This window comes from Dendrobates tinctorius, unplaced genomic scaffold (genome assembly GCF_039654945.1).
Source record: "Dendrobates tinctorius isolate UK_male_01 unplaced genomic scaffold, ASM3965494v1 ptg000070l, whole genome shotgun sequence".
Taxonomy (NCBI): Eukaryota; Metazoa; Chordata; class Amphibia; order Anura; family Dendrobatidae; genus Dendrobates; species Dendrobates tinctorius.
In genome coordinates this window covers 81,826,356-81,970,534 of record NW_027361738.1, presented here as the reverse complement: position 1 = coordinate 81,970,534, position 144,179 = coordinate 81,826,356, and the positions used below count along the sequence as shown (strand labels likewise).

Genomic DNA, 144,179 nt, shown 5'->3' with positions numbered 1-144,179 from the left:
ATTATATAAGCATTAATATTTAATACAACAATAAGTGTCGTGCTTTAACTTTTTCTTTTTTATTGCAGCAGCTGGGGGCTGTAAGTTTTTATTCGCTGGCAAGTATCTGCACACGGCTCTTGCATACAGCAAATATGGCAGCCACAGGAGCACGATCAGCGACATCGCAGCGGGGGGCGGTCGCTGCTAAGTGTCACACATAACGAGATCGCTGGCGCGTCACAAAGTTGGTGACGCATCGATGATCTCGCTAGCCATCTCGCTTAGTGTGAAGTACCCCTAACATTCTACTTGTCGGGCTACAAAGTTGTCCTCACCGCGCAGTCCTGCGCTGAACTGACATCTTCCAGTGGTGAGAACAGCTCGGCAGCCTGCCAATACTACTACAATACCCGGCTGCATGACCTGTACTCAATATTGTCACAAGATTTTATCAAGCTTCTGTGCTGGACCAATTCAGAGCTGTTAAGTCAGTGTAAAGCCTCATTCAGATGTCAGCAATGCAGGGACATCTCAATGAGGCAGTACACCAGCATTACCCAACTCCAGTCTTCAAGAGCCATGATAATGCCATCGCATTTAACAAGCGCTTCCGGCAAGATCGCCGGAAAAATGCTCACCGGTGACCTGCGTCACGCGATCACGGGTCACCGTTGTGTCGGCATGACAACTGGAGGTCTCCTGGAGACCTCTATGGTTTGTCAGTGCCGAATTGCTATGAGCGCCACCCAGTGGTCGGCGCTCATGGCAAGTCAGTAATTCAGATACACAGAGGCGATCTGCTCATCGCCTTTATGTAGCTGAGCTGATTGAGTTGTGCCAGCTTCTAGACTCCTATGGAGACTATTGAAGCATGCCAAAAGTTAAGAAAAAAAAAAAAAAAGTGCTTAAAAATAAATAAATATAAAAGTTCAAATCACCCCATTCAAAATAAAATAAAACCTAAACATACATATTTGGTATCGCCGCGTTCAGAATTGCAAAAAAAAAAAAAAAAATGGATTAACCTGATCGCTAAATGGTGTAGTGAGAAAAAGCAAACGCAAACTACAAACGCCGGAATTAGGTTTTTTTGTTTGCCGCGACTTTGCATTAATATGCAATAACGGACGATCAAGACCAAAAAAGAAGGATGATCAAGGGGCAATATAATCATGTATAATACACAATTTATTAATACAAGATTAAAATCATATAACCAATTACTGGTACAGATAGATCAATGCAAAGTGTGAATCACTCAACGACGCTTAGGTCCCAGGTAGTGGACACCCCAGATGAAGCAAAGGGGTTAAACAGGCACTGTAATATAACATGTAATAGCTATTAACTTCGGCAAACACCATATATTGTCAAAGTTATAGAGTGTCGCTGTATGGCTATACTAACACATACATCTCATAATGGACATAATCTAGAGAGCACGCAGGTTAAGGCACAATTATTTAAGTAATTTATAAGTACAAATTAACGTCACCATCATATAGTGCCTATAAACCGTGATGGAACCGGGTGGGAAGCGTCTCTTCCGGCCGGGTGATTATGCACGCTACGGCCGGGAGATACATAATGGAGGGACACTGCTGAATGTTAAGCCCCTTGAGAAAGGAGTCGAAACGCGCGTCGGGGAGGACGCACTGGCCCGAGGAGTGTGGCACCCTATACCGCGACGCCTTTAGGTAATACCACGCAATATGCTAGAATTTTATGTCAGTTATTAGTATGAATGGTTTTACTGGGCACCGCTAGGCTGTTCAATCAATGCATGATACAGGATATAGGCACTATATGATGGTGACATTAATTTGTACTTATAAATTACTTAGATAATTGTGCCTTAACCTGCGTGCTCTCTAGATTATGGCCATTATGAGATGTATATTAGTTTAGCCATACAGCAGCACTCTATAACTATTTGACAATATATGGTGTTTGCCGGTTAATAGCTATTAAATGTTATATTACAGTGCCTGTTTAACCCCTTTGCTTCATCTGGGGTGTCCACTACCTAGGACCTAAGCGTCATTGAGTGTTGAGTGAGTCGCACTTTGCATTGATCTATCTGTACCAGTAATTGGTTATATGATTTTAATCTTGTATTAATAGTGTTTTACACATGATTATATTGCCCCTTGATCATCCTTCTTTTTTGGTCTTTATGATATTTGGTGATGGGCTACTAGAATCCTACCAGTGCATGGTTACCTAATCATGTGGGTGTGTCAGACTTGTTGGTATTTAATAACGGACGATCAAAAGATCGTATCTGCACCAAAATGGTATAATTGAAAATGTCAGCTCGGCGTGCAAAATATAAGCCCTCAACCAACCCGAGATCACGAAAAATGGAGACGCTACGGGTCTCAGAAAATGGCACAATTTTTTTTTCTTTTAGCAAAGTTTGGAATTTTTTTTCACCACTTAGATAAAAAAGAACCTAGACATGTTTTGTGTCTATGAACTCGTAATGACCTGGAAAATCATAACGGCAGGGCAGTTTTAGCATTTAGTGAACCTAGCAAAAAAGCCAAACAAAAAACAAGTGTGGGATTGCACTTTTTTTTTTTGCAGTTTAACCGCACTTGGAATTTTTATCCCGTTTTCTAGAACACGACATGGTAAAACCAATGGTATTGTTCAAAAGTACAACTTGTTTTGCTAAAAAATAAGCCCTCACACGGCCTTATTGACTATGAAAAAAACAAGTTATTACGAAAAATGAAAAAGCTCCAGGGATTAAAAACAGAACAATGGGCAAAAAGGCAACACGGTGAAGAGGATAAATACAAGCAATGTATTTTTAATTCACCTCAATGTATCCACGATTAAAGAGTTTTTATGAAGGAACAGCAATTTCCTGTAGCCAAAATAATAAAGAAAAAAAATCTTTATTCGTCCTTTTCGGAAGAAATCCAAATGTGCAATATGGAGTATTATGAATATACATGTACTTGTATCATACCTTGCAATTACAGCATTGTGCATTAGGCTGCTTTTACATTTACTGTATTTTTGCAGGCCGATTTTGCAGCCCCAATAGATTTTTATGGGGCTGCAAAACTGACCCGCAAAAATTCCATGGCCGCAGCTTGCTCGATCTTTTATACGGCGTGCGGACACGGCCCTCATTGCAAATCAATGGGGCCGCAATAACAAACGGAAGTTTGTTTTTGCGGCTCAGAGTCACTTCCGGTTTTGTGGAAAGCCTTTTTTTGTTTTCCAATACTATTTCCATAGTATTGGAAAAAAAACAAAAACGGACATCCGCAACCTTTTTTTTGCGGTACACCACAAAAAATGAGGCGATACGGCCCGCAAGAAATGCGCTGAGTGTAAAACCAGCCTTAGGGCTCATACTCACTTGTGAGAGACTCTCACAATTCTCATGCGAGTCTCTCGCATGAAAACCTGGCACTGCCACCGGCACTCGGACCGGAGCGTGCGGCTGCATAGAAATACATGTAGCCGCACGCGCCGGTCCGAGTGTCGGCGGCAGTGCCAGGTTTTCATGCGAGAGACTCGCACGAGAATTGTGAGAGTCTCTCACAAGTGAGTATGAGCCCTTAATGTCCATTCCTGTAAGATATTAGCACCAAATGTTACATATTGCACTATATCGCTTGCATTTGTCCATGTCGTCTTTTTGTCCATTGTGGTTGTTTTTTTTTAACCACCAATATCTTCAATTTCAAACATGTATTAAAAAAAAAAAAAAAAAAAAAGTATTTTCCCATTTCAGAGCTCTTGCACTCTATTCTTTCTAGGCTTACATTATGGTTTTGCGTTTGCTCCATTATTAGATTCCATCTTGACTATCGTTCCTATGTTGACGGCAGCTGCTCCCCCTAATGTTTAAAAGTTGAAAATATCAACTCAATATTTTCCCATTTCTTTAAAATTCAAAACACATTAATACTTAACTTTTTTCAACAAATGGAAAAAAAAAAAATAATAAAAAATGTAAATTTAGGACATTTCTTTCACATGCGTTGACAATCTGAAATAGATTTGATCACTACTATGAGAGGGAAGGATTCTCCAGCCGGCCCTGCGGAGTGTGGAGGGATGATTGGGAATAATGTATTTACATTGGTGTATGATGTGATGGTGTGTAGTGACTGCATACACGCACCCCTCTGAAAGACATGATACCGGGCAACCGGCTAGGCCTCTGCTGCCACGTCATGTCAACAGTAAGAAAACCGTGTGTGACCCCATAGCAACCAATCACAGTGCAGCTCTGTTACAAGAGCTGATTACAACAAAATGGAAGTCGCACAGTGATTGGTTGTCATGGGCAAGTGTTTTCCTTACACGGTTTACATAAATATGCTCCAATCACAGCACAGCTTTCACTTCATTTTCCACCCCTGAAAAATAAAAGCTGTATTGTAATTGGTTGCTATAGGCAACAAAAACTGCACTTCAAAAGAACAGGGGTCTCAGATCCCCCCCTACTGCTATTCCATTCACTCTAAGGGTGTGAAAGAGACACCATTTAATTTTAATTTCCACAGAAGGGCAGAGCGATTAATCAATCTACACTTCATTGAAAAGATGAGCGGCGGTCGTAATAGTGATCAACAATGATTGTCTATCCTGTTGTACCCCTTTAAAAAAAAGGATTAGAAAAAAAAAAAAAAAAAAACAACAAAAAAAAAAAAACACACGGCTACCTTCTTCCAGAAACACTCTCTCCCCCTCACAAATATGGGTTGTGTATTTGGTATTGAAATTCAGCCCCATTATAGTGAAGTGAGCTGCAATACCGCAGCACAACTCTGTATGAAGGGGTGGCGCTGTTTTTGAAAGAAGCAGCCATGTCGCCCCCCCCCCCCCCCCTTTTTAATCCTGGACAAAAAGAAATGGCCCCAGTAGTTTCATGCCAAAGACCGCTGAGGCCCACAGGAAGCCCCTTTACTAGAAGGCCAGATAAGAGCGCTTGCTGGGAGTTGTAGTCAGATGTCTGTCCAGCCTCTGTTTGAAGACTTCCATTGAAGGAGAACTCACCACTTCTCGTGGCAGCCTGTTCCACTCATTGATCACTCTAACTGTCAAAAAGTTTTTTCTAATATCTAATCTGTGTCTCTTCCCATTCAGTTTCATCCCATTGCTTCTAGTCTTTCCTTGTGCAAATGAGAATAAAGTTGATCCTTCTACAATGTGACAGCCCTTTAGATATTTGTAGACAGCTATTAAGTCTCCTCTCAGTCTTCTCTTTTGCAAACTAAACATTCCCAAATCCTGCAACCTTTCCTCATAAGACAGGGTTTGCAGACCGGTCACCATTCTGGTCGCTCTTTTCTGAACTTGCTCCAGTTTGTTGATGTCTTTTTTAAAATGTGGTGCCCAAAACTGGACACAATATTCCAGATGAGGTCTGACCAAAGAGGAGTAGAGGGAAATAATGACTTCACGTGATCTAGACTGTATGCTTCTGTTAATACATCCTAGAATTGCATTTGCCTTTTTTGCTGCTGCATCACACTGTTGACTCATATTCAGTCTGTGATCTATTAGTATACCCAAGTCTTTTTCACATGTGCTGTCACTTAGCCCTATTCCTCCCATTCTATATATGCTTTTTCCATTTTTATTCCATTTTATTTATTTAGTCTTACAGGAGCTGCAGTAAATGCATTATTAGATCAGTCGATCTCCATCTATAACCCCCCAAGGAGCTATAGTTAGAGACCCACTGGTCTAATAATGCATTTAGATACAGCTCTTGTAGGACTACAACTCCCAGCATGCAGTTACGGCTTTCTGGAAGTTATAGTATAAACAGCTGCAAATTCACAGGTTGTCAATGGCAAACATGAGGCATAAAAAAAAAAAAAAAAGCCTGATCCCCCTGTGCACAGAAATCAATACATAAAAGCAACATAAACAATAAAATTGGAAGTTTATTGGAACACATGGAAACCATCGTTTCCTGATATTCACAACTAATGTCTGAATGTACAAACCTAAAAAACAGTGGCAACGGCTAACAACGATCTGCAGCACTGACCCTAGAACTCGTGTGTCATCATTACTCCTCGGATACAGTCATTACAGATAAAAATCACAGTGCCTGGTGGGACAGCCCTCGTCTGATAGGGGAAGACCACATCTCTGCAGATGGGACACATATGGACTGAGACATGAAAAACCACAAAGCAGGGTTATTATAGATGGGGGCGTGAGCTAATAACGTCATACAAAAAAAAAAAATTTGCAGTCATTGATTCACCCACTGGCCCTACTACCCTTAAAGGGCAACTTATAATTTGAACAGATTTTATAGAGAATGATGGATGGGGGTCCAAGTCCTGAGACTACCACCAATCACACAATAGCGAGTCTATGGGTCTGTCCCAAGCTCTGCCAGACCCATACGAGCGCTTCTGCAGGAGATGTGCACGCTAGAGCAAGGTTTAGACTGATCGATGGGTGTTGTAGGACCCCCGCCCCAGTCACACTGATCAACAACACATTATATATAAAAGCGCTCAAATGATATTTACCCTTTAAGAACATTAAGAAAAACCCCAATATAAATGCATTTCCCTTTAAAATTTGATCCCTGAGACTCAGCTGCAGAGAGAAGAGGTGGAAGAACCTAAAGGGGGTGTAGGTTTCAGCATCATTATCGACAATGCAATATGTCTGATATGGCAGCCCCCAAACCAGAGGACAGGAGCAGCAATATTAAACTTTCCAAAAACCAAAGTTTTTGTATGATTGCATTCTTCTGTCAGTGCATGCTGGGCTTTGTAGTTGCACATCAGTAGAAAGATCACAGGCTGGAGAGCATGTTAAACATTGGCCTCAAACCTGCAGCTCTTCAGCTGTTGTAACACTACAACTCCCACCATAGCACGACTGCATGCATTCAACATGGCATGTCAATGCGAAACTACAACACCCAACATGCTGTTAAGATTGTTGCCAAATTACAGTTCCCAGTGATTTCCTGTTGGGAGCTACAGTTTTGCAACAGCTAGGAGTTCATATGGGCGGCAGACCAGTGCTAGAAAAGTTAGTTAAAACATAAGAACATAAGAAAAGCATGTAGGCAGCCACAATCCTATCAGAGTACATACCTAGCCCCTCTAACGGGAGGATAAACCCTCTAAAAACAAATGCAAAAATAAATCAGTGCAATTGATGGAAAATAAATGTCCTGCACAGAAAAAAAAAAAAATCAACTATGAAAAAACAAGATTATGCATAGATATGACACCTGCACTACAGAAGAACATATATAAGAGCTATGAAAATACAGAACTGGATACAGAGGTAGCAGCAAGTCTGGAGCGTCAGGACAAAGACGGAGGAGGAAATAAAGGGAGAATTACGCCCCAACATGGGCGAGAAACTATATGGCCATATCCTGGACTGCGCAGTCTCTGATCTACCGTCCGCTCTCGTAACCCGGGAAGAGCTGGCCGAGGACGCTCTGCAGGGGTTTGTTCACCAGCATGTCGTAGTTCTTGCCCAGGTCATGTCGGCAGGCCGGACAGCTGTACACGGAGGCCTTGAAGGAGCGGTCCAGACAGCTCTTGCAGATGTTGTGCAGACACTCGGTGGTGATGGGCTTGTACACCACCTCCTGGCAGCAGATGCACAGGAAGGTCTCCTCCACCTTGCTGATGAATTTGGGCCCTTCCTTTAGATAGGACATGGCCTCATTCCACAACTTGGCGTTCAGCTCGTCCTTTTTGATCAGCTCCTTTTGCTCCGGGGTCAGCTGGTAGCGTTCCACTTTAGTTTTCTTCGGGGTTCCAATAGAAGGGGTCAGAGCTTTGGCGGTTTCGGAGTTCCTCTTTCTCTTGCCTTTGCTTGGAGTCTCCTCCACGCTGGTGTTCTCCTTCTCCCTCTCCTTGTTGGCCACAGACTCCAGGTAACCCTCAGGGTACTGCATGGTGAGGCCCAGTTTTTTAATGCGGTCTTTGCCCTCCTTGGACCATGGCGCCGGCTCGTCATCATCTCTTTTAAGCAGGTAGCGCCAGACAAGGAAGCCGGACTTGCCCTTCTCAGGCCAGTATTTCACCACTTTGTAGATGCCGTCATATCGGTTACCGTCCTCTGGGGCAAATTTGCTGTGTTTCCGCCCCTTGGCATTGCGCACAACACGCACGGGTTTACCTGCTTTCCAGTCCTTGGCAACAGCCCCTTGCTTGTCATTGATGGGGGTGTTACAGTTCATGGCTAGTGCTCGGTTCATGTTGGTCAGTTTCTGGTCACATGACTGCTCCGCCGTCCGTTTGTTACCGGAGAGATCACGACCTCCACTCCCAGTGTAGGTAAACTCAGTCCCGTTATCAACATCGTCCTCGTAACCACCAGCCAGGACCAGAGAATAGGAGCCGTCGTGGCTTCTCCCATGGATGCCCGCCACATGAGGCCGATGCACACCCGCTTCGCTAACCTGCACCCTGAACTTCCACATGGTGCCAACGGGTACACCGGGTATCTTGCCGTAGTGATCGGACGGGACAATGGTGCACACTCTGGAGCGCCCGACGCACGCCATGCCTTTCCCCCAGTCTCTATGGCACGAGGAGCTGGCGGACGCCATCTTGGCTTTCTTCTTGCTCTCCTTTAGCTTTTCCCCCGCCAGCACCACCTCGCTGGTATCGTTCCTGCACTCGGGGCAGTACCAGTCTTCATCATCTTGGGGCAGCGAAGAAAGAGGAGGGTCCAGGCAGTAGATATGGAAGGCCATGTCGCACTCATCGCACATCAGCTGCTCCCCGGGGTCCTGTTTGCCCCCGCAGACGTGGCAGGCGCACATGCGGCACTTAACGCGGGGGTTGTCCTTACAGTGCTTACATTCGGGACCATTTTGGCGTCTCGGGGGCAGCTCGAAGGACTGATCGGAGCTGCCAGGTTTCTCAATCTTATAAATCTCATCCACAAATTTGATCTTGCAGTCGTCGAGGGAGTCGCCTGCCTGCCCCAGTAAGACCCTGGCGTACAGCTCCTTCACGGTCCGGGTCTCCCTCTTGCGGAGGATCTCGGCGTCGTACCAGTAGCCTTTCTCTTTGGGGTCGTCCGGGTTGTAGTTGAGCATGACCACCAGTCCGGCCCGCAGATCCTCCCAGGACAGCGTGCTCCGGGCCCGGGGGCGCACGTCTTGGCCCCTCAGCTGCACCACCCCATTCTCAGGATAGCCCTCGTACTGGATATGGTAGATGACGTCATCAGCGGGGTCTCCGGGGCTTCCCCGGGTCACGTTCACCACCTCCGCCTCGAACCAGGCGCCCATGTGCAGGTCCCGGGCGTCCACCGGCTGCTTTATCCGGTACAGGCCGCGGGCGCTGGGCTCCTCCTCCGGCTCAGTCTCAGACATCGGGGAGTCGTCATCGGGCTCTTCCGCCGTTACCGGCACCGGGGGAGGAGGAGGCGGCGGCGGGAGCTGGCGGAGCAGCAGCTGCACGATGTCATTCAGGCCGACGCTGTAATCAAAGAGCGTGTGTCCGTCCTCCATCTGCTTCCCCCGGTAGAAGAGCCGCTGCCGGTCCTGCTCCGCTCCGAACACCTCCTGGATCCGCTCCCGCAGCTCCTCCACCTTGGTCAGTTTAGACAGGGAGTCAATGCGGTGAGTCTCCCGGCCGTCCATGGTGCGCACCTGGATCCACATGATGGCGGCTACTGTAGAGCGACCGCAGACTCCGGCGAAGGGTGTGCAGACTGCAGAACTCCCGCGCTGCGAGCTTTGGCGCGTTTTATAGTTTGGCGGGAAACTGACTCGTGCGCCTGTGATTGGCTGCAGGAGCGACGCTGGGCGGGGTTACAGCCGATATCCACGCCCCATCACGGTCACGTCATCTATTCATTTCCGCATTGTGTTCCTCTTGGGCATCCGGAAATCATTAACCCCTTCAGATCCTCGCTCAGGGGAGAGGAGGGGAAGGGTGGAGAGGGGGAGGAGACGTATTTGGGAATTTACGTTTTTTTTTTTGTGCAGGAACAAAAGAATGGTGCTACATGTACCGTCTGCTGTGCGGACACTGTGTTCTGGGCAAAGTTAATACTGCGCCCCCTAGGCAAGTATATTCGTGACCCCCGAGTGCCCCTTAAAGCAGTGTACCATGAGCGCCCCCTTAAGAAAGTATAAATATTCTCTTAGTCACCATTACAAAGTATTAACACCCCGACTGCTCTTTAGAAAAGTATTAATAGCCCCACTGCCCCTTTAAAAAAGTATTAATACCCTTACTACACCCTTAAGAAAGTATCCGTGCCCCTCTACTGACCCTTAGAAAGTGTTAATACCCCAACAAATCCCTTCAAAAGCTATTAGTGCCCCGTTTGGAAAGTATTAATACCCTTTAAGGCACAGTAGGCATTCATACTTTCTACAGGGGGCATTGATACATTTTTAAAGGGACAGTTGGGTTATTACTACTATGTAATGGGGCAGTAGGGACATTGATACTTTCTAAAGGAAGCACTGATACTATTAAATATTAAAGGTGGGGTAAGATAGGGTATTAACACCCAGACTGTGCCTTTAAAAAGGATTCGTGCTCTCTTTAGAAAGTATTAATATCCCAACAATCCACGATGCTGAACGAATAAGAAACCAACTTCAGCATCGTCAACAATCCCCTTACTAAGTGTTAATACCCCAATTACTTCCTTAAAAAGTGCTAGTGCCCCTTTAGAAAGTATTAATGCCCCTGCTGTACCATTAAAAAGAATACTCCGACAGTCCACTTACTAAGTATCAATGTCCCTACTACTGCCCCATTAAAAGTGTTAGTGCCCAGTGAGAACCTATCAATGCCCCCTACTGTCTTTTGCAAAGTATTAATACCCGGCTGTCCCTGGAAAAAGTGTTAACTCAACAATTGTCTGCTTGAAAAGTATTAGTTCCCCCTGTAGAAAGTAATAATGCCCCTTGAGGGTCTACTTAAATAATATCCCTTAGTTGCCCCTTCTATAAAGTAATAATCCATCTTGCTGACACCTTACACACAGATAAGGTGAGTTCCTTTCTCCCTCACACACAGAGCCGCAGGACCCCAGTGTCTTGTAGGCTGTGGGCCTTCATCAGCCTGTGGCACACAGGATGAAGGGTGGATGCCCATGGCTCTTCTCTACCACACGATGAGGGGCGCTCAGCCTGATAGCTGGCATCGTGCAGTGGCTCTCAGCCTGATCGCTGGCATCGTGCAGAGTGGCGCTCTGCCTGATCGCTGGCACAGTGCAGAGTGGCGCTCAGCCTGATCGCTGGCACCGTGCAGAGTGGCGCTCTGCCTGATCGCTGGCATCGTGCAGAGTGGCGCTCAGCCTGATAGCTGGCATCGTGCAGAGTGGCGCTCTGCCTGATCGCTGGCACCGTGCAGAGTGGCGCTCAGCCTGATAGCTGGCATCGTGCAGAGTGGCGCTCAGCCTGATCACTGGCACCGTACAGAGTGGCGCTCAGCCTGATAGCTGGCATTGTGCAGAGTGGCGCTCAGCCTGATAGCTGGCATCGTGCAGAGTGGCGCTCGTCCTGATAGCTGGCACCGTGCAGAGTGGCGCTCGGCCTGATCGTTGGCACTGTGCAGAGTGGCGCTCGGCCTGATCGTTGGCACCGTGCAGAGTGGCGCTCAGCCTGATAGCTGGCATCGTGCAGAGTGGCGCTCAGCCTGATAGCTGGCACCGTGCAGAGTGGCGCTCGGCCTGATAGCTGGCACCGTGCAGAGTGGCGCTCGGCCTGATTGTTGGCACCGTGCAGAGTGGCGCTCAGCCTGATCGCTGGCACCGCACAGAGTGGTGCTCTGCCTGATCGTTGGCAGCGTGCAGAGTGGCGCTCAGTCTGATCACTGGCACTAGTGATGTCTCTACATTTTTCTTCTGTGAATTTTGCGTCTCTCAGAATATTACATCCAGGGATATGACCCCTGTGCCCCCTCCGACTACCCTAAGCACCTCCCCCCTCATTACTGTCCGCTCTCTGAAGCTGTCTGTGCATTGGCATTTACTCTGATAGGTAACAAACCAATGACCCTCATGTTTCTACACACCTCTCCCTCCTTTGTGCTTGATTGACCGCTATCATCTGACTTCCCCTGACGAAGCTGCTCTTAGCAGCGATACGCGTGCCGCCCCCCCCTCAGGACCACCTTCCACTGCCAACCTGACCCCTGACGTTGCATGTTGGACTGCTTCTTATGGTCAGGGCTGTGGAGTTGGTAAGCCAAACCTGCGACCCAGACTCCTCAATTTCCCTTACACCGACTCCGACTCCAACATATATTGCTTATATTTAAGTGACAAATTTATTGTAGTACAATGTGAACAGACATTTAATCATTTCTATGATACAATAATCAAGATATTTAGATAGAACATAATATATTATTTATTGGAATACAACTTTAGAACACAAAAAACTGTAATAAATTGTAAATATGTAATACACTATGTAATATCGATTACACACAATATATATATAACACTATGTAATAAACTATAAGTGGCAAAAAACAGTTTTCAACAAAAACATACTAAATAACATTTGTGCAGTCTATGAATTTGTTCTAAGAAATAGAATTGCCTCCATCAGATCCTCCTTCATAGATGACCTCACATCTGACCTAATAATTTTAAGGCCAGAGAACAACCTCTCTACAGTAACTTGGGTTGGAGGCAAAGCCGTAACCACATGGGCAACCATCTCTATCAATTTCTAGGTATAAAGGAATTGCCTCATGCACAGTCAGTTTTGATGAACGGTTTAATTTTTCTTTTTCTTTGAGAGCAAGTGAAACATTTTGCTGAAATATGGTCAATCTGCTGCTATAGGAGATGGAGTGAAATCTTTTTCCTTGCGGCAACGCTTTGCCTGCTCCATGTCATCCAAATACTTGTCAAAGTCAAACGCCTCATCTGATGGGGATGAAGATATGGCAGCAGTAGCACTGTCAGGACCCAAGTCCTCTTGCGCCTGGCAGTCCTCCTGTAGGCCACTCATCCTAACTGCTACCTCAGTCAGAGCTTCTTTTCCTTTAGTAAGCTGTTGATCATCAAGCAGTATACGATGACTTGGGTCCACATAAACAGCTGCCAGAAAATTTTTATTTTCCAATAGCTGTGTCTCTCTCCGTTTCATTGAAGCAGAAATGCCATCTGCGATTAAACCTCCTCTTTGGGACAGGAAAATAGCAAGTTCTTCCACTCCCTTATGAAAATGCCAGGAGTTAAATCCTCAGCTTGTAATTTTTTAGTCACGGTAAATAGGTGATTAAGCAATTCCTTCAATTCAGCCACCTGTGTCCATTGACCTTCATATAGGTTTACCTGAGGGTTCGCCATATCTATAAGAAACGGTTTTAGTTCAAGCAATCGCTCAATCATTAAATAGGTGCTGCCCCACCGAGTGGCTTGATCGACAATTGCCCCTTTCCCAGCATGTCTCTTTAAGATGGAATCAATTTTAGGGGTTCTGGCGGCAATAACCAATTTCCTCACTTTTCCAATCAGATTTCCAGCATGTTCCTCTTGCAGACTATCTCTTATTCCCAGCTGCAGCGTGTGCACAACGTTCTCCAGCTCGGGCCCCAGGAATCGGATCCTGTGCAGGGCAGGCACCCCTCCCCCTCCTCTCTCTGGTGAAGACAGGACAGAGGGGGGAGATTACCCCCCTGCAGTCTGGAGCCAGTGCAGGACGGGAGCACTGCAGCATACGAGTTTTGATAGGTGTGTGCCCCTGCTTCTAGGGGGGGGGCAGCTGCCCCTCACTGGCTACGGTCATGATTCACACACAGCGTTTTTGCGGATCCATTTTTTTTGCAGTAAAATGCAGTGACTCTGGGCATCCCAGCAAAGTCAATGGGTTTCAAGATGTGACTGTTATGAATGAGTCACCATAGGAGGCAAAAACAGAAATACTAGCTAAGTCCAGAAAACCAGAGAAGTTGGCAGCTATCGGATTGCAGACCCCGGAACCTAACAACAACTAGCAGTAGCCGTGGGGGGTTCCTTCGGTGCCCTAGACCCCTCGATCACAGCCGGAGAACTACATAGCCTAAAGACAGAAAGGGAAATCTAAACTGCCCCAGAGCAGACCCCAAAGCAATAGGCAGCCCCCAACATATAATGACGGTGAAGCAAGATGAAAAAACACACAGATAGAAAGATAGGCTGAGCAAATGATGGGGCCCAAGCTAACTAAATAGGACAGAATAGAAAAGCTGCTGTCTGCAATCCGCAAAACCCTCTCAAAAACAAGAGCCAACAGACTGATAGGGAAAAAAGCCCTGAAGACGCTAGGCTTCAAAAAGACTATATCAGTACTCAGGTATTATCTGAAGACAGAGCAAAAAGGAATTCAGCTCACCCAGCTGGGAAAGGCAGAAATCCAGAAAAACAAGGCAAAACAAAACCAAAACACAAATGCAAAAAGCAGAGCAGAAAACTTAGCTTTTGAGGAGCAAGAATCAGACTGGTCTCCAAGAATCCCTCAGAGTAATCACCCACAAGGCAGAAGGGTGTCAGCTGCCTTATATCCAGACAGCAATCCCAGTCACCCAGTCATCATCATTCTGCTCAGGTGCTTTGTAATCAGCCTCACTACCTTCCTTCACCAGAAGAGGGAGTTCATCAGACCTCAATGGTGAAGGGGAAAATGAACTCACATGTGACATTCAGACACATCGTTTTGTGAGGATCCGTTTTTGGACTGAATGAACATGTCAGTTTGTGCGGCGTTTTTCTAATCTGATTTTGCTACTGAAAACATTATGAGCTCAAAAACCTTTCAGGTGATGCGGTTTTTTAAAAAGCTGATCGGCTTTTGCAGCTGAAAAACGTATCCTCAAAAAACGCAGCAAAAACGCTGTGTGTGAATGTAGCCTTAGATCAGGAATAGAACAGTCATTTATAGGACATTTGATAACTTTCCCAAATTCCTATGAAAAAATATTCAGCAAATTCTGCATTGAACTACTGTACCCAATTTATTATATATTTTAGGAGTCGGTCCATTTTATACCGACTCCACGACTCCGACTACACAGCCCTGCTTATAGTGACTCCATCTTTTACCATTTTCTCATGTTTTTTGTGGCATCCTTATATATCATTCTGCCCATAGTTATTCCTTTTCAGTCCAGACTTTCTGTACATCCCTATAGTGGGTGGTCTTCTGCTCCCTCTTTTACCAGGGTTCCCTATAGGGCCCCTCTTATTTTATGTGGCCTTTTTTTGGAGTGTGTGTTGGTGTATTACTCCCTCTACTCCTATAGTGGATGGCTACTTCACCTATAGTGCCTCCTGGTCCCTTGATAACCATTTTTTAGTGAGCAACTGTGTCATTTTTTTTCTCTGGGGACGCCCACATTTAGGGTTGTTGGGTCATGTTCTACGTATTATTATGTACATTTTGTCTAATTAAACATCTCTTATTAGTGATGTCTGTTTATTAGGGTTTATTGTCCGACCTGTTTGGGACATTTGGGGGTGTTTCTTGCTTTTTTTTTTTTAAATGTTTTTATTGTGTGTTTTTGTCTTCTAATAAAATTGATATGTATTGATCACATACCTCATTGTCTTGGGTGTGCGCTCTATATGCTGGGGTCCTTTTTTCTCCTTTTGACCCTCCGACTACCCCAAGCTACACCACGGTGGAACCCCACACACAGGCCAGGGCAAACATCATGGACAGAAACCCGACACACAGCTTGTGCAGATTTTCAGAATAAAAATGGTCACATTTGATTTAATCCGGAAACGAGTCTTTAGGGCACAAGGTGCTGTGAAAAAAGGCAACAAGTCAATTTTTGATGCGTTTAAGCAAACTCCCAAAAATGCTCTACATATGGGTACTTAATAAATTAGAAAAAGAAAAAAAAAAATGATGTACAGAAGAACAGCGTTTCAAAAAAAAAAAAAAAAAAGCACCAAATTCCATTTCAGATTTCTCAGGCAGATTTTTTTTGTGGAGAAAAGGAGATTTTTGTGTACTCACCGAAAAAATCCCTTTCTCTTAGCCTCTAATTGGGGGACAAAGAACCATGGGTGTTATGCTGTTGTCCACTAGGAGGCGACACTATGCATAATCTGAAGATTAACTTTGGCTCCTCCTCTGCAGTATACACCCCTGGACGGCGTCAGCCTTCTCCAGTTTTGTGCAAAAGCATTAGGAGGAACATAACAGAAATAACATAACCATGCCTGTAAGAAGGCCACTATGTACGAGCTCAAAGAACAATATGAGAACTCAATCGTAACAACGGCCCGTAAGGGCAACAGGGTGGGAGCTGTGTCCCCCAATTAGAGGCTAAGAGAAAGAGATTTTACGGTGAGTACAAAAAAATCTCCTTTACTCTGTCGCCTCATTTGGGGTCACAGAACCATGGGACGTCCCAAAGCAGTCCCTGGGTGGGAAGCAAAGGACGAATATTGTGCTGACAGGTCCCTAAACTTGGGGCACTGCCGCCTGCAGAACCCGTCTACCCAGGCTCGCGTCCGCTGAGGACTGGGTATGAACTTTGTAGTGTTTTGTAAACGTGTGTAGGCTAGTCCAGGTGGCCGCCTTACACACTTGTGCCGAAGCCTGGTGCCGAATGGCCCAGGAGGCCCCTACCGCCCGTGTAGAATGTGCCGTGATACCGGCCGGAAGAGGAGAGTTGTTAAGGCGGTAAGCCTCTTGTATGGTGGACTTGATCCACCTGGCAAGGATTGCTTTGGAAGCAGTCAGACCCTTGCGAGCGCCTTCAGGAAGAAGGAAAAGGGAATCAGACTTCCGGAAGGGTGCAGTCCTAGACACGTATATACGCAATGCAATGACGAGGTCAAGCGTATGCAGAGCCTTCTCCACTCTATGAACCGGAACTGGGCAAAGGGATGGCAGTGAAATTTCCTCATTGAGGTGGAAGTTGGACACAACCTTCGGAAGGAAGGATGGAACCGTACGGAGAACCACCTTGTCCTGGTGAAAGGCCAGGAAGGGCCATCTGCAGGAGAGTGCCGACAGTTCAGACACCCTGCGTAGCGAGGTGATTGCCACCAGAAAGACCACCTTCTGTGATAGAAGGCGGAGTGGGACTTCTTTAAGGGGTTCGAAAGGTGGTGCCTGCAATGCTGTCAGGACCAGGTTGAGGTCCCACGTCTCCAGTGGACGTCTGTAGGGGGGAACCAATTGGGAGACCCCCTGGAGAAAAGTCCTCACTTGCGGCTTGTTAGCAATGCATCTCTGGAAAAGCACTGAGAGCGCTGACACCTGGCTCTTACGCGAGCCCAGGGATAGGTTGGCGTCCAGGCCCGATTGAAGAAAACCAAGAACTTTTGGGATGGAATAAGGGAGTGGGATCTGGCCGCAGGATTCGCACCAGGTAAAGAAAGCTCTCCAGGTACGGTAATAAATCTTGGCGGAGGCTGGCTTCCGTGCCCTGATCATGGTTCTAATGACATCCGGTGAGAGCCCTGCCTGGGTTAGAACCCAGGTCTCAAGGGCCACGCCGTCAAATTGAGGGCCCCTGAGTTCTGGTGGAAGAACGGGCCTTGTGACAGAAGATTGGGACGGTCGGGGAGACGCCAAGGGGCGTCTGCTGTAAGTTGTTCGACGTCGGCGTACCATGTACGTCTGGGCCAGTCTGGCGCGATCAGGATGGTTGGAACTCCCTCTTGTTTGATCTTCCTCACGACTCTGGATATCATGGGAAGAGGTGGAAAAATGTACAGAAGCTGGAACTGGATCCAGTCCTGAACCAGGGCATCTGCTCCGAGCGACCACGGATCGCGTGTCCTGGCCATGACACTGGGGACCTTTGCATTGAGATGGGATGCCATTAGGTCCACGTCCGGGGTCCCCCAGCGATGGCAGATCTGGCGAAAAATTTCGGGATGGAGAGACCACTCCCCCGAGTCCATTCCTTGTCTGCTGAGGAAGTCGGCTTCCCAGTTGTCCACACCCGAGATGTGGACCGCAGAGAGTACCGACCTCGTGTCTTCCGCCCAGTGTTGGATATGTGCCACTTCTCTCATCTCCTGGGTACTGCGGGTCCCGCCTTGATGATTCACATATGCCACCACCGTGTCATTGTCCGACTGTACTCTGATATGTGAGGCTGCCAGTAATTGACGAAAAGCTCTCAATGCCAGGAAGATGGCCCGAATATCCAGGATGTTGATGGGTATGTTCGCTTCCACTGGTGACCACTTGCCCTGTGCTTTGTGATGTAGGTGCACCGCACCCCAACCTGTCAGGCTCGCGTCGGTGGTCAGGACCTTCCATTGACCTGAGAGAAAGGATTTTTCCGTTGCAAGTGAGGTTGGCTTGAGCCACCAGTGTTGGGACTTCCTGGTTGCCGATGTTAGCCGGAACTCCCTGTCGAGGGAAAAAGGATTCCTGTCCCAGGACTTTAGGATGGCTAGTTGAAGAAGCCTGAGGTGAAACTGGGCAAATGGTACCGCCTCCATTGCTGCCATCCTGCCGAGTACTCTCATGGCAAACCGGAGAGATCGGGGGGGGAATTGCGGAGGAGTATGCAGACTCCTAGACGGAGAGCCAGTGCCTTGTCCCTGGGAAGGAGCACCAGACCTCTGGAGGTGTCGAATAACATCCCCAGGAAGGTCAGAGACTGACTCAGGGTAGTTGATGACTTTTGTAAGTTGACTAACCAGCCCAGGCGACTCAGTGTGTCAATAGTGATTGAGATGCTGACCTCGCAATCCTTGAAGGTGGAAGCCTTGATGAGAAGGTCGTCCAGGTATGGAACGACTACTATGCCTCTGGAGTGTAGAACGTCCATGGTGGCTGCCATGATCTAACGTTCTGGGAGCAGTGGCAAGCCCGAACGGGAGAGCCACGAACTGGTAGTGATCCTGGTTGATTGCGAATCTGAGAAATCGCTGATGGGCGGGAGCAATCGGTATATGTAGGTATGCGTCTTGTATGTCTATGGAGGCGAGATATTCTCCCTTCTCCATGGACGCAATGATTGACCGAAGGGACTCCATGCGAAAATGACGAACCCGAACATACTTGTTGTTTTAGGTCTAGTATGGGGACTACAAACAGATTGGAGTAGAACCCTCAGAAGCGCTCTTCTGCAGGAACTGGTACTATGACTCCTGCCTGAAGGAGGGAGGAAACGGCTTGATGGAAGGCACGAGCCTTGTCTGGCGGTTTTGGGGGAACAGAGAGGAAGAACCGGTTCGGTGGGCTGGAAGTGAACTCGATCTTGTATCCGGAAGACACTATTTCCTTGACCCACCTGTCTTCTGTAATAGGCAGCCAGACCTGCTGAAAGAGTAGCAGTCATCCGCCTACGGGTGGGGTGTCTTCCGGAATTCGTGAGTCATGAAGAGGAGAAAGTCTGAGGTTTCCCTCCTTTGGGCTTTGCCTGGCCTGCTTTCGACTGCCAGGTCCTGTCCGGCCTCTGCGCCGCCCGTGGGTTGTCTCTGCGCAGAGAGCGCTTACGATTTTGTGCTGGGCGCGAGACTGACCATCCTGAAGAATTCCGAAAGCATCGGAATCGAGTTTGGTTATGGCTTTTGAACGTGCGTTTAGGTTTTAGTTGAGGGTGAGAGGTACTCTTACCCCCCGTTGGCATTGGATATCATTGTGTCCAACTTTTCACCGAAAAGCCGCCCACTGAGGTATGGGAGATGCGTGAGGGACTTCTTTGAATCCGCATCCGCTTTCCATTCCCGCAGCCAGAGGATACGCCGGATCGTGATGGCGTTTGATGCTATTCCCGCTACACCTCTTGTGGAATCCAGAGCTGCATGAAGCATGTAATCTGCTACCACCGCTATTTCAACCGCCTGGTCCGACAGCTCAGGATTTGAGGCTTGGAGGCCAGCCTGCAATTTTTTGGCCCAAGCTATAATGGCCTTGGCCGCCCAGACTGAAGCGAACGCGGGAGCCAGAGAGGCCCCTGCCGCTTCGAAGATTGAACGAGCCATGCGTTCTACCTGCCGGTCTGCTGCGTCCCTGAGGGTTGAGCTATCTGGCAGTGAGAGGAGGGTCTGTGCTGCTAGCCTAGAGACTGGGGGGTCCACTTCGGGTGGATCTGTCCACTCCTTGGTGTCCTTCTGTGGAAAGGGGTACCTTGCTTCCAGATATTTGCAATTGGCGAATTTCTTCTCAGGCTGCGAAAACTGCTTAGTAAGTATCGCCTGAAATTCCAGGTGATTAGGCCTGATTCACATATCCGTTTTTGACCATCAGTCAAAATCCGCCGTTTTGGAGAAAAAACGGATCCGCCATTTTTCTTGGCGGATCCGTTTTTTCCCCATTGACTAGCATTATTGGCGGATTTTGACTGATGGTCGTCCGTTGCATCCGCATGTCAGCGGATCCGCCAAGATGTTGGCATCCGCTGACATGACCGGACGGACCCTGCAACGTTTTTTCGGGCCGCAGATCCGCCATGTAGTGATTTAACCCCCAATTCTGTCTGGCTGCCAGTAGAAAAATCTCTCTGTCATCCATGGTCACCGCAGCTCCACACTTCCCGCGATGATGGCATCCCTGCTCCCCACATCGCGCGATGATTGTTACTCACATCGCGCAATCGCTCCACACATCCCACGATAATGACCGCTCACTTCCCGCGATGTCTGCTCCCCACATCGCGCGATGGTTGGCACTAACATCCCGCGATAATCCCCAGGTTATCCCTCCTGCGATCCATCACACCTGCTCATGTCCCCTGGTCCCGGCTCCCGCGAGATCTCAGCTGCGCCATTACTCCCACCCCGGCTCCTGCGAGATCTCGGCAGCGACATGGAGAACACTACATCACCGGTATTTTTTTTTTTTTATTTTTTAACCAGGCATGGTTCCTTTAAATTTGCAAATTCGTCGGATCCGTACATCCGCCGATCCGCCGGCACACGTTTCTGTCAGTCTGCCTGCGGATCCGTTTTCCGCTATTTTTGCGGATTTGGACTGAAAGAAAAAACTGATGTGTGAAAAAGGCCTTAGAGAAGACCTTAGGTGGTTTTAGAACACTTTCAAAACAAATTTTGTGTTCTGGGGCTTCCGGGGGCGGATCAGAAATGTCCAGCACCCGATGGATGGAAGAAATTACGTCCTCAACTAGCGCCGTATTGCTCGGGAGGCCAGGGGTCAGAGACCTCTCCGTTTCGTTGTCTGAGTCGGAGTCACAGATGCCTTCTGATTCCTGCGTGTCGCTAAGGCGTTCCCTGGTGGGCGAACTGGGGCAGAGGTCTTCTGTGGTCGGGGATCGATGTGGAGATCTGCGTTGTCTAGGTGACCTGGAACCACGGTGTCTTTCCCTGGAGGGTGATGACCGTGTGCTATGGGATGATGCGGATGAACGCGACCTGTGGGTCCGCTTACGACTGTGTCGGAAACGGCATGTCCCTGAGTGGAGCTGTCCCTTTGCTGGGTAACGTTCATAGCCGAAGCATGACCCTGCAGAGCCTGGAGTAGTGTGGAGGTTAGGTTATCTATGGACTGTGTCATAGACTGCGACATCTGAGTAGCCCATTCCGGCATGGTAGCCGACGCTGAAGCAATGGTAGGGGCTTCTTGGGGCTCTGACCCAGTATTTTGGATACAATCCCGGCAGTGCGGGTATGTGCTGCCACTGGGGAGAGTGGCTTTGCAGGCTGTGCAGAAAGCATAAAAGCAGTCCTGCCTGGTTCTCTTCCTTGTGCCCGACATAGTGCACAGAGGCTGGCTAGCAGAGGACCCTACAGGGGTGACTACGCAGAGGAAAACTATAGGAGAGCCTTATAGGTAATATAGATTCACAGCCTAGTAAAGAGAACCCAGCTGTGATCTTACCCCACCAGTGTGCCCCTAGGTCCAGCGCCGACAATTCACAGTCCTGTGCCCCCAGGAGACTGCCGACGTTGCTGCTGATGTCACAGACGGCGTCTGCTGCAGCGAAGATGGCCGCCGAGAAGACGAGGAGGAAGAAGGGGGCGGAGAGCTGAAAAAGAGCGCGCAGGGCTATGTAAAAACGCGCCCTTTCTGCCTCGATCCGCCCCTTCTGTGACACTGTAGAGTGTCATATTCGTCATCCGGGGGGGGGGGGGCCGGGGGGTGGGGAGGAGGCGGCGGCTTCTGCTAATCCGAAGCCGCGGTCTAAATTAGAAGCCTGATGGATGTCCGGGAGGGGGTCGGATCTGAACCAGACCCCTCCGGATTGAGAGGCAGGATAGCGGTGGGGCTAGCAGCAGTAACGGGGCCATGTGAGGGGTCCCCCTGAGGCGCTATGGAGCTGATGCTGCCGCAGAGACAGGGGCGCAGGGAGCCCTGTCTCTGTATGTGCCATGTCTGCCTGCACTCTCCCCCGGCCCCAACAGGAGCCCGCAGCAGGGCTGGGGTCCCTGGCTGTTTAAGCTGCAGAATGCTGCCTTGTACCGACCCTACCTGAGGTGTCTCAACCTAATGCCCCCAGAGGGGGATTAGGGAGGGTGCGTCTGTCACCATCAGGGGTCTTCATCCTCGCCTCGACCCAGACCCCAAAGGGATTGGGGAAGGAGGGGGTCTCGACTTCGAACCAGTACCCGAGGGACTGGGGAAGGAGCGACATGGGGAATAGCCATCTCAACTTCAACCGGGCACCCCATAATAGGGGGCCGAGGAAGGAGCCATGCCGGGAGTTTCGCTGGAGACCCACTTTTCTTGATCTGTAATCCGTCGGAAAAAAATAAAATCTTTAGGTGTGCCTCCTTGCGACACTAAGCAAAAACTGGAGAAGGCTGACACTGTCCAGAGGTGTATACTGCAGAGGAGGAGCCAAAGTTTATTTTTTTCAGATTATGCATAGTGTCGCCTACTAGTGGACAGCAGCATAACACCCATGGTTCTGTGTCCCCCAATGAGGCGACAGAGTAAGAAAAATCATCTACAGAAACTTCTGACCTAAAGGTGTGTTCACACTGGGTCTTATTGTTGAGTTTTGAGCAAAATCTTTCCCAAAATCATCCTCAAAAATATTTTCTGATCCAAAAACTCCACAAAAAGACTCAAGTCTATAGTCCTGGCTTCACTGGTGTGGATCTGTGGATGCGTGGAAAACCACTTCAGAAGATGCACGGCCATTAATGACACGGATGGGCAGACTGTAATGTGGACTATGTTCCACAGCAAAAATAAAAATCATAGAAAAAAAAAATGAGCATGTCACTCCTTTTTGTCCCCGTTTTCCCATTGCTGTGCACCATGTTCGTGGTTTGGGGTTCTGTTTCAGGCAGGTTCCACCTAAAAGTATTAAGTTACGTACCGGTAACGGTATTTTTCGGAAGCCCATGACAGCACCACGAGAGAGGGGATCCGCCCTTTAGGAACAGGAAACCTACAGATACAAAAAGGGCGGCACCTCTCCCACGCATCAGTTGGTTTACAGAGCTTGAGAGGCTACCATGGTTAGTACACAACATATAATATATACAACCTATCTACCCTATATAGCAGAAATATATATATATTTTTTTACACCATCTCCCACATACCGTAAATTGTGGACAATCTTCTAAAGGAGTGCACCCCTATATGTGAACAAGGGAGGGAACTAAGGGTGCTGTCATGGGCTTCCGAAAAATACCGTTACCGGTACGTAACTTAATACTTTATTCGGACTCCCATGACAGCACCACGAGAGAATTACAGAGATGTAAACTAATTTAGGGCGGGACTACAGCCTGCAGCACCCTTAGCCCGAAGGTGAGATCTGAAGAGGCACCCATATCTAATCGATAGTGGTTAAAAAAGGTGGAAGGAGATGACCAGGTGGCCGCCTTACATATCTGATCAATTGACACTCCAGATCTTTCTGCCCAAGATGATGCCATGGCACGAGTGGAATGCGCCCTCAGGTTCTGCGGAGCCGGACCTCCACCTGCTGTGTAGGCAAGAGAGATAGCCTCCCTAATCCACCTCGCTAATGTGCGTTTTGATACCCTACAACCTTTCCTGGGACCTTGGAAGGATAGGAATAATGCATTCTCCTTCTTCCAAGGATCCGTGGCTGCTAAATATTTAAGTAAGCATCTCCTAATATCTAATGCCTGAAGTTTTTGCTCCTTAGGGTTGGTCGGATTAGGGAGGAAGGAAGGCAGAACTATCTCTTGTGTCCTGTGAAATTGTGATGCTACCTTGGGAAGGTATGCTGGATCTGGCCTTAGGATTACTCTATCCTGTAAGAACTCTGTGTAAGGGGGCAATCTGGAAAGTGCCTGTATGTCGCTCACTCTACGTGCGGATGTTATCGCCACTAGAAAAGCTGCCTTAAGAGATATAATCTTTAATGAGGCCGAATCCAGAGATTCAAATGGTTTTTCTGTCAAGGCCGTAAGGACTAAATTTAAGTCCCAAGGTACACATCTGTCTTTGTGTATGGGTCTCGATCTAGCCGCTGCTTTGATGAACCTTGCTACCCAATAGTTATTGGCAATATCACATGCAAACAAGGCCCCTAAGGCTGAAACTTGTACTTTTAATGTACTTGTGGAGAGACCCAATTCGAGACCCTTCTGGAGAAATTCCAGAATATGTTTCGTGGGAATTCCGTCTCTGGCGTCAAACTGAAAGGTGGACAGGAATCGCTTCCAGGTCCTAGCATAAATGTTAGTGGTAGTCAATTTCCTGCTTTTTAGGAGGGTATCAATTAACTTCAAATGGAGTCTCGCTACTTGTGGGTGGCTGACTGGCCCCTGGTAGAGGAGATCCGGAAGGTTCGGCAGCACCCAGGGATCGCATACAGACATGGTCCTCAACCATGCAAACCAGGTCCTCCTGGGCCAAAAGGGGGCAATTAATATGACTCTTGCCCGATCTTCCCTGATCTTCCTTACTACCAGAGGTAGAAGATTTAATGGCGGGAAGGCGTATGCCAGAGAAAAGTTCCATCTTATCAGGAGGGCGTCCACTGCTAGTGGATTTTCCCTGGGATTCAGAGAGCAGAACGATTTTTCTTTTCTGTTTTCTCTGGTGGCAAAGAGGTCTACCTCTGGCCGACCCCATCTGCGGACAATCTGGTGGTAAATATCCCTGTTCAAAGCCCATTCTCCTTGCTTTAGAGCCTTGCGGCTTAGAAAGTCTGCCTTTACGTTGTCTTTCCCTCTGATGTGGAGCGCCGTCAAAGATAGAAAACTTCCCTCTGCTATTTGAAGGAGACGTTCTGTTGTCCGCATCAGGGCGTCGGAGCGGGTTCCACCTTGGTGGTTGATATATGCTACCGCTACCTGGTTGTCCGAGAGTATCCTCACGTGATGGCCCTGTAGGTACATAATGAGTTTTTTGACTGCCTGCTCTATCGCCAATAGCTCTCTTTGGTTGGATGAGATCTCCGTATCCGAATCCCACTGTCGCTGTACCACTATGTCCCCCATATGGACCCCCCAACCGAAGGGACTAGCGTCTGTGGTTATAACACGGGTTATCTGCGTTATCCAGGGCACCCCTGAGGCTAGGTTCTCATCATCGAGCCACCATCTAAGCGATGTGACAGTCGAGGGGCTTAGCAACAGTTGACCTTGTAAGGACTGTCTTAAGGCCCTGCTATTAAATAGGACATCCTTCTGAAGGGCTCTAGTATGGAATTGTGCCCACCTAACTGCTGGGATGCATGAGGTTAGAGATCCCAACAGGGACATGGCCTGTCTGAGGGTCATAGAAGGATTATCAACCGCCCGAAGAACCTGCTGCTGTATCTTTTGCATTTTATCCAATGGCAACAGACACTGCTGAGTTTCTGAATTTAATAGTAAGCCTAGAAACTTTTGTATTTTTGAGGGCTGGAGTCGGGATTTCTCGTAGTTTAATATCCATCCGAGGTTTTCTAACCTGGACTTAGCTCTTTCTATCTGGGATGTACAATGGCCCCCTGATTTTCCTACAATTAAAAAATCATCCAAATATGGAACAATCAGGATGTCCACCTCCCGTAAATGCGCCATCACTTCGGCCACTATCTTTGTAAATACCCGGGGCGCTGCTGAGAGACCAAAGGGAAGGGCTCTATATTGATAATGACGGACTGTGCCGTCTATTGAAACCGCCACCCTCAGGAACTGCTGGAAGTCTGCATGGATAGGTACATGATAGTACGCATCTTTCAAGTCTATGACTGCCATAAAACACCCTTTAAACAATATTTTTATTGTCGTATTGATGGACTCCATCTTAAAAGTACGGTTCACCAAAAACTTATTAAGGAAACGTAAGTTAATGATCGTTCTAAATGTCTTATCAGGTTTTTGGATCAGGAATAAGGGAGAGTAGAACCCTCTTCCTCTCTCAGCTTCCGGAACCTCTATCAAGACGTTTTTCTGGCATAGGCTCAAGACCTCCGCTTCTAAAGCTGCTTGTTCAAGGGGTGAAGATCTTAAAGGAGTGGATTTAAAGGTATCCCGCGGGACCTGGGTAAACTCCAATCTAAGCCCGGTGGATATTACATTGCGCACCCAGTCACTATTTGTAATCTGTGACCATGCCGGAAGGAAGGATGATAGTCTACCTCCCACGGGAATTGCTAGTCATTGATTCTGTCTCTTTTGATCTCTAGACGAGCGTCTAAACATGTAGCCCGTACCTCTTCTCCTTCTATCTTCCCCTCTGGGACGGTCTCTAGTAGGCGAAGAATTGGGCCTTCTCCCCAGACGGAATCTCCTTCTACCAAATGGGCGTCGGTAGGATGTAGGCCAGAGATTTGGGAATTTTTTCTTGTCGTCCCCAGCCTTCTCAAGCAGTTCGTCCAGGACTGCGCCGAACAAATATTCCCCCTCACACGGAATAGTACAAAGCTTCGCCCTGGTCTGAATGTCTCCCTGCCAGCACTTTAGCCACAGGGCTCTACGAGCCGCATTAGAGAGACCTGCTGCTCTGGCTGCCATTCTTACTGCATCCGCCGAGGCATCTGCTAGGAAGGCTGCTCCCTCTTGGATTGTTGGTAGGGCCCCAAGAATTGTTTGTCTTGACGTACCCTGTTTTAATTGTGACTCCAACTGGTCCAACCAGACCATCATGGACCTGGCTGTGCATGTTGACGCCACTGCTGGTCTTAAGGAACCGGCTGCCATCTCCCAAGTATTCTTAAGGAAGGTGTCTGCCTTCCTGTCTAGGGGATCTTTAAGGGATCCCATGTCCTCAAAGGGCAGCGAGGATCTTTTCGATGCCTTTGCAATGGCCGCATCTAATTTGGGGGCCTTGTCCCAAGTATTTACTGCTGGATCGTCGAAGGGATATCTGCGTTTGAGGGCTGGTGGTATCGACCCTCTTTTATCCGTTTTTTTCCACTCTCTGTGGATTAGATCCTGGATCTTCTGATTTAACGGGAAGACTCTATGCTTCCTCTGCTCCAGCCCCCTGAACATGACATCCTGCATGGATAATTGGGGCTTAGGCTCCTCTACTTCCATTGTCCCTCTGACTGCTTTGACCAGCTTGTCTACCCGGTCAAGAGGCAGACAAAACCGCCCAGAGTCCTCTTCTTCTGAGGAGGACGAGGGAGATGAAGCCTGGGAGTCTCTACTTCTCCATTCTGCCGAGGAATCGGACTCCACCGGGACCCCGCCCTTTATAGTTTCCGGCTGGGACAGTGACTTTAGGGTTTCCTTCATTTCTGCCCTAACAATGTCTCTCAAACTCGCTGCTACCGCGGGCGACTCTTCCGCCACTGTCTGCTGAATACAGGGGGGGCACAATCTTTTGGGGCATGAGTCCGGTAATGGGCATGCACAGAGTGCGCATTCCCTGTGTTTAGTTTTACCTGAAGCCTTCTTCCCCTAGAATAAAGCACAGAAGGGGGGCCCCGTCACTGAGTGAACTTTCACGAAGATCACTTACCAGTGCCACTATCAAGTACCGGAGGATGAGGGGGATTCTTCTCAGACGATGCTCCTATCTGCTTAGAGGAGCTTTTATGGCTGGACTGGTCATTTCGTCCCGCACGTTCACTGTCACGTGACTCTTTCTTTTTCTGCTTGACCTGCCGAAGGTCATCCAGGGGCGGCAGAGATGTTTGTCGCTGCTGCCGTCGTTGCTGCTGCTGACGCCGCTGACGCTGCTGCCGCTCTCCATTACTGCTCGCAATAATGTGGCCAAGGCAAGGCACCCTGCCCGGGTCCTGCCTATATACCCCTCCTCCGGACAGCAGTATGCGTGCCGCGCCCCTCCCCCCCTAATAGGGCTCCCTTCCCCAGCTGGCGCCGCACCGGGCCGGAGAGCCGACGCTCATCGGCGCTTGCGATGGGCGCCGCCATCTTGTTTTTCTCGCGCATGCGCAGTGGCGCCGCCGACCCGGAAGCACCTCCTCCGGCCGCCCCCTGACGTCACCGCGACCCCGCCCGACCGGAAGTCACGCGGGACGCCCGGGAGCTTCGGAATACCGCGCTCCCCGGTCGCAGCATCCCCCGCAGCGCGCCGGCCACCGCACCAGCGCCGCCGGATCCGGGGGCCCCCGGGGGGAAACATACTCACCGGCGGCGGCCTTTATTCTGGAGTCGGACATCCTCCGGACGCCGCTCCCTGCTGACTACGCCACCGCCGTGCTACCCATCCTGGGCCACCGTGGCGTCTTCCAGGGATCCGCACCAGGCCGAGGTAGGAGACCCCCCCGCTACCTGTATCGGCCGGCCGGCCTGGGATCCTGGTCTTCTGTAGGATCCCGTCCCTTCAGGAACAGGAAACCAACTGATGCGTGGGAGAGGTGCCGCCCTTTTTGTATCTGTAGGTTTCCTGTTCCTAAAGGGCGGATCCCCTCTCTCGTGGTGCTGTCATGGGAGTCCGAATAAAAAAGACGTCATGTAAACATATCCTCAGGGTGTATGCACACAGGATTTTTGGGATGGTCAAAAACTATGAGTTTTCAAGTGAAATCCACTTCAGGAATCGCTCCTTTTTTGGGGAGTTTTTGGAAGTGTTTTTTTTGTTTTACTGAAGCAGTTTTCAAGAGATTTGGATACTTTTTTTTGTTCTTAAGCGTTTTAATGCAGTCTTGTAATTGAACATTCCCTACTTAGGAAAAGATTCCATCAGGAGACGCCTCAGATGTGACATGAACTTATTTTTTTTTTTTTTCAAACCTTGAAGTGCAAAAAAAATGCTGTAAAGACTGAACATAAGTACAGAAAAATGTTTTTTTTGTTTATTAATGATTTTTTAAAGGTGTTTTTTGGTGGATTTGCTCTGAATGTGCACATGGACTTAGGGTTCCTTGTGAGCCCCTTAGCCAGTTCGTCACTATTACAAGGCCATGAGGGTTTCCAGAATGGGCTGTGTTTTTTACTGGGTTTTTCATTTATTTTGGAACTTAATTTCTATCTGTTCATGTGAAGTTTCCTTCACTGTGCTGCACTCTCCCCTTCATGAGAATCTGTTAGCACATCTTTACATATAGAAGTAGGGGTATAGGCGATGTAGGTGCTCGTCACACCAATAAAAACGAGACCTTTTTCGTAGCAATCAGATTTGCCAGTCATGAGAAATCTAATGTCGAAGTCATATGCAAATAAGGCAGTATGTGTAATGGGGGCGTGTCTATGCTTTGCCACACCCCCAGTGCACTTTCTGCCTTTATCTGCATTTGACCCCTTTGGTATCATTTCCTATTTATATTCACTGATGTGTGAAAGAAAGATCACGTGCTTGTGAAAAATAAAAGACATTTATTAGTTCCCAGTTATACACATCGCATGGCTTATTACTGCAAGTTTCCAGGATAGATCATTACTATCACATCCCTTAGGCTAAAGTCACTTTCTGTCCTCTTCCTTGCGTCTGTGCACTTGAGCTTTTCGGATTTTGGAAATTTTCATAGCTGTAAAAAAAAAAGTTGTTGAAAACCGTATTATACAATGGTGAGTGCAGCTCTGGAGTATAACACAGGACGTAACTCAGGATCAGTAATGTAATGTATGTACACAGTGACTGCACCAGCAAAATAGTGAGTGCAGCTCTGGGGTATAATACAGGATGTAACTCAGGATCAGTAATGTAATGTATGTACACAGTGACTGCACCAGCAGAATAGTGAGTGCAGCTCTGGAGTATAATACAGGACGTAACTCAGGATCAGTAATGTAATGTATGTACACAGTGACTGCACCAGCAAAATAGTGAGTGCAGCTCTGGGGTATAATACAGGATGTAACTCAGGATCAGTAATGTAATGTATGTACACAGTGACTGCACCAGCAGAATAGTGAGTGCAGCTCTGGAGTATAATACAGGATGTAACTCAGGATCAGTAATGTAATGTATGTACACAGTGACTGCACCAGCAGAATAGAGAGTGCAGCTCTGGAGTATAATACAGGATGTAACTCAGGATCAGTAATGTAATGTATGCACACAGTGACTGCACCAGCAGAATAGAGAGTGAAGCTCTGGAGTATAATACAGGATGTAACTCAGGATCAGTAATGTAATGTATGTACACAGTGACTGCACCAGCAGAATAGTGAGTGCAGCTCTGGAGTATAATACAGGATGTAACTCAGGATCAGTAATGTAATGTATGTACACGGTGACTGCACCAGCAGAATAGTGAGTGCAGCTCTGGGGTATAATACAGGATGTAACTCAGGATCAGTAATGTAATGTATGTACACAGTGACTGCACCAGCAGAATAGTGAGTGCAGCTCTGGAGTATAATACAGGATGTAACTCAGGATCAGTAATGTAATGTATGTACACGGTGACTGCACCAGCAGAATAGTGAGTGCAGCTCTGGAGTATAATACAGGATGTAACTCAGGATCAGTAATGTAATGTATGTACACAGTGACTGCACCAGCAGAATAGAGAGTGCAGCTCTGGAGTATAATACAGGATGTAACTCAGGATCAGTAATGTAATGTATGCACACAGTGACTGCACCAGCAGAATAGAGAGTGCAGCTCTGGAGTATAATACAGGATGTAACTCAGGATCAGTAATGTAATGTATGTACACAGTGACTGCACCAGCAGAATAGTGAGTGCAGCTCTGGAGTATAATACAGGATGTAACTTAGGATCAGTAATGTAATGTATGTACACAGTGACTGCACCAGCAGAATAGAGAGTGCAGCTCTGGAGTATAATACAGGATGTAACTCAGGATCAGTAATGTAATGTATGCACACAGTGACTGCACCAGCAGAATAGTGAGTGCAGCTCTGGAGTATAATACAGGCTGTAACTCAGGATCAGTAATGTAATGTATGTACACAGTGACTGCACCAGCAGAATAGTGAGTGCAGCTCTGGAGTATAATACAGGATGTAACTCAGGATCAGTAATGTAATGTATGTACACAGTGACTGCACCAGCAGAATAGTGAGTGCAGCTCTGGAGTATAATACAGTATAATGGCGGCAGACACTTCCTGATGCAGAAATCTGAGAGCAATAACAAGGCTGCTGGCTAAGAAAGCCAAAGAGAAGCCTGTCAGGATGTCACTGCTTTTCCTACTTTACACATTTGTGGTTCATTCACAGGATATGTCATAAATGACCGACGAGCTCAGATCCCACCTCTGGGACACTCAAGCGTCCTAACACTCAGGGTCCAGATTTTGCTGCGGACTTTGTGAATACGCTGTGGATCCCGGTAGCTTCTATGTGCTTCAATTGTTTAAGCCAAGTGGCCATAAAAGGGTTTGATAATTTGTAGTAAGGCTTTAGTCACGCATCAGTATTTCATCAGTGTTTGTATGCCAAAACCTGGAGTGTCTCCAAAACACAGAACAGGCATCATTTATTCAATTATGGGTTTTCTCTGTAGGCTCCACGCCTCGTTTTGGCATACAAACACTGATGAAAAATGCGGACCAAATATTGAGGTGTGAATAAGCCCTGAAGTTAGAGTTAGTTCTTTGCTACCTCTATTTGTGTGAGCAGAACGATGTAGATAATTAAAGAGTTTTTTTCCAAAATCGAACGTTAAATCCTATCCCATAGGAGTAAACCTTTCGGCAAGAACGGGGCATTGGACCCCGAGAGCCGGACTCCACAGAGCCCCTGCTTTGCATATGCAATTGTCTTTTGGAATGCCAAAAAATCTGAGTACAGCGCCGTGATTTCAGGCAGTGCCATAGACAATGAATGGAGAGGAGGACAAGAAGGGTCCCTGCAGACAGCAGACCGAAAAGCCTCGTCGTTGGGATTGCTGGGTCGGGAGGTCCGACGTCTAGTTATCTATGTTCTGAACAGAGGATAACTTTTGATTCTAGGAACAGAACACCCCTTTAACAATTTCATGCATTACTCATGTCTTACAGTCGGTTGTAAAACCTCCAGTCTTCGGCACTTATCGAGGGTCTGGTACTGGTAAGTGCTGCCAGAAGGTGACTTTGGCTGATGCACATTTTCTTCTCTGATTCCGTCTGGCATTGAGGGGACGCCTCCTGAAACATAGAAATATAAACCAGTAATAAAAAAACAAACAAACCCAAAACATGAAGATAACTTTTCAAATAAAGACGTAAAGAAAAAAAATTGGAAAACACATTTGTGTATTGCAAATGCTACATGTTAAATTTGGTCATAGACATAATGAACTGCTCAGAAGGGGTTAGTACATGAATGGTTAATAATGACTAGGTAATGGGGTGTTATAATACAGGACGGGGGTGCATAACCTGAGACCCGATACCTTTATGTGTGGCCCATGACCATCAGGAAATATATACACGTGTGGTCTGTAAAGCCGCGATCTGTATATGGCCCTGTAAAAAGTCATCTAGAATGAGGTCAGGTACTTTATATTTTGGGAAGGGGTCCAGGAATATTTGACTCGGAACCTCAGGGATTCTCTTCTGAGAATAGATATTAGTGTCTTCATACATAAAATGCCTTTATCAGTTAAAGGCACAGGAGGGGTTCTTCCAATTAGGTGACTGGTATATAAGCTACAGCAGGGAGCGACTGCGAAGATGTCACAGGCGAGGGGTCCTCTTTTAGGAGCCCAACGGCAATGTCAATCGGTAGGACTGGCTAGTGGTCTGGAGGACTTAAGTTGTGTAATACTACATTTCCCCTGCAGTGGCCGCTGTTTGCCGGAGGTGTCAGATGTGGAGTTAGGAGCGATCACCTGACTGTGATGATTTTAAATATCTTTTCTGTGGGGAGATGTTTTGACAGCTGAAAATTTAAGTATGAGCAGTGCATTTTCAATTATTAAAAACTTTCTGTGTCCCCCCTGCAAATTAAAGACCTGCCTTTTGCCATAAATATTTCTTCACCCGGTAAATGCTGCTGTTCTCCTCCATCTGGTATTGTTTTGTTCCTAGCCCTCTACATTCTTGAGATATGGCCCCAATTCCATGTATATATAAATCTTTTTAAGCCAAGTAAGCGAAAAAAGGCGAATACCACGCCCACTTGGTTAAAAAGACCAGATTCACATACAGGGAAGAAGGAGCCATATCTCAAGAATGGAGAGGCGCAGGAAAAAAATAAAAACAACGCCGGATTCAGGAGAACAGCGGAATTTGCAGCAGATAGAAATATACATATTTATGGTGACGGGGCCCTTTTAAATTGAGCTGCACGAATGCGTGAAGAGTTAATCTAGTTACTAATATGGTCGTTATACCAAGTTGTTGTAGGTGGCGATTCTGGCCTCAGCGTGGGCATTCTGGCTGCGCTCCTGGAGGTCTTCTTGTGAGGAGGAGGTTATGAACACTAGAGGTTGTCCTACAGACAAGCCAGTGAAATCACATGTAATGGAATTGCTTCCAGATAAGCTGTGGCAGGTCTGTAATGACAATTGAAGGAAGACATGTTACTTGTGACGGCCACAAGAACGGTGAAGCAGAGCTGTAAGGTGAAAGGTTGGTCCCTGAGCACTTGACATTCCCGGTGAGCACTTTGCAGGCTGCCTTGTGTACAGCATACACCCACAGCTCTTTTCGTACATTAATGCCTCTTCCGCTCACACGGGATGACAGTAGCAGGGATGAGGATTTGTACGGAAAATTTTAATGGAAAGTGTACTAAAATGAAGAGAAGCCAGTAGGACGATCAGTTGATCGCTAGCGATGATCAGGAGCCTCACACATACTCATATGATGGCCATTAATATGTAATGCAGGGGATCTAATGGGTCCACCAGAGCGGGAGACACCCTGAAAGAGCAGCAATTCATGGTGGCATGTAGAGGTGGATCCCGATAAGTGAACCCAACTCCATGGTGCTCATATGCGTGTGAACAGGAAGAAATATATTTAAAGGGAATGTGCCATCAGAAAATGATGCAGATTTTCATGTTAAATGTATTTTTTTAATCTCATTTTTTCCATTTTCACACTGGCCGATAAGCCGAATATTGGACTTTTACTTTTTGTTCTAGGGGTTATGGGTCTCCTGTTGTTAGTATTTGTATGGCCCTCATGGCTGATTACTAATGCTATTTTAGGAGACTGCCCGCGTATATCCTGCGTCTTAGCAATTTTTTCATGCACGTATGCACTTTCCCCCATTCATGTGTTCTAAAATAAAGTGTTTAATATTTTAGATTACATTGGACTCTTTTTGATCGCTTTTTTTCTTGTGTTTCTTGCGATGTTCATTCTAGCGATGGGTCCTGCTATATGTCCGAGATACTTGTGCACTATAATGATTAACCTTATATTTAATGTATACTTTATCCCTTTCAATATGGTGTCCTATTTTTTGCTGAATTTTCATTAAGCTTAAAATTATGAAAAAGAGAATTCCTACATCATGCACCTCCACCCTGCACCAGATTATTAGTTTTGCCTATCACCTTCCTGACATTGGATCTACCAATAAGTCCAACACCGGGTCCACATTTATGCTGCAGGCTCAGGAGCTGAGCCAGCATAATAACCAGCAGATGATTGGCTGTATCATTCAGTCAGCATCTGCCATTAACAGCAGTGAGAGGAGCTGAACTCTGCCAGCTGCTGTTAACACCTTACACGAGCCCAACACTGTCCCAAACCCGTGATCAAGTCGCATTGATGAGTTACCATAGGACCTGGGGAACTGCTGAAAGCCCCTTTAACTATTAAAGAAAAGTAGAGCAGTTGAGAGCTGAGAATTTGTTTCACCTTTGCTGTGCAGTAGTTATTTTTTTTTTGGTGGGGGTGGATAAAAATCAATTTTGTAATTGGTTTTCATTAAAGATTGTGCACGATTTGGTTTTTACAGACTCTATTTCCATGCACATTACCAGCTGCTGAGTGAGTTAACTGAGAATCCATCAGTGACCTTGTTCCAATTTGGGAAATTGCAATTCTTATCTGTATCTTTTTCTGATCTCAGCTGATTTATGACCGTATCAAAAGTTGAGATCAACTTTGATGTGGTCGGTGATCATAAAATCAGCAGAAAAATGACAGATAAAAGCGTTACAAACTCTGTCATAAAAAGCTTACTGATGGATTCTAAAGTTAACTCATTCTGCAGCCAGCAATTGTGCAATGTTATTAATGACATCTACCTGCAAAATTTATTTTTAGCTCAAAATACACGAATTGGAAAAAAAAAAAAGCTCAAAAGTGTTCACATTCTTTAAGTAATTAATTGAGAACTCAGTTAGTGGTTAATGATGTGAGTAGATGGTGATAGGAGAATAGTGATAATGTGCAGATTAAAGGGACATCACTATAGAAAGTAACTTCTCAATGCAGAGTCTCCAGCCCACTGACGGCGCTACCGAGGAACCACTTTTACAATTAATATTTCGGGTTTCTTACCTTTCTCCATACACTGATCAGCCATAGTGTTAAAAATTGTAGTTACTTACCGTTAACGGTATTTCTCTGCGCCCATGACGGCACTACGGAGAGAGGGGATCCGCCCCACGGGGACAGGAAACCTACAGATAAAAAGGCGGTACCTCTCTCCCGCATCAGTTGTTTTACAGAGCATTGATGGAACTTCAGCCTAATACTAACACAACAACTTTAAGAAAAAATTTCTATAATTATTAATACTGCGTAGAGGAGACACCACGTGACTTTTTGACTAAATTGTATTTACAATAAGTGTGCACCCCACGCGTGTAGGGAGGGAATATACGGGTGCCGTCATGGGCTCAGAGAAATACCGTTAACGGTAAGTAACTACGATTTTCTCTTTCCCCCATGACGGCACCACGGAGAGAAATGCAGAGACTATCTATTAGGGGGGGACCACTGCCTCCAGCACCCTTCTACCAAAGGTTAGATCTGAGGAGGTGGCTAGGTCCAGCCGATAGTGGTTAAAGAAAGTCGAAGGAGAGGACCAAGTGGCGGCTCTACATATCTGCTCAATGGAGACGCCTGCTCTCTCTGCCCAGGAAGTTGACACCGCTCTTGTGGAATGGGCCGTTATTCTGCCAGGAATGTCCGTACCCTGTGACGAGTACGACAAGGTGATGGCGTCTCTTATCCACCTGGCCAGGATGCTCTTTGATGCCTTTCGCCCTTTCTTTGGCCCCTGGAAGCAGACAAAAAGAGACCTATCCTTCCTACACTCCCTGGTGGCCGCTAGGTATCCAATTAGGCATCTCCTGACATCTAATGTGTGTAGGGCCTCTTCTCCCTTGTTTTTGGGATTGGGGCAAAAGGAGGGGAGGGAGATCTCTTGAGTTCTGTGGAATCGGGACGCTACCTTCAGCAGATAGGACAGACCCAGCCTAAGTACCACCCTGTCATCCAGGATCTGTGTAAATGGAGGGAAGGCTGACAGGGCCTGGATGTCACTAATTCTACGGGCCGATGTCAGGGCTATCAAGAGGGAGGTCTTGAGAGATATTAATTTTAGCGGTGCTTCTTGCAAAGGCTCAAAGGGAGGCTTAGTCAGGGCTGAGAGCACCAAGTTTAGATCCCAGGGAGGAGTGTTTAGAGAAGGCATGGGCCTGGATCTACCTGCTGCCTTAATGAACCTGAAAACCCAACGGTTCCCTGCCAAGTCATAGTTGTATAGGGGCCCCTAGGGCCGCCACCTGAACCTTCAATGTGCTGGTAGCCAGTCCTTGTTCTAGCCCTTTCTGCAGGAACTCGAGAATCTTAGATAGAGGTACATTCCCACCCGAGCCTGCCCCTGATACCGAAAGGAACTTCCTCCAGATCCTACCGTACAATCTAGTGGTTACTGGTTTTCTGCTCCGTAGGAGAGTAGATACTAAATTTTGGGAGAAGCCCCTGTTGTTTAACAGAGTCCTTTCAAATTCCAGGCCGTCATATGTAGGTTCTCCACCTGCGTGTGAAGTACTGGCCCTTGTGAGAGTAAGTCCGGGACATATGGGAGGACCCAAGGGTCGGAGATGGACATTCTCCTCAGCCAAGAGAACCAAGTCCTTCTTGGCCAGAAGGGAGCTATTAAGATCACCCCCTTGCTTTGTCCTCCCGAATCTTCCTCAGAACTGATGGAATTAAGGCTATTGGTGGGAATGCATATGCAAGGGGAAAGTGCCGGGGGATCATAAGGGCGTCCAGGGCTATTGGGTTCCCCGATGGGTCTATGGAGCAGAAGGTTTTCACCTCCCGATTCGTCTTGTTGACAAATAGGTCTATGTTGGGTTTCCCCCATAGCTTCGTGATCTGATTGAAAATTCCCTGGTTCAACTCCCACTCGCCCTGTCTCAGTTGTGTGCGACTTAGGAAGTCCGCCGTCACATTGTCTGACCCTTTTATGTGTAATGCTGTCAGTGAGCCTAGGTTCCCCTCTGCAACCTGGAAAATTGACTTTGTTAGCTCCATAAGGGTACAGGATCTCGTGCCTCCCTGATGATTCAAGTAGGTGACTACTGTACTGTTGTCTGAGAACACTCACGTAGTGGGACCTGAGGGAGTTTAGAAAATACAGGAGGGCACGCTTCACCGCTAATAGCGCCTTCATATTCGAGGAGGCTGCCTTTTTGTCCTCTGTCCAGACTCCTTGTGCAACCTGGTTGTCCAAGTGAGCCCCCCACCCCCTGGGGCTTGCATCTGTAGTAAGGATCTGAGAGACCGGTATCACCCAAGGGAACCCCCTGGATAGGTTGGATGGTTCCGTCCACCACTGTAGTGAGTGAGCTGTTACGGGTGAGATGTCTAACCGCCCTTCTAAATTTCCATGAAGAGAAATTTCTGCCGCTAGTATCTCCCACTGGAGATCTCTTGTATGAGCTTGGGCCCACTGGACAGCTGGTAGGCAGGCTGTCATTGAGCCGAGCAGGGACAAGTTTAGTAACCAACCTAGGTTGGACAATGATTCCATAGTCTGGTTCAACTGGTCTCTGCAATGAGAGGGGGAGTTGCCTATCACTAGGAAGTCATCCAAGTATGGAACTATCAGGATGTCCCGCTCTCTCAAGTGTGCCATGACCTCTGCTATGATCTTTGTAAATACTTTCGGGGCGATGGCCAGCCCGAATGGGAGAGCATTGAATTGATAATGCTTTATTTCTCCCCTATGGTGACTGCTATTCTGAGGAAACAGCGGTAGTCCATGTGTGGGGACGTGATAGTATGCATCTTTTAAGTCGAGTACCGTCATGTAACAAGACGGAAACAGCATCTTTACTGTGGATTTTATTGTTTCCATTTTGAATGGATGAATCACTAGACATTTGTTCAATCCTTTCAGGTTCACTATTGTCCTGAATGTCCCAACTGGTTTCTTCCACAGGAAGATAGAGGAATAGAAGCCTTTTCCTTTTTCTTGGTGGGGAACCTCCTGCAGTACCGATTTCTCCACCAGGGTCTGAATCTCCTGTTGTACTGCCGCTTGCTCTTCTATTGACTGCCTCTGTGGGGTCACTAGGAAAGAAGGTTTGGGTGAGGTGTGAAATTTTAATTTGAGGCCTGTTTTTACGATGCTTAGAATCCAGGAACTGCTTGATATCTTTTCCCAGGTTGGGAAGAAGAGGCTCAATCTTCCCCCTACCTGGGAGACACCTTCATTGGGGTTGCTTCTTGTCTGCTGGCTTCCCGAACATGAACCCCTTCCCTTTGCCTCTCCCATCTTCCCACTTATCCTGGGAGTTTTTAGGCGGCTTCCTCTGTATAAATTTCTTGCTCCGAAAGCGTTTGAAGGGGTAATTGGATGGGTTAGGGAAAGACTTCTTTTTGTCCCCTGCTTTTTCAAGTATATCGTCCAGTGTGGCTCTGAAAAGGAATTCCCCTTCACAGGGAATGGAGCAGAGTTTTGTTTTCATTTGCAGGTCCCCTGTCCAGCACTTGAGCCATAGAGCCCTTCTTGCTGCGTTCGAGAATGAGGCTGCACTGGCTGTCAACCTGATCGAATCCGCGAATGCGTCCTCCAGAAACGCCGCCGCACCTCTCATTAACGAGACGGAGTCTAGGATTGCGCCCCTTGGGGTTTTGTTCTTTAGTTGGTCGTCCAGCTGATTCAGCCACACCATCAGGGCTCTAGCTGTGCAGGTGGCGGTTATAGAGGGTTTTAGTCCTCCTCCGGCTGCCTCCCAAGCTCCTTTTAGGAATGCATCCGCTTTTTTGTCCATGGGGGTCTTTCAGTGTCCCCCCCCCCCATGTCCTCAAAGGGCACAGAGAATTTTTTTGAGGCTTTCACTATGGCCACATCCACCTTCGGTGCTTTGTCCCAAAACGAGCAGCTTGGCTCCTCAAAGGGATATTTCCTTTTTGGTGCTAGGAGGCCCTTTTTCTCTGGCCTTTTCCACTCCCTCTGTATAAGCGCCTGGATTTTATCATTCAAGGGAAAAGACCTCCTCTTCTTCTGCTCTAACCCACTGAACATGGCATCCTGAATGGCTCTTTTGGGCCTGGTGTCTACAAGTCCCATAGTGGTTCTGATTGCCTGTATTAGGTTGTTTGTTTCCTCTATAGGGAAACAGCTGCGACCGTCTACCGCAGAGGACGAGGAGTCGGATGAAGTGCTATCCGTGCCTGATGAAGAAGATTCGCTCTCCCTATCACTATGACACCAATATAACCTGAATTTAGCAGATATTTGAATAAATCAGCCAAATATTTATATATAATGATAATAATTCTACTGTATATAGCAGCTAAAAGAATGGTAGACCATTCGAAATATTAAGAAAAACCAACAAGAGAGTGTTCGAATTTGGGTCAATAAAGAAGTATTATATTATAATCTGAATACAGAAATTCCGGATAATAATAAAAGAAACAATATCCTTAAAAAGTATACCTTTATTTAAATGGGGTAACAATAGTATACAACCGTGTCCTCCGTGTAAAATAAATAAAAAATAGACATAGCAGGCTGGCAAGTCATTAATCTCAAAAATACATATATATATATATATATATACATATATATAAAAAATAATCACAATATATACAAAATCTTTCTCATTTAGATACGTAGGGATAAAAATAGTGATAAACACCCCGAGAAAAAACTTTTTTGGATGTGAACAAAATGTAAATTTCCAAACATTCAAAAGATTATCATCTTAATATAAAGTGCCAAAGAAAAAACAATATAACTATTGCAAAATATATGGAATATATAGTGCTTTCCCAATAGCAACAATATGTGACTTTAAACAAAGTGCCAGGTGCAATATAACCAAACAAGGGTATAATCATTCAAAGTGCCAAAGTGCATATGACTGGGATGGATAATGAGAGAGAATGAGAAAGATATGTACCTGGAGCACAGCCTGCCGGTCACAGAGAAACACAGCCCCGACGCGCGTTTCGGAATTAATCCTTCGTCAGGGACACATTGCCGGATCCGGCGTCTGGAAAAAACGTCTACTGTAACGTTTTTTGTCTCCGGCGAAAAAGCTGGACACGCCGGATCCGGCTTTTTCACACAATGAAAGCCTATGAGCGCCGCAATGCGCCGGATCCGGCGAAAGCCGGATCCGGTGGCCGGATCCGGTTTTTTTGGTCTGAGCATGCTCAGTAGCTCTGCCCACAAGACATATATAAAAGCAAGACAGTGGGACCCACAGCCACACCCAACATGCCACCCAAGCCAAGAACCAGGAGAAGGCAGCAGACATCTGCAGCACCATCAGCACCACCACCACCCCAAATGGAGCAGCAAATGGAACATGCTGAGGAGGGGAGTCCAGAAGCAGATGAGAGACGGTAATTATCAAATCCCCCATTCCTCCAAACTAGGGCCATGGAATATCAAGATATTCATTGGCCCTTTGTTTCTCTTTATTCAACAGCCGCCAAAGAGATGCAGCAGCAGCAGCAGCAGAAATGGCATCACTGGCAGCAGCAACAGCAGCAGCAATACCCACAGCCATGGAGTCTGGCCATCAACAGGACAGCACATCTTCTTCTGGGAGCCCTCCCTCGCATCGTCAGCGTTTGACGGTAAGTTTTTATTTCCAAAATCCATCATCTCTGTAATATATGTCTATTCATTGACTTTTATTTCAAAACAGGAATCACAAGATGAAGAGGAGCTCCCAGAAGAAGAAGGAAGGGGTGGACAGACACCTGGAGTGGGCTCACAATTGGTAAGTTTTTTGCATCAAACGCAGAAACACAACATCACACTACACACAACACATAGAAAACAATGTTCTGCAGACCACACACAGCAAACAAATGCCTACATCCAAAGACATAACATTTTTTGTTTTCTTCTCTAGTATTCCCAATCTGGTGCTCGGCCAAGAGGTCCTCGCAGTGCCTCCCAGGGTCGTCGGCGACAGCAACGCGGCGGTCACCAGCGTGTAAGTATAAATATTTTTGCTTTTTTTTTTGCACTTTTTATTTCATTTCTTTTGTGGAGGCTAATTATGTTATTTTTGTCTTTTTCTTTAACAGCCTTCACAGCGTGCTCCCGACTCTGACGGTGAGGATGGAGGGATTGATGTGGACCGCCTCATCGATCTCGTCAGAGAAAGGGAGCCGCTCTGGAATATGGCTGACCGCCGCCACGCTGACCTTATCGTTACCCGACGACTCTGGGAGGAAATCTGTTCTCTCCTTGTGGGCCGCTGGGAGGACCTCGAAGCTCGGGCCCAGATTAAAGAGCGTAAGTATATACAGTACCGGTTGCTTGATGTAAACCAGTGTTTCCCGAACTCCAGTCCTCGTGGTCCCCACGGATCATGTGTTCAGGATTTCTATTTACTATGGAAATCCTGAAAACATGACCCCTGGGGACCATGAGGACTGGAGTTTGTGAAACACTGATGTTGTATACTAACCACTCCTTTCTCGTTTCAGGGAACAGAATTGTGAATCGGTGGCGGTCTGTGAGGGATCGTTTCAAGAAGGAGTTCAATAAAGAGATGTGGGCCCCGAGTGGATCTGGAGGACGCAGGAGCAAGTACAAGTACGCACAAGCCCTGTCGTTCCTCCGGGAGACAATGCTCACCAGAAGGTAAATATTACACACCACGTGTGAAAAGAATGTTAGATGTAACTTTTTTTTCAGCCAGGGCCATACCATGTCAGTATTTTAATTGTTTTTTTTTCTCTTTATTACACAGCACGGTGAGCAGCACTCGGGAGCCTGCACGATTGGACCCTTCTGAGGCGATCCCTGAGGAGACCGGCACCGAGGGACACTTCGACCGCCCCGGTACATCTGCACCTTCCCAGCCTTCCCACACATTTGACCCATCTGTCCCATCCACCAGCACAGGAGCATCGTGGCCGCCTACATTACATGAAGCTGCTGTTGAGGAGATCGCTTTCCCTTTACCCCACCCTTCTGCCCCTGCCACCTCTAGTACACCTGCGGGTACTGGGCGGCAGCGGCAGAGGGGTCAGGAAAAGAGTTATGCGCAAGAGTTCTTGCATCTGAATGCATCTTTCCAGAACTGTCTCAAAGTCTTGTCAGAGCAAATCTCCGCAGGCTTTCAGCAGATCAACTCCAGCATTCTGGAGGTGAAGACACTTCTGCAAACCATGCATTCAGAAGCAAGATCTTCGCCAAACCACACCTTTTTCAGGTCTGTTGTGGAGCGCATGGAAACGCTATCTCCTACCCAGCAGATGCATGTAATGCATTCGTGCCACGGTGCTCTACAGCAGGTTACCTCCCAACCTCCACCTCCCACCACTGTAGTTCCTCCACCTGCACCCCCTCCAGCCACTTTCCATCCTCCCCCTCCTATTACATCTGCACCCCCTCCAGCCACTTTGCATCCTCCCCCTCCTATTACATACCAGCAACCTCCCCAGTACCAGCAACCTCCCCAGTACCAGACATCTCCCCACTTCCAGCAACCTGCCCCGTACCAAACTCCTTCCCCGTACCAAACTCCTTCCCCATACAACTTTCCATCAACATCATCTGCTCCTACAGTCCCTGCCCAACCCTCCACTCCACCGCCCACCACCTCTTCTGCCTCCCACATGTCCACCCATTCTGTAGCTTTTTCCACACCATCACCTCTAACTGTTCCTTCCCCACCGCGATCCCAGTCCTCTCTCCACACACCCAGTGTCGAAGTGTCCCGCAGCCCCTCCAGCAGTATTTCCACCCCACACTACACAGATTTGTAATGTGTGTTTTTTGTAATAAAAATGCCCATTGGGTTTAAAACCTTTATTAAAAAAGTTTTTTGCACTTTAAAAACATTTTACAAAAAAAAAAAAAAAAAATTAAATAAAAGTTAAATTATCGTTTCACAATGGTTGTCTGTCATTTCTTTCTGCGGCGAACTATGTTTTAAAAAAAGGTTAAATACAGGGTATTTCAAAGGTAAAAAGGTATTCAAAACCAGGTATATAACTGTGGGTAAATTTTAGCTTTTTGCCACAGTTGTGTTCCTGGTTGTGTTTGAAGCAAAGTATTTCACCTAAAAAGTTGTGTTTATTGTTGGTGATTTCCTACCAATGTACACAACTTTTGTTAAAAGGTGAAATACTTTGCATAAAACACAACCAGGTACACACCTGTGGCCTAAAGGTAAAAATAGTAAGACCATGACAAGATAGCCAACTTTGGTTGGCAAAGGTATATACTGTTGGTCCAGAAGGTACACAAGTTTGGTTAGGGCACAAATCTTTCACACTCTGTCATCCCAGTGTACTCTGCCTTGAGGTGACATAAAGTATAGTGCAAAATTGTCCCTCATTACTGAAACCGTCACAGAACTTCTAGTGGTAATATTTCCAATGACAACATCCATCTTCGCCAGTAACTTGCTCTTCTCTCCAACCTGCACTTTCTTCTCTACAACCTGTCAAAGAAGGGCTGTAGGAACATGCTATATCTAGTTTTCCAGTAGCCAATCCCGTTCGGAAGGCCACAAGGGTAAATTTTAAAAACCGGATCCGGCGTAATCCGTCGAAAAACGGATATAAAAACGGATAGAAAAACGGATGAACCGGATGAGACGGATCCGGTTTTGTCTGTCAAGAACAAGACGGATCCGGCAGAAAACCGGATCCGGCACTTCAGGTTTTACAAAACATTTGCCGGATCCGGCATTCCGGCACGACGCCGGATCGCGCCTGACGCCGAAAACCTGATGTGTGAAAGTAGCCTTATATTGTTTTTTCTTTGGCACTTGGCACTTTATATTAAGATGATAATCTTTTGAATGTTTGGAAATTTACATTTTGTTCACATCCAAAAAAGTTTTTTCTCGGGGTGTTTATCACTATTTTTATCCCTACGTATCTATATGAGAAAGATTTTGTATATATTGTGATTATTTTTTATATATATGTATATATATATATATATATATGTATTTTTGAGATTAATGACTTGCCAGCCTGCTATGTCTATTTTTTATTTTTTATTCTAAATTATTTATTTTACACGGAGGACACACTTGTATACTATTGTTACCCCATTTAAATAAAGGTATACTTTTTAAGGATATTGTTTCTTTTATTATTATCCGGAATTTCTGTATTCAGATTATAATATAATACTTCTTTATTGACCCAAATTCGAACACTCTCTTGTTGGTTTTTCCCTATCACTATGATCTGACTCAGGCTCCTTTCTTTTAGGCTTCTTATGCTTTTTCCCTGAAGGGTTTTGAAGGTGTTTTCTACTTGGTGGACAATTAGGGCTCTAAGGTCAGAAGCGAACCCTGGGGATTCCTTGCATATTATATGTTCAATGCAGGATTGGCAGAACCTTTTCCCCCACGCTGTGGGGAGCTCCTCCTTGCATAGTGGGCAAATCTTGTGGTTGGCCTTCTGCGTACACTTCTTCCCGTGTAAGAGAAGGAGGACAGGCCCTAATTACAGTATATACGTTCACGTAGTCCACTTACCCACCAGACCGAAGAAGGATACCGAATTAGAAGCAGGCCCCGGCTCGGATCGCGGTTTGTCTTTTGGGACCCCTGTCCCACCAGACTCTTTGCTGCGTCGGGACTCCGAGCGGCTGCTGCTGCTGTGTCGCTGTGCCAGGTCCTTGGCACCCTTCTTGCGGTGCTGCTGCGGTCATTTCCGCGTTTGCTGCTGGTGTCCTGTGTCAGAGGACACGTCTAGCAGCTGTTGCTCTTCTAGAGGCTCAGAACTCATGGTGTCAGATATAGGCAGCGCTGTTCCCCCTGCACGCTTTTAATCAAGCAGGGGGGGGGGGGAGCATCTTTTTTTTTGCCTTCAGTGTGAGAGACGCCTGTGCATCTCCAATCGGCTCCCAGAGATGCTTTGGCCGCCCACGTCATCCGGCGGTGCCCCCCCCCCCCCCCGAGCTCCCACTGTCATCCTCTAGTCTGGTCGGCCCCAGATCTGATGGTAAGTCTGTAGGTTCCCTATGGGGACAGTAAATCAACTGATGCGGGAGAGAGGTACCGCCTTTTTATCTGTAGGTTTCCTGTCCCCCTGGGGCAGATCCCCTCTCTCCATGGTGCCGTCATGGGGGAAAGAGAAAAGCACCAATACTTTCAGTGGGTAAAATTGATCATCTTAGGATAATGGTCTCTGTCAGGGGACCATTACACAAAACACATTCCCCCCATCATGGCAGCGGAATTCCCTAATGACAGTGCCCCTTCTCAGCAGGATATTGGTTGGACAAGAATGTCTGAGGAACAGGACAAAGATCAATGTGATGACTTGTCTCCAAATTCTCCGATCTCAATCCAACCAATCGTATGTGAATGTGATGGAAAGAAAAGTCCAATTCTTGTTTGGAGGAAGCATCCAGCAAATAATGGACTTAAGGCGCCACATTAGAGCAAAGCCAGTTGAACTGTCAATTTCGGTAGAACCGGACAATGTCTTATGTCTCCCGACATATAATTTCAAAGTAGAGAAGGGTTGGTAGGAGAGTTGGGAAAATTTTGAATTCTACTCAAATTTTTGCAAAAATCTGCAATTATAGAATGAGATATTTTAATTCGCTCCACTTGAATTCAGCGAGATAAAGTCAGACAAAAGATTAAAAAATAAATAAAAGTAATATTGTCCTCGCCATACCCTCCCCGCAGTCACTTCTTACTGCCACCGTGCACTGAACCCCAAGGTCTCTTCACGCTAGTCTGTGACGTTAGAATGTGAGCCGCAACTTTATGACAGGCACTTTGGACCAAGATTGCTACCCTGCCTAGGCCTGGGATGTCTCTGCGCATGAGCAGGTACTGTACATCCAAGGCCTAGTTGCAGCCAGAAGTACCGGACTAGTGTGAAGATGCCCAGGGTTTCAGTGCACGGTGGCAGTAAGAGGAAGCGGCGAGGACCTTACAGGAGGGGACAGTGAGCAGACAGGCGAGTATAGGTTGTTTTTTTGTACATTCGGTTTATTATGCCCTGGGGCCTCCATAGACTTCAGAACATAATAAAGGATATTACATTTGTGGAGAAGAAATTTGCTGCAAATCGAATTTCCCGAAAAAAAACATGCGAATTTGGCTAATTTTAATTTTGTCAGAGCCGTTCGTCTCTAGCTGGTAAGGATTTCTGTGTCAATCCTTTTGTTTTCATGGAAAATGTATCATCTTCTGAGGTGTCTGGCTGCAATGAAAACCCTGTCCATAATCAGAATATATGCACGCTCGCTGGGACTGAATGTGTGTGTGGAAGTCAAGAAAAATGGCTGTTGACCATCATTGATTGCTGCTGCTTAAGACTCGGTGCCAGACACCACGGGACCCCTTTTAGGAGGTCTTGTGGAGTGGTTCTGATGTTATGGATGATGGATGTATATAAAAATATACCTTTCTTTTGATTTGATGATGATGAAGCATGCTGCATGGATCAGTCAGGGTCATTACCTGGTCTGAGCTGCCATTTCCCAAGTCAGAGTCATTGGAGCTCCCAAAATAAAGGCGCCATATATTGGACTTTGCATCATCCGGAGGAATTTTGACCATATCCAGAGAAGTGAAAGACTGTTCTAGGGCGCTGTCTGGTTCTCCTGAAGATTCATCAGATATACTGCTTTGGTTCAAGAAAATCATTGATGATAAACTGGCGTCGCTGTCGGATCCAGACCCGCTATCCTGAAATAAGAAAGGTGTAAGGGTATGTGCACACGTTGCGGATTACCCTGCGGATTTTCCCACGCGGATTTGGCTAAATCCGCAGGTAAATCTGCAGGTTAAATGACCTGCGTTTTACCTGCGGATTTAGTGCACATTTTGTGCGGATTTCCCCTGTGTTTTGACACCTGCGGATTCCTATAGCGGAGCAGGTGTCAAAAGGCTGCGGATCCGCACAAAGAATTGACATGCTGCGGAAATGATCCCGCAGCGTTTTTTGTTTTAGGCTCTCTTTAAAAGTACTGTACAATGCAGCAAATTCTGCTGCGGATCCGCAGTTGAATCTTAAACGTGTGCACATACCCTAAAAGTGGATAGTCATATGTCTGTAGAAATGTACACAAACAAGAAGCGAAAGGGGATGTGTGATAAAGAAAAACGTTAATAAGAAGATGTCAGTGTATGCATGGAAAGCCTGTATCCGCCACAGCAGGGGGCGCTCTATTCTGGCCCCTAGAAGGGGGTCTTCAGTGGAGGAGCTTCAATTTTTAATGACGTATCATGAGATAACTCCTTTATGTAAAAATAAAGATAAGGTGGTCCTACCTGGGGTGCGCTGGGTGCGAGGTGGGAATGGATCGCCTCTAACTGTGCGTTGTATAACAAGGCCTTCAGATCCGCTCCTGTGAAGTTCTCGGTGCGAATGGAAATGTACTGAAAATCCACATCGCGGTCTAATGTCAAAGAGCGACTGAGACCTTTAAGAATTTCATATCGAGACGCCTGTAAAATTAAACCAAACAATTATGTAAGAAGGAGGGGATCTAATCAAGGCTTAAAATTTGGGGCTGTCACCTGATAATCTTCCTTTAGTCGGCCCTGATCCCTGGGGGGATGTGGGGCTTGGATTTGGGAATCATGACTGTAAAATCCAAAAGCCCCTCCAACTGCTCGTACGTAGTATATAGTCTCGCCATCTCCATTCATTTATGGTGGGAGTTGTACTAATGCACAAAAGCCAGTCCCAGTGAGCAAAACTGCAGGGTAAAGCATCGGGCCGTACACATTAGATGCTTGCTCTATGTGTTTTCAATGGGGAGAGAAGAGAAAGCCGAAGTCAGACACATCTAGCAGAGGCTTATTTCCCTTGAAAAATTCTCTCCCCACTGAAATTCGAGTAGCTCAATCCAGGGGAGAGTCAAGAGGCCTTCCTACACATTAGAGGGTCCGGATGTCTTTCATCTAATGTGTTTGGAGGTCTTAGGTCAAGGAAATGGCTTTCAGACTTAATATGACCTCCATTAGACACAAGTCTCAGCTAACCTTTGCTTCTGTCACCTTATGGACATGCTGGCGCCTACCTACTAAACTTATGCCTGTTTTGGCATAGATGGGATTTGGATGTATTTGGCATCAGGAGCCATTTGCAGAAGGCGAGTATAAAACGTGATACAAGCATAGCCCAAAGTGCTTTTTTTTCCCCCATTCCTGACCTGATCTGGGGGTGGACAGTACAAACATTCATCCAAACGTCCAGGTCGAAGTAAGGCAGGATCAATCAAATCCGGGCGACTGGTGGCTGCCAGGACGTAAACTCCTAATAAAATGGTGAAAGGCATGAATTAATTATACAGTTTAGTTCTATATAGAGATCAACCAGTTTATGTTCACAGCCACCATGTAATAATGATTTTACCTTGCAACCCCTCCACACCATCCAGCTGCGTCAGCATCTGATTGACCACCCTGTCAGTGACCCCTGTATTATCGTGTCCCCTTCGTGGCGCGATGGAATCAAACTCATCAAAGAAAAGGATGCAAGGCTTGGCAGCCTGCGCTCTGCAATTCAGGACCATAGGAAGAAAGCTTCATGAGCACATCAACACATTAGCGACAAGATCAGATGTGCCAAATGTCCCTGCGCTCCTGGCAAACAATTGAGGCCGATGCAGGGAATATATAGCATTGCACTGAAGGCTTCGATAAGAGCGGCTGAAATCTGCCAGACCTGGAGCCATTCCTATACTATAGAACCAGCGACTTGTCAGCACTTTAGGTGCTGGGATTGTCCCTTTACACACTTTAAATGGCATTACACTGCACTGTAAAAAAAAAAAAAAAATCATTTACCTTGTAAAGACATCCCGCACCGCCTGCTCACTGGCTCCGATATATTTGCTGAGAAGCTCAGGACCCTAGAAGACACAGAATATTAAATGATTTCACTGATCCAGAAAGTTCATAAACCAATTTTTACATATCTCATAATTATCAAAATCTCCCCTCTGTCAGTCCACCATGGCTCTACCATGATGCCAACAAGGTGCACTGGAAAAACAAAAATCACCCTTTAACCAGACAGAAAAAAGTAGTGGCCCTAATCAGTAATAGACCGTTTTCTCTGTATGACTGCGCTCTCAGTGATAGCTGTGTCACCGAATAGGACCGCCCACTGGACTCCTAAGCCCAAAACGAGCAGGGATTTCAATAAATAAGTTACACTGAATCTATTCCTGTATAAGTCATACATTTTCAGCTTTGTTAACATGCTGTTCATAGACTGAACCGATATTTGACATTTCAAGGGAGTTGAATATTTATGCACGTGTGTCACAAAACACAGTTTTCACCTTAATGCCGATGAAATTCATCCCGCTTTCATGAGCGATGACACCAGCGAGCAAAGTCTTCCCTGTGCCCGGTGCCCCATACAGCAACACTCCAGATCTGTGCCGGATTGGAAGATTTGCAAATAATTCTGGATACTAAAAAAAAAACACCACATTTACATTTCTGAGAATATTTTTTTTTTCATGAAGAATAACACTAATTCTTCAATTATCTCATTTGCATCCTAGACTTTTCCCCTCTGCAGGCTCTCTTTAATTTTCAGTTGTCTCTGAGCTGGTGCGTGGAGACTCACTGCCATGCGGTCTCCTATACAGACACAGACATGAGGGATTCCTCCTCTCCTGTCTTCATGTGGCACATGTTCAGCAGCATGAATTATTTTACAGCAGTACTGAGCAGTGTAGCAGTGAATCCCTGATCTTCTGTCTCTATTCAGCACATGTTTAGCAGCAGCTATGAGGATATTACAGCAGAACTGACTAGTGTAGCATTGAATCCCTGATCTTCTGTCTTTATTCAGCACATGTTTAGCAGCAGCTATGAGGATATTACGGCAGAACTGAGCAGCGTAGCAGTAAATCTATGCTCTTGTCTCTAGGTAACACATGTTCAGCAGCAGAATTGAGGATACTACAGCAGAACTGAGCAGTGAATTCCTGCTCTTCTGTCTCTATGTACCATATGCTTAGTAGCATATGTATTATTATTATAATAACAGCAATGAGGATATTATAGCAGAACTAAGCAATGTAGCAGTGACTCCCTGCGCTTTTGTCTCTATGTAGCACATTTTCCAAAGCATTGAGGATATTATACAGTAATACTGAGCAGTGTGTCTTAGTGAATCTCTGCTCTTCTATCTCTATGTAGCACATGTTCAGCAGCAGAATTGACGATATTACACATCAGTACTGAGCAGTGTAGCAGTGACTCCAATACTGGGGTGAGATAAAACAATACTAGAAAATAGCAACATGATTTGTGATTTCTTTTCTCACTCTGCTCCTCTCTCTTTTCGTTCCCTTCCCTCTACATAAAGATCAACAGGCAGTCTGTCTTGTTTTAGCTGTATTTCAGAGTGAAATGAAATGATGAGTCCAAGAGGTGGAGAGAGAGAAGAAGTGGCTCATAAGTGGAGAAAGAAGCAGATTTTGCTGCTAAGGTAAGCTATAAAGTTTCGTATACTTGTTTGTACTACTGATTTGCGCAAATTTTGTTAAAAGTGACAGTAGTTTTTTTTCTTTTTTGCATACATCTGAAAAATCCCACTGTTACGTAAGGAAAGACATTTCTGTGACTGCACCTTGGCTGGTAACTCAATGTTGTCCTTGAGAACCTGTCGCACATCGTGCAATCCTCCCACCATGTTCCAGCCCTGTTCCTTCGGCTTGTGTAATCTAGCGTTCTTAAGGGACATGGGGGTGAAGCCTTTAAGAGCTTTCTGAAAGTCTGACGTGGCCAAAACTAGATCTAAAACATCCAATAAAAAGAAAATGTAATGTGAGAAGTGCGGAACGTTAGGTGCAGGTTTACGTTCTATATTTAATAAATGTGTAATACTCTGGATGAAGGCGGAGGGGAGTCATTAGAAGGGAAGGGGCACGTCACCTCGTTTCATGTAGATCTTTCTTGTAGCCACGCTGGACTCGATGGCTCGTTCGACGAGCATGACAAAATCTTTGGCGACACAACCTTCTGTTTCCTTTGCCAGGTGATGGAGATCGAGGTCTTTAAATCGAGAGATTTCACATGAAAGCCTGTTCTCTACGACGCAGCGCAAGACTTCTGATCTTTCCTTCTGTAAAATAATCAAGTCGTTTACACAAATAAATATTTGTATCTGTATATAAAATTTTATCCACGAGGTCACCAATAAATTTTATTTACCCGACTGATTTAAGACTTAAAAAATATGGATGCTTTTGGGAGATTCTTATTATTTATTTTTTTTATGCATGTGTTTTGAGTTGAAATTAATTTTTACAACAGGGTTCCCTCAATAATGTTGCATTGTTTGGCTTTTATAGGATCTTTTTTATGCAATTTGATAGCTTCAGAATGAGCAAACTGATAATCCATCAGCGAGCTTGTTCTTACAGGTGCTTTTAACTCTATAGTTTGTCTTTCTGTGATGATTTATGAGCACATCACTGTTCCTCTCCATTTTGATGTGTTCTGTGGACATAAATCGGCACAGAAAAACTAAAAAAAAAAACAAAAAAAACCCATATATAAAAGCGTTACAAACTCCTTGGGAGAACGAACTCACTGGCGGAATCTCGGTTAACTCATTCAATGTGCAGGGAAACAAACAATTTGTACAAGCAAATTGGTGCAACAATTTTTAATGAAATCCAATTGCAAAACTTTTTAGCTCAAACTACAGGGGAGGAAGTAAAAAAAAAAAAAAAAAAAAAAAAAAAAAAAAAAAAAAGATCCTAAAGGTGTGCATACCCTATAAATCATGGGTGGGCAATTAATTTTCCTGAAAATGAAAGACCCTGACTGTTGTGGAGGGCCAAACCAATAGGCTGAAATTAATTCTGCTCAATATTAATATTTATATAATTATTATATTGATAATTTTATTAATATTAATTGTATCACTTAATATTGAGCAGAATTAAGTATGCTGACACCCCTTTATATATTGTTTGAACCCGAGCTCAGACCCTTCTGTATATTGTATGAGCCCCCTAACAGCCCCTTATATGCGGCATGAGCCCCACACAGCCTCCCCCATATGCGGCATGAGCCCCACACAGCCTCCCCCATATGCGGCAAGAGCCCCACAAATCCTCTCCCATATGCGGCAAGAGCCCCACACATCCTCCCCCATATGCGGCATGAGCCCCACACATCCTCCCCCATATGCGGCATGAGCCCCACACATCCTCCCCCATATGCGGCATGAGCCCCACACATCCTCCCCCATATGCGGCATGAGCCCCACACATCCTCCCCCATATGCGGCATGAGCCCCACACAGCCTCCCCCATATGCGGCATGAGCCCCACACAGCCTCCCCCATATGCGGCAAGAGCCCCACACATCCTCTCCCATATGCGGCAAGAGCCCCACACATCCTCCCCCCATATGCGGCATGAGCCCCACACATCCTCTCCCATATGCGGCATGAGCCCCACACAGCCTCCCCCATATGCGGCAAGAGCCCCACACAGCCTCCCCCATATGCGGCATGAGCCCCACACAGCCTCCCTATACACACTGCATGAGCCCCATACAGCCTCCCTGTATGCACTGCATGTATCCCCCATAGCCTCCTCATGTGCAGCACCATGTCACCCCCCCTATGTGCAGCACCATGCCTTGTCACCCCCCTATGTGCAGGACCATGTCACCCCCCTATGTGCAGCACCATTTCACCTCCCTATGTGCAGCAGCAAGTCACCCCCCTTATGTACAGCACCATGCCACCCCATGTGTGCAGCACCGTGTGACCCCCCCATAGCCTTCCCATGCCCACCCAAACAGCCCATATACATGAGAAAAAAAACAAACCACCACATACTCACCTCGGTCCCGATCCCCGACACTCTGCTTCTCTCCCTGCCTCCGGTGCGTGAACTCCGTGGAGTACACAGCTGACGCGATGAAATGACGTCATTGCGTCAGCTGTTTCACACGCTGATTGGTGGAGGAAGTGGCCGGAGGCTCCTCCTCCACCAAAGGAGTCAGCAGTGCAGCGCAGAGCCGCACACGGAAACAGCTAACGGGCGGGCACCGTGTGGCCTATGGACCTCTGATTTCCAGCCCCACGGTTGTCTAAGGCTAGTTTCACACTAGCGTTTTGGAGCGCAGCGACGGCCTGCGCACGGCCGCCACTAAGCCCCGCCCCTGCCACGCCCCGCCGGTAGCTCCGCCCACCGGCGCATGACGCTGCATGCGCCCTGCGTCCCCTATCTTTATCACAGGGGGCGCAGGCCGTGCGCAGTATGCGTTTGGCGGCGCATGCGTCCTTTTGACGGTGCGCCGACCTGCGCCAAACGCAACCTGCTGCAGTTTGGTTGCGTCGGCGCACCGTCAAAAAGGCGCATGCGCCGCCAAACGCATAATGCGCACGGCCTGCGCCCCCTGTGATAAAGATAGGGGACGCAGGGCGCATGCAGCGTCATGCGCCGGTGGGCGGAGCTACCAGCGGGTGCGCGGCTTAGCGGCGGCCGTGCGCAGGCCGTCGCTGCGCTCCAAAACGCTAGTGTGAAACTAGCCTTAGTCTGTGGGCCGGACTGAGACAGCCAGAGGGCCGGATGTGGCCCGCGGGCCGCACTTTGCCCACGTCTGCTATAAATCCTAACCTGTTAGTAAAGTAAATATGTCATGAGGCAACTGGCATGCACTTTATATAAAATTTTGCAAACCTCACTGTCCCAATAGATGAATACAGAGATCTCTCCAATGAACTGTTTGTACCAAGGACTGTGACAAGAACAAGGGGGCATTCTCTTCGTTTGGAGGAAAGACAATTTCTGCACCAGCATAGAAGAGGGTTCTTCACTGTAAGAGCAGTGAGGCTCTGGAATTCTCTTCCTGAGGAAGTGGTGATGGCCAACTCACTGAATGAATTTAAGAAAGGAATTGATGCTTTTCTTGTGAGTAACAGTATAGAAGGTTACGAATAACAGAACACTATAGGTAGATGGGTGACCCAGCTTAGGGGGAAGGAATTTTTTTCCCTATGGAGAAAATTGGCTTCTACTCTGGGTTTTTTGCCTTCCCCAGGATCAACAATGCAGAACAGCTGCACTAAAAATAGGCTGAACTAGATGGACATAAGGTCTTCCTTCAGCCTTCAAAACTATGTTACTATGATTATGTGCAGACCTCAGTGACGATGGTTACCTGAGCAGGCGGCTGGATGGGTTTAAGGCACTGGAAAAGATGGACTCCTTGCGACAAAATGAGGATGGGGTTTAGAGAATGCTCAGACTGGCTGGTCGCGATAACGGCGATCTGTGTCTCCATCCGGATTATTTCCTTCATTAGATCCTTCAGAACTGAAATGCACAAAAAAATAGAAGGTAAATAACCCAGGAGGTCAGAAAAGTCTGCAGAGTAACATGCATCCCCAGCCTCCAACCAGGGGTCCCACCCAGGTGGTGAGACTACAGCCGCGATTCATTTTCTGACGGGACTGCCTGGAAAGCAAAGTGCAATGACCGCCTGTCCGGTCAGATCGTAAAGCAATTTAATAAACCATCTTAACGGAACCGGTCAGCAGTTTGGACTGTGCAAAACTGCTACCAGGGACAGCCTGGAGAACTGTGTAAACAGACATTTAAGGAGCTATTGGTGGCAGATTACAGTTGTAGGCCGGGATCACACATGCAAGGAATATGGCCGAGTCTTTTATGTTAATACCCGGCACTCGGGAGCAGAGCGTGCGGCTCCACGTATTGCTATGCGGCCTCACGCTCCGATCTGAGTGCCGGTGGCAGTGCCGGGTATTAACATGTGAGACTCGGCCGTGTTCCTCGCACGTGTGATCCCGGCCTTACTCAGTGGACCCCCGCTCCTGTAAATGCACTGGGGGAAGACCCTAAGGCCGGGATCACACTTGCCATTTAAACGGCCGAGTTTCGCATGGTAATACACGGCGCTGCCGCCGGGACTCAGGAGCGGGGCGTGCAGCTCCAAACTCGGCCGTTTAAATGGCAAGTGTGATCCCGGCCTCACTGTGAAGTGCACGCCGATGTCTGTAGTGAGCGTTTCCCGTATTCAGCGCTCCCAAAACGCTCTCACACTGCCCTTCATTGCTTGCTATAGTGGGTCCCTGGTTGGACACCACACCCATAAATCAATCATATACAGTAAAATGGTTTAGGAAAAGTCATAAAAATCAGTCATTCTGCCACCAGACGTGGAGGCAAAAGACAAAACTGCTGACAGGCTTAATTTAAAGAACATAAAACCGTATTTTTTCTAAGAATACACAAACAGGCAAACCCTCCAAGTGTTGCGGCTGTCGAACAATGCGAGACATGCCGCCGCGGGGACTCGAACGAAGATACTCTATTAGCACACGAGCAAGATCGGATACCAACTTGTCTCAGCACACTTGCTCATCACTATTGCTGGAGAGAACTTTGAATAGTCCTCTATTGGGCTACATATAGTTTTGTGGTCGGATGACGAAATGCAAATTGAAAAAAAAAAAAAAATGGCAATGGTGCAATAAAAATATCAGGATTACTTTATTATGGAAAAAAGGTTTCTGTATTTTTTTTTACTTTTTTATCATTTATTTTTTTCTTTTAATGAAAGTTTATTAAAGTCCAGCATCACAGTGACATATAGTGCATATATGGTGTGGGATTAAAAAGTGAGCACGTTGGCCTCCTTGCTATTGCTTTTCCTTACTATGCGTTGGTACTTAATATTAAACCTTACAATTGCACCCTGATTGTGCCTGGAATACGCTGTATACCACATGCACAAATCTGCTACATCACCATTGCTGAACCTTGTATTGCCTGACTAGTGTCCTGAAGTGCATGCCCAACTCTGCTACATCTATGTTGCCGAACTGTGGGTCGTCTGACTGCCCTCACGGCTATGGGAGATTTTATTGATTCCTTATTGGATGTCTATTATCCTGAGCAACCATATCTCCCAATTCCCAAGGGGCTAGCAAGAGGCACTGAAGATGCGAGTCCAGTCATGTACCTCGACCAGAAAAGAAGAGAAGTCATAGTACTGGGGGGGAGCAAAATGTTGGACCCCAGTGCAAACCAGGGATAATTTTGTAATTAAATGATTTGTATTTTAGGGTAGAAATGCAGATTTACCATAAGACACTTGCTTGCTGCGCACGGCTTCCGGGCTATGCTCCTGTTCTTGTGTTGCTGGCACACCAGCAATGTGATCCAGGTCATCCAGTAAAAGAACAGCTGGTTGCCTCCACACCGCCTCCGCAAATCCTTCCTCCAGAGTCTGGCATAAGCTTTCTAGAGTCTTTCCTGAATGGACACCATGTAAGAAAGGTTACATGCAACTAGCGACTTCATTTTCTTATCATTTCTTAAACAGATTACCACTAATGGCAGCTAATACAACACCAATATCTGTCTTCTGGCCATAGGATCAGTGTAATGAACCAGGAAGCTCAGGATGAACGACACAATAAGATGAGTGCTGCTGTGCATGCAATTCAAAAGAGTGACATTTATGAATACAATGGGCTAGCGATATCGTATTCCCAGCAATCTGCTGATGAGCAGAGTGAAGGAGGTCACACAAAGGGTCTTACATTTGGTACTACACCTCAGTCTCATCCAAGTGAATGGAACGGCTGAAAGAGGATTTCCTCAGACGTTCTTCCTGGCAATGAACTATGGATGTATACCACTCAACAGAAGGTACCTTTTAATAACTTGCAGTCGATTTCCTCCACGTAGGCTTCCAGGTTGTTGAACGCCTCTTTGCATAATGCCCTCGCCATAGTGGATTTTCCACACCCCTGGGGAAAACAAACAGTACATGAACATAGGGTACAGGGACTGAATACTGATCGTACCACACGATACGACATGAATTCTTCTTCTCCATTCACATCCAAAGCTTCGATTTAGGAATCAGATGAACATAGATCCCGGGATGTAAAACCCAAACCTTCCTCCGATGCATGCCATACAATAAAAGAAAAAACATATACCACAGTCGACTGTACTGCTATAGATAAAAGCTGCTGTGTTTGTCGGACCCACTGGCTGACACAGACAGAAAAGTGCCCTGTGCAAGTACAATATATGGGCCCTTTACAGCCCAAGAGTTTTTAAAAATGGACAACTGCACCTGCTTTGGAGGTAGAAATGGGACCCCCTTGCCTGGTGGGCCCTATACGGCCACACAGGTTGCACCATTGATATGTCCGCCCCTGGTCGTACCCCTCCAACGCTAACTCCATCAGATCATGCCCCCACTTTTTATCTTTTTCCGCCCCCTCTTGCCCGTCCCGCTGAACCTGCACTACATGTAGATGCGTCCTCCTAATTCTAGCTGTCAATTAAGGGGACGTCAACATTGACGACCAATCAACGGGCCAGAAAAGGAGGGGAAGTGACAGGAAGTTGACAAATCGCGGACAATGAGCGTGAGCAGTCCAGCACAGATTCAGAAGAGAAAGGTACTTACAAATTTCCTTTGCATGGGTAATATCACCCTATAAGTCCCAGAAAAATTAATGCTTAAAGGGAACCTGTCAGCAGGATTGTGCACAGTAACCTACAGACGGTGTCAGGTCGGGGCTGTTATACTGATTACAATACTCTGGTTGATGAAATCCGTCTTGTGGTTGTTCTTCAATCTTTATTTTCAGTTTTTAGTTAATGATATGTTCGTGCCCCAGGGTGGCCTGTGGGGGATCTTCATGCAGTGCTCCGAATAGATATTCATAATGAAGCCTGCTGGCAAGTCACTGATCCCTCACTGATCCACTCCCTAGTTTGCATAATGAATTTCTGTACATACTTAGAAAAAAAACAGACCTTCTGCGGGCAGCATAATCGCATGTTTACTGTCCCAATAATACACGTTCTTGTGGAGGGACAGCCGCTCACACATTGACTAAAAATAAATAAAATAAAAAATAAAAATGCTGCAGCCCCACGGTCAGACCCCCAAAAGATCAAACACTGACCATGCTACAGCCCCACGGTCAGACCCCCAAAAGATCAAACACTGACCATGCTACAGCCCCACGGTCAGACCCCCAAAAGATCAAACACTGACCATGCTACAGCCCCACGGTCAGACCCCCAGACATCAAACACTGACCATGCTACGGCCCCACGGTCAGACCCCCAAAAGATCAAACACTGACCATGCTACGGCCCCACGGTCAGACCCCCAAAAGATCAAACACTGACCATGCTACAGCCCCACGTTCAGACCCCCAAAAGATCAAACACTGACCATGCTACAGCCTCACGGTCAGACCCCCAGACATCAAACACTGACCATGCTACAGCCCCACGTTCAGACCCCCAAAAGATCAAACAATGACCATGCTACAGCCTCACGGTCAGACCCCCAGACATCAAACACTGGCCATGCTACGGCCCCACGGTCAGACCCCCAAAAGATCAAACACTGACCATGCTACAGCCCCACGGTCAGACCCCCAAAAGATCAAACACTGACCATGCTACAGCCCCACGGTCAGACCCCCAGACATCAAACACTGACCATGCTACGGCCCCACGGTCAGACCCCCAAAAGATCAAACACTGACCATGCTACAGCCTCACGGTCAGACCCCCAGACATCAAACACTGACCATGCTACAGCCCCACGTTCAGACCCCCAAAAGATCAAACAATGACCATGCTACAGCCTCACGGTCAGACCCCCAGACATCAAACACTGACCATGCTACGGCCCCACGGTCAGACCCCCTAAAGATCAAACACTGACCATGCTACAGCCCCACGGTCAGACCCCCAGACATCAAACACTGACCATGCTACAGCCCCACGTTCAGACCCCCAAAAGATCAAACACTGACCATGCTACAGCCTCACGGTCAGACCCCCAGATATCAAACACTGGCCATGCTACGGCCCCACGGTCAGACCCCCAAAAGATCAAACACTGACCATGCTACAGCCCCACGGTCAGACCCCCAAAAGATCAAACACTGACCATGCTACAGCCCCACGGTCAGACCCCAAAAGATCAAACACTGACCATGCTACGGCCCCACGGTCAGACCCCCAAAAGATCAAACACTGACCATGCTACAGCCCCATGTTCAGACCCCCAAAAGATCAAACACTGACCATGCTGCAGCCCCACGGTCAGACCCCCAAAAGATCAAACACTGACCATGCTACAGCCCCACGTTCAGACCCCCAAAAGATCAAACACTGACCATGCTACAGCCCCACGGTCAGACCCCAAAAGATCAAACACTGACCATGCTACAGCCCCACGGTCAGACCCCCAAAAGATCAAACACTGACCATGCTACAGCCCCACGGTCAGACCCCCAAAAGATCAAACACTGACCATGCTGCAGCCCCATGGTCAGACCCCCAAAACATAAAACACTAACCATGCTACAGCCTCACGGTCAGACCCCCAGACATCAAACACTGACCATGCTACGGCCCCACGGACAGACCCCCAAAAGATCAAACACTGACCATGCTACTGCCCCACGGTCAGACCCCCAAAAGATCAAACACTGACCATGCTACAGCCCCACGGTCAGACCCCCAAAAGATCAAACACTGACCATGCTACAGCCCCACGGTCAGACCCCAAAAGATCAAACACTGACCATGCTACAGCCCCACGGTCAGACCCCCAAAAGATCAAACACTGACCATGCTACAGCCCCACGGTCAGACCCCCAAAAGATCAAACACTGACCATGCTACAGCCCCACGGTCAGACCCCAAAAGATCAAACACTGACCATGCTACAGCCCCACGGTCAGACCCCCAAAAGATCAAACACTGACCATGCTACAGCCCCACGGTCAGACCCCCAAAAGATCAAACACTGACCATGCTGCAGCCCCATGGTCAGACCCCCAAAAGATCAAACACTGACCATGCTACAGCCCCACGGTCAGACCCCCAAAGGATCAAACACTGACCATGCTACGGCCTCACGGTCGAACTACCAGAGATCAAACACTGACAATGCTACGGCCCCACGGTCGAACTACCAGAGATCAAACACTGACCATGCTACAGCCTCAAGGTCAGACCCCCAAAAGATCAAACACTGACCATGCTACAGCCTCACGGTCAGACCCCCAAAAGATCAAACACTGACCATGCTACAGCCCCACGGTCAGACCCCCAAAAGATCAAACACTGACCATGCTACAGCCCCACGGTCAGACCCCCAAAAGATCAAACACTGACCATGCTACAGCCCCACGGTCAGACCCCCAAAAGATCAAACACTGACCATGCTACAGCCTCACGGTCAGACCCCCAAAAGATCAAACACTGACTATGCTACAGCCCCACGGTCAGACCCCCAAAAGATCAAACACTGACCATGCTACAGCCCCACGGTCAGACCCCCAAAAGATCAAACACTGACCATGCTACAGCCCCACGTTCAGACCCCCAAAGGATCAAACACTGACCATGCTACGGCCTCACGGTCGAACTACCAGAGATCAAACACTGACCATGCTACGGCCCCATGGTCGAACTACCAGAGATCAAACACTGACCATGCTACGGCCCCACGGTCAGACCCCCAAAGGATCAAACACTGACCATGCTACGGCCCCACAGTCGAACTACCAGAGATCAAACACTAACCTAGAATTTTATAAAAACTCTCTTTAAAAAATTTGAAAAGTATTAATCAAATGTTTTTCTCTTTCAAAGGGGTATTCCTCCAATCTTATAAAGTGACGACGTATCGCTGGCATATGCCATAACTATGATTAGTGGGGTTCTGATCTCTGGATCAGTCACGGATCCAGAGAATGAAGAGGACACTACACTTCTGATTTTTCCCTGTGCAGGGTCATCCAAGCCTCTGACTGGGGCACAGCTGTGCAGGAAAAAACCAGTAAAAGGGGACCCTGTGCTAAACCAGCGTTGTGACCACTTCATCCTCAGGATCAGAGGCTACCCTAGAATTCGGTCCTCCACCAATTATAATATCCTACAGATACGCCATCACTTTATAAAATGGAAATGCCCGTTTAAATGTGCTGCCATTTTATTGAAGAGCCCGGCGTTGCCTGGGCATAGTAACCAACTGTGGTTAGTTATAACAAATTATAATGATTATATTGCACATAAAAACCGTGCATCTAATCCTCTCCTGTGTGATACTGACTGCTGATCCGTGTATGTAATCCTATCCTGTGTGATACTGTCTGCTGAGCTGTGTATCTAATCCTATCCTGTGTGATACTGTCTGCTGAGCCGTGTATCTAATTCTATCCTGTGTGATACTGACTGCTGAGCTGTGTATCTAATCCTATCCTGTGTGATACTGACTGCTGAGCCATGTGTCTAATACTATTCTGTGTGATACTGTGTGCTGAGCTGCGTATCTAATTCTATCTTGTGTGATACTGTCTGCTGAGCCGTGTATGTAATCCTATCCTGTGTGATACTGACTGCTGAGCCGTGTATCTAATCCTATCCTGAGTGATACTGACTGCTGAGCCGTGTATCTAATCCTATCCTGTGTGATACTGACTGCTGAGCCGTGTATCTAATCATATCCTGTGTGATACTGCCTGCTGAGCCGTGTATCTATTCCTCTCCTGTGTGATACTGACTGCTGAGCTGTGTATGTAATCCTATCCTTTGTGATACTGACTGCTGAGCCGTGTATCTATTCCTCTCCTGTGTGATACTGACTGCTGAGCTGTGTATCTATTCCTCTCCTGTGTGATACTGACTGCTGAGCTGTGTATCTAATCCTATCCTGTGTGATACTGACTGCTGAGCCGTGTATCTATTCCTCTCCTGTGTGATACTGTCTGCTGAGCCGTGTATCTAATCATATCCTGTGTGATACTGCCTGCTGAGCTGTGTAAGTAATCCTATCCTGTGTGATACTGACTGCTGAGCTGTGTATCTAATCCTATCCTGTGTGATACTGTCTGCTGAGCCGTGTATCTAATCATATCCTGTGTGATACTGCCTGCTGAGCCGTGTATCTATTCCTCTCCTGTGTGATACTGACTGCTGAGCTGTGTATGTAATCCTATCCTGTGTGATACTGACTGCTGAGCCGTGTATCTATTCCTCTCCTGTGTGATATTGTCTGCTGAGCTGTGTAAGTAATCCTATCCTGTGTGATACTGACTGCTGAGCCGTGTATCTATTCCTCTCCTGTGTGATACTGTCTGCTGAGCCGTGTATCTAATCATATCCTGTGTGATACTGCCTGCTGAGCCGTGTATCTATTCCTCTCCTGTGTGATACTGCCTGCTGAGCTGTGTATGTAATCCTATCCTGTGTGATACTGACTGCTGAGCCGTGTATCTATTCCTCTCCTGTGTGATACTGTCTGCTGAGCTGTGTAAGTAATCCTATCCTGTGTGATACTGACTGCTGAGCTGTGTATCTAATCATATCCTGTGTGATACTGTCTGCTGAGCCGTGTATCTAATCATATCCTGTGTGATACTGCCTGCTGAGCCGTGTATCTATTCCTCTCCTGTGTGATACTGACTGCTGAGCTGTGTATGTAATCCTATCCTGTGTGATACTGACTGCTGAGCCGTGTATCTATTCCTCTCCTGTGTGATACTGTCTGCTGAGCCGTGTATCTAATCCTATTCTGTGTGATACTGACTGCTGAGCTGTGTATCTAATCCTATCCTGTGTGATACTGACTGCTGAGCTGTGTATCTAATCCTATCCTGTGTGATATGGTCACTGTCCTATTAAGGGAATAGAAGAATCCAGGATATATATAAACAGAAAGATAGTGAGGAAACACTTAGCTATCCTAAATGAATTCAAGTCTCCAGGTCCAGATGAATTACACCCCAGAGTACTGAAGGAGATAGCAGAAGAAATTTTTGAACCCCTCTCCATAATCTTTGAAAATTCTTGGAGAACAGGAGAAGTGCCAGAAGACTGGAGAAGAGCAAATGTTGTTCCTATCTTCAAAAAGGGGAAGAAGGTGGACCCAGGCAACTATAGGCCGGTGAGTCTGACTTCTATACCAGGAAAGATCTTTGAACAAATTATTAAACAACATGTATGTCAATACCTGGATAAGAATGAAGTGATCAAACAGAGTCAGCATGGGTTTGTAACTAATAAGTCATGTCAGACTAACTTAATTTCCTTCTATGACGGTATCACTGATTGGGTGGATCAAGGAAATGCTGTAGATATAGTATATCTTGACTTCAGCAAAGCATTTGACAAAGTCTCTCATACAATCCTTATTGAAAAAATGACTAAGTATGGAATGGACAAGGCAACTGTTAGGTGGATTCATAACTGGCTTAGTGATCGGACCCAAAGAGTGGTCGTAAATGGCTGCACATCCAGTTGGAAGAATGTCTCAAGTGGGGTACCACAGGGCTCTGTCCTGGGCCCTGTATTGTTCAACATCTTTATCAACGATTTAGATGAAGGTATTGAGGGTAAACTGATTAAATTTGCTGATGACACAAAGCTAGGAGGGATAGCTAATACTAGAGAAGAGAGAGAGAGGATTCAAAAAGATTTAAATAAACTGGAGAAGTGGGCAGCAACTAACAGAATGGTTTTTAACAGGGAGAAATGCAAAGTACTACATCTGGGCAATAAAAATGAAAAAAGCATATACAGAATGGGAGGAATAGGGCTAAGTGACAGCACATGTGAAAAAGACTTGGGTATACTAATAGATCACAGACTGAATATGAGTCAACAGTGTGATGCAGCAGCAAAAAAGGCAAATGCAATTCTAGGATGTGTTAACAGAAGCATACAGTCTAGATCACGTGAAGTCATTATTTCCCTCTACTCCTCTTTGGTCAGACCTCATCTGGAATATTGTGTCCAGTTTTGGGCACCACATTTTAAAAAAGACATCAACAAACTGGAGCAAGTTCAGAAAAGAGCGACCAGAATGGTGACCGGTCTGCAAACCCTGTCTTATGAGGAAAGGTTGCAGGATTTGGGAATGTTTAGTTTGCAAAAGAGAAGACTATGAGGAGACTTAATAGCTGTCTACAAATATCTAAAGGGCTGTCACATTGTAGAAGGATCAACTTTATTCTCATTTGCACAAGGAAAGACTAGAAGCAATGGGATGAAACTGAATGGGAGGAGACACAGATTAGATATTAGAAAAAACTTTTTGACAGTTAGAGTGATCAATGAGTGGAACAGGCTGCCACGAGAAGTGGTGAGTTCTCCTTCAATGGAAGTCTTCAAACAGAGGCTGGACAGACATCTGACTGGGATGATTTAGCGAATCCTGCTTTGAGCAGGGGGTTGGACCAGATGGCCCAGGAGGTCCCTTCCAACTCTACGATTCTATGATTCTATGATACTGACTGCAGAGCTGTGTATCTAATCCTATCCTGTGTGATACTGGGCTCCCCCTGCAGTCTGTGTCAGAGGGTGGTCTGTGTTGGCACGGTAATAAATTGTGTTATTTCCAGCTTTACAGAAGGACGATAACACCATAGAAATGATAAGAATAATAGGCCTCAGTTACCACAACTGTCTACAAAGAAAACTGTTGCTGATAGCGACCAATCACAGCTCATTTTTCATCTTTAAACAGTCGGGGAAAGCGTGGCGAGTTTTGAGTGGCGACTTTTGTGTTTCGACTTTTATGTGGCGAGGTTGGTGTATGTGTGGTGAAATGTGTGCTGAGGGTGGTATATGTGTTGAAGCACGTGGTCGTGTGTGGCGCATTTTGTGTTCATAACCCCGTGTGTGGCGAGTATCCCATGTCAGGGCCCCACCTTAGCAACTATATGGTATGTACTCTTTGGCACCATCGCTCTCATTCTTTCAGTCCCCCTTGTTCACATCTGGCCGCTGTCAATTTGCCTCCAACACCTTTCCTTTCACTTTTTCCCCATTATGTAGATAGGGGCAAAGTTGTTTGGTGAATTGGAACGCGCAGGGATAAAATTTCACCTCACAACATAGCCTATGACACTCTCGGGGTCCAGACGTGTGACTGCCAAATTTTGTGGCTGTAGCTGCGACGGTGCGGATGCCAATCCCGAACATACACACACACACACACACACACATACATACATTGAGCTTTATATATTAGATTGCATAAAGCACTCGGATGCTGATACCTTTGGTCCAGATAGGAGGACGGCTCCGCTGCGAAGACCAGATGCCGTGGAGACAAACTGTCTGGATAATGGACGTCCCATTAGACAGTGAACAATATGGTCGTAGCAGGTTGTCAGTAAGCCATCAACACCACTGTAATATAAAAGCACCGCTATATAAATCCATATTGTTTCCTCCTTCTGTATTAAAGCTGCTACAAGCCTAGAAGTGATCACAGGGATGTTACATGATTGTCACAGTCATCTCTGATCATGGTGGTCTCAGATAGGTGGTCTCAGATAGGTGGTCAGCTGTATAACAGCAGCCATCACTCCCATATAGAGCCGGCTTTGTTTTTCAGTGCAATCCATACAAGTCCTTCCAAATTAGACATTCTCGGAGGATGTAAGAAAGGGATTTATTCTACTAGCCATACGATTCTGTATGTAAAGATCTCCTTTATCATTTCTTCTGCTTCTCCTCAGTGTCGGTATTCCTGCACCCGTGCAGATACCCCGGCTGTAGTTACACCTATGGTCTGTACACTAAGAATCAAGAACTTATTTAAAGAAAAATGGGAATTGTCTTCATACCCCAATCTGTTCATCTGCAGGTAGGTGAGGCTTTGATCAGGTTGCTGGAGAGCGGGAGGACTGTCTGGCGGAGTGAAATCTAGATCCACCTATATAAGATAAAAAAGACTTTAGTATTACTGGTTAGGGAAGATGGGAACCTATAAATGCATCATACATTGGTCTATCCGATTATTGCTGCACAGTGATCATTAGTCCTGTGGAATCATCACTGCGAAAATAGTCTCATCATGGCCATCCTTAGCTAAAAACTGAACCTAGAAGTGTGAATAAGCAGAAATAAGCTCACAACGGCACAAAAATTAAAAAGGCAGAAAATAAATATTTGATGTTTCAGACCTGCGTCGTCCTGGACCAAGTAGGTCTGAAACATGTTGCCTGGGAGTGCAGCAGATATCTCTTTTCTGCCTTTTTAATTTTTGTGCCGTTGTGTTCAACCATTTTTTGTACCTTTTATACTCATGGATCAATAAAGTAATTATTTTAACAGCCTATAAGTGGTTCTTTGGGACACCTATCTAACATGTCTTAGTCATCTCCCTCCCACATTGTTCTGAGCCCCTCGTTACCAGCACATGGCACAACTTCTCTAATAAATGATCTTACTTGATATTTACATGAATTTTAGTCTTCTGTAGGAAATCTTGACATAACATGAAAATTTCGTCTGGTCTCGCCGTTTCTGAAGAATCGTGTGCAGTAAATGAAAATTCTGCAATTTCTGTAGCAAAAAAAAATAAATAAAGAGCACTTAAAGGGGATTATCATTTATAATTTTTCCCACCTCCCTCCCTATCGTATAATAACCCGAGATCTGTCTTCCATCTTGTTCTGGCCCCAGCTCCTCCATACTTGTCTCTTTGCTCGCTGAGAAGTGAGAGGTCCTTCATTGCTGCCCATGTGACCCCTGTAAACTACATTTCCCACAGCCCCTTGGTTTTTACTCCAGGCTCCTGCTGTCCTACATGCACAGATGACATTAGCTGCTCCTCCAGCTGCTCTGTGATCTGGTAATGGCCCCCGGGGCACAGCTGAGCTAGTGTCTAATATTAGATCCTCCATACATGTGATTGTCTGCCTCTACCATGTGCACCCTGTGTGGAGAGGACCACCAATTCACTTGGATTTTCAGCCAATGAGCTGTGATTGATATTCGGGGAATATCCCTTTAATGACAGGTCTCCCCAAAGCTCACAGCTGACGATGATTACAGGGGACTCAGAAGGAGGACACTTTGCTAACAGATTAAATACCGAAGAGTCTTAACAAAAATGGGGATTGTCTAAAGAAGACAACCTCTTTAGGTCGCATGAATAAAGCACAGGCAAAAAGAAGCCACTGTCCGGGGATCCACCGCCCAGCCTCTACCAGGAGCACCGGACCAAAACACAGTTCATAAAGGGAACACTGTCTCGCGAACTCTTTTTCATATACCCTTTTACAGTACATGGACACAGGTGTGTATGAGTATAATATGGAGGTATTATTTGGGCACTGTATGGAATTATTATTTTGGTGCTATATGTGATATTATTTTTGCACTATATGGTGGTATCATTTGAGTGCTATATGATGTTATTTCTTGGTGCTATATGGTGGTATTTTTTGGACACTGTATGGAGGTATTATTTGAGCACTGTATGGACATATTATTTGAGCACTGTATGAAAGTGCTATTTAGGTGGTATATGGTGGAATTATTTGGGCACAATATGGTGGTATTTTTGGGTGCTATATTGTGGCATTATTTGAGCACTGCATGAGGTATTATTTGGGCACTGTATGGAGATATTATTTAGGCACTGTATGGACATATTTTAGCACTGTATTGAGTTATTATCTGAGCACTGTATGGAGGTATTATTTGGGCACTCTGTGAAAGCAGTTATTCAGTTTTCCCTGTATGTTCTGGAAGAAGTGCTTTGCATACAATGACTTGTCAAGGAGCCTTTACAGACCTTAATGTGGTCCTGACTCAAATATGTACAATATCTGAAATATAAGTTTCATCTCCATATAAACCAGATCCATAAAGTTTAATAATAAATAACCCTTTTGCTTGATATTAAAAGTCATCACCTATCGGCGCTATATTTTGTACCAGAGATAATGGTGCCACATCGGAGATAAAAAAAAAAAATTCCATTCAGCCGATCCGTGTGAGTCCTGAGACTGGGCCCCCACTGATCAGCAAGCTGTCACCTGTCCTGCAGTAGATGTTAAAGGGGTTGTCCAGTGAGAACAAGTTAAGTTACAGATACTCAGGCCAATAAATTAAAAAACATTCTATTATTACTTGCCTTCACCAAGAGAAAGCTGCGCAGTATCCGTTTTCCCTGAAATCCACGGTGAAGACGAGGTACTGTGTGAGCGCAGCCATGAGTTGAACGCAGCTTTTATTTCATCAGAGGTAATTTCTTTATCCTTTAAAAGACAATTATAACGGTATTAAAAGTGATTTTAGGGTTTACCATTTCTGTGATTGCTGAAATCTGAATAACGTGGCCCAGGAAAAGAACAATAAACCTTCAGATGGCGAGATGATTGCTCATGGTGTACGTAGTTTGCAAGGGTAATTAAGCCACTGACCTAAACAGAGGACATAAATACACTTTGTACTGCTGGATCATATAACTCACAGTCTTATAGGGAATGTCTTTTCTCCATGCTTTACACTGCAACCTTTTAGAATGCTCGTGCATCTTGGGTAAATTTGAAAACAGACTTTTTTTTTGTCATTAATTTCCCACACTTGCTATTACCCGAAAACTCAGTATCTGTGCGTCTTCCATGGGACAATTATGCTCCAGCCACTCACCAAGCACTGCCTGGGCTGCAGCGTGATCGATGAAGGGATTTTGGGCCGGGGTTCCATTGACTGTATCCTGACAGCAGAGGATATATTAACATTCAAGTTCTTTCTTAATCTCTCAGGAATCTGCATGAAGACAACATAAAGGAAAAAAAAATCATACAATCAAGAAACACAATACTGTCACATCATATCACAATGTGTATGACGCCACACTTAGTTACTCTGTCCTTCCCCCTCACTTTGCTCTGATACTATGTTAGGAAACGTCCTGTTCTATAATATGCAGAAAACTCACAAATATGAATGGTCACCATGTAACACTTCATTTACCCTGTGGTGGCGCTGCAAAAAAAAAAAAAAAAAGGAACCTGGCTTGCAGAAGTATTACGAGTGACTGCTGGGGGAGCCGAACAAAAGGCATAGTCCAGCGGCCATGTTTGTGACCGGACTAGACTGGATGAGAGCCCTGTGAACCACCTCCTAGGCCGCTACCTCTTCTGATTAGTAGGCTTGGCCCAACGTCACACAGCAATAATGGCGATGCGCTGGGCCTACCAATTAAGAAAGATGCCAGGTGTTCCCGCAGGTAGGAGGGACGTCTGCAAAGCTCCTGTCGAGAGGCCTGTGAATACTGATGTCACTGATTGACCAAGGTCCTGGAAATCGCGATTTCATCATCTCTGCAAAGGTGTACATTTTTTTTTAATATATTTTAGTGGATAAAAAAAATAATTAATAATTAAAATTGGTTTGTTACAATTTTCTGAGGCCCATTTACTCCTCCGTCAATGGTGCAGCATCGGTGCTCGTTTCTCGCATAGTGTGCTGTAGTTTTTTTATTGATACCATTTTGTGGTACGTAAAACATTTTGATATCTTTTTATTGAATATTTTACAGATTTTTTTTATATTAAAGTTCACCTCGTGGATCGATTAATTTCTTATTTTCATACATCGAACTTTAACCAATGCTGCGAGTCCAAGTAAGTTTTTTTTTATGATCAGATGGGAAAAACAGAAGATACAGTACTTTAGTACACTAAATTACTTTAGTATTGTGGTACATAGTGGAAAAAAAAAAAAAAAAAAAAAAAAACACACTATCTGGTATAAAGCCTGGACCATGAACTGTTTCTTAGGCTACGTGCACATGCTGCGGATTCACTCGTGGGTTTGTATCTGCGGATCCGCTGGTAAAACCGCAGGTAAAATGACCTGCAGTTTTACCTGTGGATTGGTCAGCGGTTTTCCCCTGCGGTTTGACACCTGGACAATGGAATAGGTGGCAAACCGCAGCGGAATCCGCAGAAAGAATTGGCATGTCAATTCTTTCTGCGGATTCAAAACAGCAGCTTTTCCACAGTTGAAAATCTGCAGCATGTGCACAGCAGAATGTAAATCTTATAGACTTACATTGTACTGTACATTGTCTGCAGATCCGCAGTGGCCAAATCCGCAGCAAAAACCGCAGCGTGTGCACATCGCCTTACAGGTTTGGGTCATTTTGGGGGAAAATGTTCTGGACAGATTTTCAGCCTTCGGTCATTAGCAAAAACAGGATTTTTGGGTTGCTTACCGTAAAATCTGTTTCTCAGAGCCTTCATTGGGGGACACAGAGACCATGGGTGTACGCTGCTGCCACTAGGAGGCTGACACTATGCACAAAAAAGGTTAGCTCCTCCGCAGTGTACACCCCACCGACCGGCAGGGAATTCCTCAGTTAGTGAGAAAGCAGTAGGAGAAGTAACAGAATAGATTGAAAAACAGAACAGACAACTCAACTGTAACTAACAAACAACATAAGAACAGGAGTTGTAGAAAATGGGAGGGTGCTGTGTCCCCCAATGAAGGCTCCGAGAAACAGATTTTACGGTAAGCAACCCAAAAATCCTGTTTTCTCTATCGCTTCATTGGGGGACACAGAGACCATGGGACGTCCCAAAGCAGTCCCTGGGGCGGGAAAACAAACTTCCATCAGGCCTGCGGACTCACCACCGCTGCCTGCAGGATCCTTCTACCTTGGCTGGCATCCGCCGAAGCGTAGGTGTGGACCTTGTAGAATTTCACAAATGTGTGAACCAATGACCAGGTTGCAGCTTTGCAAAGCTGCAGCGCGGAGGCTCTGTGGCGCACCGCCCAGGAGGCACTCACTGCCCGGGTAGAGTGAGCTCCAATTCCCGGAGAGGCCAATCGATGTTTGACCCGGTAGGCCTCCAAAATTGCCCATGTGATCCAGCGAGCAATGGTAGCCTTAGGCTAGTTTCACACTAGCGTTTTGGAGCGCAGCGACGGCCTGAGCACGGCCACCTCTAAGCCCCGCCCCCTGCCGCGCCCCAGCCGGTAGCTCCGCCCACCGGCGCATGACACTGCATGTGCCCTGCGTCCCCTATCTTTATCACAGGGGGCGCAGGCAGTGCGCAGTATGCGTTTGGCGGCGCATGCGCCTTTTTGACGGTGCGCCGACGCAACCAAAATGCAGCAGGTTGCGTTTGGCGCAGGTCGGCGCGCCGTCAAAAGGACGCATGCGCCGCCAAACGCATACTGCGCACGGCCTGCGCCCCCTGTGATAAAGATAGGGGACGCAGGGCGCATGCAGCGTCATGCGCCGGTGGGCGGAGCTACCGGCGGGGCGCGGCAGGGGGCGGGGCTTAGCGGCGGCCGTGCGCAGGCCATCGCTGCGCTCCAAAACGCTAGTGTGAAACTAGCCTTAGAGGACGGCTGACCTTTCCGCGCTCCATCTGGAATGATGAAGAGAGAATCTGTCTTCCGCAAAGAAGTCGTCCTAGCTAGGTAGACCTTCATCGCCCTGACTAAGTCCAGCTTGTTCAAGGAGCGCTCCCGAGGATGAGTTGGACCCGGACAAAAGGACGGGAGAACAATATCCTCATTCAGGTGGAAAGTGGACACCACTTTAGGAAGGAAAGAGGGCGGAGGCCGCAGAACTACCTTGTCCTGGTGGAGTACCAAGAAAGGAGAGCGGCAAGAGAGGGCCGCCAATTCCGACACGCGCCAGATGGAGGTGACGGCTACTAGGAAGGCTACTTTCCATGAAAGGAGGGCTAGGGAAACTTCCCTGAGACGTTCAAAGGGAGGACCTTGCAGAGCCTCAAGAACCAGATTAAGATCCCAAGGATCTATGGGCGCTCGGTACGGAGGAGCCGTATGAGCCACTCCTTGAAGGAAGGTCTTGACGTCTTCTGAAATAAAATGGACAGCGCCGAAACTTGACCTTTTAAAGAGCTGAGGGCAAGGTCTGCATCAAGCCCTGCCTGAAGAAACGCCAGGACAGAAGGGAGCGAAAAATGCATGGGCGGAATGTCGTTGGACTCGCACCAAGTGAAATAGGCCTTCCAGGTACGGTAATAAATTTTGGAAGACGATGGCTTTCTGGCCCGGATCATAGCATGAATAACTCGATCCAAAAAGCCTGATCGCTTCAAAACCTCGGTTTCAACAGCCACGCCGTTAAATTGAGCGGCCGAGAATTGGGGTGGCAAATCGGACCTTGAGACAGCAGATCTGCCCTGTCTGGAAGCTTCCAGGGGGCGTCCGCGAGAAGGTTGACGATGTCCGCGAACCAAGACCTTCTGGGCCAATTCGGGACTATGAGAATGACTGGAATTCCTTCGGCCTTGATTTTCATCAACAGTCTGGGAAGAAGAGGCAGGGGAGGGAATAGGTAGGGTAGCTCGAACTGCGACCAAGGAATGGCCAGAGCGTCAGCGCCCACTGTGAGAGGATCTTGAGCTCTGGATACAAACTGTGGAACTTTCCTGTTGAGGCGAGAAGCTAGCAGGTCTACGTCCGGGGTTCCCCAATGACTGCAAAGCTGAAGAAATACCTCCGGATGTAGGGACCACTCTACCGCTGCGAGACCCTTGCGGCTGAGAAAATCGGCCGCTCAGTTGTCCACGCCGGTGATGTGCACCGCGGATATTGCCGGGACTGAAAGCTCTGCCCAATGAAGAATCTTGGACATTTCTGCCAGGGCTGAGACACTCCGTGTCCCCCCCTGGCGGTTGACATATGCCACCGCTGTGGCATTGTCTGTCTGAATCCGGATAGGCAGGCCCCTGAGAAGACTTTCCCAGTGAATGAGAGACCGATAAATCGCTCGTATCTCGAGGACGTTGATCGGCAGAGCTGACTCCTGAGTCGACCATCGACCCTGAACAGTGTGATTACGGAACACTGCCCCCCAACCGAGGAGGCTGGCATCCGTTGTCACAATCTGCCAGTGGATGGGAAGGAATGACCGTCCTAGGGAGATGAGAGGAGACGTCAGCCACCAATTGAGGGACTGCTTGACCCGGTATGAAAGACGAAATGGGCAGTCCAGGGAAAGAACAGACCTGTTCCACCGAGACAGGATGGCGTGTTGGAGAGGTCTGGAGTGAAATTGGGCAAAGGGAACTGCCTCTGTCGCCGCCACCATCTTTCCCAGGACTTTCATGGTTGTCCGGAGAGATGGAAGTCGTATGATCTGCAGCGATCGTACATCCTGCTGCAGGGAGCAAATCTTTTCTCGTGGGAGAAAAACCCTCGATCGACGAGTGTCGAACAATAGACCCAGAAACACAAGGCGTTGTGTCGGAACAAGGCAGGACTTCTTTTTGTTGAAGAGCCACCCGATATTGGACAAGGTGTCGAGGACGATGGTAAGACTGTGGTGAGCTTGATGAAAGGATGGAGCTTTGATCAGAATGTCGTCGAGGTACGGAAAAAGAACGAGACCTCTGATTCTTAACAAGGCCATCAACGCCGCCATGATCTTTGTAAATACTCTGGGTGCGGTGGCGAGACCGAACGGCAGTGCAACAAACTGGTACTGCTCCTCGCGAATCGCAAAACGCAGGAATTTCTGATGGCCGGAGAATATGGGAACATGTAGATAGGCATCTTGAATGTCTATTGAACGCATGCACTCCTGCGTCTCCATGGAAGCGATTACCGACCGAAGAGACTCCATTCGAAAATGACGCAGTCGGACTCTCTTGTTGAGTAACTTGAGGTCCAAGATGGGGCGAACTGTACTGCCTTTTTTCGGCGCCACAAACAGGTTTGAATAAAACCCTGTGAAAGGTTCTGATTCGGGAACGGGCACAATCACTCCGGAACTGAGGAGAGAGGCGATGGACGCAAAGAACCCTGGAACTAAGGCAGGATCTTTTGGAGGTCGGGACTCGAAGAAACGATCCCGGGGACGAGAAACGAACTCTATCTTGTATCCTGATGATACAACTTCCCTGACCCAAGCGTCCTCTACTGAAGCAAGCCAGGAGTCTCTGAAGAAGAGGAGTTGACCTCCCAATTGGGAGGGACCCTCGGGAGTTCGTTGATAGTCATGCTGATGTGGACCGTCCAGATCTGGAGGATCTGCCCTGGGAGGTGTGAGATCGCCGGGAGGGAGTGGGTCTGAAGGCGTGCCTGCGCTCTCTGTTGGTTAGAGGAATTGTCTGCTGTATTGAAACGGCGGAAAGACCGAAAGGGCCGAAACTGACGTCTTAGCGGAGGTCTGCGAGGTTTGGACTGAGGGAGGAGGGAACTCGTGCCTCCAGTGGCGTCTTTAATAATCTGGTCCAGCTGGGACCCGAAGAGACGCGCTCCCTGAAAAGGCAGATTGGTAAGGGACTTTTTCGAAGACAAATCCGCCTGCCAAGCCTTGAGCCAAATTGTACGTCGGATTGCCACAAGGTTGCTAGACGCCTGGACTGCGCAAGACGTGGCATCCAAGGAGGCCGAGAGCAGATAATCCCCTGCATGGGAGATCTGGTTGGCTAGTTCAGCCAATTGCTCTGGTTGGGCCTTATCTAGGATGCCCTGGCGGAGATCCTCTGCTCAAGTGGCTATGGCCTTCGCTACCCAAGATGAAGCGAAGGCTGGGCTTAGCACCGCTGCAGCCGCTTTGAATGTTGACTTTGCTAAAGATTCTATAATTCTATCATTAGAATCCTTTAGTGACGCCACACCTGAAATCGGGAGGACCGTGTTGTTAGACAGTCTGGACACGGGTGCGTCTACCGAGGGGGAAGCGGACCAGTTGTCGGTGAGCTCTTTGGCAGACGGGTACAGCACGCCGAGGCGCTTCCCTCTTTGAAATCGCCTGGTCGGATTTTCTCTATCCCTGGTAAGGATCTTGCCAAACTTAGAGTGGGAGGCGAAGACCCTGGCAGGTGTTTCTGCCCGTCTGAACGAAAACCTCCTGTTCTGAGGATTTCGCAGGGAAGTCTGAGATTTTGAAGGTGTGTTAATCGCAGCAATGAGGTTCTGTACCATAACCTTCATGTCCGCGTCCTGGTCCGAATCCAGCTCTAAGATCTCTTCGGATGACACATCCGAGAACGCTTCACCTGACTCGGGTGAGGAGGCACGGGAGGGCGACTGCTGGGAAGGACTATGTGGGGATGTGAGGTCAGGAGGGGATCCCGGCCGGAGATCCTGTCTGGGTCTTTTGCGGCTTCTGCTGCCTGGCTCAGATGGAGCTTCATGTGACCTGCTGGACCCTGCAGAAGGGTCCAGGGGCAACTTATCAAGGACGGCTACTAGGGACTGAGACACCCTGGTGAGGTCTGCCACAGATTGAGAAAGAGACGAGTCCCAACCAGGAATGGGGGGGGTTCGCTTTCACGTGGCGCATTAGATGGCTCCTGGACCGTGTCATGCCGAATGGGATTGCTGCAGTCCACGCAGACGCAAGCGAAGAACTGGACTAGAGAACCCGTGTGGGCCGGTGGGCGGCCACGCTCAGCTTTAGAGTTAGGCATAATGAAGGAAGAAAGGAAGGACCCTGAAGAAATGCCGGAAGGTTGGGGGACAGAAGGCAGAGGAGGGTGTCAGTCTGCAGTTGCAGAGATACTCACGATCTGGTGTCCCCAAAAGTGCTGATACACAGCTCGTCTGAAGGAGCAAGGCCTCAGCAGAGTAGAACGTGGGATCCCTGTGTCCGGCTGACAGGCTGAGAAAATGGCGGCAGCCTGTGGATAAACGCGCGCCTTCACACGAGGATGGGCGGAGCTAGCTGCTGAGCCAAGGAAGGTACCGCCCGCTGCCCCCCACAGGCTCTGAGAGGCGGTAGGTGGTCCTAGAACGGGCGGGAGAGAATCCCGCCTATGAGAGAGAGCGGGGGGCGTGGCCGCAACGTCAGAGAAGGCCCGAAATGAAGCCGGGGACTAAATTAATGGCGGCAGCCGCCTGTCAGCGCGGGTCGGCGCGGAGGTCTCGCAGCATCGCCGCGGCCACCTCCCTACTTATTGCCGCTAGATTCCTGCGCTACCGCCGCCGAACGCCGAAGAAAGAAGGAGGTGGGGAAGCGCAGAACAAGGCCCGTGCAACAGCCGGGGCCTGTACGGATGCGGCGGCCGCTGGGAGGAGCGGGCGGCGCAGAGACCCTACAGTGCTCCCCTGGCGACCACTCCCAAGATTCCTGAAACCGCCAGAGGGCCACGACTTGGACTGCATACTCACCCTGTGATCCGTCTGCAATAAAGGTACCTGATGTATCCCACGCTGTCTGCGTCTTTTGTGGTATCCGCGCCTCACCCGACCGACAGGCTCTGATAGGCGAGTGGGTGGAAGGCGGGGGGCGAGGACTCTCCGGATCGCTGGCATGCACCCGTGCTAAGCTGTGGTCCCGCCACTGAGAGCTATGAGGATACGGGGTGGCAGTACATGCCGTACTCATAGTCTCTTTGTGGGACTACAGTTGTGACTCTTCACACTGTATCCCTCCGGAAAAACCTGAAAAGAAACGACGCACATCGAGGTACATATGGGTCTAATGAAAGACCCGTGTCCACCTCCTACTGACACTAAGCTAAACTGAGGAATTTCCTGCCGGTCGGTGGGGTGTACACTGCGGAGGAGGAGCTAACCTTTTTTGTGCATAGTGTCAGCCTCCTAGTGGCAGCAGCATACACCCATGGTCTCTGTGTCCCCCAATGAAGCGATAGAGAAAAAATGTTTTCACTGACAGCAATCAGAAATATTCTATACTGTGAAGAATTAAATATTTTAATTAAATTCACAATACTATCCAACAGAAAAAAAAAATGGCCTTATTGCCCACAGCTTCCAATCAGAACTGAGATTTCATTAATTAAACTGCTCTGCAAAAATTAAAGCTGTATTGTGATTGCTTGCAGCCAGGACAGTTTTTTTTTTAAATAGTATTGATACATGAGGTCCAAAGGCTTAAATTTATCAACACTGATTCAAAAAAAAATTAGAATAGTTGCTCATTGCCCCTATAATTTGTTGGGTTTTTTTTTACTTTATTTTTTAGCCCCCATAGGGGACTTGAACCTAAGATTCTTTGATTGTTTATGATATATACTGCAATAGTGAAGAATTGGAGTATATATTACAATTGAGTATATATCACTAGCAGGTGCAAGTCCCCTATAGGGGCTAAATAAAAAAAAATAAGTTTTTAAAAAAATTTTTAAACATGTATAGAAATATATACTTCAGTGTTGCAGTATATAGTAAAAATCACGACATGTGGCTGGGCTTTACAGGGGCCAGGCTGCCACTGAAACCCATGGGCACTCCACGACTACAGGAGGTTAAACGGCAGAGATCAGAGCTATCTCTGATCCCTGCTGTTAGAGTCAGGTGACGGCTGTAAAGCACAGCCTGAATCAGCCCTGTGTAGTGCGGGCTCAACTCCTGAATCCCCTTCAAGACATCATAATAGGTCTTGGATCAGGAAGGGGATAAGGAACCCTGTAACAACGCTAAACTATACAGCGACTTATTTAACAACAATTATTGGACGGTCGTTGTAGTCACTGACCCAAACTTTTGCAATGTGTGTATTTCCATTTCTGGTGTCATAGTCAATGACGTCTTTGATATCCTCAAACCCGTGCCACACAATCTTCACCACGGCTTCAGGTATCTTCACGGCCTCCTCATTCTTCCCGTCAGATCGCTCCACACTCGACTTGCTACTCCTTTTTTTTCGTCTCTTAGGAGAAGGGATTTCGACAATTGTCCCATAGGATACAACCACGTCTGGAAGTAAACCTGGAGGCTCTGGATACCATAGAAAAACCTGAACTGTGTTCTCATCTGTATGGTCTAGGAACGCTCGGCTATTTCTTATGATGGGATGAACATGGCGGGAGACTCGGAAAACCGCTCCTAGGCTAACGCTTTTCAGCACAGTCCTCCCAAAGACGTCCTTGTCGAGGACGCGATGAGTCTTAGAGGGATTTTTTCCCAAAGCCCAAGAAAAGAGATTTCCTAAAGAGTCCCATATACTGGAGTCCTCCGGAGGGGGCATTTCAGAGGTTTCACTCCTGTCTTTGAGTGAAGACGTATCGCTGCTACTTGTGGTTCCACGAGTTGTTCTATGGGATCCAAGATCATATTCTGCAGGGGGCATATGTGACAAAACATTCTCAGCAGTTCTGTTTTTCGGAGTCACGATTAACTCTGTCAGAGGTTCTAGTCGACCATAGCTTGCAGCCGGAGTCAAAGCTCCTGGAGAGAAAAAAGTTTTTCATGAGTGTAAAATGTTTTTACTCCCACCTTGTTTATATAGCACCAACATATTCTGCAGCGCTGTACAGAGATTACCATCACCCTGTCAATCATATAAATACTTATTACAAACACACAGCGGTGACATCACATGTGTTATCTCCTGTTTATAGAGGTCACTGTAGAGGAGGTGAGAGGTGACATCACCTATTGTGGATGATGGATCCTGTGTTATCTGCTGTATATAATGGTGTTAGCAGTCATTGTACAAGAGGAGGAGGTGAGCTGTGACATCACATATTGTGAATGGTGGGTCCTGTGTTATCTACTGTATATAGAGATGTTATCAGTCATTGCACAGGAGGAGGAGGTGAGCTGTAACATCACCTATTGTGAAAGGTGGATCCTGTTTTACCTCCTGTATATGAAGGTGTTATCATTCATTTTAACAATTAAACTGGTGAAAATAAATCTGTACATAACATGAAATATATGTCTAGTACTAGAGCTAGTGAACAGTGTCAAAATTACAAGATTTCTGAACTTCAATTTAAAAGAAAAAAAAGTAAGATAAAAATCAGATTTAAAAGATAGGTAATTTTTCTGATAGCGATTTCCTTATAAGAAAACCATAGTCAAACTGTTTAGTTTTTTGACGGAACCATAAATAATTAATGCAATGGAATCGACCCCAGACATATCGGCCGAACCTGCTCATAGAATATTATAAACGATTCATACGCCACAACCATATACAATACGTCTGACTAGTGTAGAACAGTATCCTTTATTTTCCCTAAGGGAAAATCAATGTAGAAGTTATAAGAGGGGATGCATGCAGGATTGGAGGCCATAGGTGACGCAAGCCAATATACATCATGTATACATCTAGGTCAGAATGGACCCATAGAGACGGAACTTATGTAAGCAAGAGGTCAAAGATATGAAGCAGGAGATCGTTCTATTCCAGGGCTTCCAGATATTTATTGCTGCGTATAGAAGGGAATATGTTGGTCTATAGGCTACACATTACTACTCACCTATCTGAATGTATATACACGTGTGCAGATCCACCCACACTGGAAACACGGCCTTGGGGTAAACTATCCGGATCTGGTCCAGAAGGTGCATTTCAAGGGCAGACGCATGCAGCTCCTGAGAACACACAGAGGTTAATACCACTGTATGATATGTCATAAATCAGACTCTGAACATTGACTTTGTCATTGTGGTCATGAGGCTCACGGGAAGCTATGGATCTCCAATGTTACCGAGACAAATTTAGCCACGGCAGGAACTCCCGTGACCGCACTCCTTGGCTATAGAGTCAAAGAGATAATTTTCTTGTATGTTATATTAACCCCTACCACACCGGCCAATTTTCATTTTTGAGCGTTCACTTTTTCCTCCCCTTCTTCCAAGAGCCATAAGTCGTTTTTTTTTTTTTTTTTTAATCATAGGTGTATGCGGATTTATTTATTTTTTAGCAGGACGAGCTGAAATTTGAATAAATACCATATATAGCTATATAATGTACTGAAAAACTGAGGGGAAAAAATCCAAATGCAGTAAAATGGTGAAAAAAAAAAATGCAATTCCACCATTGTATTTTTTTTTTTTTGCTCTTTTTATTTTATGGCATTCATGAGGCAGTAAAAAAAAAGATGCAACACCATGACTCTTCTACCTACGGGGAAACCAAACTTACATATTATTGTAATATTTTATTAGAGAAAAAAAAAAAAATCATACATTTCTAAAATAAACACCGTAAATTAAAAGTTTGGTTTGTGCTGCCATTTTCTGGGACTTTTCAATTGTATGTAAATGGCGCTGGGGAAGAGATTGTTTCTTTGTGTGCAGAGTGGATATCTTTATTGAAAGTTTTTGGGATACACTGGATGTTTTGATTGCTTTTTAAAGGAGGGTAAAAGTGTACGAGTAAAAGTGAAATAATTTTATATTTTAATAAATTCTAATTTTTTATATTAATAAGAAAGTGGAAAGGGTTAATTTGAAATATATATATATATATATATATATATATATATATATGTGTGAAAAAGCAGCACAAAGGATAATCAATGGGTGCAAAACACATTCTAGGTATGTATCAAACCTCAATAAATATGTCCAAAAAGATGAAAGCAGCACACCAAGTTGGAATCGATTCAAATGCAATTTAACTGCCCATCCGGCGACGTTCCGGTCCCAAAGGAATGTGGAAAAAGGTCCACATTCCTTTGGGACCGGAACGTCGCCGAATGGTCAATTAGATTGCATTTGAATCGATTCCATCTTGGTGTGCTGCTTTCATCTTTTTGGACATATATATATTTTCCTTATGGGACTTGAAGCTGCCAGGTGCTGGCTGTACAAGTCAGACGCAACCACGGAACCTTTATAAATATGTATTCGGTGAGCTCCCCCTTGTGGTAGGTGATGTAAAAATGAAAGAAGCTAATTACCAGTATCTCCCAGTCATCAGCAGACAGAGGCTCCACTGTGACTTCCTTACAAGATGGGACAGACCTACACGGCTTAAGGAACACCTGAAAAGAAAAATTAACAGAGAAGATATTACATTCATCGCAGATTGGAGAGGGATCGGCAGCTAAGACTCCTATAATTTATGGTCTGTCTCTATTGCAATTAATAGGAATTACGGTCCCCACGGGGTCCAAGAGTGTTGCACCAACAAGGCATCCTGTCTGCACCTCGGCCATCACTTGTGAACCCGGCCTAAGACACTAGTCTTCCGAACCATGAGTCTTCCCCTAACAGCAGATCTGGTCTCCTCCCTTGTGGCGGCTGCAGGATTATGAGGTCCTTGGGCAATAGAGCTCCAGAGGGCTACGAGAGACATTACTTTTTTTTATTTCTTGGTCGACAGAGTCGTATCAGAGTTTGTTTTTTGGGGTTTTTTTTTCTTGCACTACAGCTGTACTTCTTAATTCATTCAAATTTTGGGGTTCAGATGATTTTCTGATTCCTTCTATTTCTTTTTTTTTTTTTTTTTAAGGCAAGGTGACTGAAAACCAGAAATTCTGCCATTTCTATTTTTCACTTCAGCTTTCACCGCGTGGCATAAATATTATTATTATTTTTTACGGCTTTCGATAGTTCCGCACATTGAAATTCATTTGCTTGGATTATTTATTAGATTTTATTTACATTTTTTATACAAATTATATATATATACACACATACACACACACATGCACACCAGCTTTAGCCAGTGTATGTGTGACTGCTTTTTTTAGGCCTGGGTTCAGACTGGCGTATTTCACAGACCATATACGGGCCACAAAGCCCAGACTGACCGCAGGCCATATATGTCTATCCGGAGAGCCAGGGCCGATCCTCGCAGCGCTGTGCACGCACACCGTGAAAGTCAGATGTGTGAAACCGGCCTAAATCCCTATCAGGCCCTGTTCACACACAAGTTTTTGAGGTGTTCAAAAACGACACGTTTTTCCAAGTAGAAACCACCTCAGGAAATTTCATTTTTGGGGAAGTTTTATTTATTTTTAGCAGCCTTTTGACTGGACTGAACACCAGTTTTTCCAAAGCCTCTTCATAGAAAAAATGCTTAAAACCCCCTGACATTTCATTGGATTTTTAGCAGGATTAGATAAGAATGCATTTATGGCGCTTTTTTTTTTTTTTGATAATTTTGGATCAAAATGACTTAAAAAAACAAAAATAACAACCCCTCCGTGTGACTGGTGCTGGACAATGACAGATATTGTAGAAATTACACTATTTTTTCCGCACAGATGACGCATTTTGTGTCACAATATTATGGGATGTAGCAATGGCGTCACATTATATGATAATGACACCGTATAACCTCGGCATTGCTTTACTAAGACCAGTGGTGATGTAGGAAGACGTGTAGCGTGAGGGGAGGACGTATATATACACTATAGTGAGGGGAGGACGTACATATATTATAGTGAGGGGAGGACGTACATATATTATAGTGAGGGGAGGACGTATATATATTATAGTGAGGGGAGGACGTATATATACACTATAGTGAGGGGAGGACGTATATATACACTATAGTGAGGGGAGGACGTATATATACACTATAGTGAGGGGAGGACGTATATATACACTATAGTGAGGGGAGGACGTATATATACACTATAGTGAGGGGAGGACGTACATATATTATAGTGAGGGGAGGACGTATATATATTATAGTGAGGGGAGGACGTATATATATTATAGTGAGGGGAGGACGTATATATATTATAGTGAGGGGAGGACGTATATATATTATAGTGAGGGGAAGACGTATATATATTATAGTGAGGGGAGGACGTATATATATTATAGTGAGGGGAGGACGTATATATATTATGGTGAGGGGAGGACGTATATATATTATAGTGAGGGGAGGACGTATATATATTATAGTGAGGGGAGGACGTATATATATTATAGTGAGGGGAGGACGTATATATATTATGGTGAGGGGAGGACGTATATATATTATGGTGAGGGGAGGACGTATATATATTATGGTGAGGGGAGGACGTATATATATTATAGTGAGGGGAGGACGTATATATATTATAGTGAGGGGAGGACGTATATATATTATGGTGAGGGGAGGACGTATATATATATTATGGTGAGGGGAGGACGTATATATATATTATAGTGTGGGGAGGACGTATATATATTATGGTGAGGGGAGGACGTATATATATATTATAGTGAGGGGAGGACGTATATATATATATTATGGTGAGGGGAGGACGTATATATTATGGTGAGGGGAGGACGTATATATATTATAGTGAGGGAAGGACGTATATATATTATGGTGAGGGGAGGACGTATATATATTATAGTGAGGGGAGGACGTATATATATTATGGTGAGGGGAGGACGTATATATATATTATGGTGAGGGGAGGACGTATATATATATTATAGTGTGGGGAGGACGTATATATATTATGGTGAGGGGAGGACGTATATATATATTATAGTGAGGGGAGGACGTATATATATATATTATGGTGAGGGGAGGACGTATATATTATGGTGAGGGGAGGACGTATATATATTATAGTGAGGGAAGGACGTATATATATTATGGTGAGGGGAGGACGTATATATATTATAGTGAGGGGAGGACGTATATATATTATAGTGAGGGGAGGACATATATATATTATGGTGAGGGGAGGACGTATATATATATTATAGTGTGGGGAGGACGTATATATATTATGGTGAGGGGAGGACGTATATATATATTATAGTGAGGGGAGGACGTATATATATATATTATGGTGAGGGGAGGACGTATATATTATGGTGAGGGGAGGACGTATATATATTATAGTGAGGGAAGGACGTATATATATTATGGTGAGGGGAGGACGTATATATATTATAGTGAGGGGAGGACGTATATATATTATGGTGAGGGGAGGACGTATATATATATTATAGTGAGGGGAGGACGTATATATATTATAGTGAGGGGAGGACGTATATATATTATAGTGAGGGGAGGACGTATATATATTATAGTGAGGGGAAGACGTATATATATTATAGTGAGGGGAGGACGTATATATATTATAGTGAGGGGAGGACGTATATATATTATGGTGAGGGGAGGACGTATATATATTATAGTGAGGGGAGGACGTATATATATTATAGTGAGGGGAGGACGTATATATATTATAGTGAGGGGAGGACGTATATATATTATAGTGAGGGGAGGACGTATATATATTATGGTGAGGGGAGGACGTATATATATTATGGTGAGGGGAGGACGTATATATATTATGGTGAGGGGAGGACGTATATATATATTATGGTGAGGGGAGGACGTATATATATATTATGGTGAGGGGAGGACGTATATATATTATAGTGAGGGGAGGACGTATATATATTATGGTGAGGGGAGGACGTATATATATTATGGTGAGGGGAGGACGTATATATATTATGGTGAGGGGAGGACGTATATATATTATAGTGAGGGGAGGACGTATATATATTATGGTGAGGGGAGGACGTATATATATATATTATAGTGAGGGGAGGACGTATATATATATTATAGTGAGGGGAGGACGTATATATATTATGGTGAGGGGAGGACGTATATATATATTATAGTGAGGGGAGGACGTATATATATATTATGGTGAGGACGTATATATTATGGTGAGGGGAGGACGTATATATATTATAGTGAGGAGGAGGACGTATATATATTATGGTGAGGGGAGGACGTATATATATTATAGTGAGGGGAGGACGTATATATATTATGGTGAGGGGAGGACGTATATATATATTATAGTGAGGGGAGGACGTATATATATTATAGTGAGGGGAGGACGTATATATATTATAGTGAGGGGAGGACGTATATATATTATAGTGAGGGGAGGACGTATATATATTATAGTGAGGGGAGGACGTATATATATTATGGTGAGGGGAGGACGTATATATATTATGGTGAGGGGAGGACGTATATATATTATAGTGAGGGGAGGATGTATATATATTATAGTGAGGGGAGGACGTATATATATTATAGTGAGGGGAGGACGTATATATATTATAGTGAGGGAAGGACGTATATATATTATAGTGAGGGAAGGACGTATATATATTATGGTGAGGGGAGGACCTATATATATATATTATAGTGAGGGGAGGACGTATATATATTATGGTGAGGGGAGGACGTATATATATATATTATAGTGAGGGGAGGACGTATATATATTATAGTGAGGGGAGGACGTATATATATTATAGTGAGGGGAGGACGTATATATATTATAGTGAGGGGAGGACGTATATATATTATAGTGAGGGGAGGACGTATATATATTATGGTGAGGGGAGGACGTATATATATTATGGTGAGGGGAGGACGTATATATATTATAGTGAGGGGAGGACGTATATATATTATAGTGAGGGGAGGACGTATATATATTATGGTGAGGGGAGGACGTATATATATTATGGTGAGGGGAGGACGTATATATATTATGGTGAGGGGAGGACGTATATATATTATGGTGAGGGGAGGACGTATATATATATTATGGTGAGGGGAGGACGTATATATATATATTATAGTGAGGGGAGGACGTATATATATTATAGTGAGGGGAGGACGTACATATATTATAGTGAGGGGAGGACATATATATATTATAGTGAGGGGAGGACGTATATATATATTATGGTGAGGGGAGGACGTATATATTATGGTGAGGGGAGGACGTATATATATTATAGTGAGGGGAGGACGTATATATTATAGTGAGGGAAGGACGTATATATATTATGGTGAGGGGAGGACGTATATATATTATAGTGAGGGGAGGACGTATATATATTATGGTGAGGGGAGGACGTATATATATATTATAGTGAGGGGAGGACGTATATATATATTATAGTGAGGGGAGGACGTATATATATTATGGTGAGGGGAGGACGTATATATATATTATAGTGAGGGGAGGACGTATATATATATTATAGTGAGGGGAGGACGTATATATATTATAGTGAGGGGAGGACATATATATTATGGTGAGGGGAGGACGTATATATATTATAGTGAGGGGAGGACGTATATATATTATAGTGAGGGAAGGACGTATATATATTATGGTGAGGGGAGGACGTATATATATTATGGTGAGGGGAGGACGTATATATATTATAGTGAGGGGAGGACGTATATATATTATGGTGAGGGGAGGACGTATATATATATTATAGTGAGGGGAGGACGTATATATATTATAGTGAGGGGAGGACGTATATATATTATAGTGAGGGGAGGACGTATATATATTATAGTGAGGGGAGGACGTATATATATTATGGTGAGGGGAGGACGTATATATATTATGGTGAGGGGAGGACGTATATATATTATGGTGAGGGGAGGACGTATATATATATTATAGTGAGGGGAGGACGTATATATATTATAGTGAGGGAAGGACGTATATATATTATGGTGAGGGGAGGACGTATATATATTATGGTGAGGGGAGGACGTATATATATTATGGTGAGGGGAGGACGTATATATATTATAGTGAGGGGAGGACATATATATATTATGGTGAGGGGAGGACGTATATATATTATAGTGAGGGGAGGACGTATATATATTATAGTGAGGGGAGGACGTATATATATTATAGTGAGGGGAGGACATATATATATATATTATAGTGAGGGGAGGACGTATATATATTATGGTGAGGGGAGGACGTATATATATTATGGTGAGGGGAGGACGTATATATATTATGGTGAGGGGAGGACGTATATATATTATAGTGAGGGGAGGACATATATATATATATTATAGTGAGGGGAGGACGTATATATATTATGGTGAGGGGAGGACGTATATATATTATGGTGAGGGGAGGACGTATATATATTATGGTGAGGGGAGGACGTATATATATTATAGTGAGGGGAGGACGTATATATATATATTATAGTGAGGGGAGGACGTATATATATTATGGTGAGGGGAGGACGTATATACACTCACTGGCCACTTTATTAGGTACACCATGCTAGTAACGGGTTGGACCCCCTTTTGCCTTCAGAACTGCCTCAATTCTTCGTGGCAGAGATTCAACAAGGTGCTGGAAGCATTCCTCAGAGATTTTGGACCATATTGACATGATGGCATCACACAGTTGGCGCAGATTTGTCGGCTGCACATCCCTGATGCGAATCTCCCGTTCCACCACATCCCAAAGATGCTCTATTGGATTGAGATCTGGTGACTGAGGAGGCCATTTGAGTACAGTGAACTCATTGTCATGGTCAAGAAACCAATCTGAGATGATTCGAGCTTTATGACATGGCGCATTATCCTGCTGAAAGTAGCCATCAGATGTTGGGTACATTGTGGTCATAAAGGGATGGACATGGTCAGCAACAATACTCAGGTAGGCTGTGGCGTTGCAACGATGCTCAATTGGTACCAAGGGGCCCAAAGAGTGCCAAGAAAAAATTCCCCACACCATGACACCACCACCACCAGCCTGAACTGTTGATACAAGGCAGGATGGATCCATGCTTTCATGTTGTTTACGCCAAATTCTGACCCTACCATCCGAATGTCGCAGCAGAAATCGAGACTCATCAGACCAGGCAACGTTTTTCCAATCTTCTACTGTCCAATTTCGATGAGCTTGTGCAAATTGTAGCCTCAGTTTCCTGTTCTTAGCTGAGAGGAGTGGTACCCAGTGTGGTCTTCTGCTGCTGTAGCCCATCTGCCTCAAAGTTCGACGCACTGTGCGTTCAGAGATGCTCTTCTGCCTACCTTGGTTGTAACGGGTGGCAATTTGAGTCACTGTTGCCTTTCTATCAGCTCGAACCAGTTTGCCCATTCTCCTCTGACCTCTGGCATCAACATGGCATTTCCGGCCACAGAACTGCCGCTCACTGGATTTTTTTTCTTTTTCGGACCATTCTCTGTAAACCCTAGAGATGGTTGTGCGTGAAAATCCCAGTAGATCAGCAGTTTCTGAAATTCTCAGACCAGCCCTTCTGGCACCAACAATCATGCCACGTTCAAAGGCACTCAAATCACCTTTCTTCCCCATACTGATGCTCAGTTTGAACTGCAGGAGATTGTCTTGACCATGTCTACATGCCTAAATGCACTGAGTTGCCGCCATGTGATTGGCTGATTAGAAATTAAGTCTTAACACACAGTTGGACAGGTGTACCTAATAAAGTGGCCAGTGAGTGTATATTATAGTGAGGGGAGGACGTATATATATTATAGTGAGGGGAGGATGTATATATATTATGGTGAGGGGAGGACGTATATATATTATAGTGAGGGGAGGACGTATATATATATATATTATAGTGAGGGGAGGACGTGTATATATATATATATATATATATATATATATATTATAGTGAGGAGGACGTATATATATTATAGTGAGGGGAGGACGTATATATATTATAGTGAGGAGGACGTATATATATTATAGTGAGGAGGAGGACGTATATATATATTATAGTGAGGAGGAGGACGTATATATATTATAGTGAGGGGAGGACGTATATATATATATATATATTATAGTGAGGGGAGGACGTATATATATATATTATAGTGAGGGGAGGACGTATATATATATATTATAGTGAGGGGAGGACGTATATATATATATATATTATAGTGAGGGGAGGACGTATATATATTATAGTGAGGGGAGGACGTATATATATTATAGTGAGGGGAGGACGTGTATATATTATAGTGAGGGGAGGACGTATATATATTATAGTGAGGGGAGGACGTATATATATATATATATATTATAGTGAGGAGGACGTATATATATTATAGTGAGGGGAGGACGTATATATATTATAGTGAGGAGGAGGACGTATATATATTATAGTGAGGAGGACGTATATATATATATTATAGTGAGGGGAGGACGTATATATATATATTATAGTGAGGGGAGGACGTATATATATATATATATATTATAGTGAGGGGAGGACGTATATATATTATAGTGAGGGGAGGACGTATATATATTATAGTGAGGGGAGGACGTGTATATATTATAGTGAGGGGAGGACGTGTATATATTATAGTGAGGGGAGGACGTGTATATATTATAGTGAGGGGAGGACGTGTATATATTATAGTGAGGGGAGGACGTATATATATATATATTATAGTGAGGGGAGGACGTATATATATATATATTATAGTGAGGGGAGGACGTATATATATATATATTATAGTGAGGGGAGGACGTATATATATATATTATAGTGAGGGGAGGACGTATATATATATATATATTATAGTGAGGGGAGGACGTGTATATATTATAGTGAGGGGAGGACGTGTATATATTATAGTGAGGGGAGGACGTGTATATATTATAGTGAGGGGAGGACGTGTATATATTATAGTGAGGGGAGGACAATATCACTAATGTATGGGGTAACGACGTTTCCATGACAACAGGAACAACGGGCGGGAAAGCAGTGTCGGCGAATAGGGGGGAGGAGCTACGTTTAGGAAACTCCTCCCTACCAATCAGCGCTAACCAATCATCAGCGGGCGTGTCAGGATCCCGCCAGATTATAAACCGCGCCGCCGGCGGAGAGCGGGAGTTCGGAAGTCTCAGTTCCGTAGTGAGTGACAAGTAGCCGCCATCATGTGGATCCAGGTGCGCACCATGGACGGCCGGGAGACTCACCGCATTGACTCCCTGTCTAAACTGACCAAGGTGGAGGAGCTGCGGGAGCGGATCCAGGAGGTGTTCGGAGCGGAGCAGGACCGGCAGCGGCTCTTCTACCGGGGGAAGCAGATGGAGGACGGACACACGCTCTTTGATTACAGCGTCGGCCTGAATGACATCGTGCAGCTGCTGCTCCGCCAGCTCCCGCCGCCGCCTCCTCCTCCCCCGGTGCCGGCAACGGCGGAAGAGCCCGATGACGACTCCCCGATGTCTGAGACTGAGCCGGAGGAGGAGCCCAGCGCCCGCGGCCTGTACCGGATAAAGCAGCCGGTGGACGCCCGGGACCTGCACATGGGCGCCTGGTTCGAGGCGGAGGTGGTGAACGTGACCCGGGGAAGCCCCGGAGACCCCGCTGATGACGTCATCTACCATATCCAGTACGAGGGCTATCCTGAGAATGGGGTGGTGCAGCTGAGGGGCCAAGACGTGCGCCCCCGGGCCCGGAGCACGCTGTCCTGGGAGGAGCTGCGGGCCGGACTGGTGGTCATGCTCAACTACAACCCGGAGGAGCCCATGGAGCGGGGCTACTGGTACGACGCCGAGATCCTCCGCAAGAAAGAGGGCAAGAACAGCAAGGAACTGTACGCCAAGCTGCTAATGGGGGACGCTGGAGACCCCATAAATGACTGCAAAATCGTATTTGTGGATGAGGTGTTTAAGATCGAGAGGCCCGAGACCCCAATCCCAGCAGAGACCCTGCCCCCGACTCCCGAGGAAGTGCCGGCCAAACCGCAGACTGGACCCCAATGCAAGCTGTGCAAGGATGACCCCAAAACCAAGTGCCGCATGTGCGCCTGCCACATCTGTGGGGGCAAACAGGACCCCGAGAAGCAGCTGCTGTGCGATGAGTGTGACATGGCCTTCCATATCTACTGCCTGGACCCGCCGCTGTCCGCCCTGCCAGATGTGGATGACTGGTACTGCCCGGACTGCAGGAACGATACCAGCGAGGTGGTGCTGGCGGGGGAAAAGCTAAAGGAGAGCAAGAAGAAAGCCAAGATGGCGTCCGCCAGCTCATCTTCTCAAAGAGACTGGGGGAAAGGCATGGCGTGCGTCGGGCGCTCCAGAGAGTGCACCATTGTCCCATCCAATCACTACGGCAAGATACCCGGTGTACCAGTTGGCACCATGTGGAAGTTCAGGGTGCAGGTTAGTGAGGCTGGCGTGCATCGGCCTCATGTGGCGGGCATCCATGGGAGAAGCAATGACGGCTCCTTTTCTCTGGTCCTGGCTGGTGGTTATGAAGATGATGCTGATGATGGCACAGAGTTTACCTACACCGGGAGCGGAGGTCGTGATCTCTCCGGTAACAAGCGGACGGCGGAGCAGTCATGTGACCAGAAACTGACCAACATGAATCGAGCACTAGCCATGAACTGTAACACCCCCATCAATAATAAAGAAGGGGCCGAAGCTAAAGACTGGAAAGCGGGCAAACCCGTACGTGTTGTGCGTAATGCCAAAGGGAGCAAGCACAGCAAATTCGCCCCAGAAGAGGGCAACCGATACGACGGCATCTACAAAGTAGTGAAATACTGGCCTGAGAAGGGCAAGTCCGGCTTCCTCATATGGCGCTACCTTCTGAGGAGAGATGACGACGAGCCGGCGCCATGGACCAAAGAGGGCAAAGAACGTGGTAAAAAACTTGGCCTCACTATGCAGTACCCCGAGGGTTATCTAGAGTCTGTGGCCAACAAGGAGAGGGAGAAGGAGAACCTAGATTCAGATGAACTAGAAAGTCCGGTCAAAGGGAAGAGAAAAAGGAAATCTGTCATTGATGATGATGATGATGATGACGACGAGGAGGGAACGCAGAAGAAAACTAAAACTGAGCTTGTGTACGACTTGACTCCGGAGCAAAAAGAGCTGATCGAAAAGGACGAGCTGAACGTTAAGTTATGGAGCGAAGTGATGACTCATCTAAAGGAAGGGCCCAAATTCATCAGCAAGGTGGAGGAGACCTTCCTGTGCATCTGCTGCCAGGAGGTGGTGTACAAGCCCATCACCACCGAGTGTCTGCACAACATCTGCAAGAGCTGCCTGGACCGCTCCTTCAAGGCCTCAGTGTACAGCTGTCCGGCCTGCCGACATGACCTGGGCAAGAACTATGACATGCGGGTGAACAAACCCCTGCAGAGCGTCCTCGGCCACCTCTTCCCGGGTTATGAGAGGGGGCGATAACTGGTTGGCAGCTAAGATTACGATATTACAGCTCTTATCTTTTCTGGACTCTGCCATAATTGTTGGTGCTTCACCTAAGCTCTCCTGTCTCTTACGTCTGACTCTGAGATCAAAAGCTGCAGAGGACATAACATCCCATGGTAACTGGACATGACCTGCTGGCATACGTGGAGAAGCAATGTTGACCACATGCAGCTCTGCCCATCTGGATATATGCGATTAAATCTGGATTAGTAAGACTGACGTGTATGAAGCCAAGTCACTAGAATAGTGCTGTTTTGCAGGGGTATAAGCCACCACTGATCAGGGTCTATCGGATTGCTGATTATATCCTGTGTTAGTAAGGGGTATTCCAATCTTTAGAGATTATCACCTGTCTGGTGGTCTGACTGCTGGGACCCGCACTAATCCCAAAAACTGGACTCCACAGAATGGTTTCTGAATGTCGTGGTGGCCGGATGTGTGCACCACTGTGTCATTCTCTATGGGACTGTCACCGGAGGCTGAGCACTGTACTCTGGGAGCTCCACAGAGACTGAACATAGCAGGGCGGCACATGTCCGGCCACCGCTACATTCAAATAGGTAGGTGTCCCAGCATTAGGACACCAGGCCCATCAGCAAGTTTGGTGCTAACTTCTAAAAATGGGAACAACCCATTAAACATTGATAGCAGTGACAAGTAATTTCTTGTAACTTGCAGTTTTGTTTTTTTTCTCTACTCAATTTGGTTTAGGAGTCCGGTGGGCGGTCCTACTTGTAGATGGACAGATCATTCACGGAGCCCAATCTTTGTCCAGAATGAAGAGATTAATAAATGGCCGGTTATAACTACTCTTCACAGGTCTAGATCAGTAGTTTAAAGGGGTATTCCCATCTACAAGATCCTATCCTAGTATGTAGTAGGTGTAGTAATAATATTCGCAAATACCTCCAATAAGAAACTTATAGTTTTTCTGATTCACTCTTTCCTCATGCAAGGGGCATTACAGGACCTTGGGTATCCATGGTTACGACCACTGATAGTGGTCATAACCATGGATACCCAAGATCCTGTAATGCCTGCACATGAAGAAAGATGCAGTGAATCAGAAAAACTGTACTACGTTTCTTATTGGAGGTATTTGCTAAAATTACTATTACACCTACTACATACTGGGATAGGATCTTGTAGATAGGAATACCCCTATAACTTTTACACCATATCTGTATTATTCTTATTGGTGGTGTGTCCTCCTGCTGACAGAGGTATGAGGTTGTGTTTTGGGTCCATTGAGTTGAACCTTCTGCAGCAGAGCTGACTCCCTGGCCTGGGTACAATAGTCCCGTATGTGCCAAATAGTCATTTTCATGCCTTCTTTTTGGGTCGCCTGCTTGAGAGAGTAATCAGCTATCACCGTACAGTTGTATGTTATTTGTACTGCTGGTAATGGCACCTAATGTCCAAGTATTGTCTTAAAGAGTACAACTGCGGGGATCCCCCCCCCCCCCCAACAACCCAGATAAGGCTCGGGCATGTGTACCTCTCCATAGGACTGCCAGCGACATCGGAGTCCATTGCTCAGCCGGTCCCACCATGCGGCCATGGTCTGATATCCAGATGTTTTATAGGTAGAATTTCTCCATTATCTGTTTTGATTCTTGTTCACAATTGAATCCTTGTGTCATCAGCCACTGATTCCCTTCTCCCCTGGTTTTTTTTTTTTTCCCTTGTTACCTTTGTTCTACATTGTTTGTGCGCTTTATATGTTTTACTTTAACACTGAAATCTGATATGATTACATCAGCAGAAGTAGGATAAATGGTTAGAACTTACTGTAACTTTTAATGAGTAAAAGAGCTCTGTGCCACACTACAATAGTACAGTGCTGCCAGGAAAGAAGGTATAGCTCTCGCCCAATTCTTGTAGAGGACCCGAGTTACATGCCGATGCAAGAGTATATGGCCAGAAGGGTGAATTGGTAACCTAATATCCCCTGTATATCTCCTGCCCAGACAAGGACAGGACTCAAGTTTGAACATGTAACATGCCCCAAAAGAGTAGTCCACCCGACACGTTTCAGCCTCAGCAGGAGCATATACTTCCAAGAGGCCGTGTGGCGCCCTGCATGCTTCTTTTAGAGCTTGCTGTCACTGCAGCGCCCTGACTTATACCCTTTAGCTGTGAATCTAATGGATCCTTTTTCCTCTTTTGGTACTCCCCTGATGAGGATTTGCTTTTGAGGTGGAAACGTATTCGTGGGCTAGTCTTCATAGGTTATACTTAGGTACTGCCCTTGTCAGGGCGGGAGTTACACTGGGCACATAAGGCTACCGGTTCACCCCTCTGGTCATATACTCTTGCATCAGCATGTGACTTGGTCCACTACAAGAATTGGGTGAGATCTATACCTTCTTTCCTGGCACTGCCATCACTGAGCACTGTATTACTGTATATATTCTATATATCGGCATGTGTCCTACGTGCACTATTCTGCTGACTTAGATTTAATTCTGAAGAGCTAATGTCATTCGTGTTGATGGACTTCTTGCTTTGCAATACTCTACCAATGTTTTGGGGATTTATCTCCTATATTGTTCACATAAATAAATGTATTTCATTTCTACAAGATACAAATGGATTTCATTCTTAAGTGCAGAATGATGATAGGTTGGAGGGGAGGCTAAATCGCTTTTCACCAGTGACTCAGTGATAGCTTTCTTGAAAGGGTTGTCCGGCCTTGAAGTACAAGTCTGTAGTTACTCTGTGACTGCAGACGTGTGAATCCTCGTAGCACACATGCACTGCACGCTGTGAGGATTCTCCAATGTCGGGAGCGGGCGATCATGTGATATACGCCCGGCCACAATCAGAGTAGACTGTTTCTGGCCTTGCCCAATACATTGAGTGAGGCTGTGTACGTCTAGTCGGAATGTGGCCGAAAGTATGCATGATGGCCAACATAGGTGAATCCTCATAGTATGCGCGCTGTGAGAAGTAATCTGCAGTCAGTGACCACAGACTTGTAGCTTAGGACCTGACTAGAGTAGAAAGGAGCTAAGCCAGCATCTTGATTGATACAGAGAGACCCCCGAAACAGAAGAGGGCTGGTGGAGCTATAGAAAAAGCACCAAACTTGGGACCACATGTCAGAGTGTAAAACAGGCAATATGTGAAGTTTTGAATATTTAGATATGTTTCCATGAAAGAATACCAGCCCTTGTACATTACGTGTCTGCCAGTAGGAGAAAAAAATATCACCGGTGCCAGGAGCTCAAGGCAACGGCACCTGGCCCCCAGCGATGGAGGTGTGAGTGTCATTTTTTTTTTTTTTAATTGCAGCAGCAAATAAGGGGTATTTATGGGGCAGCATTAACCCTTGTGCAGCAATATATGGGGGGTATTTATGGAGCATCTTCTTGGGCCAGCATATGGGGGGGGGGCGTTTCTATAGAGCATCTTCTTGGACCACCATTGATCCTAGGCTTCAATAAGTTCCCATTTTTTTGTGGCAAAATTAGGGGGGGGGTCTGCTTATACACTGGTATATACGGTACTTATTTTCTGGAATAAAATATCAATAGTCTTATAAGGAAAAAAAAAAAGTTGGGGGCAAACTTGTTACAGGTGCGAGAAGTGAATCTTGCAGGGAAGATTTTTATAATAAAACTAGCAGTTTGTCCGTATAGGTGACACGTGTCTTGTAGTAATCCAATGTGTCAGCGCTGAGAAATCAAGCCTTGAAGCCACATGCAAATCAGTCTGCCAATGCATTGGGAGGGTGTCACTACTCTGTGCACTGACACACCCCGAATGCATTTTCATGCCAATCTGCATATGGTTTCAAACCTGGATTTTTCTGTTTCAGTAGTAAATTAGTTATTTTATACAAATTACATGGAAAAATGCCGAATAAAACATGATTTTTCAGTGTCCGGCACCTTGGGGAGGATTCCCTCTCGGGAATAGGCCAATTCTGCCACCAAATATAAAGAATGGCTACAGGTACATAATCTCAAAAGACTGAGCACAAAATATCCTGGATATGTATGGCTCAAACTCTATGACAATACATACGTGTGACTGTCCGGGCATGCTGAGAGCTGTAGTTTCTCAACAGCCGAGAAGTCACATGTCCCCGGAGCTGGAGATCATGCTCAGTACCTGCTGTCCATCCACAAGTCCCAGTTTTTCGGCCAGCTGTCTGTTGAGCTCCACCATGGTGTAGTCTGTAACTCTGCTGCGGTTCGCCATCCAACCGAGATAGACCCGCTGCTCCTCCCATGTCACCTCTAGAGCGCCGCCCTGGAGGAAACATGATAGCGTGCAATCAGCGGTCTGTGCTTCACCATGTACTGACTTTTTTTTTTTGGTTAAAACAAATAGCGTATCAACATAGACTGCTTATGAGGGGTGATCCTACCGACAGATTCCCTGCTCTCCCCTATGAGCGCCTTCTTCATCCAAACCAGAAACTCATTGACTGGCCCTGGAGACACGATGAATTGAACGGCACATCAGGAACGTCTATGGGGCTGCCCTTGTGGACTCACCACGGTGGTCCCTGCACGTGCATAGTTGTTTAGGGTATGTTCACACGTTTTTCAGACTTGCAAGTGGAAATAATTGAGTAATTGTTTCTCTCATGAGTTTTTGTTACTGTCTATAAATAAACCTCTTCACATGTGCTCGCATTGTGTATTTGGTGCATCTCTTGGCAGATAAAAGCAAAAGTTTAATTTGCTTCTTTTTTTACTTGCGTTTTTCTTACATATTTCCCCCACTTATTGGTCTGGGGGAAATCTGCAGCAGAACCCCTGTAAGGTTCTGTTCACACATTGCATTTTTCTTTGCAGGGAATCCTGCTGTCTCGGCAGTAAAGAATCTGCTTACACAATGCAGGTTTGGCTGCGGTTTTCTGGCACATTTGTCTCTTGTGCACGCTGATACACTTTAGTGCTTGTTGAGCTTGAGTTTTCTGCACCAAAAAAAGCAGAACCTGATACCGGCGTTCTTAATTTGTTGCTGCGTTTTTTTTTTTGCACTCATTGCTTTCTATGGATGAAAGAAAACGCTGAAAAAAAAAAAAAAAGTGCTGCAATTTATAAAAACTCAGCAGTTTTCCAATTCGGTCAGGAAAAAAAAAAAAAAGTGCGCGCATGAGATTTGTGATCTCTCGTCGCTTCGGCCGGTTCTGTAAAACGCAGCTTTCAATTTGCATAAAGAACGCAGCAAAAAAAAAAACCCCACCACGTGTGAACATAGCCTGAGAACTGACACGCTGCAGATATAATCTACCAGTCACAAATCAGCCACGTGTGCAGGAGACGGCAGGATTCTCGCTCCCTTCAAGTTTTGTGACAAATCTGCACTGAAAAAAAAAAAAAACCGCAATGTGTGCACGCGGCCTAAAGATCCCGAAGGTCGATCGTATCCGAGTAATATATAATCACTTGCAGAAATGAGAAAATCCCTTTAACGGGATCTTTCGGTACAGAACCAGTCCTTCAATTAAAAAACGAGTGCACTAATATGACCACACAGACAAAGCTGGCGCCCATTCACCGCACCTCGGTTTTCAGGAGCTAAATCACGTAAGCTCCGCACGAGCCGCCGCTGCAGCAGCCTCCCCTCCCCCAGCCTGGACGCCTCGCGCCACCATTACTCATTAACGTGGCTCTTTTCTCGGCTTCTCTTGGAGCAAAGGTTTTATGACAGGAGGACGGTGACGCCGCGGATCTCACGTACTCGCGGGGACGTTACGAAAAGCGATTAGATTCTGCAGGAAAAAAAAAAAAGACGGTTTTGTCTCACAGAATAAAATATTTAAAGGGGAACACACACACAAAAAGATGATGGAGGTCAAAGGGAGCGTGCAGAGCAATCTCTGAGCCGTGCCAAAGGGCTCCATGCTCCCTGCCTTCTACAAATCCAGATCTCACGTAGATATGACTCCAGCTGCTGCAGAACCACAACTCCCAGCATGCCCTAGCAGCAGCACGCTGGGAGATGTAGTTCTACAACAGGGACGACCAGACGCTCCTGCCTGCACAGTGAGGAGACATTGTGGCCCCCTGTATATAAGCTGGAGAGGAGGGGCCCCCAGTCACTGAGTGCACAGCCTGCAGGGGGTCGGCAGGGGACGCTCTCACCTGTTCCAGGCGCAGCTGTGCGCTGAGCTCGGGTGTCAGGCGCAGGAACGCATCCTTGGCGCCGGTGAGGGTCACGGTGACAGCCGCAGCCCCCGATATCCCCCCTCCCAGCATTCCCCACGGCGGCTCCGGCTCACAACATCACTCTCCAGTGCTGGGGACACACCGCTGCTGGAGCTCAGCATTCTACCACTTACAGGGGGGGACTGTTCACATTTATCAGTGAAACGCGAGTATAATAATAAACTTCGTCTGGGATAAATTCAAGATTATTCTACTTCTACAAAAAAACACACAAAGGGTATAATATAGGTGTGTATAATATTATTGTTGAAATTCAGAAAAAAAATTGTACATCCCCCCCCCTTCATTATTCTGCATGATGGTTCCTTCCGACCAATCAGATTTGTAGTTGGCGTTTCCGGGTTCTGTGTGGACACGTGATTTGCAGAGCGCGTCAGGCGTAGTAAATACAAGTGTCGCCACCTGTACGATTTAAGGCTATGTAAGGGCGGCCATCATTCCGAAGACCAAGAGCTTTAATAATCAAGCCAGAGGCTTCAGGAAAATGGTTCCTGCACAGGCAGACAGCGCAGTGATGGTATATTATGTGTAGGAGGTCAGTGATGGGAGTGAAAGAGGCCTGGAGTGTTAGGAGTGAAGAAGAAAATGACGGATCCCCGTTTGCAGATAGAAGTCCATCCGCACCACGAGCAGCGAAAGATCTGCGCCTCCCGGGCAAAGTACCGAGATGGACGGAATCCGAGAGCAGTCAAAGTGCGTGGAGTCATTTATTACAACGCTAAATGTGACACTGCAGTTTACTGAGGGATTAGAAACACCTGCACAGAGGACAGCGAGGACCTGGTACTTGTAGTCCTACAATACATGGAAATGGTGATACAGAGACAGTAATAATAGTGAGTGCAGCTCTGGAGTATAATACAGGATGTAACTCAGGATCAGTAATGTAATTATATACACAGTGACTGCACCAGCAGAATAGTGAGTGCAGCTCTGGAGTACAATACAGGATGTAACTCAGGATCAGTAATGTAATGTACACAGTGACTGCACCAGCAGAATAGTGAGTGCAGCTCTGGAGTACAATACAGGATGTAACTCAGGATCAGTAATGTAATGTATGTACACAGTGACTGCACCAGCAGAATAGTGAGTGCAGCTCTGGAGTATAATACAGGATGTAACTCAGGATCAGTAATGTAATGTACACAGTGACTGCACCAGCAGAATAGTGAGTGCAGCTCTGGGGTATAATACAGGAGGTAACTCAGGATCAGTAATGTATGTACACAGTGACTGCACCAGCAGAATAGTGAGTGCAGATCTGGAGTATAATACAGGGTGTAACTCAGCATCAGTAATGTAATGTATGTACACAGTGACTGCACCAGCAGAATAGTGAGTGCAGCTCTGGGGTATAATACAGGATGTAACTCAGGATCAGTAATGTAATGTACACAGTGACTGCACCAGCAGAATAGTGAGTGCAGCTCTGGGGTATAATACAGGAGGTAACTCAGGATCAGTAATGTATGTACACAGTGACTGCACCAGCAGAATAGTGAGTGCAGATCTGGAGTATAATACAGGGTGTAACTCAGCATCAGTAATGTAATGTATGTACACAGTGACTGCACCAGCAGAATAGTGAGTGCAGCTCTGGGGTATAATACAGGAGGTAACTCAGGATCAGTAATGTAATGTATGTACACAGTGACTGCACCAGCAGAATAGTGAGTGCAGCTCTGGAGTATAATACAGGATGTAACTCAGGTTCAGTAATGTAATGTATGTACACAGTGACTGCACCAGCAGAATAGTGAGTGGAGATCTGGAGTATAATACAGGGTGTAACTCAGCATCAGTAATGTAATGTATGTACACAGTGACTGCACCAGCAGAATAGTGAGTGCAGCTCTGGGGTATAATACAGGAGGTAACTCAGGATCTGTAATGTAATGTATGTACACAGTGACTGCACCAGCAGAATAGTGAGTGCAGCTCTGGGGTATAATACAGGATGTAACTCAGGATCAGTAATGTATGTACACAGTGACTGCACCAGCAGAATAGTGAGTGCAGCTCTGGGGTATAATACAGGAGGTAACTCAGGATCAGTAATGTAATGTATGTACACAGTGACTGCACCAGCAGAATAGTGAGTGCAGCTCTGGAGTATAATACAGGATGTAACTCAGGATCAGTAATGTAATGTATGTACACAGTGAATGCACCAGCAGAATAGTGAGTGCAGCTCTGGGGTATAATACAGGATGTAACTCAGGATCAGTAATGTATGTACACAGTGACTGCACCAGCAGAATAGTGAGTGCAGCTCTGCAGTATAATACAGGATGTAACTCAGGATCAGTAATGTAATGAATGTACACAGTGACTGCACCAGCAGAATAGTGAGTGCAGCTCTGCAGTATAATACAGGATGTAACTCAGGATCAGTAATGTATGTACACAGTGACTGCACCAGCAGAATAGTGAGTGCAGCTCTGGAGTATAATACAGGATGTAACTCAGGATCAGTAATGTATGTACACAGTGACTGCACCAGCAGAATAGTGAGTGCAGCTCTGGAGTATAATACAGGATGTAACTCAGGATCAGTAATGTAATGAATGTACACAGTGACTGCACCAGCAGAATAGTGAGTGCAGCTCTGGAGTATAATACAGGATGTAACTCAGGATCAGTAATGTATGTACACAGTGACTGCACCAGCAGAATAGTGAGTGCAGCTCTGGAGTATAATACAGGATGTAACTCAGGATCAGTAATGTATGTACACAGTGACTGCACCAGCAGAATAGTGAGTGCAGCTCTGCAGTATAATACATGGTGTAACTCAGGATCAGTAATGTATGTACACAGTGACTGCACCAGCAGAATAGTGAGTGCAGCTCTGGAGTATAATACAGGATGTAACTCAGGATCAGTAATGTAATGTATGTACACAGTGACTGCACCAGCAGAATAGTGAGTGCAGCTCTGGAGTATAATACAGGAGGTAACTCAGGATCAGTAATGTAATGTATGTACACAGTGACTGCACCAGCAGAATAGTGAGTGCAGCTCTGGAGTATAATACAGGATGTAACTCAGGATCAGTAATGTAATGTATGTACACAGTGACTGCACCAGCAGAATAGTGAGTGCAGCTCTGGGGTATAATACAGGATGTAACTCAGGATCAGTAATGTAATGTATGTACACAGTGACTGCACCAGCAGAATAGTGAGTGCAGCTCTGGAGTATAATACAGGATGTAACTCAGGATCAGTAATGTAATGTATGTACACAGTGACTGCACCAGCAGAATAGTGAGTGCAGCTCTGGGGTATAATACAGGATGTAACTCAGGATCAGTAATGTAATGTATGTACACAGTGACTGCACCAGCAGAATAGTGAGTGCAGCTCTGGAGTATAATACAGGATGTAACTCAGGATCAGTAATGTAATGAATGTACACAGTGACTGCACCAGCAGAATAGTGAGTGCAGCTCTGGAGTATAATACAGGATGTAACTCAGGATCAGTAATGTAATGAATGTACACAGTGACTGCACCAGCAGAATAGTGAGTGCAGCTCTGGAGTATAACACAGGATGTAGCTGAGGATCAGTAATGTAATGTACGGTATGTACACAGTGACTGCACCAGCAGAATAGTGAGTGCAGCTCTGGAGTATAATACAGGATGTAACTCAGGATCAGTAATGTAATGAATGTACACAGTGACTGCACCAGCAGAATAGTGAGTGCAGCTCTGGAGTATAATACAGGATGTAACTCAGGATCAGTAATGTAATGAATGTACACAGTGACTGCACCAGCAGAATAGTGAGTGCAGCTCTGCAGTATAATACAGGATGTAACTCAGGATCAGTAATGTATGTACACAGTGACTGCACCAGCAGAATAGTGAGTGCAGCTCTGGAGTATAATACAGGATGTAACTCAGGATCAGTAATGTATGTACACAGTGACTGCACCAGCAGAATAGTGAGTGCAGCTCTGGAGTATAATACAGGATGTAACTCAGGATCAGTAATGTAATGAATGTACACAGTGACTGCACCAGCAGAATAGTGAGTGCAGCTCTGGAGTATAATACAGGATGTAACTCAGGATCAGTAATGTATGTACACAGTGACTGCACCAGCAGAATAGTGAGTGCAGCTCTGGAGTATAATACAGGATGTAACTCAGGATCAGTAATGTATGTACACAGTGACTGCACCAGCAGAATAGTGAGTGCAGCTCTGCAGTATAATACATGGTGTAACTCAGGATCAGTAATGTATGTACACAGTGACTGCACCAGCAGAATAGTGAGTGCAGCTCTGGAGTATAATACAGGATGTAACTCAGGATCAGTAATGTAATGTATGTACACAGTGACTGCACCAGCAGAATAGTGAGTGCAGCTCTGGAGTATAATACAGGAGGTAACTCAGGATCAGTAATGTAATGTATGTACACAGTGACTGCACCAGCAGAATAGTGAGTGCAGCTCTGGAGTATAATACAGGATGTAACTCAGGATCAGTAATGTAATGTATGTACACAGTGACTGCACCAGCAGAATAGTGAGTGCAGCTCTGGGGTATAATACAGGATGTAACTCAGGATCAGTAATGTAATGTATGTACACAGTGACTGCACCAGCAGAATAGTGAGTGCAGCTCTGGAGTATAATACAGGATGTAACTCAGGATCAGTAATGTAATGTATGTACACAGTGACTGCACCAGCAGAATAGTGAGTGCAGCTCTGGGGTATAATACAGGATGTAACTCAGGATCAGTAATGTAATGTATGTACACAGTGACTGCACCAGCAGAATAGTGAGTGCAGCTCTGGAGTATAATACAGGATGTAACTCAGGATCAGTAATGTAATGAATGTACACAGTGACTGCACCAGCAGAATAGTGAGTGCAGCTCTGGAGTATAATACAGGATGTAACTCAGGATCAGTAATGTAATGAATGTACACAGTGACTGCACCAGCAGAATAGTGAGTGCAGCTCTGGAGTATAACACAGGATGTAGCTGAGGATCAGTAATGTAATGTACGGTATGTACACAGTGACTGCACCAGCAGAATAGTGAGTGCAGCTCTGGAGTATAATACAGGATGTAACTCAGGATCAGTAATGTAATGAATGTACACAGTGACTGCACCAGCAGAATAGTGAGTGCAGCTCTGGAGTATAATACAGGATGTAACTCAGGATCAGTAATGTAATGAATGTACACAGTGACTGCACCAGCAGAATAGTGAGTGCAGCTCTGGGGTATAATACAGGATGTAACTCAGGATCAGTAATGTAATGTATGTACACAGTGACTGCACCAGCAGAATAGTGAGTGCAGCTCTGGAGTATAATGCAGGATGTAACTCAGGATCAGTAATGTATGTACACAGTGACTGCACCAGCAGAATAGTGAGTGCAGCTCTGGAGTATAATACAGGATGTAACTCAGGATCAGTAATGTATGTACACAGTGACTGCACCAGCAGAATAGTGAGTGCAGCTCTGGAGTATAATACAGGATGTAACTCCGGATCAGTAATGTATGTACACAGTGACTGCACCGGCAGAATAGTGAGTGCAGCTCTGGAGTATAATACAGGATGTAACTCAGGATCAGTAATGTAATGTATGTACACAGTGACTGCACCAGCAGAATAGTGAGTGCAGCTCTGGGGTATAATACAGGATGTAACTCAGGATCAGTAATGTATGTACACAGTGACTGCAACAGCAGAATAGTGAGTGCAGCTCTGGAGTATAATACAGGATGTAACTCAGGATCAGTAATGTAATGTATGTACACAGTGACTGCACCAGCAGAATAGTGAGTGCAGCTCTGGAGTATAACACAGGATGTAACTCAGGATCAGTAATGTAATGTATGTACACAGTGACTGCACCAGCAGAATAGTGAGTGCAGCTCTGGAGTATAACACAGGATGTAACTCAGGATCAGTAATGTAATGTATGTACACAGTGACTCCACCAGCAGAATAGTGAGTGCAGCTCTGGAGTATAACACAGGATGTAACTCAGGATCAGTAATGTAATGTATGTACACCGTGACTGCAGCAGAATAGTGAGTGCAGCTCTGGAGTATAATACAGGATGTAACTCAGGATCAGTAATGTAATGTATGTACACAGTGACTGCACCAGCAGAATAGTGAGTGCAGCTCTGGAGTATAATACAGGATGTAACTCAGGATCAGTAATGTAATGTATGTACACAGTGACTGCACCAGCAGAATAGTGAGTGCAGCTCTGGAGTATAATACAGGATGTAACTCAGGATCAGTAATGTATGTACACATTGACTGCACCAGCAGAATAGTGAGTGCAGCTCTGGAGGATAATACAGGATGTAACTCAGGATCAGTAATGTAATGTATGTACACAGTGACTGCAGCTCTGGAGTATAATACAGGAGGTAACTCAGGATGAGCAATGTAATGTATGTACACAGTGACTGCACCAGCAGAATAGTGAGTGAAGCACTGAATTATAATACAGGAGGTAACTCAGGATCAGTAATGTATTGTATGTACACAGTGACTGCACCAGCAGAATAGTGAGTGCAGCTCTGGAGTATAATACAGGAAGTAACTCAGGATCAGTAATGTAATGTATGTATAAAGTACAGTGACTGCACCAGCAGAATAGTGAGTGCAGCTCTGGAGTATAATACAGGAGGTAACTCAGGATCAGTAATGTATGTACACAGTGACTGCACCAGCAGAATAGTGAGTACAGCTCTGGAGTATAATACAGGATGTAACTCAGGATCAGTAATGTAATGTATGTACACAGTGACTGCACCAGCAGAATAGTGAGTGCAGCTCTGGAGGATAATAGAGGAGGTAACTCAGAATCAGTAATGTAATGTATGTACACAGTGACTGCACCAGCAGAATAGTGAGTGCAGCTCTGGGGTATAATACAGGATGTAACTCAGGATCAGTAATGTATGTACACAGTGACAGCACCAGCAGAATAGTGAGTACAGCTCTGGAGTATAATACAGGAGGTAACTCAGGATCAGTAATGTAATGTATGTACACAGTGACTGCACCAGCAGAATAGTGAGTGCAGCTCTGGTGTATAATACAGGATGTAACTCGGTAATGTATGTAGACAGTGACTCCTATATATGTAGAATAATGTCATTACATAGACTGTGCCCCTTGGGTGGGTTTCTATAGTGCTCAGTACCTTTCTTTGCCCTCTCATCTCTAGGTGTACACGATTAATCTGGAGTCTCGGTATTTGCTGGTGCAGGGGGTCCCGGCCATTGGTGTTATGAAGGAACTGATTGAGCAGTTTGCACTTTTTGGAGCAGTAGCAGAATACAATCCGCTGGATGAATACCCGGCCGAGCAGTTCACAGAGGTCTACCTCATTAAGTTCCAGCGGTTACAGAGCGCACGGTGAGACTCGGGCAGCGGCTTTCTTCTGTATCAGGATCTTTCACTTTATACCTTCCCTTTCTAGTAGAGACCCCCTAATGTTACCTGGAGAGGAGAGACTACACCAGGGATGGGACCCCAGACAGGTGGAGATCCACTGTACTTAGTACTGGGTGGTGACAAGGCGATGGGGGGAATGGTGACTTATTAGGACTGTCACTCCAGTGTTATAATACGCTGTTCCATGATGATTGATGGCTTGCCCACCCTCCCAGTTATTTAATTTGGAAACTCGCTGTTCTCTTACTGGGAATATCCCTTTAAGAATCAGACGTCACTGGTCCAATCGGGGATCAAACATTCCTGTCTGTGAGCAGATTAGCGAAGAATGTTCATCACAAATACACGGCTGGATTTCCAAAACATAAGAATACACCCCCCCATCCCCCTCTCCTAGGATCGGCAGCCCCCCCGGGGAATAGTCAAAGACCGTTGTCTTTTTTGGAGGGTAATTGTGTCGCATCTGAATACATCGACCTTCGGGTCAGAGACGTAGCTGATGTGTCCCTGCTATGGAAGGGTCCGGTGGAGGGGATCCAGAAGTTTTGTGGGTCCCTAAATACCAATAACATTGGACTCAAATTTGCATTTGAAATTCATGAACAAAAACTCGTTCCTGGATCCTCTGAAACAGGGGATGGGCCATTACAAGCTGCCATTTTTTGTAAGCCAACTGCTACAAATTCATTTTTAAAGTGGAATAGCCGCCGTCCAGTTTGTTCTGATAAAAGGGACTTCATCCAGCGATTAAGGGACAAAGGTTCTTTGGTAGGGGGCACCCCGATTCTTTGGTAAGAGAAGCTTCCCAACACTTTCGGGTCGGAAAGAGAAGATCACGCACCTAATATCAACATTTGATAAATGGGCCAGCAGTGATGAACGAACGTGCTCACATAAGGCGTTATCTGAGCATGCTCAGTGCTAATCAAGTGTCTTCAGAGTGCTCACATACTCTGTTCCAGTCCCCGCGGCTGCGTGTCTCACAGCTATTAGACAGTCAGAAAACATGCACGGATTTCCTGTTTGTTAGGGAATCCCTGTATATACTGCGGTTGTCGAATAGCTACGAGACATACAGCCACGGCGACTCGAACATATTATTCGAGCACGCCAGAGACACTCTTAGCACCCGAGCATGCTCAGATAACACCATGTGCCAGCACGTTCTCCCATCTCTAATCCCTACCTCTTGTGTTGATTGCCTAAAATACCCATCACATACCTGTCATACTGATGACATTGCTGATATTTTATCATATAGTCATATCACCATTGTGGGCATAAGTCTCCAGAGGCATGACGCACTGGAGGCAGGACAGGAAATACTGCGGCGCATCCATCCTATGATACCGCAGTGGAGTCTCCAGAAACACGACACGCCGGAGGCAGGACGGGAAATACTCCGGTGCATTCATCCTGTGATACCGTAGCGTCACGGGTGTGTCAGATGCAACAGACTGTCGCTCTGCATCTGGCTCCAGAAGGTCTCAGCGTTTGGCATTACAGACGCCTCCTTAATCCTTCTGACTCTTGTACCCAGCGTCAACCCCCCTCCGGCTCTAGATGACACACCTGGACCTGGGTGTTTATAAATTCCCAGTCTGCTGCAGAGAGTTTCCGGTGATATTCACATTTTTCCCTTGTGAAGGCTTGGAGCTATAGCTGTCTGCTAAATTCCTCTCTGGAGCTGTTTGAGGATGTTTGGTGATACCTCTCTGAGACTGCTCAAGCTAAGTTCATTCCCCTTGTCTACCTTTTTTTCTTTTGTTTACAGTGGGGACAGACCAGTGCTCATCTCACCCCCTCCCTAGCTCTAGGGACATACAGGGCTTAGGCCTCTTTCACACTTCAGTTTTTTTACGTCAGTCAAATTCCGCCCTTGTTTGAAAAAAAAAAATGTATTTTTTTTTTTTTTCCCGGAATCCGTTATTTTTTTTTTCATAGACTTACATAAGTGCCGGATTGTGACGGATGGTCATCCGTTGCTTCCGTTATTTGACGGATCCGTTGGTATTTCAGCGTCCGTGTGGAGTAGACGGACATAGTAATGTTTTTTTGTCGTTGGCGGGCCCGCTTTCTTAAACTGCGCATGCCCAAAAAATCTTCTATTCATGTAATTTAACCCTAAACGCCGGAAAAAAAAAATCTCTCTCTCTCGATGTGAGATGGGAACATCCCTTTAATTCCATGGTTTCTCTCTTTACTCTTTAGAGTTGCCAAACGGAAATTAGATGAAAACAGTTTCTTCGGAGGAATCCTTCATGTCTGCTACGCTCCAGAGTTTGAGAGTGTTCAAGAGACCAGAGAAAAACTTCAAGATAGAAGACGATACGTGGCACGAGCTACAGATGATAGAGGTCAGTTATATCCTCACACATTGGTGATATATTCTTGTCCATAGGAGCAGTATTATAGTAGTTATATTCTTGTACATAGGAGCAGTATTATAGTAGTTATATTCTTGTACATAGGGGCAGTATTATAGTAGTTATATTCTTGTCCATAGGGGCAGTATTATAGTAGATATATTCTTGTACATAGGAGCAGTATTATAGTAGATATATTCTTGTACATAGGGCAGTATTATAGTAGTTATATTCTTGTACATAGGAGCAGTATTATAGTAGTTATATTCATGTACATAAGAGCAGTATTATAGTAGTTATATTCTTGTACATAGGGGCAGTATTATAGTAGATATATTCTTGTACATAGGGCAGTATTATAGTAGTTATATTCTTGTACATAGGAGCAGTATTATAGTAGTTATATTCATGTACATAGGGAGCAGTATTATAGTAGTTATATTCTTGTACATAGGGGCAGTATTATAGTAGTTATATTCTTGTACATAGGAGCAGTATTATAGTAGTTATATTCTTGTACATAGGGACAGTATTATAGTAGTTATATTCTTGTACATAGGGGCAGTATTATAGTAGTTATATTCTTGTACATAGGGGGCAGTATTATAGTAGTTATATTCTTGTACATAGGGGCAGTATTATAGTAGTTATATTCTTGTATATAGGGAGCAGTATTATAGTAGTTATATTCTTGTACATAGGGAGCAGTATTATAGTAGTTATACTGGCCCCTATGTACAAGAATATAACTACTATAATACTGCTCCCTATGTACAAGAATATAACTACTAAAATACTGCCCCTATGTACAAGAATATAACTACTAAAATACTGCCCCTATGTACAAGAATATAACTACTATAATACTGCCCCCTATGTACAAGAATATAACTACTATAATACTGCCCCTATGTACAAGAATATAACTACTATAATACTGTCCCTATGTACATGAATATAACTACTATAATACTGCTTCTATCTACTATAATACTGCTCCTATGTACAAGAATATAACTACTATAATACTGCTCCCTATATACAAGAATATAACTACTATAATACTGCTCCCTATGTACAAGAATATAACTACTATAATACTGCTCCCTATGTACAAGAATATAACTACTATAATACTGCCCCTATGTACAAGAATATAACTACTATAATACTGGCCCCTATGTACAAGAATATTATAGTAGTTATATTCTTGTACATAGGGGCAGTATTATAGTAGTTATATTCTTGTACATAGGGAGCAGTATTATAGTAGTTATATTCTTGTATATAGGGAGCAGTATTATAGTAGTTATATTCTTGTACATAGGAGCAGTATTATAGTAGATAGAAGCAGTATTATAGTAGTTATATTCATGTACATAGGGACAGTATTATAGTAGTTATATTCTTGTACATAGGGGCAGTATTATAGTAGTTATATTCTTGTACATGTGGGTAGTATTATAGTAGTTATATTCTTGTACATAGGGGCAGTATTATAGTAGTTATATTGTTGTACATAGGGAGCAGTATTATAGTAGTTATATTCTTGTTCATAGGGGCAGTATTATAGTAGTTATATTCTTGTACATAGGGGGCAGTATTATAGTAGTTATATTCTTGTACATAGGGGCAGTATTATAGTAGTTATATTCTTGTATATAGGGAGCAGTATTATAGTAGTTATATTGTTGTACATAGGGAGCAGTATTATAGTAGTTATATTCTTGTACATTGGGGGCAGTATTACATATTTGTATGAATGTCAAACTGTTTGTCATGTTACCTGTACATTGCACTGTTCATCTTTAGACCCTAACATCCATATATTATTACTCAAGGCTATCAAGGTAAAGAAAAAAGAAAAGACATATCAGAGAAATCTGGTTCGGTGTCTGCATCTGTGGAGTCCAAATTTGTGAGCGCCTCCACGTGGGGCCCTGTTCCGCAGCCTGATGATTTTTCACCCCTCCAGCCATATGTGACTCCTGAACCCTACCAGGAATACAGTTCGACTTCAGGCACTGATAAGTTGCCTTCCGGGGGCTCCGTCCATCCCCCACCCTGCAACAGACTAGAGGAAACGAGCAATCCAGCGCAAGTGCTTGTGAGGAGCAGCGCTGCCCGGTTTATGCCAAGGACGACCCAGCTTCAGGAGCGCCAGAGGAGACGGGAGGCCAGTTTGGCACTTTCTCTATCTCTTTCCGATTCCCCAGAGATCGTAATGGGACCAAAACTTCCCGCACTGCCAAAGTTAGATCTGGAGGATGATTCCCTAAACGCCTCTGCCAAATTAATAACCGATAAACTAAAAGAGGTGTGTATATAGGCGATCCTGGAAGCTACATCGGCGCGGTCTTATTTATTACACACTTGTATAGCGTATACTGAAACCGTGAGCAGCCCTATTTAATATTGTGCTTGTATGCCAAGATATAAAGACACAAGGTTATAGGGCTGAGGCTGCACTACTGAAAGAATGTGATTGTGGCCCGTGGTTGATTTCCACCTGCAACTAGTTTTCGGATTGCACTTTTTTTGCCCCTGTTACAATATCCATAACTTTTTTTTTTTTTTTCTTTTTTCATTCGACAGGCGTACCAGGGCTTGTTGTTTGCAGGACAAGTTGTAGCTTTGAATGGAACCATTGATTTTACCATATAATATGGAGAAAAAAAAAATTCCCATTGGGGTGGAAAAAAAATGTAAAAAAAAATATTTTTTTTTAACCCCTTCATGACCCAGCCTATTTTGACCTTAATGACCTGGCCATTTTTTGCAATTCTGACCAGTGTCCCTTTATGAGGTAATAACTCTGGAACGCTTCAACGCATCCTAGCGATTCTGAGATTGTTTTTTCGTGACATATTGGGCTTCATGTTAGTGGTAAATTTAGATCGATAATTTTTGCGTTTATTTGTGAAAAAATCAGAAATTTGGCGAAAATTTTGAAAATTTCGCAATTTTCAAATTTTGAATTTTTATTCTGTTAAACTAGAGAGTTAAGTGACACAAAATAGTTACTAAATAACATTTCCCACATGTCTACTTTACATCAGCACAATTTTGGAAGCAAAATATTTTTTTATTAGGAAGTTATAAGGGTTAAAAGTTGACCAGTGATTTCTCATTTTTACAACAAAATTTACAAAAAACATTTTTTTTAGGGACCACCTCACATTTGAAGTCACTTTGAGGGGTCTATATGGCAGAAAATACCCAAAAGTGACACCATTCTAAAAACTGCACCCCTCAAGCTACTCAAAACTACATTCAAGAAGATTATTAACCCTTTAGGTGTTTCACAGGAACTAAAGCAACATGGAAGGAAAAAAAGGACATTTTAATTTTTCCAACAAAAATTTTCTTTCAGCATCAATTTTTTCATTTTCACATGGGCAACAGGATAAAATGGATCCTAAAATTTGTTGGGCAATTTCCCCTGAGTACACCGATACCTCATATGTGGTCAAAAACCACTGTTTGGGCGCACGGCAGGGCTCAGAAGGGAAGGAGTGCCATTTGACTTTTTGAATGGAAAATATGCTGGAATATTTAGCTCTTGCCATGTCGCGTTTGGAGAGTCGCTGTGTGCCTAAACACTGGAGCTCCCCCACAAGTGACCCCATTTTGGAAACTAGACCCCCCAAGGAACTTATCTAGATGCAAAGTGATCACTTTGAACCCCCAGGTGCTTCTCAAATTGATCCGTAAAAAAAAAAAAAGTACTTTTTTTCACAAAAATTATCTTTTAGCCTCAGTTTTTTCATTTTCACATGGGCAACAGGATAAAATGGATCCTAAAATTTGTTGGGCAATTTCTCCTGAGTACACCGATACCTCATATGTGGTCATAAACCACTGTTTGGGCGCACGGCAGGGCCCGGAAGGGAAGGAGCGCCATTTGACTTTTTGAATGGAAAATTAGCTCCAATCGTTATCGGACACCATGTCGCGTTTGGAGATCCCCTGTGTGCCTAAACATTGGAGCTCCCCCACAAGTGACACCATTTTGGAAACTAGACCCCCGAAGGAACTTATCTAGATGTGTAGTGATCACTTTGAACCCCCAAGTGCTTCACAAAAGTTTATAACATAGAGCAGTGAAAATAAAAAATCATTTTTTTTCCTCAAAAATGATTTTTTAGCACGCTATTTTTTATTTTCACAAGGGTAACAGGAGAAATTGGACCCCAAAAAAAGTTGTTGTCCAGTTTGTCCTGAGTATGCTGGTACCCCATATGTGGGGGGGGGGGGCACTGTTTGGGTGCACGGCAGGGCGCAGAAGGGAATGAGCGCCATTTGACTTTTTGAAATGAAAATTAGCTCCAATCGTTAGTGGACACCATGTCGTGTTTGGAGAGCCCCTGTGTGCCTTAACTTTGGAGCTCCCCCACATATGACCCCATTTTGGAAACTAGACCCCCTAAGGAACTTATCTAGATGCATAGTGAGCACTTTGAACCCCCAGGTGATTCACAGAAGTTTATAATGCAGAGCAGTGAAAATAAAAAATCTTTTTTTTTCCTAAAAAAAATTTTTTTAGTTGACAATTTTTTATTTTCACAAGGGTACTAGGATAAATTGGACCCCAAAAGTTGTTGTCCAGTTTGTCCTGAGTACGCTGGTACCCCATATGTGGGGGGAACCATTGTTTGGGCACACGTCAAGGCTCGGAATGGAAGTAGTGACGTTTTGAAATGCAGACTTTGATGGAATAGTCTGCGGTCGTCATTACGTTTGCAGAGCCCCTGATGTGCCTAAACAGTGGAAACCCCCCACAAGTGACCCCATTTTGGAAACTAGACCTTCCAAGGAACGTATGTAAGATGTGTTGCACCGTTTGACTTTTTGAACGCAAAATTGGCTGGAATCAATGGTTGCACCATGTCGCGTTTGGCGACCCCCTGATGTGCCTAAACAGTGGAAACCCCTCAATTCTAACTCCAACCCTAACCCCAACACACCCCTAAACACATCCCTAACCCTAATTCCAACCCTCTTTCCAACCCTAACCCTCTTTCCAACCCTAACCCTCTTTCCAACCCTAACCCTCTTTCCAACCCTAACCCTCTTTTCAACCCTAACCCTAATGGAAAAATAAAAATATTTTCTTTATTTTATTAGTTCTGCCTACCTATGGGGGTGATAATCGGGGGGTTTATTTACTTTTTCTTTCATTTTGATCACTGTGAGAGTGATCAAAATGAAAGAATGGAATCTGCAGCCGGCAGATTCGGGCGGGCGCACTGCGCATGCGCCCGCCATTTTCTAAGATGGCGGCGCCCATGAACCGGACCCGCCGGACACCGGGAGCGACAGGGGGACTTAGAAGGTGCCGGGGGAGGTGAGAGGGGGTGAGGGGGGGATCGGAGGCTGGCGCGGAGCAGAGGGAATGGGAGGGGGGCAGATGATGACAGCGGCGGCAGATTGCCGCTGTCATTCAGTTGCGGGGGGGGGAGATCGCCGGTGGGGGGGGTGGAATCGGTGTCTCCAGCCATGCCCAATGTTCAGCAGCATCGGCCATGGCTGGATTGTAATATTTCATCAATTTTCATTGATGAAATATTACTATCGCTCTGATTGGCTGTTTCACTTTTAACAGCCAATCAGAGCGATCGTAGCCACGTGGGGGCGAAGCCACGCCCCCTGTGGCGAAGAACAAAGCCCCCTGTATCTGCGGGTCGGGTGACCTTTCAGTGACCTAGGTCACCCGACCCGCAGGGGGGCTTTAAAGTCATGATGCCACATAGGCGTCATGGGTCGTTCTGACACGACTTTTCATGACGCCTACGTGGCGTCAAAGGTCGTGAAGGGGTTAAACTTTACATTTTACTACATTAAATGTACAGCACAACTGTTGGATAGTCCAGGTTATTACAGCATTTTTCTTCCTATTATTTCAGTGGTTAAAAAAGAAAAAAATTCTCAACTCTGTAAAACAATAATAAGAAAAAATATATATATTTTTTTACCATTTCAGACCCGTAACTTTTAGATTATTCCATCTATGGAGTGGTGTGAGGGCTCGTTTTTTGCAAGATGAGTTGACAATTTTTATTGAAATACTTTGGGGTACAGACGACATTTTGATCTCTCTTTATTGTATTTTTGCTGGAGGAGCTCAGACAGAAAAATCGCAACTCTGGCATTTCAATTACTTTTTTCTTAAGGGTGTTGATTGGACTGTTACTAGGTGATGCCAAATATTTGGGGAGGGTGAATTGGTTTTCTTCTTACATTTCTTTATTTTTAAACAGGGAAAAGGCGGACAATATAAATTATTTCAAGAAAAAAAAAATTTTAATTATTTTTTTTTTTTAATCTTTCTAGGGGATTTGATCCTGCGATCATCGAATTGCTTGTACTTTTTTCTGCAATGCTAGAGTATTGGCGTTGGCAGTAAAATTAACGATCTCCTATGAAGTACAGCCGAATAGTATAAAGATGGCAGAGATCGGGGCTTTCGGCAGACCACATGGCCGTGTTCTCGTTGCAGTGGGCATTAGAACGGACCATCGCATTGGGTTGCACCATGAAACTGCCACTATCGCAGACTGACATCGGTATTTAAGTGGTTAAGCAGCAGAGATCTGAGCTAACTCTGATCCCTGCTATTGGAAGGTGATTGATGGATATGATATCATTGCCCATTAGACTTTATCGGACGGTTCTTCTTTTGGCCTCCACTAGGGGGAGCTGACCGCATACTGTTTTATCATTGAATCCAATGTATAAACTGTGTGCTCCCCCTAGTGGTGGCTGCTGGCGGACAGGATTTTGTCCTTTACCTACACAGCTAGACTTGGAGCTCTGGTATCAATCACCTATAATGCATGGAGCTGTCGGAAAAAGCAGAGCAGGTCTCTCCCTGCTGGTAATCGTGCTATGGACCCCTCGTTATAGGAGACATTGATCACTTCTGTGCACAGGAAACAGTTTATCGTCAATAATTTTATTTTTTTTCTTTTCATCCTGTTTTCTTTAGGTGTCTGAATTTTCTACAGTAACTAAACCAGAAGCCACGTCAGGTGCCAACACATCTGCACCCCCAGTCAAACAGAGAAGAAGAATATGAAAAAGTATAAGCTTTGTTTGCTCAGTCCCCAGCTTTGTGAATGCAGCAGAGAATAAATTATTATTTTTATTATAAATAGCAGAGAATATATGACTTGTGTTGTTGTCAGAAGTTTATTTTAGCAGAGCAGGGTCCGTCACTAGTGAGGGGCCAATGAGAGGACCACAGATCCCAGCATCGACCCTGATGATCATGCTGCCTCCTCACTCCGGGTATACAGTGCTCGCTGCGTAGCATTTGGTATTACTGTTGAAGATCGGCACAGACATTATTACTTCCCACTTAAGCTGTGTTCACATGTTGCATTTTTGCTGCGTTTTTTTTCTTGCTGCATAAAATCAGGTTTTGCTTGCTTTTTGTTGAGTTTTCTTGCTGTGTTTTTGTCACGCTTACATTTGTCTTTTGGGCACGCTGATAAAAGTTAGTGCCAAAAAAAACCCAAAACCCCCAAACCTGATTCTACTTCAAAAGATAAAAAAGACCAAGCTGTTTGCATGAGATTTCTGAGATCTCAGACCTGGCTGGTACTGTAGAATGCAGCAAAAAAAAAAAACGCACCAAAAACACATGCATGTGAATATACCCTTATTCTTGCAGACGATCCACAGCCCTCTCCTGTGATGTTTTTGCCTACAGGTCCCCCGGCTCGGCAAATGCTTGACTTTCAAACGCCATGATGCTCTGCGAGAAGAAAAACAAAAGGGAGAAATAAAGTTCATCTTTCTCAGGGGCCGCACGTTCAGTACAGCGGCCGGGCACCTTCATAACGCTATTAACCTGCAGAATAACCCTAGAATAGCGTTTTCCGACCTGACGGGTTCCCTTTAAGCTTCTAAGGACGCAGCGAGTTTTTCATTTTTTTTGTCCTCTCCTTCTTCCAAAAGTCTTACCTTTTTTAATTCTCTGCCGACATAGCCGTATGAGGGTTTGTTTTTTTGGGGGATGCTGCGTTTATATTTGCATTGGTCCCGTTTTGAGACACATACAATGTTTTGTCTGCTTTGCATTATGCCTTATGGGGGGAGTTTCAGCAGCCAAAAACCAGCTATTCTGGAGTTTCAATTTTTTTTTTTTTTAATTTTGCTTTTTTCTGGCTGCGTCAATACTGAATATGAAACTCATAATATTTTACATTTTTGGATAACGAAAAGGGGATGATTAGACGTTTTCTGAGTTTTTGTTCGTTTTTTTTTTTTTTCAAAACTATTTTATTTTTTTCGTTTTAACTTTCAGTCTCTCCCTCCCTCCGGGGACTTTGAGCCCATGGCCTCTTGTAATTCATATTGCGATATTTTACTATTGCAGTAAATGGTTAAAATCTCGGCCCCTTAAGAAGGCGTCCGGCTGCACCAAGATGGCGATGATGGTCCTTTACCAGTTCCCCATTAGAAGAGGTCTACCAGCTCAGTGTTTCTACGTCAGATACCTTCTTAGTTAACGACCCCCCCCAGTGTTCTGATGAGACACTTGGCGACTTTTCAACATCTCACCTTACTGTCTGGCAAACAAGGACCAAATGCCTCCAGTAAAAGGTTTTCCTCTCTGACTGCTTTCTCAAAATCTGAGTATGATAGCTTGCTGTCATGGTCGTAATCCTGCGGGAGAAAGCAGAATACATGTGTCACGTCTTATGTACAGGCATACATACGCTGTAGGCGCATGTTTAGATGTGCAGGTACTGGATCAGTGGAGCCGTGGATCAGTTCCCTCCACGACAGGGGGCCGGGACGTGACTGTCAGTCATAGGATCAGAAAGGCAAGGATCACGTGTGATGGTAATGACGCGTACAATCTGACTGATGGATGGTTCCTCAATAGCAGACCCTACATAATACTGTAGGTTTTGACCCCCCAGTTGTGGAGGCAAATGTTAGGCTCACACAGCCAACACCTGAAGTGGATCCAGCAGGAAGTAGTATCAGTCTGTCCTATTCGCCACCTCCTGAATCCACTTCTGCATTAGGCTTTAAAAAAAATAAAAAATCCTATCCTCCCCTTCGTCTTATATATAAAAAATACACCTTTTTTTTTTTTTAATAAAAGTGAACACTTAAATAACACAATGTAACTCCAAGTCAAAGACACTTCTGTGAAATTAACCTGTCCAGTTATGAAGCAACAACGATTGTGAATCAATTTCACCTGCTGTTGGGGAAATGGAGCAGACAACAGGTAGAAATGATCGGCAATTAGCAAGACAACCCCTATAAAGCAGCGGTTTTGCAGGGGGTGACCACAGACCATCTCTCTGTTCTCATCCTTTTTGGCTCTTGTTTTGGTCACTTTTGCATTTTGTCATTGTTCCAATCCCTAGAGGTTCAGTACAGTAGCATGAGACGGTGTCTACAACTCACAGAAGTTGCTCAGGTAGTGCAGCTCATCCAGGATGGCACATCAATGCGAGCTGTGGCAAGAAGTGTAGCTGTGTCTGTCAGCACAGTGTCCAGAGCATGGCGCAGATACCAGGAGACATGGAGGGGGCCGTAGGAGGGCAACAACCCAGCAGCAGGACCACTACCTCCCCTCCTTTGTGCAAGGAGGAACAGGAGGAGCACTGCCGGAGCCCTGCAAAATGACCTCCAGCGGCCACTAACATCCATATGTCTGGTCAAACTGTCAGAAACAGACTCCATGATCGAGGTATGAGGTCACGATGTCCACAAGTGGGTGTTGTCCTTACAGCCCAACAGTGTGCAGCACAATTGGCAGTGTGTCAGCAGTTCCTGCATGATGAAGGCATCAATTCTATCGACTAGCCTACCCGTCCCCAGACCTGAATCCAATGGCATCATGTCTCGTTTCATCCACCAACAATTGCTGATATCTAGGATGTTGTATCTTAGTGTTCCCTTTATTTCTTGAGCAGTGTATACGCACACATTTGTGACAGCAATTTTCTTTCTCATTAATTCAAGTCATGCGTATGTCACATGGATGCCCCTAGCAAAACCGACTGCTTCTTAGGGCTCTCTCGTGACAGTTTACTTAATAATACAGGGCAATTAGCTACTAAGCAAATGTAAGAAACTTAATTTAGGTGTACTATCCCTGCAGGAACTCAACTGAAAACTGAAGAAAGAAGGATATGAAACACACATACCATCTTTTTTAGTGTAATTTCTACCAGGTCCTTTATACCCTCATCTGGGTCTTCCTCCGTCGGCTGCTTAAGGAGACTGTTCTTCAGCATGTGGAACATTTCTTCTCTGGAGATAAAACCGTCATTGTTCAGGTCATAGACCTCAAAGCAATCTGCAGAAAAATGCAATAATCATGAGATCTCTGCCCCCAGTGTTATATAATGATAATGTTCTGTACCAGAAAACGATTTACACTTACATCATGTATTGTACTCCAGAGCTGCACTCACTATTCTGCTGGTGCAGTCACTGTGTACATATATTACATTACTGATCCTGAGTTACATCCTGTATTATACTCCAGAGCTGCACTCACTATTCTGCTGGTGCAGTCACTGTGTACATACATTACTGATCCTGAGTTACATCATGTATTGTACTCCAGAGCTGCACTCACTATTCTGCTGGTGCAGTCACTGTGTACATACATTACATTACTGATCCTGACTTACATCCTGTATTATACTCCAGAGCTGCACTCACTATTCTGCTGGTGCAGTCACTGTGTACATACATTACATTACTGATCCTGAGTTACATCCTGTATTATACTCCAGAGCTGCACTCACTATTCTGCTGGTGCAGTCACTGTGTACATACATTACATTACTGATCCTGAGTTACATCCTGTATTATATACCCCAGAGCTGCACTCACTATTCTGCTGGTGCAGTCACTGTGCACATACATTACATTACTGATCCTGAGTTATAGTTGTATCTTCCTCCCCTCTTACTGCTGTAGTCAATGCTGACTGGGGCATTAAAAATTGGATTTGCTACAGAGGTATATCGATGCCCCCTGCCATCAGCAAAATCTACAATGGAATGGTTCACAAATAAACGTATCCAGGTGTTAGAATGGCCAAGTCAAAGTCCAGACCTGAATCCAATCGAGAATCTGTGGAAAGAGCTGAAAACTGCTGTTCACAAACGATCTCCATCCAACCTCACTGAGCTCGAGCTGTTTGCCAAGGAAGAATGGGCAAGAATTTCAGTCTCTCGATGTACAAAAACCAAAAGAGACATACCCCAAGCGACTTGCAGCTGTAATCGCAGCAAAAGGTGGCGCCACAAAGTATTAAGTTAAAGGGGCCGAATAACATTGCACGCCCCACTTTTCAGTTTTTGCATTTCCACAAAAATTTAAATTAACCAATAAATTTCGCTCAACTTCACAATTGTGTGCCACTTGTTGATTCTTCACCAAAAATTTACATTTGGTATCTTTATGTTTGAAGCATGATATGTGGGAAAAGGTTGAAAAGTTCCAGGGGGCTGAATACTTTCGCAAGGCACTGTAGATGCCTTATAGTAGCCTCCAGTTCTGCCATGTAGATAGGCTGATAAGTCATGGCTAAAAGAGAGTTCTTGCCTCCTTTACATTCTGGCACATGGGATCACTTACATTTAATCTTCTCGTCCAGCGTTCCCCGGAGAAACACAGACAAGCCTTCGATCCATTCGCTCACACTGATGTAGCTGTCATTGTCCTTATCGAACCCTCTGAATACTGGAGATAGAAGCACAGTCCTTACTATAGAGCAGAGTGCGGCCCCTTACTATAATGTAGAGCGGAGTGCGGCCCCTTACCATAGAGCGCTGCACGGCCCCTCACTATAATGTAGGGCGGAGTGCAGCCCCTTACCATAGAGCGCTGTGCGGCCCCTTACTATAGAGTGCTGTGCGGCCCCTTACTATAGAGCGGAGTGCGGCCCCTCACTATAGAGCGCTGCGCCCCCCTTACAATAGAGCGCTGTGCGGCCCCTCACTATAGAGCGGAGTACGGCCCCTTACCATAGAGCGCTGTGTGGCCCCTTACTATAGAGCTGAGTGCGGCCCCTTACCATACAGCGCTGCGACCCCCCCCCCCTTACTATAGAGCGGCGTGCGGCCCCTTACTATGGAGTGCGGCCCCTTACTATAGAGTGCTGCGCCCCCCCTTACTATAGAGCGGAGTGCGGCCCCTCACTATAGAGCGGCGTGCGGCCCTCACTATAGAGCGGAGTGCGGCCCCTCACTATAGAGCAGAGTGCGGCCCCTCACTATAGAGCAGAGTGCGGCCCCTCACTATAGAGCAGAGTGCGGCCCCTCACTATAGAGCAGAGTGCGGCCCCTCACTATAGAGCAGAGTGCGGCCCCTCACTATAGAGCAGAGTGCGGCCCCTCACTATAGAGCAGAGTGAGGCCCCTCACTATAGAGCAGAGTGAGGCCCCTCACTATAGAGCAGAGTGCGGCCCCTCACTATAGAGCGGAGTGCGGCCCCTCACTATAGAGCGGAGTGTGGCCCCTTACCATAGAGGCTGCGCCCCCCTTACTATAGAGCGGAGTGCGGCCCCTTACTATAGAGCGCTGTGCAGCCCCTCACTATAGAGTGGAGTGCGGCCCCTCAGTATAGAGCGCTGTGCGGCCCCTTACTATAGAGCGGAGTGCGGCCCCTCACTATAGAGCAGAGTGCGGCCCCTCACTATAGAGCAGAGTGCGGCCCCTCACTATAGAGCAGAGTGCGGCCCCTCACTATAGAGCAGAGTGCGGCCCCTCACTATAGAGCAGAGTGCGGCCCCTCACTATAGAGCAGAGTGCGGCCCCTCACTATAGAGCGGAGTGCGGCCCCTCACTATAGAGCGGAGTGCGGCCCCTCACTATAGAGCGGAGTGTGGCCCCTTACCATAGAGGCTGCGCCCCCCTTACTATAGAGCGGAGTGCGGCCCCTTACTATAGAGCGCTGTGCAGCCCCTCACTATAGAGTGGAGTGCGGCCCCTCAGTATAGAGGGCTGTGCGGCCCCTTACTATAGAGCGGAGTGCGGCCCCTCACTATAGAGCGGAGTGCGGCCCCTCACTATAGAGCGGAGTGCGGCCCCTCAGTATAGAGTGGAGTGCGGCCCCTCACTATAGAGCGGAGTGCGGCCCCTCACTATAGAGCGGAGTGCGGCCCCTCACTATAGAGCGGAGTGCGGCCCCTCACTATAGAGCGGAGTGCGGCCCCTTACCATAGAGTGCTTCACCCCCCCTTACTATAGAGCGGAGTGCGGCCCCTTACCATAGAGTGCGGCGCCCCCCCTTACTATAGAGCGGAGTGCGGCCCCTTACTATAGAGTGGAGTGTGGCCCCTTACCATAGAGTGCTGCGCCCCCCTTACTATAGAGCGGAGTGCGGCCCCTAACTATCGAGCGCTGTGCGACCCCTCACTATAGAGCGGAGTGCGGTCCCTTACTATAGAGCGGAGTGCGGCCCCTTACTATAGAGTGCTTCACCCCCCTTACTATAGAGCGGAGTGCGGCCCCTTACCATAGAGTGCTGCGCCCCCCCTTACTATAGAGCGGAGTGCGGCCCCTTACTATAGAGTGGAGTGTGGCCCCTTACCATAGAGTGCTGCGCCCCCCCCTTACTATAGAGCGGAGTGCGGCCCCTTACTATAGAGTGGAGTGTGGCCCCTTACCATAGAGTGCTGCGCCCCCCCCCTTACTATAGAGCGGAGTGCGGCCCCTAACTATCGAGCGCTGTGCGGCCCCTCACTATAGAGCGGAGTGCGGCCCCTCACTATAGAGCGGAGTGCGGCCCCTCACTATAGAGCGGAGTGCGGCCCCTCACTATAGAGCGGAGTGCGGCCCCTCACTATAGAGCGGAGTGTGGCCCCTCACTATAGAGCGGAGTGCGGCCCCTCACTATAGAGCGGAGTGCGGCCCCTTACCATAGAGTGCTTCACCCCCCCTTACTATAGAGCGGAGTGCGGCCCCTTACCATAGAGTGTGGCGCCCCCCCTTACTATAGAGCGGAGTGCGGCCCCTTACTATAGAGTGGAGTGTGGCCCCTTACCATAGAGTGCTGCGCCCCCCCCTTACTATAGAGCGGAGTGCGGCCCCTTACTATAGAGTGGAGTGTGGCCCCTTACCATAGAGTGCTGCGCCGCCCTTACTATAGAGCGGAGTGCGGCCCCTTACTATAGAGCGGAGTGCGGCCCCTTACCATAGAGTGCTTCACCCCCCTTACTATAGAGCGGAGTGCGGCCCCTTACCATAGAGTGCTGCGCCCCCCCTTACTATAGAGCGGAGTGCGGCCCCTTACTATAGAGTGGAGTGTGGCCCCTTACCATAGAGTGCTGCGCCCCCCCTTACTATAGAGCGGAGTGCGGCCCCTTACTATAGAGTGGAGTGTGGCCCCTTACCATAGAGTGCTGCGCCCCCCCCCCTTACTATAGAGCGGAGTGCGGCCCCTATCGAGCGCTGTGCGGCCCCTCACTATAGAGCGGAGTGCGGTCCCTTACTATAGAGCGGAGTGCGGCCCCTTACTATAGAGCGGAGTGCGGCCCCTCACTATAGAGCAGAGTGCGGCCCCTCACTATAGAGCAGAGTGCGGCCCCTCACTATAGAGCAGAGTGCGGCCCCTCACTATAGAGCAGAGTGCGGCCCCTCACTATAGAGCGGAGTGCGGCCCCTCACTATAGAGCGGAGTGCGGCCCCTCACTATAGAGCGGAGTGTGGCCCCTTACCATAGAGGCTGCGCCCCCCTTACTATAGAGCGGAGTGCGGCCCCTTACTATAGAGCGCTGTGCAGCCCCTCACTATAGAGTGGAGTGCGGCCCCTCAGTATAGAGGGCTGTGCGGCCCCTTACTATAGAGCGGAGTGCGGCCCCTCACTATAGAGCGGAGTGCGGCCCCTCACTATAGAGCGGAGTGCGGCCCCTCAGTATAGAGTGGAGTGCGGCCCCTCACTATAGAGCGGAGTGCGGCCCCTCACTATAGAGCGGAGTGCGGCCCCTCACTATAGAGCGGAGTGCGGCCCCTTACCATAGAGTGCTTCACCCCCCCTTACTATAGAGCGGAGTGCGGCCCCTTACCATAGAGTGCGGCGCCCCCCCTTACTATAGAGCGGAGTGCGGCCCCTTACTATAGAGTGGAGTGTGGCCCCTTACCATAGAGTGCTGCGCCCCCCTTACTATAGAGCGGAGTGCGGCCCCTAACTATCGAGCGCTGTGCGACCCCTCACTATAGAGCGGAGTGCGGTCCCTTACTATAGAGCGGAGTGCGGCCCCTTACTATAGAGTGCTTCACCCCCCTTACTATAGAGCGGAGTGCGGCCCCTTACCATAGAGTGCTGCGCCCCCCCTTACTATAGAGCGGAGTGCGGCCCCTTACTATAGAGTGGAGTGTGGCCCCTTACCATAGAGTGCTGCGCCCCCCCCTTACTATAGAGCGGAGTGCGGCCCCTTACTATAGAGTGGAGTGTGGCCCCTTACCATAGAGTGCTGCGCCCCCCCCCTTATTATAGAGCGGAGTGCGGCCCCTAACTATCGAGCGCTGTGCGGCCCCTCACTATAGAGCGGAGTGCGGCCCCTCACTATAGAGCGGAGTGCGGCCCCTCACTATAGAGCGGAGTGCGGCCCCTCACTATAGAGCGGAGTGCGGCCCCTCACTATAGAGCGGAGTGTGGCCCCTCACTATAGAGCGGAGTGCGGCCCCTCACTATAGAGCGGAGTGCGGCCCCTTACCATAGAGTGCTTCACCCCCCCTTACTATAGAGCGGAGTGCGGCCCCTTACCATAGAGTGTGGCGCCCCCCCTTACTATAGAGCGGAGTGCGGCCCCTTACTATAGAGTGGAGTGTGGCCCCTTACCATAGAGTGCTGCGCCCCCCCCTTACTATAGAGCGGAGTGCGGCCCCTTACTATAGAGTGGAGTGTGGCCCCTTACCATAGAGTGCTGCGCCGCCCTTACTATAGAGCGGAGTGCGGCCCCTTACTATAGAGCGGAGTGCGGCCCCTTACCATAGAGTGCTTCACCCCCCTTACTATAGAGCGGAGTGCGGCCCCTTACCATAGAGTGCTGCGCCCCCCCTTACTATAGAGCGGAGTGCGGCCCCTTACTATAGAGTGGAGTGTGGCCCCTTACCATAGAGTGCTGCGCCCCCCCTTACTATAGAGCGGAGTGCGGCCCCTTACTATAGAGTGGAGTGTGGCCCCTTACCATAGAGTGCTGCGCCCCCCCCCCTTACTATAGAGCGGAGTGCGGCCCCTATCGAGCGCTGTGCGGCCCCTCACTATAGAGCGGAGTGCGGTCCCTTACTATAGAGCGGAGTGCGGCCCCTTACTATAGAGCGGAGTGCGGCCCCTTACTATAGAGCGGAATGCGGCCCCCCTTACTATAGAGCGGAGTGTGGCCCCTTACCATAGAGTGCTGCGCCCCCCCTTACTATAGAGCGGAGTGCGGCCCCTTACTATAGAGTGGAGTGTGGCGCCCCGTGTGGCGCCCCCCCTTACTATAGAGTGCTGCGCCTCCCCTTACTATAGAGCGGAGTGCGGCCCCTTACTATAGAGCGGAGTGCGGCCCCTTACTATAGAGCGCTGCGCCCCCCTCACTATAGAGCGCTGCGCCCCTCCTTACTATAGCGCTGCGCCCCGAGTCCTGCACTCACCGCGGTCCATGATCATGTCGTCCGTCATGGTGAACGTGTTGTGCAGGATGTTCCTGAACGTGTTCCTGTCGATGCCGCCTCTGCTGTACGGATCTATCGGGCGTCCAACGATCGTGTTGTACAGACGGATGAGACTTTCCACCTCTTGTCTGGTGACTGCAAGAATCGCAACAATCCCCGATGAGACCCCAGAAAGCTTTACATGGTGGGATCATCCGGTACTGATGAGCCAATAGCTGAATATAAAGGTGTCCTTCTGCAGGACGAGCTGTCGCTCTACATGACAGCGTTCTCGCTACTACTATAGAATGTACTGAAAGATGCGAAAAAAAACACAGGGTGAAATTGTGACAACGTATTTCCACTATTGATGTTTTTATTTTCTTTTTCTGACATTCAGTGTCCGATAAACCCGGCGACACGATTCTCCGGGTCACTTTAATCACAGCGATACCAAACTTGTAGACTTTTTTAGTTTTATATTTTTGTGGCTTAAAAGATTCCAAATCTTTGTAAAAAAAAAGAAAAAAAAAAACAAAACCGTCTTCTGAGACTCGTCGTTCTGTTTTTCCACTGATGTTGTGGATGGATTTTAGCGCGACGAGCTGTCGTTTTTATTGCTACAATTTCGGGGTGCACACAACTTTCCTATTGCTTATTGTTGCATTTTTGGGGCGACGTACAGTGTCCGAAACATTCAAACTTTATTTTGTTTTTTTTAAATACTTTTTATTTACCATATGGATTAATTATGTTTCACAGATCGGACTTTGACGATAACAAATATGTTTATTTTTTTTTTATCTCTTTTTTAATTTTTATATAGTTTTTTAAATTTGTTAATTGGGAAAAGTTGTGTGAGTCAAACATTTCTTTTATCTAAAAAAATTTACATTATCTTGTAGTATTTAAAGGGGACTTGATACTGCAACTGTTCAGTCACTTTCCTTGTAATTATCTATCTTTGAAACCTTTTTTGAGAGTGCAAAAATGGCAATGATGGGGGTCTTCAGCTGGCCATAGCAACACATGTGCACCCCACAATCACATTGGGGGGATGAGAGGTGATGAGCACCTGTATCAGCTCTGGGATCGCAAAACTTAAAGGCTGCTTTTTGAGACTCTGATCGCTGCTGTTACCGGCAGATTCCGGCTGTACAACACAGCCGGCACCTGTCTTACGAGAAGCGAGATCAGGACCTGAGCCCGCTCTGCACACTAGCACCTGACGTGCTGGATATGTATGGCGGATGTTGGAAAAGAGCCAAATGGGTTCTCCCACTTTAGCAAGTTATCATTTATTTCAAAGACAGGTGACAACTTGCTAAACACAGGGGTCCGACTTACCAATCCCATGTATGGGGCTGAGGAGTCCCCTGTTTAAGTGGGGGAAATTGCCTTGCATGCCATTCGCTCCATCCATTGTCTATGGGGCTGATAGTGAAAGCCGAGCGCTGCGCTTAGGTATCTCCATTAGTCACATAAACAATGAATGGCAGCGATACTGCGGATGTGAGCACTATGACGTCTAATGACACGTTCACACGGAGTTTCTTTTCTTTTTTTTTTTCCTTTACAAGGATTTCGAAATAGATTCTGCTCCCAAATCCTTAAGCTTCCAACTTTTGTTAATGGTAAAAGCTCCTATATTCACACAGTGTTGGTTTTTTCACATTATTTTGAACATTTCCCAATAAAACTAATAGGAAGCTTTATTCAAAGAGTATTTTAAGTGGATTTGCAGTAAAAACAGCTATATCCCACAATATTCTGTGTACTGAGGAAATCATCCGGCTCTCGTATAAAAGCTGTTATAGTGTCGGCCATTACTACCCCTTGTGGTCGGCATTCCACAGTCTGACTGCTCTAACTGTAAAGAACCCTTTCCTATTTAGCTGCCGGAATCGCCTTTCTTCCACCAGTAATGAATGCTCCCTGGTCCTCAGTATGGTCTTTGGCAGGTATAAGTAATGTGTCGTCCTCTGTACTGATTACACACATATTTATACATGCAAATGATTTCTCCTCTGAGGCGTCTTTTTTCTAAGCAAAACAAGCCCAACTTTTCCAACTCTTCATCATATAAGAGGCCTCCATTCCTTGTAATAATCTAGTTGTCCGTCATTGACTCTAACTTTTGAATATATTTTCTAAAATGTGGAGCCCAAAACTGGATCCCGTATTCTAGATGTGGCCTCACCAGTTATGTATGAAGGGGTAATAATACATTAGGATTGCAGGATTTTCTCTCTCTTTTCATACATCCTAAAATCTTGTTTGCTTTTGCGGCAGCTGCCTGACATTGAGTGCTGCTGCTCAGCTTACTTGTACCAGAATCCCCCGTCCTTCTCCTGTTCTGTATCCCGAGTATTCTCCCATCTAATGTATGTGCAGCAATGGGATTACTCCGTCCTCGGTGCATTACTCTACATTTATCTACATTATACCTCACTTTCCAAGTGTTTGCCCATCAGACGTCTTATCCAGATCGTTCTGTGATATCGTAATGTCAAGCTCAGATTTTAGTACCCTACATAGTTTGGTGTCGTCAGAAAAGAATAAGAATAAGACGGACACTTTACTCTCAATCCCATCCACAAGGTCATTAAAAAAGAGGTTAAACAGAATCAGTCCTAGTACAGATCCCTGCAGTCCCCACTGCTCCCAGTACAGATCCCTGCGGTCCCCACCGCCCCCAGTACAGATCCCTGCAGTCCCCACCGCTCCCAGTACAGATCCCTGCAGTCCCCACCGCTCCCAGTACAGATCCCTGCAGTCCCCACCGCTCCCAGTACAGATCCCTGCAGTCCCCACCGCTCCCAGTACAGATAAGTACGGTCCCCACTGCTCCCAGTACAGATCCTTGTGGTCCCCACTGCTCCCATTACAGATCCCTGCAGTCCGCACTGCTCCCAGATCAGATACCTACGGTCTCCACTGCCCCCAGTACAGATCCTTGTGGTGCCCACTGCTCCCAGTATAGTTCTTTGCAGTCCACACTGCTTCCAGTACAGATCCCTGCAGTCCCCATTGCTCCCAGTACAGATCCTTGTGGTCCCCACTGTTCCCAGTATTGTTCCTTGCAGTCCCCATTGCTCCCAGTACAGATCCTTGTGGTCCCCACTGTTCCCAGTATTGTTCCTTGCAGTCCCCACTGCTCCCAGTACAGATCCCTGCGGTCCCCACTGCTCCCAGTATTGTTCCTTGCAGTCCCCAATACTCCCAGTACTGATCCTTGTGGTCCCCACTGCTCCCAGTACTGATTCTTGTGGTCCCCACTGCTCCCAGTACAGATCCTTGTGGTCCCCACTGTTCCCAGTATTGTTCCTTGCAGTCCCCATTGCTCCCAGTACAGATCCTTGTGGTCCCCACTGTTCCCAGTATTGTTCCTTGCAGTCCCCACTGCTCCCAGTACAGATCCCTTGCGGTCCCCACTGCTCCCAGTATTGTTCCTTGCAGTCCCCAATACTCCCAGTACTGATCCTTGCGGTCCTCACTGCTCCCAGTACTGATCCTTGTGGTTCCCAGTGTGGACCATCTCCCATTCAGATAATTTACCATTTTGTTTCCTGTCATTTAGCCAGTTCATTATCCATCTGCATATAGTTTCCCCCAGTCACTGCTTTTGGATCTTCAGTATAAGGATGGCGCCCCCCACTGAACGCGGACTAGCCCTGCATATTCTTGGACAGCCCTATATCGATACTAGATAGAATAGGCGTTATAGTTACTAATGGATAAGGAGAGCAGAGCGTTCTGTGGTGTCTCGGTGGATACACGTAGGCACTATACACCTTTTGGTGCGGTCCACACGTCGGACATTATTCCATATGTATCCCTGGTACAGATCATCCACAATTAGAACAGCTCAGCACTAGTGATGAGCGAGTATACTTGTTGCTTGGGTGTCCTCCGAGTAATATGGCATGCTTGGAGATTTAGTTTTCGTCGTCTCAGCTGCATGATTTGCGACTGCTGGACAGCTTGAATACATGTGGGAATTCCCTAACAAACAGGCATTCCACACATGTATTTAGACTGTCAAGTAACTGCAAATCATACAGCTGCGGAGACGAAAACTAAATCTCCGAGCACGCCAAAATACTCGGGAGGACAACCAAGCAACGAGCATACTCGCTCATCACTACACAGCACGAGTCCTGAATCCAGTGCAGCACTTATCTGGATGCCCGGCTGCGCCTCTACACGATTCCCCTCCATCAATCCATCAAATCCACAGCAAACACTCTGTGGTTTTACATATTTGTAAATGAAGTATTGATTGTAAAAGTTTTATCTTGTAAACTGGATCTGATTGTCCTTATGGACTGAATCACAGCCGCATGTCGACCCCCACCCCCGGGGCGCTGGTTGTGCCCCCACTAAGTTATACAGCCCCTTTATCTGCTCTTTTTACTAACTCCTGTAAATTCCCAAAGCTTTTTTTTGCGCCCGGCAGCAGATTGTGCGACATTTTTAGGAGAGCACTGAATACCCCCATTTACCCTATATGTCAGGACTTAGCGTACTACAACCCCCAGCAGGCAATGTCTGCTTACACACTACAACCCCCAGCAGGCAATGTCTGCTTATACACTACAACCCCCAGCAGGCAATGTCTGCTTACACACTACAACCCCCAGCAGACAATGTCTGCTTATACACTACAACTCCCAGCAGGCAATGTCTCCTTATACACTACAACTCCCAGCAGGCAATGTCTCCTTATACACTACAACCCCCAGCAGGCAATGTCTGCTTATACACTACAACTCCTAGCAGGCAATGTCTCATTACACACTACAACCCCCAGCAGGCAATGTCTCCTTACACACTACAACCCCCAGCAGGCAATGTCTCCTTATACACTACAACCCCCAGCAGGCAATGTCTCCTTACACACTACAACTCCCAGCAGGCAATGTCTGCTTACACACTACAACTCCCAGCAGGCAATGTCTCCTTACACACTACAACTCCCAGCAGGCAATGTCTCCTTACACACTACAACTCCCAGCAGGCAATGTCTGCTTATACACTACAACTCCCAGCAGGCAATGTCTCCTTACACACTACAACTCCCAGCAGGCAATGTCTCCTTACACACTACAACTCCCAGCAGGCAATGTCTCCTTATACACTACAACTCCCAGCAGGCAATGTCTGCTTACACACTACAACCCCCAGCATGAGGCGCAGCAGATCCCCCCTCTCTGGCTCCCCCACCGCTCCCGGGATAGTTACAGTGCCGGGCGTTCTTGCTCAGGGTCTCCGCCAGCTTCTTCAGGTTCTTGCGGTTCATGGCAGCCACATGCTGGGACATGGCGAGCTCTGCTGGGGGTTGTAGTCCGCGGACCCTAGAGACGTGTTAGAAATCTCTCAGCAAAGCTTCAGCGGCACAACAAGCGTAGCCATGGTAACAGCCAGAGCCAACCGGCTTCAGCGCTCCCCATACGTCATCACGTTGCGCCTTTTACCTCATTGGTCACTTCTGTAACGCGGGCAACACGTGACTTTATAAAAGCACAGGTGCAGTCTCAGCACAGGAGCACAAGCAGTTGTTTCGTGAGTGATAGTTAGACGAGGTGATGTAATGTGTAGTTAGGTGGGAATGTGACTGCTGGATGGGGTCTGTATTATGTATGTGTGCCAAAAGGAGGCCATCCAAAGCGGAACAACCCAGAACATCACAGCCACAGTTACTACCCCCAGTGTCCCTCTGACACGGACAGCCAGGCAGTTATTGGCCTCTACATAGAAGTATTTGGACACGTCTTAATGATTGATTTCGGGTTTATCATTCTCCCCCACCCCCCGTCATTTACCATCCAGACCCATTGTGCCCAGTGTATAACCTCCGGCCCCATTACCCCCTCCCACAGTGTATAACCTCCGGCCCCATTTCCCCCTCCCACAGTGTATAACCTCCGGCCCCATTACCCCCTCCCACAGTGTATAACCTCCGGCCCCATTACCCCCTCCCACAGTGTATAACCTCCGGCCCCATTACCCCCTCCCACAGTGTATAACCTCCGGCCCCATTGCCCCCTCCCACAGTGTATAACCTCCGGCCCCATTGCCCCCTCCCACAGTGTATAACCTCCGGCCCCATTACCCCCTCCCACAGTGTATAACCTCCGGCCCCATTGCCCCCTCCCACAGTGTATAACCTCCGGCCCCATTACCCCCTCCCACAGTGTATAACCTCCGGCCCCATTACCCCCTCCCACAGTGTATAACCTCCGGCCCCATTACCCCCTCCCACAGTGTATAACCTCCGGCCCCATTACCCCCTCCCACAGTGTATAACCTCCGGCCCCATTACCCCCTCCCACAGTGTATAACCTCCGGCCCCATTACCCCCTCCCACAGTGTATAACCTCCGGCCCCATTACCCCCTCCCACAGTGTATAACCTCCGGCCCCATTACCCCCTCCCACAGTGTATAACCTCCGGCCCCATTTCCCCCTCCCACAGTGTATAACCTCCGGCCCCATTACCCCCTCCCACAGTGTATAACCTCCGGCCCCATTACCCCCTCCCACAGTGTATAACCTCCGGCCCCATTACCCCCTCCCACAGTGTATAACCTCCTGCCCCATTTCCCCCTCCCACAGTGTATAACCTCCGGCCCCATTACCCCCTCCCACAGTGTATAACCTCCGGCCCCATTACCCCCTCCCACAGTGTATAACCTCCGGCCCCATTTCCCCCTCCCACAGTGTATAACCTCCGGCCCCATTTCCCCCTCCCACAGTGTATAACCTCCGGCCCCATTACCCCCTCCCACAGTGTATAACCTCCGGCCCCATTACCCCCTCCCACAGTGTATAACCTCCGGCCCCATTTCCCCCTCCCACAGTGTATAACCTCCGGCCCCATTGCCCCCTCCCACAGTGTATAACCTCCGGCCCCATTGCCCCCTCCCACAGTGTATAACCTCCGGCCCCATTGCCCCCTCCCACAGTGTATAACCTCCGGCCCCATTGCCCCCTCCCACAGTGTATAACCTCCGGCCCCATTGCCCCCTCCCACAGTGTATAACCTCCGGCCCCATTGCCCCCTCCCACAGTGTATAACCTCCGGCCCCATTGCCCCCTCCCACAGTGTATAACCTCCGGCCCCATTGCCCCCTCCCACAGTGTATAACCTCCGGCCCCATTGCCCCCTCCCACAGTGTATAACCTCCGGCCCCATTGCCCCCTCCCACAGTGTATAACCTCCGACCCCATTACCCCCTCCCACAGTGTATAACCTCCGGCCCCATTACCCCCTCCCACAGTGTATAACCTCCGGCCCCATTACCCCCTCCCACAGTGTATAACCTCCGGCCCCATTTCCCCCTCCCACAGTGTATAAACTCCGGCCCCATTGCCCCCTCCCACAGTGTATAACCTCCGGCCCCATTGCCCCCTCCCACAGTGTATAACCTCCGGCCCCACTACCCCCTCCCACAGTGTATAACCTCCGGCCCCATTATCCCCTCCCACAGTGTATAACCTCCGGCCCCATTACCCCCTCCCACAGTGCATAACCTCCGGCCCCATTGCCCCCTCCCACAGTGCATAACCTCCGGCCCCATTACCCCCTCCCACAGTGTATAATCTCCGGCCCCATTGCCCCCTCCCACAGTGTATAACCTCCAACCCTATTACCCCCTCCCACATTGTATAACCTCTGGCCCCATTACCCCCTCCCACAGTGTATAACCTCCGGCCCCATTACCCCCTCCCACAGTGTATAACCTCCGGCCCCATTACCCCCTCCCACAGTGTATAACCTCCAACCCTATTACCCCCTCCCACAGTGTATAACCTCCGGCCCCATTACCCCCTCCCACAGTGTATAACCTCCAACCCTATTGCCCCCTCCCACAGTGTATAACCTCCAACCCTATTGCCCCCTCCCACAGTGTATAACCTCCGGCCCCATTGCCCCCTCCCACAGTGTATAACCTCCGGCCCCATTGCCCCCTCCCACAGTGTATAACCTCCGGCCCCATTACCCCCTCCCACAGTGTATAACCTCCGGCCCCATTACCCCCTCCCACAGTGTATAACCTCCGGCCCCATTGCCCCCTCCCACAGTGTATAACCTCCGGCCCCATTGCCCCCTCCCACAGTGTATAACCTCCGGCCCCATTACCCCCTCCCACAGTGTATAACCTCCGGCCCCATTGTCCCCCGGTGTATATCATCGGCCCCATTCTCCCCCCTCCCCCCCCCGGTGTATAACCTCCGGCCCCATTGCCTCCCGGTGTATATCATTGGCCCCATTGTCCCCCCGGTGTATAACCTCCAGCCCCATTGCTCCCGGTGTATAACATGCTTCCCCATTACCCCCGGTGTATATAATTGGCCCCATTGCCCCCGTTATATTACCTCTGATCTAGAATGGAGATTGTGAGCCTGGTCTCTCCCAACATCATGGTCTGCACGGATTTGCGACCCAATGGTGGTTTTCATTGGGCTGTAATTTATGTCCCTGGCAAACACAGCTGGACGTCACCCTCAGTAACTGTGACATTTTACCTGCAAATTTACATTAAAAGCTGTGTAAGATGTGGATTTTGCAGTCAGTTTGTCAAAAACATAGAATTACTGCCTCTGTGAATGTGCCATGTGTGGGCCGCAAGTTCTGGACTAACCCCAACAGCCTCGTAGTCCTTTATGACTGTTGTGTTTGCGTCAGGAGACCCTCAGCCGGTCCAGAAATTACAATTCATACATGGACCATGTGAGGCTGGCCTAAGGGTGTGTTCACACTAGCTAGATTCGTTGCAGAAATTTCTGAGAATTAGGCCGGAGTCACACTGGCGAGGAATACGGGAGAGTGAGAGGCGCTAAAAGCACGCATTAGACACGGACCAATGATTGTCTATGGGGTCACTCGCACCAGCCGTATATTTCTCATCTGTATCCTACGCTCCGTGCCAATCACAGCATGCTGCGATTGTCAGCGTACTACGCCCGTAATACCCCAATGCAAGTCTATGGGTGCGCAAAAAATACGCATTACACACGGACCACACGTGTGACCTGCGAGCAATACGCAGGTCTTTTGGCTGGTGACAGGAAATGGGCCAATCCATCATCAGGAAGCCTAGACATGCAAATTAGCTCAAAAAGCGCTCCAGCCATCCAGGAAGTACGCCTCCACGGAGTACAGCAGCAGCATGGCGTCCACTTACATAAATGTGGAGATGCTCATTGTCCTGGTGCAGGAGCGTCCCGAAATATGGGACCCACGTGATGCAAATTATGCTAACCGGACAAGAAAGGAGGCGTCGTGGAGGCGCATCTATCGCCAGATGTACCATGACTTTTGTGACCGACCACGTGAGGAGCAGCATAAAATTCGTAAGTGCAACGCTAAACATCATTAACCTTAGCGCGCAATAAAAAAGGAATATACAATCAGCCCCCCCCCCCTTCCTGTGCATGTACTTTTAGCCTCATGAGGCCGTTGCATTTGGATGTGACACGTGGCTTCACACAGCCATAATTAGGGGTTAGGCCTCAAGCTCCTCATCCTCCTAGCCAAACAAATTATTTTAAGTGTAGCTAATGAGACCCTGTGTATCTCCCCAATTACATATGCCACCATGGGTAGAACGCACACCCCAGAAGGCCCCATGCCTAGACTACTGGTAGAAAATGTTACCTCTCAAATATGTGAATTTTACAATATTTCCTGTCACATTGCAGTAGAAGATGTGATGAAACGCTGGCGAAGCATCCGGGACCAGTTCCGCCGGGAACGCCAGCAGCGGTCCAGGAGTGGGGATGCTGGATATGTAAAAAGGAAGTACATATACTATGACCGGCTGTCCATCCTCGCCCCAATTCTGGATCTGAGACCGTAAGTAGATACCTCACACCACATTACACAAATACATTACACAAATACTTTACAGGGACAAAAATATTGATGTATTTTTGCCTCTGTTCTATTTCATAACAGAACTCAATCCAACCTTACGGATCGAGGAACGGCCTCAGAGGCAGAGCCCATTATAGATCCTGTAGGGGATGAGGTGGCTGGCCCATCTTCTCCCCCTACAAGAAGGATGGCTGAAGATGAGGCATCACAAGACCACACAATGGCTGGCCTACACACAACACCACCAGGACGGTCTGCTGCTGCCACATCACCCATCCTGGAAGAGCCGGGCAACTTGAGCAGCAGCCCAACTGCCCAGATCAGGTTCTCCCCACAGGCTGCTCTTGCATCACGGCGAACAAGAAGGCGGCGCCAGGTCACTATTCAAGAGAGCAGGACCAATGTGGACACTGGGGTGCTGAATTACTTGTCCAGAGTCACTACAGATGATGGTGAGGAGGCCTATGCACGCAGCCTCACCCTTTATCTCCGTGCTCTTACCCGTGAGGTCCGGCTCCGTATTAGGGGATGTATTCAGATCCTGCTTGATGCAAGCACCCCCCCAATACCCCATATGAGGTTTTTGAATTTCTGGAGAGGTGGCAGCTCTCACCACAAAATCTAATGCGCATGAGACCATCCACACAGATGCTTGCTCAAGCAGGGTCCGAACAGCCCCTAATACGTGGGCCAACACCTCAACCCCTTCCTCCCCCTACCCAACCTTCTATTCCGCAGCCCCAAATGTCAGCCTCAAGCCAACCCCACCAATATGGCCACTTGTACCCACCCAGTGTTGGAGGCTGGTCCCAACCTGGTTGGGGACGATCTGGCTATCTTGGTGGGTATGAGCCACGTGCCTACCAGAGCCAACAAGAAGCCCCTCACCATCATTACTCTGGCCAGTATCCCCAACAGTCCCAGGAGGCTGGACAACTACAGCATCATGGGCAACAGTATGGCCCCACACAGGGCGATGTTGGCCACAGTGTCCAGCAGCACCCACAGGCTGTTCTTCCACGTTCCCCTTCCCCAACCTATGAGGATTTATGATTCTGATGGGGGGAGATGTCCAGTGACATGTAACTGGTGCTTCTAATCTAAAACAAAAAACAGGTGTTCTCCTTCACCAACATTTAGAACATAATTTAACATTCACATTTTTAAACAATGTTTTCCAAACATATGAAACAATCCATCATGACAGGCAACGCTACCTCACGCCTTTCAGACAGATATTATATGTGTGTACAAAAGAGAATATTTCAACGCGCTATACTGTAAAATGAAAGGATGAAAATACACTACTCACTTGCTAATGCCTAGGAAAGGCGTGCTGGCCTTAGTGAAGTAGTCACCTTTTTTGCTAGCAATCTCTAGAAAAAAAATTCTAGGCGACCAGCATTCAGAATATCACGCTCTCTCTATGTCTTAACAAGTGAGTTTTGTATTTTCATCCTTTCCAGTATAGCATGCTTAAATATTGTCTGTTCTACAGACAGGTAATATCTGTGTGAAAGCTGTGAGGTAGCCTTGCCTGTCATGGTGGAATCTTTCTATGATTGGAAAACATTATGAGGAAATGTGAGTGTTATCTTGTAGCCTTTATTTTGGTGATGGAGCTCACCTTTTGTTGGCAAATCTAGTTTAATCTTGTCATGCAGCAATGTTGTTATTGCCTAATCTTTTTTTGTGTTTTGTTATGTAATGTTACTTTTAAAAAAAAGATAAAGGCGGCACAAAGGGTCATTTTGCCCATTGCCAAAACGTTCTTATGGCAATATTATGTTTGCCTTTAAGCAAACCAAAAAAAAAAGGCAAAACTAAAAATTTGTCTACTCTAGTTAACGTCTCTGTGTGATTTTTCACAATCCCTCACAACATACTAACAGACACAAACCAATGCAATGAAACAGTCATAGAATCATAAAGGCTTGAGTAATATATATTTACACACACTTAAAGAAACAAATTATAACATAGACACAGCATGCTCTTGCCAAGAAGTTGCCCCCTCAGGTGAGATAAAGTAATTCGTGAATATATCACGCACTTTGAGGCCAGAGAGCGGTCTACGTTGAGGGTTGATAGGTGGTCTCACCCCGCGCACATTGTCCGGCCTACGCACAACAACATCAGAGGAGGAACAATCATGTATCCTGGTGAAGTTATGCAGAACAACACAGGCTTTCACAACTTCATTCTCATTTTGCTCACTCAACTGAATGGCAGACTGGAGTACCCGCCATTTGGCACAAAGAATCCCAAAGGAACACTCCACCAGTCGTCTAGCACGTGATAGGCGCAAGTTAAAAATTCTGCGCCTGTGGTGAAGGTTGCGGCGGGGATATGGCCTCATGACATTACGTGATAACTGAAAGGCCTCATCTGCCACAAGGACATAAGGGACTGATTCTTCAGGGGAGCCTGGTAGCTGGCGTGGGGGTGGTAGATCCAACTGGTTGGTGCGTAGCCGCCGAGCCATTATGGAAGTATTGAAGACTCTAGAGTCTCCCGTCCTTCCATAGGCCCCAATGTCAACAATTATAAACTTGTATTGAGGGTCTACCAGAGCCAACAATACAACAGAAAAGTATTGTTTATAATTGAAGAATTGGGAGCCAGAGTTCGGCGGCTTACGCACCCTGATATGTTTGCCATCCAGGGCCCCAATACAATTTGGAAACTGGCAGTCCTCCTCAAAGTCCCTTGATATCCTCAACCAGTCTTCCATCCTGGGCTCGGGTAGGACCACTTGATGGAGTCTTGTCCAGATTTGTGCACATGTAGACCTCACTATGCTTGAAATGGTTGACTTTCCAATGAGAAACTCATGGTGGAGGGCGGCATAAGACAGGCCAGTGGACAGGAAGCTGTAGAACAACAGAAATAGTTAAGTTTAGAATTGCTAAAGTAAAAAAAAATCAGTTACATGCCGACCAAACTTGTTAGGAAATGAGAGAGAACAACACACACATATTTGGTGGCACAATGACTAAGTGATATGCAGGACATATTAGATGTAACATTCTGGTGTGTCAGGTGAAGCATATTTGGAGTAAGATGAGGGTATTAAACTTTGTCCAAGAAGGCCAAAAATCATAATTTAGCACACACATTATGAACATAGAGAATGTGGTTGTGTAGTACATACCGTATTGTGAGTAGAAGTCGCTCCTCTGCAGATATGGCTTTGCGCATCCTTGTGTCCTGAAAGGTTATCCCAGGGCGCACTGTCTCCAAGAGTCGATCAAATGTGGAAATGCTCATACGACAGTACTGGTAAAATTTCTCCGGATGCTCCCGCAGAGAAGAATAGAGGCGGTGAAATTGACCTCTTGTGAGTCGTTGCCTCAAAAGTGGATGGACCCACATGCGTCTCCTCCTCCGCGGATCCACTATCACTGGGTATGGTTGCCCAAAGCGCCGTGACAAAAGCCAGGTAAAGAGAACCTGCTCAGTTGTATTGAATCTCAGACCCTCTGCCATGTTGCACAAAGAACACCAACACACCTCGTGAAAGCAAGGTGACAAATGGACAGTATGGAGGCAGCCACCTGTTTCTGAGTGTCTAAATAGGGTGCAGGCTAATGATTTAAATTGTTTGCAGGCGTCAAAACCGTTAAATGTCCATTTTGCAAGGCTGCGAGAAAGTCTCGCCATACGGATTGCATACGGATGCAGACATGCGCAAAATACGCGACCTCACCTTGCTTACGGATGACCTACGGAGCACTATTTAGGGGTCATTCATCCGTATTACGCATGTAAACTACGGACCGTATTTTGCGCAGGTTAGTGTGACTCCAGCCTAAGAATCATTTCCACTCATTTGAGTTTCTTTGCACAGTAAGTTCAGAGCCGTCTCCAAACCTTATTCATACGAATGTGAAAGAAGCGTGACAACACAAGTGTGAGCTATTCTCCCCATCTGAGGTCAGCATTCCCTGTGAAATACTGCTAAAAATCAGCTTGGCCAAACAAGACAAAGTGTCAGGTCACTGAGAATTAGGATTAGAGCTGCATGTCCATGGGGTGAGGTGGAGGAAAAAGCACAGTGAGAGAACTGGAAGAAGCAGGGAGATGGGAAGATTGTGCTACACCTTTCTCATAAATGATATATTTCACTCTAGTGTATACAGTCGCTTGCAAAAGTATTCACTGTCCCTTGGCTTTTCACCTATTTTATTACATAACAACCAGTGTTTCTAAATATTTTTGTAATCAGATTTGTGTGTGACGCATCAGCACTAAATAGTCTAAGTAGGTGAACTGAGAAAAATATAGGAATAAAATAAATTTATGGGATAAAACAAGTAAAAATTGTCATGTGCATATGTACTCACCTCTTTTTCAATGAAGGCTTTACAACAAATTTGTGATGTCATCAATTCCCTTCATAAGCCTCATGCTTATTGACAGGACGTCCCCCTGTGTGCAATCTAAGAGTCACATGTCTGTCGGTATATACCCTTTACCTTTTCTGATTGGTTAATGGTGCTGAAGCCTCTCTGGCCTAACACCACCATGAAAACCAAGGAGATCTCCAGACAAGTCAGGGACAAAGTGGCTGAGAGGTACAAGTCAGGGTTGGGTTATAAAAAACAAACACTATCCCAATCTCTGATGATCCTCGGAGCACCATCAAATCCAGTATCATCAAATAGAAAGAAAATGGTTCGAAAAGAAACCTGCCAAGAGAGGGCCGACCACCAAAACTCTCAGACCCGAATAAGGAGGGCATTAACCCCTTCATGACCCAGCCTATTTTGACCTTAACGGCCTGGCCATCTTTTGCAATTCTGACCAGTGTCCCTTTATGAGGTAATAACTCTGGAACGCTTCAACGGATCCTAGCGATTCGGAGAATGTTTTTTCATGACATATTGGGCTTCATGCTAGTGGTAAATCTTGGTCAATAATTTTTGCGTTTGTTTGTGAAAAAAAATGGGAAATTTAATGAAAATATTGAACATTTCGCTATTTTCAAACTTTTAATTTTTATTCTGTTAAACCAGAGAGTTATGTGACACAAAATAGTTAATAGCATTTCTCCTACGCCTCATTGGGGGACACAGAGACATGGGTGTTATGTTGCTGGCCACTAGGAGGACACTAAGTAAACACAGAAAAAAGTTAGCTCCGCCCCTGCAGTATACACCCTCTCACTGGCTGGGAATTCCCCAGTTCTTGCTTAGTGTCTGTAGGAGGCACTTGGGTCTGGTTTCAGACCCCACCGTTTTTATTTTTTAATTAACGGAGTGAAGGGGGCGACGGTTCCTTTCTACGGCCCACTCTGCCCCGAACCAACAACAGGCAAGCACGTGGAGTACGTACACTTTCCTGCGACAACCGGGGCTGATTTCTCTGACGATGGTTCCCATGATGGATACGAGGGCAAGCGCAACAAGATCGCACAGGAGTGCATGGAGAAGGACCTGAACAGCGCTTTTTCGGATGCCCTGAATCAGCCCCAGAGCTCTCTGTCCCCCTACCCAGAGGGAGGACCGATTGAGCATACCTCTTTAACCCCTTAAACCCCAAGGGTGGTTTGCAAGTTCATGACCGGGCCAATTTTTACAATTCTGACCACTGTACCTTTATGAGGTTATAACTCTGGAACGCTTCCATGGATCCCGGTGATTCTGACATTGTTTTCTCGTGACATATTGTACTTCATGTTAGTGGTAAAATTGCATTCAAATAACTTGCGTTTATTTGTGAAAAAAATGGAAATTTGGCGAAAATTTTGAAAATTTCACAATTTTCCAACTTTGAATTTTTATGCCCTTAAATCACAGAGATACGGCACACAAAATACTTAATAAATAACATTTCCCACATGTTTACTTTACATCAGCACAATTTTGGAACCAAAATTTTTTTTTGTTAGGAAGTTATAAGGGTTAAAAATTGACCAGCGATTTCTCATTTTTGCAACACCATTTTATTTTTACGGACCACATCACATTTGAAGCCACTTTGAGGGGTCTATATGATAGAAAATACCCAAAAGTGACACCATTCTAAAAACTGCACTCCTTAAGGTGCTCAAAACCACATTCAAGAAGTTTATTAACCCTTTAGGTACATCACAGGAATATTTTGAATATTTAAAAAAAAAAAAAAATACTTCAGGTTCAATTTTTTTTTTTTACCAAGGGTAACAGGAGAAATTGGACTGCAAAAGTTATTGTGCAATTTGTCCTGAGTACGCTGATACCTGATATGTGGGGGGGAATCACTGTTTCGGCGCATGGCAGAGCTCAGAAGGGATGGAGCGCCGTTTGACTTTTTCAATGCAAAATTGGCTGGAATTCAGATCGGACGCCATGCCGCGTTTGGAGAGCCCCTGATGAACCTAAACAGTGGAAATCCCCCACAAGTGACCCCATTTTGGAAACTAGACCCCCCAAGGAACTTATCTAGATATGTGGTGAGAACTTTGAACCCAAAAGGGCTTCACAGAACTTTACAACGTACAGCGGTACAATTAAAAAAATCATTTTTTCCACAAAAATGATCTTTTCACCCCCAATTTTTAATTTTCCCAAGGGTAACAGGACCCTAAAAGTTATTGCGCAATTTGTCCTGAGTATGCGGATACCCCACGTGGGGGTAAACCACTATTTGGGCGCATGGCAGAGCTCAGAAGGGAAGCAGTGCCATTTGACGTTTTTGTCTGGAACTGAGATCGGACACCATGTCGCGTTTGGAAAGCCCCTGATGTACCAAAACAGTGGAAACCCCCCACAAATGACACCATTTTGGAAACTAGACCCCCCCCAAGGAACTTATCTAGATGTGTTGTGAGAACTTTGAACCCCCCAGTGCTTCACAGAAGTTTATAACGCCTGGGCGTGAAAATAAAAAAATCGTATTTTTTCCACAAACATGATCTTTTAGTTACCAATTTTTTTATTTTCCCAAGAGTACCAGGAGAAATTGGACCCCAAAAGTTGTCCAATTTGTCCTGAGTACGCTGACACCCCATATGTGGGAGAAAACTACTGTATGGGCATACGTCGGGGCTCGGAAGGGAAGTAGTGACGTTTTGGAATGCAGACTTTGACGGAATGGTCTGCGGGTGTCATGTGCGTTTGGAGAGCCCCTGATGTACCTAAACTATTGAAACTCCCCACAAGTGACCCCATTTTGGAAACTAGATCCCCCACGGAACTTATCTAGATGTGTGGTGAGCACTTTGAACCCCTAAGTGTTTCACAGAAGTTTATAACGCCCGGGCATGAAAATAAAAAAATCATTTTTTTCCACAAAAATGATATTTGCCCCCAATTTTTTATTTTCCTAAGGGTAACAGTAGAAATTGGACCCCAAAAGTTGTTTTGCAATTTGTCCTGAGTAGGCTGATACCCTATATGTGGGGGTAAAACACTGGGCGCATGGCAGAGCTTGGAAGGGAAGGAGCACCATTTGACTTTTTCAACGCGTTTGGAGAGCACCTGATGTGCCCAGACAGTGGAAATCCCCCAGTTCTAACTCCAACCCTAACCCCAACACACCCCTAACCCTAATCTCAGCCCTAACCCTAGCCCTAACCCTAGCCCTAACCCCAACACACCCCTAACCCTAGCCCTAATGGGAAAATGGAAATACATTTTCTTTTAATTTTATTATTTTTCCCTAAGGGGGTGATAATGGGGGGTTTGATTTACTATTTATGGCGGTTTTTATATTTGGCGGCTGTCGCACGCTAAAAGACGCTTTTTATTGTAAAAATAGTTTTTGCATCACCACATATTGAGAGCTATAATTTTTCCGTATTTTGACCCACCGAGTCATGTGAGGTCTTATTCTTTGTGGGACGAGTTGACGTTTTTATTGGTACCATTTTCGGGCACGTGACATTTTTTGATCGCTTTTTATTCCGATTTTTGGGACGCAGAATGAACAAAAACCAGCGTTTCATGAATTTCTTTTGGGGGGGTGCGTTTACACCGTTCCGCGTGCGGTAAAATTGATAAAGCAGTTTTATTCTTCGGGTCGGTGCGGTTACAGCGATACCTCATTTGTGTCATTTTTTATGTTTTGGCGCTTTTATGCAATGAAAACTATTTTATATAAAAAAATAATTATTTTTGCATCGCTTTATTCTGTGAGCTATAACTTATTTTTTTGCTGATGATGCTGTTTTGTGGCTCGTTTTTTGCAGGACAAGATGATGTTTTCAGCGGTACCATGGATATTTATATGCGTCTTTTTGATCGCGCGTTATTGCACTTTTTGTTCGGCAGTATGATAAATCCTTTTTTGCTTCGTATTTTTTAAGGGGTTCGCTAAAGGGGTTAACTAATGGGACAGTTCTATAGGGCAGGTCGTTACGGACGCAGCGATACCAAATATGTGTACTTCTATTGTTTTTTTTCAAAAAAATGAATTTATTGGTGAATATATTTTTTTTTCTATTTAGCGATTTTTTAAAAATTTTTACACTTTTTTTTTTTTTTAAACTTTATTAGGTTGTCCCAGGGGGGACATCGCTGATCTGTCACATCACAGATCACTGTGACAGATCAGCGATCTGTCACAGACATAGACGCAGACTTCCTCATGCCTGCGCTTTGCAGGCACTGAGGAAGTCAGCTCCCTACAGGCCCCCGAAGGTCCCCGTCGCCATCTTGGATCCTGGGACCTGTAGGGAGAGTGTCCCCCGCAGCAGCGCTGCACATTGCGCTGCTGTGGGAGGCTCAGGGAAGCACTGAGGGAGCTCCCTCCCTGCCGATGCTTCCCTTTAACCCCCGGTACACCGCGATCGTGTTTGATTGCGGTGTGCAAGGGGTTAACGTGTCGGGGGTGGTCCGTGACCGCCCCTGACACATTGTGCCGGGTGTCAGCTGTGATAATCAGCTGACACCCGGCCGCGATCAGCGGCGCTCGCCACGTGGGCGCCGCTGATCGCTATGACGTACTATCCCGTCCCTGGGAATTAAGTCCCAGGGCACACGGACGGGATAGTACGTCACATGGGATTAAGCTCTCCGTCCCCCTGCCCAGAGGGAGGACCGATCGAGCATCCCCCCAACTCAAGAACTCCTCCAGCTCTGCTACATCAGCCCAGGATTACCACTGTCGCCAGCCAGATGATTCACGCAGCGGTCTTTGTAGTAGACGCTTCTTTTGATACCGCCAATTGCGCGGCTCAATCTGCCGCTAATGCGATCTCCATTAGAAGAGCCCCGGGGCTCCGCGGCCGGTGGGCGCATGCCACATCGAAAAGATCATTGCCTTCTCCCCCCCTTTCAAAAGGGTCATCTTTTTAACATGAGCTACATAGAGACAGGAGCGCAGGAATCCTTCTTGTGAGTGCTGTGCTGAGAGAGGTCATAGCAGCTAGTCTCTACCCACTAGCCCAGACAACTGAAAAATAGGGATAGAGCCTGCAGAGGAGAAAGCTGGCGATACATGTGAAATATTGGTCAGGAATGGGGTTATTCTTGCTCTTTACAGTCAGCTGAAATGACAGGAATGCTTGAAGACCCGCCAGGACATGGACTAAGTTGTCTTTTTTTGCTTATAATGCTTTGTTGAATAAAAATAAGAAGTGACAAAGATCATTAAAATGATGGAAAATGATGCACACA

General features: G+C 46.4%; 5 protein-coding genes across 7 annotated transcripts; 2 read left to right on the top strand and 3 right to left on the bottom strand.

Moving 5' to 3' along the window:
* Window positions 1–5,888: 5,888 nt before the first annotated feature.
* On the bottom strand, window positions 5,889–9,703 carry LOC141095738 (E3 ubiquitin-protein ligase UHRF1-like). Its single transcript, XM_073582021.1, has one exon. It carries the CDS (start codon window positions 9,629–9,631, stop codon window positions 7,400–7,402), a length of 2,232 nt encoding a protein of 743 aa, XP_073438122.1. The 5' UTR covers window positions 9,632–9,703; the 3' UTR covers window positions 5,889–7,399.
* A 19,851-nt stretch (window positions 9,704–29,554) lies between these two features.
* On the bottom strand, window positions 29,555–98,317 carry PEX1 (peroxisomal biogenesis factor 1). Of its 2 annotated transcripts, XM_073582017.1 has the most exons (24): window positions 98,159–98,316; window positions 96,171–96,311; window positions 80,967–81,050; window positions 79,539–79,653; window positions 77,807–78,498; window positions 69,016–69,135; window positions 68,498–68,621; window positions 66,815–66,918; window positions 66,198–66,286; window positions 65,625–65,757; window positions 57,221–57,317; window positions 56,647–56,817; window positions 54,701–54,855; window positions 51,449–51,638; window positions 51,144–51,310; window positions 49,840–49,974; window positions 49,340–49,404; window positions 48,906–49,048; window positions 48,703–48,806; window positions 47,816–47,992; window positions 47,003–47,230; window positions 33,488–33,649; window positions 32,170–32,297; window positions 29,555–29,726 (listed from the first exon to the last, which is right to left on the bottom strand). In XM_073582017.1, the coding sequence occupies exons 1-24, from the start codon at window positions 98,270–98,272 to the stop codon at window positions 29,651–29,653; spliced, it is 3,714 nt and encodes a 1,237-aa protein (XP_073438118.1). In that variant the 5' UTR covers window positions 98,273–98,316; the 3' UTR covers window positions 29,555–29,650. The 2 variants fall into 2 exon arrangements, with proteins under 2 accessions (XP_073438118.1, XP_073438119.1); XM_073582018.1 differs by lacking the exon at window positions 33,488–33,649 and having other exon boundaries at window positions 98,159–98,317.
* LOC141095737 (E3 ubiquitin-protein ligase UHRF1-like) lies at window positions 89,705–94,643 on the top strand. The gene has a single exon (XM_073582019.1). It carries the CDS (start codon window positions 89,763–89,765, stop codon window positions 92,025–92,027), a length of 2,265 nt encoding a protein of 754 aa, XP_073438120.1. The 5' UTR covers window positions 89,705–89,762; the 3' UTR covers window positions 92,028–94,643.
* Window positions 98,318–98,621: 304 nt separating the features above from the next.
* On the top strand, window positions 98,622–115,220 carry RBM48 (RNA binding motif protein 48). 2 transcript variants are annotated; one of them, XM_073582014.1, is made up of 5 exons: window positions 98,622–98,935; window positions 105,471–105,661; window positions 107,912–108,057; window positions 109,908–110,383; window positions 115,055–115,220. In XM_073582014.1, exons 1-5 carry the CDS (start codon window positions 98,828–98,830, stop codon window positions 115,142–115,144), a joined length of 1,011 nt encoding a protein of 336 aa, XP_073438115.1. In that variant the 5' UTR covers window positions 98,622–98,827; the 3' UTR covers window positions 115,145–115,220. The 2 variants fall into 2 exon arrangements, with proteins under 2 accessions (XP_073438115.1, XP_073438116.1); XM_073582015.1 differs by having other exon boundaries at window positions 98,628–98,777.
* Window positions 115,002–130,152, bottom strand: CLXN (calaxin). The gene is made up of 6 exons (XM_073582016.1): window positions 129,940–130,152; window positions 124,696–124,851; window positions 119,692–119,796; window positions 118,245–118,396; window positions 116,635–116,739; window positions 115,002–115,825 (listed from the first exon to the last, which is right to left on the bottom strand). The coding sequence occupies exons 1-6, from the start codon at window positions 130,016–130,018 to the stop codon at window positions 115,775–115,777; spliced, it is 648 nt and encodes a 215-aa protein (XP_073438117.1). The 5' UTR covers window positions 130,019–130,152; the 3' UTR covers window positions 115,002–115,774.
* Window positions 130,153–144,179: the final 14,027 nt, after the last annotated feature.

Bases quoted from the DNA above. Each gene is read 5' to 3' on its own strand.
- LOC141095738 (XM_073582021.1), bottom strand. From the start codon at position 9,631: ATGTGGATCCAGGTGCGCACCATGGACGGCCGGGAGACTCACCGCATT.
- LOC141095737 (XM_073582019.1), top strand. From the start codon at position 89,763: ATGTGGATCCAGGTGCGCACCATGGACGGCCGGGAGACTCACCGCATT.
- PEX1 (XM_073582017.1), bottom strand. From the start codon at position 98,272: ATGCTGGGAGGGGGGATATCGGGGGCTGCGGCTGTCACCGTGACCCTC. The intron at 96,312-98,158 runs GTGAGAGCGTCC...TGTTTCCTCCAG, and splicing joins CACAGCTGCGCCTGGAACAG to GGCGGCGCTCTAGAGGTGAC. The intron at 32,298-33,487 runs GTATAACGACCA...TCTATGTTTCAG, and splicing joins TCGCCACCTACAACAACTTG to GAGGCGTCCCCTCAATGCCA.
- RBM48 (XM_073582014.1), top strand. From the start codon at position 98,828: ATGACGGATCCCCGTTTGCAGATAGAAGTCCATCCGCACCACGAGCAG. The intron at 105,662-107,911 runs GTGAGACTCGGG...TTTACTCTTTAG, and splicing joins CAGCGGTTACAGAGCGCACG to AGTTGCCAAACGGAAATTAG. The intron at 108,058-109,907 runs GTCAGTTATATC...TTATTACTCAAG, and splicing joins ACGAGCTACAGATGATAGAG to GCTATCAAGGTAAAGAAAAA.
- CLXN (XM_073582016.1), bottom strand. From the start codon at position 130,018: ATGTCCCAGCATGTGGCTGCCATGAACCGCAAGAACCTGAAGAAGCTG. The intron at 124,852-129,939 runs GTAACTATCCCG...CGATTCTTGCAG, and splicing joins GAGCAAGAACGCCCGGCACT to TCACCAGACAAGAGGTGGAA. The intron at 115,826-116,634 runs GTGAGATGTTGA...TTCTTCTCGCAG, and splicing joins CTTGTTTGCCAGACAGTAAG to AGCATCATGGCGTTTGAAAG.